Here is a 144179-nt window from a genome sequence, read left to right as displayed (position 1 = left end):
ATTTAAACTGAGCTCATTGTTCATGGAGGCCACTTGACCTGTTTCATGGGATTGGAGGGAGCTTTTTTTTTTTAAATTCCTACCTCTACTTGCCTAATAGCGTTGCTTTCTCAAGCTTGATTTTTCTTCTGTAATTCTTCCTTCTCCCCTTCATCCCTGCAAAGATGGTAGATTTCAATATTTTGCAGGAAAGATCACCACCTCCTGGACTGTGAAGGTCCCCTTCTTCCCACAGGGTCTTTGCTTAACCCCACTGTGTCACGCTTAATTGTTCATAGATCAGTCTTCTCTGCCACCTAACGCAAGACCCTGACCACTTGAAAGCGGGCACAGTTACTTACGCCTCCTTGCATCCCTAATTCCTATTACAGGGAGTTTGCAGCCACCACTGTCCACACAAATCCGGCAGACCCCATGAGCTCAAAATCTAGTGGTAGAAGGAATGAAAATTACAATTTATGAAGCATATGCATTTATTCAGCACTGAAATGTTCTATGTAGATAATTTTAATACAAGAAATGCATTCTGGAAACTTCACCTATTAATTTTAATCTGTGAGGAATACGTATACTTAAAAATACCCTTACCTGTGCTGTTTATCATTTCATTCATCTTAACCTCATCAATTTTTCAGGAACTTCCAGCAGATGGCACCAATAAATATTGTCATAGGAACAAATTGGAAATTGGTTGATATTTTTCAACATGTACTTAAGAAAACAAAAACAAGATGAATAAAATTACCTACCTCAGATGATAAAAACAACTGGCATTTGTTAGCATTTTTTCAGGTAACAAAATCTCAATTCGGTCTCAGATTCTGTCAATGGACTGAGAAAACAGTAGCAGGACAATTTATGACCCTTAATGACTGTATCATTACTTTATATTCATGACACATCCATCTTTCAAAGACCAAGACTTTCTATAGAAAATTTGGGCATGATCCTATGCATGAGAACCAAACAGTAGTAACTCGGACACTAATAATTTAGTGAACTATTCTCCTGGTTCATTAAACAGTAATGATTCCTTTAATTTAGAGGGTGTTCTGTGGATGCAAAGCACTTGCATAGACACAGCATCCTTTGATACTTGCAGTAGCCCTATAATGTGGGTAAAGACACTGGCTCCCCTCCCGTTTCCATTCCTCATGACTCCTCTTGGGCCCCACTGCTGCCCTTCCCAGCTTGACCGGCTCAGACTCAATACGTCCTAAATCTTAGCAAAATCCCAGTGATGCATGGATGGCAATTAACATTGGTTTCACTTAGAAAATGACAAGGAAGTACTTGGGTTAAAACTCCTTTCTGAGGGCACAGAATTATCTGAGACCAGGGTCCCAGACAGGAATATCTACCTTTCTTCTCCCCTCCTAGCTAGACAGAGTCAAGTTTCCTCCAGACACCTTCTAGAAACCACGAATATGCTTTGTATCTCTATGAACATGTCCATTCTGAACAGTTTCTATAAATGGGATCATTCACTGTGTGTATTTTGTGGCTAACATTGTGTTAGCACAGGATGTTTAAGATTCAGTCACGTCTGTTAGGTCTGGTTGGTTTATAGTGTTCTTCAATTCTATTTCCTTATTGTTTTTCTGCCTGGTTGTTCTATTTTTTTTTAACGTTTATTCATTTTAGAGAGACAGAGAGAGAGTGTGAGCTGGTGAGGGGCAGAGAGAGAGGGAGACACAGAATCCAAAGCAGGCTCTAGGCGCTGAGCTGTCAGCACAGAGCTCGATGAGAGGCTCAAACTCATGAACCGTGAGATCATGACCTGAGCTGAAGTCAGACGCTAAACCGACTGAGCCACCCAGGCCCCCCCTATTTATTTTTTTTAATATTTATTTTTGAGAGAGAAAGACTGTGGAGGTGAGGGGCAGAGAGAGAGACACAGAGCCTGACGTGGGGCAGCCTGGAACTTACGACCATGAGATCATGACCTCAGCTGAAGTCGGACACTTAACCATCTGAGCCACCCCGGGAACTCTATTTTATACCTTTTAAATAGCCCATTGGGTAAAAAGCTTCTATGGGATAAGAAGTCACATTTTTGAGAGGACAAAAGGATTGTGTTGATTCTTTTGTCTTGTTAAGAATGGAGCCTTACTGAATAGTAATCAAGTTTACACAAAAGTGTCTATCACAAAATGTCTTTTGCAAGTCAGAAAAGGAGTTTTACAATGAGCCAAAGATGGCAGTCAGTGTAAGGTGCCTGCAAAGCATGAGAGAATCAGGCTGATGCAACGTGCGGTACTCCCAGGATCTAACCCACAGCGTGGTGACTGTGATTGCCGATACCAACTATGCACTTGAAGTTTGCTAAAAGAGTAGATCTTAAGTGCTTAAATGTTCTTCTCTCTCTCTCTCTCTCTCTCTCTCTCTCACACACACACACACACACACATACGGTAATTTTGTGAGGTGTTGGAGGTGTTAACTAACCTTATTAAGGTAATCACTTCGCAATACACACATGTATCAAATCACCATATTGCACATCTTAAATTTACACATTATTTATTGACTGTATCTCAATAAAGCTGGAAAATAAAACAGAAAAAATGTACAGTACTTCCCCATGTTTGTCAACGCCACTGGGGCCGGATAGGCTACTGGTGCATGTGGACCAAATCTCCGAGACTTGGCAGAGTGCTACTTTATCAGGAGAAGTAGTAACTTTCTTGTTTTAACAGAGAGTGAGCAAGTGGGGGAGAGATCATCTTAAGCAGGCTCCACACTCAGCGCAGAACGTGACGTGGGGCTCTATCTAACGACTCTGGGATCATGACCTGAGCCGAAATCAAGAGCGGGATGCTCAAATGACTGAGCCACCCAGGCACCCCAAAATATTAACTTTAATATCTAATGCTGAGTTCTTACCCATACATAACCCAACTTCAAGAATTTAATGGCATGTTGGAGTTAATGTTAAGGACTGTCTACCCTGAGATTTCATAATTTATCCCTCACCATGCTTGATTCAGCAAATTAGTGACTTTGTAGTTGAGAGTATGTTTGCCATTTCTTTTTTCCTTTCTACCCTATATGATGAATGAGTTTTTTAAGGTTCAAATAAAAAATCAAAAGGAATGGCTGTGAGGTTGATTTCCTGGGAGAGGTTTGAGATTTGGGGGACTCCTTTCTTCTAGATCGTGCTTCCTCCTCTTAGCAAGGCAGGACCTGGGTTCAGGCGATTTTAATGTGTTCAGTTGTGTTCAGATTTGTAATCTTCTAGGGTAGGATTCTGTACCAGGAGAGGCTGGTTAGACACCAGAAGGATCACCATGACCTTCAAGCCCATTCATTGCCATCTGTTAGACAAACAGATTTTGCTTTTGTTGTGAACAGAGTTAGAGTAGGCTTGTTGTTCTGACTGAGAGAAGGGATGATGTCATTTCTTTGCTGACTGCAGTCATTGTCCAGGACCGTATTGATATGGTGTTCTAGAGCTGGGTTTATATGTGCTTTGCTCATAAACGGCTGAGGTGTGCGGGGGCAGCTTTGTCTCGACAAGCTTTGGCACTCCCGGGAAATCTTGGCATTTCCTTCTCCCCTGGTCCCTGAAATGGGCACCAACTCTGTTCCCCCTTCTTTTTCCATTTCTCAAACTGTGTTTCATGATTCATCAGTCAGGAGTCAGTTATAGATAACAGAACATTCTTCTGGTTTTAGCAGAAAAGGATTTAATATAAAAAAATTAGGTGCTTATAGAACTTCTAGAGGGGCTGGAGGGAAGGACATGTTCTAGGATAAGCCCCCAGCGATGAGCTCTAATTCAGCTCCACGGAGCTGGCCTGGCAAGGGAATTGCTGTAAAAGAAGAGAAGAGAAACTTAAAGATCTTGGTCAACATTTTTGCCACAAGTGTGTCATTGATTAAATATTTGGATCAATATCCTTGCTTTATTATGGGAAAAAAATGACCTCTTAGGCCCGTACAACACGGTCCACAGACCTGCAGCATCAAATCCCCCAGGACATTGTTAACAAATGCACAATCTTGGGCTTCCACCGCCACCCCTGCTGAATTAGAAGCTCTGAGGGTAGAGCCTGGGAATCTGTGCTGTAGCCCTGAGGCTCTGACACAGCACGGGTGACCTACCTCCTGGTTCTCAGGAATCTTGAAGAGATTCTTGAGTCACAGAACTTCCACTGCTACAACTTGAAAAGCCCTGATGAGAACAGGACCAAGCAGTCACCTCAGATGCGGCAAAAGTTTGGGAAGTACATCTTAGGCTGTCTGTGTACCGCTTGTTTTTTTTTTTTTTTAAGTTTATTTATTTTGAGAGAGAGAAGACGAGCAAGTAGGGGAGGGGCAGAGAGAGAGAGGGAGAGAGAGAATCCCAAGCAGGCTCCACCCAGGGCTTGAACTCAGGAACCGTGAGATCATGACTAGAGCCGAAACCATGAGCTGGACATTTAATCCACTGAGCCACGCAGGCACCCCTCTGTGTAGGCGCTTGTTGGCAGGGAGTGGAGAGTGTGTCTGTGAGTCACAGACATGAGCTACAACGGTATCGAAGCAACATGACAGTGAAATTCTGCTCACTCAAAATAACATTAGTCGAAACAGCAAAATGCTCACGTGTCACTACATTTCCTATCCTGCCGAAGAAGGAAGGTGCCACCATTCTGAGCTGAATGGCTTTTGAGAGTGAGATATAACAAACTGAGGAAGCCTGTGTCGCAGAGGAATTGTCACAAGCCGTACACTCAGTTGTACAATTTTTTTTGTTTTCAAGAACTGAACTTAATTTGAATCTCAAGCCCCTACTCTGTCTGGTAGCATAACGAAACCCCAGCCCTTTTAGAGGAAACCCAGTCAAATCAGAGTTTTTTCCATTCAGATCCGGAATTATCTCAGTCAATTCAGGATTTTCACCACCCCCTCCACCCCATCCCATGGATTTTGGCTAAATTCCAGGAGCTTTCACAGAGCCTCAGTGTTGGAGGACGGGGAGACGTGTGTCCCCGCCGGCATCTATGGAGATGTGCATCACCCCCGCTGGAAATTTCTAGGACATCTGGGTTCTCCATCTGGTCTGTGGTAGTAGGTCCAGGAAGGTCATCCTGCCTCCCTCTTAGCTCAGTCTCAAAGTATCTTTCAACCTGCTGGCCTCTCAGCTACTTTTGAGCCCTCATAATGGATCAAGAAGGGCTTGAGGACACACATTTTAGATGTTCTCCCACACTATCTAGGGTCACTGGCGATCTAGAATAGTCTTCTCAGGCTCTACATGCTTAGACGTGACAGGCTGCCATTTCTACTATGGATAACTCAACACATAGGTCTGGGGCAATTCCATGAGGCTTGTCACCTCCTGAGGACTCACCTGGGAGCAAGGTACAGGACCTCTGCTTTTGCATCCTCCAATCTGAGTTTTCTTTGGAGGATTCAGTCATGAACCTTTGGGCCTAGGAATCTGCTCCGGACCCACAGCATCCATTTTCTCCTCACCTCCTTTCTGTTCCTCCCCTCTTCGCCCAGTCCAAAGGATGGTTATCTCATCCCAAGTGAGCAAATGTGACTCTTCCATAACCAAGGACTACACTCAATCTGTATTTATGGCATCAACTGTACACCTTGGTACTCCAGGGTTGAGGCAGAAACTGCTATCTGCGACCGTGTCTCCACTTCTCTTTCTACTTTAGTCACTTCAGTAACTTTAGTAACAGAGTGCTGGTTTTCTTTGTAGAGTATATGCTGTACAAAAGATTACATTTTCTGGGCTCCCCTGCAGCTAAGCATAGCCATGTGACTAAATTCTGGTGAATGAAATACAAGCATGAGTGTTGTGTGGGGTCTCTGGGGTGGCCATGTAAGTGATCTGACTCAGCGGGAAGGAATACTCTTTGCCTTTCCCTAGTTCCTATGGTCTCTGATGGGGATATAATGGTTGGAGCTCTGGCGATGTTGTAGCAGGAGATAACCCTAGGGCTGTAAACCAGTATTAGGAGGAAACTGAAATACAGACGGACTCTGAGTATCTGAAGACAGTGTCAGCTCTACACTACCAGACTTCTTTTGCAAGAAAGAGAAATGAACTTCTCAATTCAAGCCTTTGCATTTTCTGCCTTATGTAGTCTAACTTTAACAAAGTTAACAAAGCTGTTCCTGAAAACTCTTTTTTCTCAAGCCGTGTTCTCTGCCATGTGTTTATAAGATCTATTGAAACCCTAAAGCTAAAAGTGAACTCTTTTAGTTTCTTTATGTTGTAACAATCCTTTTCTGAAAACCATGAGAAGGACCTATCTTCTTGCTGCCTAAAAGAACAGAGAGAAATAGGCAAACATTAATATGGAAAAATATTATACCTTCACACATGAAATTCATCCAAGCAGTCACCATGCCACAGATTAAAGCCTGGAATTTAGAACTTTAAAAATCCAAGAAAGGCGAGGCGCCTGGGTGGCTCTGTCCGCTCAGGTCATGATCTCACAGTTTGTGAGTTCAAGCCCCACACTGGGCTCTGTGCTGACAGCTCAGAGTCTAGAGCCTGCTTCAGATCCTGTGTCTCCCTCTCTCTCTGCCTCTTCCCTGCTCATGCTCTCTCTCTCAAAAATAAATAAACCTTTTTAAAAAATTTTTTTTAAATCCTAGAGAGGTCATGCAGAGAAATGAAAAGTTGTCAATAAATTTAATGGTGTCTGAAAGCGGCTCTAGAGGACTTGAAAACAGTGGCCGCATATAACATGCTCGAATCTCTCTCTCCCAGCTGCTGCTCAACACCTGAGCATTCCACCCTCAACAGCTGAGCTGACATCTGTATCATATTTCTTTGTATCACCTACTGCATTTCACAGTACTCACTTAGCCAACATTTGCTTGCTGATCTGTGGCTTGTCCGACCGCCTCTTTAATGAATGGTACAAGTAATCAACCTCATGAATAACTTACTGCTCCTCTGTGGTGACAATGATAGCAAATTCTATTCCTTCTCAAGGAAGTAATGGTCAGTCCACCATGGTTAACTAAATTAAGCTTCCTCAGCTATATAGCACAGGGCATGTCTGCCTTTCCGGGTCTTATTTTTCTGCAAGGTTGTGAAGGGATGCTCAGCACGCCACCCCAAAATATACCACTTTGGCACACTGACGGTTTTAAACTCAAGTTCCTTGAGGAACGGCTGGTACAAGGGCACTGGCCCTCCTTTGTCCCCCTGACAGCAGGAAATAAATCCCCGTGGGAAGGTATCCTCCCTGTAGCAGGAGGGAGGAGGCATCCTTAGGGCCAGAGATAGGGAATTCAAAACCATGAAGGTTCTACAAACAAACCTTGTTACTTCGTCACCGATTTGCTACCAAAGCCCAAACATCATTGTTTTGTCAATTCTGCACAGACTTGTTCCTTTGTCTAAAAGGTATAAAAGCTGCCTGCTTTGGTTACTTTTTTGAGCCTTATATCTTTGAGGCTCTCCAATGTACAAAATTGAATGTGCTTTTCTCCTGTGTTTCTCTTATGTCAGCTTAATTATTAGGCCCTAGAAGGGAAGAAGAAAACAGTTTTCTACCCCTACAGTCGGGACTCATTTCGTTACCTAATTTGGTGCTATGGATGTTGAGTTAGCTTAGCAATTTAGAGAATTAATTCCAAGAAAAGTTCAATTTATAGTAGAATATCACCAAATAGAAAAGGTATTTATGTTTCATTTCTGAGAATACATGTCCCCTTTGAAGATTTACTTCCTTCCTTTTATTAGATCTCCTAAGACATAATTTTAAGTTTTATAGCAGCAAATTAAATGACTTAACTTGCTTCTTAGATCAGGCATCGCAGGCATGACCACATTGACAAGGAGGCCACAGGACTTATATTTTTTCAAGACAGTCTTGATTTTTGTTTACTTTGTTTATACTCCTCCACCCTATTCCACCAAGAATGTAATGTCACTCAGGTGAACATATTCAATAATATCAATAAAACCCAAACACGGAATCAGGTCCAAGGAAAATCAAGAGGAAAGTCAAGAGCAGATCAAAGAAAACATAATTATGTAAAACCCAGGAGCCCAAGCCAGCAATTGTTTCCCGTTTGTCTCTGAGCCACCGGAAAGCCACAGCAAAAGAGAAGATACACTTAGTCACAGAATTCTCATTATTAGAAAAAAGGAAGCAGACAATTTCCTCAGGAGGGGCATATTTTGTCCTGGCACCAAATTCTCCAAAGAAATTTATTGTTTCGGTCTTTATTGGGAACCCTGAGTTGTACAGTGGACAAAATCCTCGAGAATATTCACAAAGTCCCAAGTTGTGTGTGACTCACTTTCTTTTACTTTAAGCCAAAGCTAAGGAAATAACTCTTCATTAAAATTCAGTGAATGGCCTCCCAATCTGGTGCGCCAGGCAACAGTGTTTTGAAGGAAGTTCATAGGATGGTCAGTTTAAAAAAAATATGTGCTGGGACGCCTGGGTGGCTCAGTCAGTTAAGCATCTGACTTTGGCTCATGTCATGATCTCATGGTTTGTGAGTTCAAGCCCCGCTTGGGCTCTGTACTGACAGCTCAGAGCCTGGAGACTGCTTCAGATTCTGTGTCTCTGTCTCTCTCTGCCCCTCCCCTGCTCATGCTCTCTCTCTCAAAAATAAATAAAAATAATAAAAAATTAAATAAATGTGTTTCATACTCAAGTAAGTTTGGGAACCTCTGAGTTAACCAGTCAGTCAGGATTTTTTGTGGCAGAATTTTTCAGAAACTGATGTGTATGTGTGTGTGTGTGTGTGTGTGTGTGTATAAACCATGTGGTGATTTCTTATTTTACCATAGAACTCTTCTTCTGAGATTCACCTATGAATAATCTCTGAATTCTGTGACACATTGGAAAGGATGAGCCACGATCAACCAATGGAAATACAATAATGGGAGGGCAGTGCAGCTGTCTTTGTGGTTCACAGCACGTGTGTTGGTGTTGGGCAGATTTGGGTACCAATCCTGTCTCTAACACCTACCAGTTGCATGATGGAAAAACTTACCCAGACTCACTGGGCTTCAGTTTCCTCATTCATAAAATGAAGTGCATTAATTAGAAAGGCACTGGGCCCAAGGAACAAAAAAATCCGTCAGACTTACTTAAGGGTTTATCTTTCTGATCTAATAAATCCACAGATGTGTCATTCAGGGCCTGTGAAGCTGTTCACGAATGTTGTCTGGGTCCAGAGTCACTCTGTCTTTCTGCTCTGCCATCCTGATCTCTCTTTGGGCTTGTTGTCCCCTGGTTGCAAAATGGCTGCTGGAGCCTCATCCTCACATCAGGTGTTAGTCATGAAAAAGGAAAGGGTTGGAAACTACTTCTGAGTAGCCAATCAGTGTCAGCCATAGGGATTAGTAAAAGAAACCTCCTCAAAAAATTATTTTGAGAATTAAGTGAGATAGTGAATGAGATAATGACCAGTAACCAGTTATTGATTGAAACATCAATTATTTTTATATATTATTATATGATATAAATATTAACATATATATTATATGCATATAGTAGATAACATATATAATAATATATTATATATTTTAATATAATATTAATAAATAGCCTTTGGTTCAGCATGATACTATTACTTAGAGTACTTACAGGAGAACTGTGTGCTCTTCAATGTCCCTTTTCTCAGTGGGGCTTAATAGAAGCAAAAGATCAGACTTAATGTAATCCACTCCTATAAGGCTCCAGAGTACAGGCAGAGAGCAGATGTTCTAGAAAGTAGATAAGCAGGAATAAAGCGGGCATCCTAGCAGGAACTAGCAGGGCTCTCCCTGAGGTCAGACCCATGCCATCTCGAAACAGAGGCCTGCACTGGGTTCCCAGGCCAGGCTTTGATTAGGAAGCAATTGCAATAACAGAGCTTAGTCAAGTACAAGAAATTTCTGTATCACAGGATGTAGACAGGATGAATTGGAGAAGTCTCAGTTCTCTAAAAAATTCTGTTCCACGCTCAGACCATGGATACAATGGCTAATTATAGATAGAAATAACATTTTGAAATATTAACCAACAGATATGTATAGTATTTACAATGAGTCCAATTGTCTCATGGTGGTGTGGAGCGGATGAACACTTTCATGAGTCACTTTGGGAAGTACTGGGATAAATGTCACACATATTAGGAGAAATTCATTGGCAATTAGAGGGCAAAGAAAAGCATCACAAAAATAACTTGGAACTAAGTATCATTACGTGATGAAATCTTGGTAGTATCATTACGTGATGAAATGAGGAGGGCGAGGACACAGATGAGAATGGTGGAGGCTTAATCAGCACCATACCAGACACTGTTCTATGTGTTTACAGCCCATGAGTTTCAAATGCATAATTTTCTCCATATTGTTAATATCGATAGCTCACTTAGAGTGACTGCTCTGTGTCCAGCACCAGCACCTCATCCTCACAGGAGGTCTCTAATATAGATGTGCATGACTATGATTCTAATTCCACAGATGAGGCCCCTGAGGCTTAGCATGATCACTACATAGCTAGTAACCGGGGAGCTGGGATTTGATGGACATCCGCCCTGCTGAGCTCAAGCACTTAGACTGCACCGTATGACATAAAATATATACTTGCGTGTACACAGCGATTTAAAGAACATTTCACCTCTTTTAAGAAAAATATGAATTGGGGATTTATTTCTTATGAGTTGAGCATTAGCCTGCTAAGAGACAAAGTCTGGACTGAATGAACCAGTTTCTCTTGCGGCTACGTGATTTTTTGTTTTCATCGCAGTACGGGATACCCATATCCTCTCAGAAGGGGGAGGGTCAGCAATGCAACAACGAGTCATTCCCGGGCCAGGTGAACTCCCCACTCTTTGGCGCTGAGAGGAAAAAGATCTGAGCCAGAATGGCTAAAACGTTTGACCCTCTGCTCAGTCAACATCCAACAGTTTCTACAAGGTTATTCAAAACCAACAGGCTGGGCTGTGTTGCACGTTACCCGATTTATAACTAAATAAAGTGATCTTGTTCTACTGGGTATTTTCAAGTAATGTTTTGTTCTTTAATGTTGTGAACTTCTTACTGATAGCCGCTGTTGGAGAACAAGCAAATAAAGTAAATGGAGCAGAAAATCCACATGATTCTTGATATCTAAAAGTAGCTCAGAAAAAGTTTGTTAGATGTTTAATTTAAAAAGATAAATTCTAAAAAATATATAAATTCTGCAGTATGGTGCTGCCAGATTTAATTGAAAAACAACAACAACAGAATATTCTGAGAGGTGTGATTTGTAGCCCTTATATGATTATCCATCACAGAGTAAAGTCAGATTTGACCTCATCTTCCCTTTGATCATTAGCAATGTGCTCTCTTCCATCCTTGACAGAAGGTCAATAGGGTTTGCCCCCTTTTCTGTAAAGTATTATCAGTTAAATCTATTACAAATGATTACGTATGAAAGGGAAGAAAAGTATACATACACTTATAACCTATTCACTCGCATGCCAGGGAATTTCATATATTATGTATGTTAGTTATCTCATTGAATCTTTAATGCAAGCCCATTAAGCTCTACTTCATCTTCCTTGACAAAGGAGAAAAAATGAGGCTTAACATCATTAACTAATTCACCTTAAGTCACACAACCAGTAAATGCAGACCCAGGGTTTGAGCCAAAGTCTGTCCAACCCCACGGTCTGTATCCTTTCCTCTTCACAAGCAGTTCTCAACCCTGGCTGCAGACCCAGTGTCACCTGGGGTGCTTTTTAAAATATACCCACAGCCTGGGGCCCCTGGGGGGTTCAGGTGGGTAAGAATCCTTGATTTCGGCTCAGATCATGATCTCACGGGTTCGTGAGTTCAAGCCCCACGTTGGGCTCTGCACTGATGGTGCGGAGCCTGCTTGGGATGCTATCTCTCATCTCTCTCTGACCCTCCCCCAGTTATTCTCTCTCTCTCTTAAAAATGAATATATATATATGGACATCTTGGTCCCACTCCCAAAGTATTACAGATCCAAATCTTATGTATGACTAGTGTGTGACACACTCCTTAATTATGACAAAAACTTACTTTGACATACCCAAAGAGCCTTACTTTTAAAAGTATTTGCTGCTGTTAGTCATGTAATTAGCATTGAGCCCGGGGGAGGAAACTAAACACAAAGTCTCACACTATTTTCTCCAGGTTGCCTCAATGGAGAACTTGGCAGGAAAAAAAGAGTTTTCGGCCTTTCACGCAATCCCTGGAGCCCCACTGCTCAGCACGGTCCAGCCGATCGATCCTGAAGCACCAGGGGCAAATGCATCCTTAAACTGTAGCAAGTCAGATATCGCTTCCCAGTGAAAAGTAGAAAATATCCTCAGCACTGTGTTTCAACAGCCATATTTCTGAAAGACTTCATAAAAGCTATGGAAACGATGCCCCAGCTTGCAACTAGAACTTACTAAGAAGGAGGCAAGAGCTAAGAAGTTCTACCAACTTTCCATTCATGGGGCTGAAGGCTGGTTGCCAAAAAACCCATCATGCCACACGTGAGTCCTCGGTGGTAGGAAGACTGGCGTTTTTCACCTGTCAGCTTTCTTTTTCAGGATCTTCCAAAAGTGTCAGAGCTCCATATGTAGCATGGAGACACCACTCAATGAGTGCTTAGAAGAGGCATTACTAGGCGGAAGAGGAAGAAGACTGCCGGAAAGAATGGAGAACACTCTGGAAGCATTCTGGTTCCTTTTTCTGCAGGGACAGACAAACTTACGCCTTCTAAACCAAAGGAGTAATCCCACATGAACTCAGATGGACTGGTCAGCCACAATTTTGCCCCCCTCGCAATGGCAAGCATGCCTTTTTTTTTTTTTAAGTTTTTTTAATGTTTATTTATTTTTGAGAGACAAAGAGACAGAGTGTGAGTGGGAGAGGAGCAGAGAGAGAGGGAGACACAAAATCCGAAGCAGGCTCCAGGCTCTGAGCTGTCAGCACAGAGCCCGACGCGGGGCTCAAACCCACGAACTGTGAGATCATGACCGAAGCCAAAGTCTGACGCTTGACTGACTGAGCCACCCATGCGCCCCAGCAAGGATACCTTTAATCGAATTTAAAGGCCTTCCAGTAAAGACAGGAAAATATCAAGTCTGCTCTTCACCACCTCACTTTTGGGACACAAATGTGAAAATGTTTTCACATTGTATAATTTATTCCTATCTTATGGTAAAAACATCTGTTTTAGGGAGTTATTACATTATATTTCCAGAAAGCTAACTTCATAACCAGTCCACTAAATCGCAAGAATGTTTAGCTTCTCTTTGTCTTCTTAAATTCTGTGCAATCACAGCATGGCGTTCCTCTCAAGGGGACTCCATACAGTGTGCTCTGTGCTTTTAGTTTCCCTGCATTCCCTTGTTCAAACAGCCCAGTGCAGGTTGAGGTCAGTGGATAGAAAAGTAGACCAAGAACAGGCCTTGACTTCTCTTGGAGGCCCCTTTTCAAAGGCAGGACTTCAGAGAGGCACTTTGTGTTCAGGCCTCAATAGGACCATTCTTTCCTGAATGGTCGTCTAAAATAGCTTACTTTTCTTGGCAGAATAATTCCTCAAGGTCTAATTGTCTCCAGGCCAAATAACCTTGATTCCTCTGATGTCTTCCAGCCAGGGTGCAAATTCCCACAGCTCGGTGTCAGTAGTTCTGGTACATAGGACAGACACATGCTCCAAGGTTGGCCATTCACAAGCCTTCAGGTAGCTGTCTGATCGCTGCCTGGAAAGTGATAGCATAAGCCACCTGGTATCAGAGAGACCTGGGTTTAAAAACTGGCTTAAGAACTTATAATTGTACAACCTTCTCCTAGTGGTACAAATCTTAAAATAAGTTTCCTCATCTATAAAATGGGGATGCCGATAATATCCCACAATATCTCTGACAATGAGGTAATGTCTATATATTGCATAGCACTTAGTAGGTATTTGGAAGTAATAAGTCTTTGCTCCTTTTTCTAAGTGACTAGGGCTGGTTTATATATCTAACTGTTGGGATTTTACAAAGACTAAAATAGAAGCTTTTAAGGAGTTTCCGTATAGTCAGCAATAACATTATAGTCAGCAATAACAAGGTCTTTATACTTGTGTTTATTTATCGTCTAATTTCTTATTAGGTGTCTATCATATTATATTTTAGCTGTCTGATTAGGCTTTGAGATCATGCAGACTTGGATCTCTGTTTAAAATTCTCTTTATACCCACAGGACTTAAAAGCACTCGGTAAATGCTTGCCAAATGACAAATGAATTCATGAATTCCTAAGTAAGCATTTAGGCCATGGACTTTGCTAATGCCTATGTCCCATGAGTGCTTTCAGACTAATAAACATTTGCTGAGCATATACAATACTCAACAGAGTGTCTCCTATAGAGCTGAGACCCTTACAAGAAAGTGAAGTATCCTGAACATTTTATAGCCAAGCAGAAGGACACCTATGACATGCAGAGAGCACGTGGGGGCATTCAGGGGAAAGAGAAATTACATTTGGTTAAGAGGATTAAGAAATTGTCCTTGAAGACTGAGTTATCCCTGGAAGTGAACCTCGGAAGATGAGTAAGATGCTTCAGGGAATTTGGAGCCAAAGGCAGAATGTGAGACAGGCATTCAGAGGGCTGCAAGTAGCCTGGTTTGAAGCATGGAATATGTGCAAGCTGGTTAGAGCTGCAAAGACAAGCAGGGCTTTCAGGGCTTTGAAAACTAGCCGGACTGAGAAATTGCTGCTGCTGCTGCTGCTTTTTTTTTTTTTTTAAATGTTTATCTATTTTTTGAGAGAGACAGAGGGAGTGTAAGCAGAGGAGGGGCAGAGAGAGAGGGAGACACAGAATCTGTAGCAGGCTCTAGGCTCTGAGCTATTATCACAGAGCCCGATGCAGGGCTCAAGCCTATGGACTGCATGATCATGACCTGTGCCAAAGTCGGACACCCTACTGACTGAGCCACCCAGACACCCTTGAGAAATTGGCTTTTAAGTCAGGCAGTAAGAGCTCCCGAAAATTTAGAGCAGGGAAATTTTAGATTTACAGTAGTTTTCCCCTTATCCCTGGGGGATATGTTCCCAATCCCCAAAGGATGCCTTACACTGTGGAAAGTACTGAACCCTATTCACACTAGGGTTTTTCCTATACATGTATACTTATGAAATGTTTAATTTATAATTAGGTACAGTAAGAAATTAACAATGAGAAAATAGAATTATAACAATATACTGTAATACAAGTTACACGAATGTGGTATCCCTCTCTCTCAGAATATCTTACTGTATGTACTCACCCTCCTTCTTGTGATGCTGTGAGATGATCAAATGCCCACTTGATGAGATGAAGTCACGTGAATGACAAATGACTCAGGCACTGTGACTTAGCATTAGGCTCCTACTGACCTTCTAGGGTTTGTCAAAAGGATTATCTACTTCCAGACCGCAGCTGACATGGCAACGGAACCGGTGGAAAGTGAAACCACAGATAAGGGCGGATTACTGTAATTAATGTTGATTGAATGTCCTCATTTCACAGATTAGGCAAGGGAGGTTCAGACAGAGAAAATGACTTGCCCAGATTGAGAATGGCAGGCATGGAAATCTTCGAGGTCCCTTGGTATTCCCACCACATGGGAGCCATTGCTTTGGAAGTTGTGCAGCACAGCAGGGTAGGCTGGAGGGAAGGAGACTAAAGCCAGGGAAGTCGGCCGAGAAGAAATGACTCCCGTTTCCCTTACATTTGTGCAGTGAATCACTGCCCCACACAAAGTGACCTCAAACATAGATGGTCTCCTATTTCCCCCAAAGAGAAGATGCAAAAAGATTTTCTAATCTGAATGTAGAAACTGACTAAAGATGGTAGAGCCAGATTTTGCAGTGACTATTCAGCAAGCCAGTCCTACGGAGTCTGGATTTTGAGGGGAGTGAGTGCTATGATCAGATATGCATTTTAGAAAGGTAATTTTGTCAGCAGTTGTGGAGTCTGGGTGGCAGAGGGGTAAGGAGAGGTCTGCAGAAATCTAAGAGGTGTGGGTGCCTGGGCGAGGGTGATGGTTGGGAGGCATGAGTGGAAAAGACGGATGGAAGAGATAGTTGCCAAGTGTTAGAGACAGGGTTCCATCACTGAGGGGGAGGGAAGAGTCAATGGTGACTCCAGAGTTTCTGTTTTGAGCAGTTTGGTAGCCAGGAGGGCCACTGACTGTGAGACGCAAGGCACATTCATGAGGACACATTGACAAAGCTAAGAAGTGACATTGGAAAGGGAAAGATAAAGGCAAAGGATAGGAGAGAAAGGATGTGACCAAATGATAAGAAGTGTCAGGAGGGGTGGCTGAGTGGGGGAAGAGGCTGAGCTCTGCGGAACTTCATTCGTTCCTGTGTCTCTCCCACCAGCTCAGATTTCCAAATTGTCTGGAGGCTTAATCACATGGTTCCATTCAGAAAGATTCTCTTTCCTGCTCTGATTATTCCAGAAGGACCAGGAAAACATGGCAATTACCACTCGTAATTTCCTCTTAGGAAAAGCTAAAATGCCTTCAAAAGGAGAATATTTCATTGACATAGAACAAAAAATGAACAGAATGGAAACAACCTTCCTCCGGAAGACAAGAACAAACAAAGTCACTGACTATAATCACTTCTGTCTCAACTGCTGGTGCCAAAGGAGAAAATGGCCAGAAGATCATTGGTCTAGGAATAGGGCGATCAAGTTGTCCTGGGGTGCCTGGGACTTCCATTGTTTTCTCAGAGAGAGTCTCACATCCCAGACTCCTTCTGTATCACCCTATCCAGAAATTAGACTTAGAACCTAAGCCTGATTCTATTACTGATTGGTTGTGAAAACCTGGGTCACAGCTTTTCTGAGCAGGGTCTTCTCATCCGTAAAATGAGAGGAAGGGCTTCTCTTTGTACATTTCCCCCCGAGGTGAGTTCATTCAGTCCCATGAATTTAAACATCATGTAGTGCCAGTGCGATTTTGTGATTTGTAGTATGAGCTCTACATCTGGTCTTCATCCCCTTTGGGGACACAGAGCCCCTAATACCCTTGGAATTTCCTAAGTGCGGCAAGCCATAAAGGTGTCTTCTGTTAAGTTAATGGGATGACTTTTGGAAAGTCCTTAGGTCACTTAAAAATGGGGATTGGGGTACGCCTGGGTGGCTCAGTCAGTTGAGCACCCAACTTCGTCTCAGGTCATGACCTCACGGTCCATAGGTTCAAGCCCCACATTGGGCTTTGTGTTGACAGCTTGCAGCCTGGAGCCTGCTTCTGATTCTGTGTCTCCCTCTCTCTCTGCCTCTCCCCTGCTTGTGCTCTGTCTCTCTCTGCCTCTCAAAAATAAAATTAAAAATTTTTAAAAAGGGGGGGAGTTGGTTGCCAGAGAAACCAACTGCATGAACAGAGGGTTAAAACTTTCAGTCTCACCTCCACACCCCTCACCTCTACCTCTAGGAAGGGTGAGGGCCTGGAGATTGAGTTTAATCACCAATAGCCAATGATTTAATCAGTCATGCCTATGTAATGAGCCCTCCACAAGAACCCAAAGGACAGATTCAGAGAGCTCCCGGGTTGGTAAAAACGTGGAGATTTGGGGAGAGTCGCACACTTGAAGAGGTATTGAGCTCTCTGCCCTTTTCCTTACCCTGACCTGTGTATTTCTTCCATCTGGCACTTCCTGATTGCTGTTCTTTTGTAATAAGCCAGTAATACAGTAAGATGTTTCTCTGAGTTCTGTGAGCTGTTCTAGCAAATGAATGTAACCCAACGACTGGGTTACTGGGTCTGGTCTACAGCACAGGTGACAACCTGGACTCTTGATTAGCATCTGGGGGGGAGGCAGTCTTGTGGGACTGAATTAACCTGAATTCTTCAGGTGGATAGTGTCAAGATTGAGTTGATTTGTGGGACACCCAACTGGCATCAAAGTCTTGCTTGGTAGTATGAAAAAAAAACCATATTGGATCAGATGACTCAAAAATTTCTATCTCCAGGTCTGACCATCCCCTCTCAGCCTCAAGTTACAGACTTGAACTTCCGACTGCCTACTCAGCATCCTCACTGTCCAGTAGCCGGCAGATGCTGCAAGGTTCAAACAGAACTCTTGATTTACTCTCCCAAACCTGGTCCTCCCCTAGTTCCTCTGTCTTAGCAAATGACACCACCAGCCAGCCAATTGCTTGAACTAAAAACTAGGTATCATCTTTGATTTCCTCACTTGTCCTCTGTCTCGATTCTAGGCCAAAAAGCAAGTTCTGTGAGCTCAGCCTCTAAAATGTATCCCCAGTTCACCTTCTTCTCCAAATAGTAGACAGAGGACCTGATAAAAATAAAACCCCAGCTCCCTGCTACGGCGCATGAGGCCCTCCCCATCCGGTCTCTGCTTTGCTGATCCATCTCACCCCACCCGTCCCCACTCTCTCCCTCGGCCGGCCACACTGGCCTTTCCCCATCCCCACTCAGAAACCTTGCTCTCATTTGTCACTATGCCCAGACTCCTCCCTGCCCAGATGGCAGCTTTGTGTGTCCTTCCGGTCACTCCTGTCGTGGCTCAAAGGTCCCTTCTACAGAGGCCTGCTCTGACCACCCAGCCTGTGCCCGGACAGATGCCAACCAGGAGACTCCTGCCGTGCAGACTCCTGCCAGGGAGGACAGCTTGGCGGGGAGAAGGGCTTCAATAGAGTGGGACTGTATGGAGCAGAGCCCCCGAATCAGGGCAGAGTGGGAACGACAGCATGGCCCCCAGCCCAAGAGGTACAGTTGGGGAGACCCAGCAAGGGAGTCTATGAGAACACAGAAAATCCCCAGAAAACGAAACAAAAACACCAAAGAACCAAAGAATAAAAGAGCGTTAAGTATTAGAAGAACTCTAATAAGAATGCTCTCGATCCCCTTCCCCTCATCCTTTGGCAAACTCCGGAATGGAGGGGAGAGGAGATCAGCAATGAAGGGACAGGCACTGACCTGGACTTCCGTCCTGAGGCAGGTCAGGCTCTTCCGCAGGCCCTCTCTGCTGGCACAAGGCAGGGATGATGACCCTCCTGGGACTTGCCACTCTCATTTCCGAATTGAGACCATGTTTGGGACTTTCTGTGACTGTTGGGCTGTTATCTAAGAATGCCCAGAAAAATCTCAGGGCTGCTGTAGGCAGCAGGGGAAAACCTTCTCTTTTAGGATACATTGTTAAGTGACAGTTAGAGACGAAAACATAGCCATACTGTGATCACACCCTGCAAACTGTGCCACTTTCCACTGACAAGCAGCCCAGCTTGGAGTTAAGCCAGGGGTCTGTCTGAATTCCAGGCCTCTGGAGGCTGTAAGGTGTGATCAAGCCTCAGCAGTAAGTGTAGGCTCACCTGAGACTCCTCCACGGTCTTCTGTATCCAGAGGCTTTTCTCTGTCTCAAAAATTAGCCTCAATTTACTCAAGAATTAGTCAGTGAATTGTCACTATGCTTTGTCTTTCAGGGATTTCAAATAAAGCTGTTTTAGAAGAATCTTTTCTTTAAAAAATTAAAAAAATTTATTTTTCTGTGTCCACGTAAGTGATATACTGGGGTTTTCCTGGTTTCGACAGCCAGGAAGAAAACTACCTGTGTTAAATAGACAGGGAGAATCAAACGAGCTTACTCTCGGTCACTTTGCCACACATGCTGGAGCTGAGCTTTCTCCCTTCCCAGAGAAGTGCATTGCATATTTGGTCCCCAGTTCTGGACAATCTATCGGTGCAAAAGAAATACGTGAAAATCCCAGTCTGCTGCCAGACAGCTTTTCATGAGGGACTCCTTTACATCTAAAGGATATAAATTGGAAACTCCCTTGCTCATTACCAATTTAACTCCAGAGAGCTTGCAAATGGTACCTAGGACAACTTTAAAGGGAAACACCAAGGCTCCATAGCCTACAAACCAAGGAAGCAAGTTTTCTTCTTTGGCATTATTCGGAGCCAGTGCTTCTGCCCAGAGCGGAGTAGGTGTTCCTTTGAAGATTTCCCGAGTGGTTGCTCTCCTCAACCCAGGGTGCCCAAGGCACATTTTTGTATTGACTAATCTTGACCAAGAAAGAATTCCCTGAAAATTTAAGTAAACAGGCATTTATCTGGGTAATTAGAATTGCAATTCGGGAGACATAGCTTCAGGGAGAAACGTGACTCCCGTTCCGAGGAAGACAAAGAGGGCGCAAAGGTAGAAAGAGGTTAGGAGAGAGGTTCTCTTTCAGATCCCCCGCGGAAACAGGGCGGAATTGGTTGGGTTAATATGCAAATGAGGACATGAAACTTGTCAAAGCACGTTGGTTCTTTTCAAAGTGGGGAATGTTAAGGATTCAGGTGTCATGATGAAGGGGGAGTTAGGTCCTGGCCGAGGGCTTGCAGCTGGCAAAAAGTTCATGGTTTCTCTGAAGAGGAGGTACATAATTTCCTCCACCCGCGCCCCGCCTGCGCAGCCACCTGACCCTACTTTAAAGGGACTTTCACAGCTGGGCTTGCTCCCTCCATTTTGAAATCTCCTTTACAATAGGAAGTGCTTATCTTGAAAAAAGGCGCATTTGTGGTGAATTAAAAGATACATTTTACTTAAAAATAAGGACCAGGCTCTCTGGTATATTTACCCTTAAGCTGAGTTTTATTTTTATTTTTTAAATGTTTACTTTTGAGACGGAGAGAGAGACAGAGCGTGAGCAGGGGAGGGACAGAGAGAGGGAGACACAGAATGTGAGGCAGGCTCCAGGCTCCAAGCTGTCAGCACAGACCCTGACACGGGGCTCAAACTCAAGAGCTGTGAGATCACAGCCTGAGCTGAAGTTTGCTGCTTAACCAACTGAGCCACCCAGGAGCTCCTTTGACTGGAGTTTTATATGCCAGGCCTTGCTCATGTCCTGGGAATTTCAGGGTTGTATCACAGTGCAACAGTAATTAACAACTTTGTGTTGTCTATGCCAGACAACGGTGCTAAGGGTTTTACAGATACATTCTTACTAAATCCCCCTGCTCCCTTGGGATACTATTAGCCCCCATGTTATAAACGGCCAAACCAGAGCACGAAGAGGTTGAACGACTTGCCTGAGGTCACAAAGCTAGCATTGAAGAACCAAAAATTAAGTCCTCCATTAAGTGCAACCTTGGGCTGCACATAGCCCCTGTCCCAGTTCCAGGAAAAGCCTCAGACTGTTCAAGGCTAAAGCCATCCTTGGACCACCCTCAGTTCAGCTAATCAAAAAACATTCCTATGGTCTGAGTCAAGGCTGGGAACTGCAGATACAAACTAGCCAATTTCTCACCACTTGCCTGCACCCCACGTGGGCCCTTTGAACTCACCTCACAATTGGTCATTTTCAAAGGATTCTCAAGAGTCATGATTGGGTCCCACCAAAAGTAATGAACACCTCACAGATACTGAGTGGTCAAAGCTGTAATTGTAATTGGTGCTTATGTGATGATGCTACATGTACTGTAACACCCCCATCCCTTACTCCTTAAAAACCCTGTTCGCTATTGTTCTTGGCTTCACCTTGCTGCCATGACACCGGTAGGCGGGTGAGCCCCTGCTTGAGCTTGTAATAAAGACCCTTTTGTATTTGCATCGGTGCCGGCTCCTTGGAGGTCTCTGGGACTCGCGATTCGGGCACAACAGTATGTGGTGAAACTGGGTTCAAACCCAGGTGTTTGGATTTAAGACCCCTTCACAGAGTTTTGGAGATACTAATTCTATGATCAGCTAAGCCAGTAGTTCTCAGCTCTGGCTGTGCATGAGAAACCCTCCAGGGATTTTTGAAAACGCTTCCTTTTTCTTTTTAAGTCTATTTATTTATTTTGGGGGAGGGCACAGAAGCAGGGGAGGGTCAGAGAAAGAGAGGGAGACAGAATCCCAAGCAAGCTCCACACCATCAGTGCAGAGCCTGATGCGGGGCTTCAACTCATGAACTGTGATATCATGACCTGAGCTGAGATCAAGAGTCAGATACTTAACTGACTGCGCCATCCAGGCACCCCTGGAAAGTCTTCCCACCCAGATTGCACCCTAGACCAATTAAATCAGAATCTCCAGGGGTGGGACCAGGGCATAAATAGTTTTTAAAGCTCCCCAGGTGATTCCAATGTACAGCTATATTGCAAACTGTCTGTGCTAAGCAATCCTAATTCTTTCCACCTACTAATTTTTTTTTAACTAGAAAAAAAAATTCTATTCCATTTTGTTCCTTTCCATAAGCGGCGGTTGAGAGGCCACTGTGGCTCGGTGCTACTGTCTGCATGGCTTGTCCTTTTTCCTGGAGGACGCAGCTATCTGAGGCCATCATCTTCCTATTCTGGAAGAAGGAGTGATCACTATGGTGGATCTATAATACTTAGGTCTGCAATACATTTTAGAAAGATCCTCCAAATGTAGTACTATTACCTTCAAAGGAATTCTAATACTATAGCAGAATTCAAAAGACGCCCACTGCCTTTGTTGCTGTTAAGACAAAAAAAAAAAGAAAAAGTTAACAGAAACAAAGGTGAAAGTTCACAGATTTGTATCTAAGGTGCTATCATTGAACCTGGCATTGCCACCTACTGCTTGGAAGTGTTGAGACACTGATGCTATGAAAAGGGGTGTGAAGTCACTTCCTCCATTGTGACAGGGAGGAAATTCACATTCACATTCATGGTGCAGTGGACGGAGCCCCGGGTTTCCACAGACAGGCAGACACGGGTTCACACCCCAGCTCCGCTGTTCACTAGCTGTGGGACCCGCTTTACGTCTCGGCTTCTTCATGTGGGGCTGACAAGGCTCACTGGCCAGCTTGCTTCGTTGATCAGAGAGAGCGTGTGTGAGGCACCCAGTTCTGTACCTGGCAGGGGGCCGTAATTCTTACTATGCGACAGACCCCACATTATCCCCATTTGCTGTCTCACTTAATCCTCACAACACACCCTCAGAAAGATGCTGTTATTTCCATTGAAGGGAAGTGAGCCCTGGACAAGCTCCACAGTTTGCTCCTGGGTACGCAGCTGTAAACCGCCAGGGAAGATCTGTCTCCTGCACCCAAGGCCTGGGTTCTCTGTTTTTCCTGGCTGTCTGGCTGCCACCCCTGGTTTCAGAGGCCATCCCATGGCTAGTTTATCTCTTAGAACAGAAGGACATAGTCTGTGGAAATGGAGTAAAATAAAAAGGCAAACAAAAATTGGGGGCTATCTCCCCAGCACATGGCAGTTATGAAAAAGGCTATTTGGAGCAGAAGGGGCAATGTTATTTACCCCTTTCTCTTTTAAAGGGGAGTTGTGGGGGGGGCCTGGATGGCTTAGTCAGTCAGTCAAGCATCCGACTTCGGCTCAGGTCAGGATTTCAAGGTTCATGGGTTCAAGCCCCACATCGGGCTCTGTGCTGACAGCTCAGAGTTTGGAGCCTGCTTCAGATTCTGTGTCTTCCTCTCTGTCTGCCCCTCCCCTGCTTGTGCTCTGCCTCTCTCTGTCTCTCAAAATTGAATAAATGTTAAAAATATTTTGGGGGGCACCTGGGTGGCTCAGTCGGTTCCCCTGCTCACACTCTGTCTCTCAAAAATAAGTAAATGTAAAAAAAATTTTTTTTTTAAATTTTTTAAAAATAAAGTGGAGTTCTACCTGGAGAAGGCCTGGCTAAGAAACTAAAACTGCCAAGCTCAGTCTGGCAGGAAGCGCCCAGACATAGCTCTCTGCCGGGTTAAACAATCTGGGTGATTTGTTGCCTGATCATGCCTGAATCTTCTAACGGGTCCCTTATTCCTGAAGAATTAAGTATGCATTCCTTCTGATGATATGGGTTTTATGGTCTTCCATGGGGGATGGTTCAGGAGAAAACAATCTAAAGTAATTTTTTAAAAGTTTATTTATTTATTTTGAGAGACAGAGACAGTGTGAGTAGAGGAGGGGCAGAGAGAGGGAAGGAGAGAGAGAATCTCAAGCAGGCTCTGCCCTGTCAGCATGGAGCCCGATGCAGGGCTCAAACTCACAAAACTATGAGATCATGACCTGAGCGGAAACCAAGAGTTGGATGCTTAACTGACTGAGCCACCCGGGCGCCCCGCAATCTGAAGTGACTTAAGGAGACATAAATATTGCTGAAATCACTTAGGAGCTCACTGCAGGAGAAGCTGGGACAGAGAGCCCAGCTGGGGAAACAGTAAGAACAACGACATTTTTCTCACCCTGTCCTGTCCTGTCTTACCAAGAACCATGGTGAACAAAACTGAAGCTTAAGAATCGTCCTGATTTCTCCCTTCTCTCCATTTCCTACACCCATTCCATCAGCAAGTCTTCATGTTTCCATTTCCAAAACAGAAAATTCTACCCATCTTTACAACCACTCCCCTATTCCTTGCCACTAACATCTGCCCACAGGGCCACTGCAGAAGCCTCTGAAATGGCCTTGGACTCTGGCCTCCTTGCAGTCCATTCTCCTGTTAATGTTCTTTTGGCAGTTATCACCCTCTTAAATTACTGTGACAACTTGTTTCTCTGTGTTTGTTTTTACTGTCTGTTTCCTTTGGTGGAACGCCAGCCCTGTTGGTCGTTGGTCTCGGTCGGGGACCAGCTCCACCTTATTTCTCCCTGTATGGCAACTTCTGACACAGTGAAGCTTCTTGGTAAATATGTCTGGAGGAAATTAACGTGTGACTGGATACGTAACTTTAAACATTAAGTCACATTTGTAATTTGCCTGCTCAGAAAATTCTCATGAGCCTGGCTTCCCAGACTGGTGGGGTGGCAAAGAGGACCTTCTGTATTTTGACAACTCCTGAAAAGAACACAAAAACACAATTTGGAGCAGGGGTTGCAAATACCAACGTGTGAGGGCTCAGGCAGGCAACACCAACCGGGAGGCTGTAAGTGTGTGTAAGCCGCAGTGAGTGGTGGGGCCTTGACAATCTAGAGACCCCCATAACCTCAACTAATGCAGCCTTACCAGCTCCAGCCAACTGTGGCCACGGGAGCCCCGGAGTGTAACCTCTCCCACGCTTTCAAAAGAAGATGGAACGTCTGTATATCAACTAGAATTGGGTTTGGCTGTGACTAATGACCTGAAATAGTAGCTTAAGTGAGGTAGAGGTGTATTTCTCACAAAAAGAGGTCTGGGGCATTCAGTCCTGGACTCATGGAGGCTCAGTGGAATGAGGGACCTGGACTTGTAATTTATTGCTCGGCTCAGCATGGCTTCCATTTCCAAGGTTACCTCATGACGACCCAGTGGACTGCTGTGGCTCCAGCCATTACTCCTCATTCCAGGAAGCAGGAAGGAAAAGGAGAAAAGAAAGAGCCTGCCCAATCTTTTATAATCTTTTTCCTAAATGGACATGTGCCCAGCTAAGAAAGAAGGGGAGAGTGGATATCGGAGTTCTAAACTAGAAGTCTCCACCAGAGCTGGCTTTTTCTGTGAAATTCTCAGGTTTTAACACCATGGCAGCCAAATGAAACATGTCTGCCATTTGGTTCAGCAGAGGAGCTGATGGTTTTGTGAACCCTGCTTAGGGGAGCAAATACGGAGGGGATACATTTCCGTGGCAGGTGGGATAGCCAGTGAGTGGGGCTGGCGAGGGTCATAATCAGGGCTTGAACAGGGAATCCAGACAGGGGTGTGTTCAGGTAGCCTGGGGGGAGGGGGGAGCACCGTGGAGGCAGCAGCGGGAAAGGGTGAGGAGGGAGGCACAGTCCTCCGCCTGGGCCTGGGCAGATCAGGGAGGCCTTTGGCTGCTGTCTTCTCTCATCTTGAGGTCTTAGCTCTTCTGACAGGTGCAATTCCACTCTCTCAGCTGTGATGTCTCTTTTCTTTCTGACCTTCACTGAAAGTGCTCTCTCACGCTAGGTTAGGGTCACCCTCTCTGAGGGATAAGGAAGCCTGAGTTAGGCCCAAACTCCCCAAGGCCTCTCCAGCCCTCTCCAGGCACTGCTGTTACCGTCTGACTGGGGCTTCGCTTCCTCTCAGGCTTGGTGATGCTTCCCCTCAAAATAGCTCAGTCTTCCAGGCACTTTACACCTTGTTGCGGGCAAGGCCCACACTACATTTGGGAAAATCCCTGGGTTTGGGGGCAGACTTCCCTCCCTTAAATCCCTTCTCCACAGTTTACTAGTTAAGTGACTATAAATACTTTCATCTGTAAACTGGAGAATAGTGTTCTCTTTATCTACTACATAAGGCTTTTTGAAGGGTTCACAGAGATCACTTATATATATATAAAACCTTTTTATCAAAGGAGAACAAGTCTAAATAGCTCTAAAGATAAATTTAAGGTTCCAGTAAAGACTCTCTGTATTGCCTGTATGTTTGAAATTGATGACTTTATTGACACAAACTTTGCAATAGAAAGTGTTAACGTTGATAGGAGAGTGGGAATCAGTTCTTGTTTCATACACACGTGAAAAAGTTGCAGATGAATTTCCAGTAACGTGGTTTAACTTCTGATCACTACCTTTGTGGAATCCAGACCGTGCCAGGGAGGGGAAGATCGTATACCCCTTCATTCTGTCTCCCCCAGAGTGAGACATTGTTTCTACATAAAACAGAGACCCCCCCTCTCCAGTTAACACATCCCACACAAGGTGCAGCATTTCCATGAGGCACAAGCGAGGCTGTAGAGAGAAACTGGTGTCGTCCGCGGCAGACAGGGGCATGGCTGGGGAAGGAGCACCCCACACAGAAACACGTGCCCTGGGAGAACGAGCCCTTGAACCTGCAGGATCATGGCCAACTTCTGGCAGTTGGGGTCTCCTGCAGAGTAATGCCAGTGGGGCCATCAGAGCCACAGGTGTTGCTTGTATTGTATTATTATTTAATATACAGAACAATGAAGTTCCTTAAAAAGTCCTTTCTCAAAGAATCAAAATGATAGAAGTTTGGGAAAACTGTAGTTTTTCATATGGTAAAAGGGCTTGTGCAGTGATTACAGAGCACCCAGAGCTGGTCTAGGAGAGAGGGCTACCCTGAATGTAAAAGTGAGAGTTCACCACACACCCTACCCCTTAGGGTCTAAGTTAGTCCCCTAGTTATGAAGTCCACTGTCAGATTCAGGATATGCAAGGGTGACTGGCTAGACTCAAATCTCTTAGCATCTGCAAGGTGCCTGGTGCAGGACTGGGAAGGAGGAAGGAAGGAGGGAAGGAAGGAAGGGAGAGAAGGAGGAATACTATTTGCTTGTGTTTGAGGAATAACAAAATTGGCAGGTAATGAGGCCAAGTTTCTAAATGTTAACCTACACATGTCAATTCTCTGGACCATATTATATAAACACACACCATCAGGCTGCCCATCTCTGCTAAACATGGAGTTTATTGGTATCATTTGGTACAACTTTAGTCCTACCTTTGCCAGTCCAGGCATGTTAACAATCCTTTAAAATTATGCTACGTTACTTTGGAGGAAGATACTTCCACCTGAACGTGTTTAAAGAAGTGTTAGATCATTTTAATCTATCAAAATATTTGTTTTTACTGCCTCTGATTTCTCACACGGTGCGCATCAGTCAATGTGACCGCACATCAACTAGGCACTGCCCTTCTAAAGCGATTCCTTCACGACAGCAAATGTCATAGTCCTCGCTCCGCATTGGAGGAACCAAAGCGAAGCCCTATGTGCCGCCAGTGTGTTCTGGATTATCTCCCTCATGTGAGCAGTGTTGACGCTTTGATTAACAATCGCAAATGACCCAACTGGAGAGAAGAAACACTCAAGAGCACAAGCAGGGAGAACTGGAACGCTCTGAAAACGCAGTGTGTGGCTGAGCCCTGCGGGCCGTACTGGTTGGATGAGTGGACCACGGTGACCACGACGTTGTGGTACGGAGGCTGACATGGACACCAGTACGGGGGGGGGGGGACACTGAAGGCAGAGGAGAAACGGGTGTGACCGCATCACAGAGACCTCTCAAAACACGATGCGAGTTTGGGGGGGGCGGTTGAGTTTGTGTGAAACCGGATCTGAATCTGTCTCGTACTGAGCTCAGGAAACCGGTGTAACAGCGGGTTTCCCTGTTCCTTGATTTCTCCTAGATCTGGGTTTACAGGTGGGCGAAAGACGGCTTTGAAGTGAACGCGGTAAGCTTTCTGACGGTGGCATTCAGAAAGAAAGAACGGATGGACAGGCTGACCGTGACAGCGCACACGGCCGCGGCCGGGGGGCTCGGAGCCCACCTGTGCATCGCTCACCCAGGAACTGCGCTCGGACTACTGGCCTCTGTGTCACAAACCTGCCTGCGGCTTCGCTCACCACTTTTACATCAGACCGTGCTGCAGGAGTTGCAAAGAGGCAAAGTGACTGCACGTTTGCAGCTATCTACCACATGTGAGCCCTGTGCCAGCACAGTTCTGGGGTGAGCAGGAGGCCGAGAAGGTCCCCGCAGCCCCGGTGGCCGCTGGCTGCCAGGTAGGACAGTCTCTCAAGGCACTCAGCAGCGTTCACCTCCAGCAAGGGCCAGCCGCTTCCTCAAGACCCCTCGATGGGCTCCAGTGTGTGGAGGGCACCGAAGATGTCCGTCTGCACTTGCAGGTGAACGCTCTGCTAGTTAACACAGTTCTTCGTGATTCTTCGACTTCTGTCCACCTGCCGGATACTGTCTGTAACATTAATGGTGACTTCTTTTGCAGACATTCGCTTGGCATCTCTTTTAGCCTGTTAAAAAGGTTAACACCGTGTATCGAGTTAGTGGAAAATATCTGAATTTGCATTAATCTCTTGAGATTGCTACACACACACACACACACACACACACACACACACACACAGGCAAGAAGAATGACCCACAAGAACACATGCACATATACTCCTTTTCAAAGGTTTCTCTGTTGAAACTCTAATGCTGACCTAGCTCAGAGCCTGGATATTGGCAAGTTCAGTAAAACCCTGTTGAATGAATGCATTAATTATCGAAGGTCCATCAAAGGGTAATGTGAGAGGTTTCACAGCCAGCTTTACTATGGCAGTGAAGGGGTTGCGCTTTGGAGCCAGACAGGCGTGTAGTTAAATAATAACTAGATAATTTCACTATAAGCAAGCTTTTTTCTTTTTTAAATATTTCCTTTTCATCATAGAGTCTTTGTTTTTTTTTTTTTTTAAGTTTATTTACTTATTTTTGAGAGAGCGTGAGTGGAAAATGGGCAGAGAGAGGGAGAGAGAGAGAGAGAATCCCAAACAGGCTTTGCACTGTCACCATAGAGCCCATTCAGGGTTCGAACCCACTAAGCCCTGAGATCATGGCCTGAGCCAAAACCAAGAGTCAGATGCTTAACCAACTGAGCCACTCACGTGCCCCTGAGCAAGTTTCTTCTAACTCAACCCTCAGTTTTCTCACCTGTAAAATGGCGGATAATAACGGTATCTACCTCACAAGATTATTGTAAGCATTAAATAAGGTCATGCTTTGGGGTTCTCAGAATAATGCCGGTTGCTAAATAAACTTGACAATAAAAAAAAGATTCGGTAAGTATAATAAGTAAAAAGGAAGATAGATTATCTGCTTCTAAGTGAAGATAAGCCAATGATCAAATTCCAGAATTCATATTTAACACTATAATGCCGACTGAACTGTAGGCTCTTGTACGCTACGTGCCACACCTCAAGAGTTAATGTTAACTAGTGGGGAGTGATTTTTGTGCCCATTTTGCTCAACTGTACCCTTGGAGGGAGCGGAGGAATAGAGGTGAGAGGGATCTTGTGAGTCGTCTCCACCTCCGCAGTGGATCTGTGCTGCCCCATCCCCAGTCCTGGGAGACCTGCTGCCTAGCTACTAGGAGTGCAATCAGTAAATCATGTCCACTTGGCCCCTTCGGGTGCCTCAGCTACAGAAAGTCCCCTTACCCCGGGTCATGGTGGCCCGATGCAGGGGTATGAAGGCCTGGCCATTTTGGCGCAAAGCAGGCCATCCCTGACCAGCCACTTAGCTCCAGGGCTCCCGGTGGGGCGGGCTCAGCTGTGGCTACTGCTAGGCCTGTGTCTGGTTCATCTGTCCCTCTGCCCACTCCTGCTGCCATCCCTCCCGTCCGCAGGGGTTGACAAGGCATTTCCCCATGAGCATCCTGTATAATGTCTGCTTCCTGGAAAACACAGCCTCAGATCTGCAGAAGCATCTCCTGGGGCGAGAGCGCCTCCCTGCTGGGTGTGGATGTTGATGGATGCCTGTTTTTAACACAATATGGCGCCACGAATACAAGCAACAGCTTCGTCTGTAACACGTCCAAAGAAATGATGGACTAGTGCACCGTTGGAGAAAAATTAATTGCCTGGTTCATTTACTAACAAACGATATGTAGTTTGTAACATGTCGCATAAATCCCTTGTAATAGCTGCTGGAGACGACCCCTGCAGACTCTTTCCGCCTGGTGCGTCCATCCCCCAGATGCTGTGAGTGTTGCCTGCTAACTGCTCCCAGGAGCACCCATTTTTTAAGACTTGCTCTCATCTGATCAGAGCCACCTTTTTAAAAATTGTTATATTTATTTATTTTCCTTAGTTTACTGTCAAATTGGTTTACATATAACACCCAGTGCTCATCCCAACAAGTGCCCTCCTCCATGCCCATCACCCCCCATTCCCTCTCCCCCACCCCCATCAGCCCTCGATTTGTTCTCAGCGTTCAAGAGTCTCTCATGGTTTGCCTCCCTCCCTCTCCCAAACTATTTTTCCCCCTCTTCTCCCGCATCATCCTAAGTTAACTTCTTCCTAATCCACCTATACGTGCAAACATGGTATCTGTCCTTCTCTACCTGACTTATTTCACTCAGCATAACACCCTCCCTCTAGTTCCATCCATGTTGCTACACAAGGCCAGGTTTCATTCTTTCTCATTGCCATGTAGTATTCCATTGTATAGATAAACCGCATCTTCTTGATCCATTTGTCAGGTGATGGACATTTAGGCTGTTTCCATGATTTGGCTATTGTTGACAGTGCTGCTATAACATGGGGTACATGTGCCCCTATGCAGCTGCACTCCTGTATCCCATGGGTAAATTCCTAGCAGTGCTATTGCTGGGTCCTAGGGGAGGTCTAGTGTTAATTTTTTGAGGAACCTCCACACTGTTTCCCAGAGGGGCTGCACCAGCTTACATTCCCACCAGCAGTGTAGGAGGGTGCCCATTTCTCCACATGCTTGCCAGCATCTAGAGTCTCCTGATTTGTTCATTTTAGCCACTCTTGAGTGGCTTGAGGTGGTATCTCAGTGTGGTTTTGATTTGTATTTCCCTGATGAGGAGGGACGCTGAGCATTGTTTCATGTATCTGTTGGCCATCTGGATGTCCTCTCTGGAGAAGTGTCTGTTCATGTCTTCTTCCCATTTCTTCACTGGATTATTTGGTTTTTGGGTGTGGAGTTTGATGAGTTCCTTATAGATATTGGATACTAGCCCTTTATCTGATATGTCATTTGCAACTATCTTTTTCCATTCCGTCAGTTGCATATTAGTTTTATTGATTGTTTCCTTTCCTGTGCAGAAGTTTTTTACCTTGATGAGGTCCCAGTAGTTCACTTTTGCTCTTGATTCCCTTGCCTTTGGGGATGTGTCAAGTAAGAAAGTGCTGCAGTTGAAGTCAAGGAGGTTTTTTCCTGCTTTCTCTTCTAGGGTTTTGATGGTTTTCTCTCACCTTCACGTCCTTCATCCATTTGGAGTTATTTTTGTGTATGGTGTGAGAAAGTGATCTGGTTTCATTCTTCTGCATGTTGCTGTCCAGTTCTCCCAGCTCCATCTGTTAAAGAGGCTGTCTTCTTTCCATTGGATGCTCTCCCCCGCTTTGTCAAAGATTAGTTGGCCATGCATTTGTGGGTCCAATTCTGAGTTCTCTATTCTATTCCATTGGTCTATGTGTCTGTTTTTGTGCCAATACCCTACTGTCTTGATGATTACAGCTTTGTAGTCAAGGCTAAAGTCTGGGATGGTGATGCCTCCTGTTTTGATTTCCTTCTTTAATATTTACTTTGGCTATTCAGGGTCTTCTGTGGTTCCTTACGAATTTTAGGATAGTTTGTTCTAGTTTTGAGAAGAAAGCTGGTGCAGTTTTGATTGGGATTGCATTGAATGTGTAGATTGCTTTGGGTAGTAATGACATTTTAACAATCTTTATTCTTCCAACCCATGAGCATGGAACATTTTTCCATTTCTTTGTGTCTTCTTCGATTTCCTTCTTAAGTTTTCTATAGTTCTCATCATACAGATCTTTTACATCTTTGGTTAGGCTTATTCCTAGGTATTTTATGTTTTTTTTGTGTGGTTGTGAATGGGATCAGTTTCTTGATTTCTCTTTCTGTTGCTTCATTATTGGTGTATAAAAATGCAACCGATTTCTGTATGTTGATTTTGTATCCTGCAACATTGCTGAATTCTTGGATCAGTTCTAGTAGGCTTCTGGTGGAGTCTGTCAGGTTTTCTATGTAGAGTATCATGTCGTCTGCGAAGAGTGAAAGTTTGACTTCTTTGCCATCTCTGATGCTTTTATTTCCTTTTGTTGTCTGACTGCTGATGCTAGGACTTCCAGCACTATGTTAAATAACAGTGGTGGGAGTGGACAGCCCTGTCGTGTTCCTGGTCTCAGGGGGAAAGCTCTCAGTTTTTCCCCATTGAGGATGATGTTAGCTGAAGGCTTCTCATAGATGGCTTTTTTGACGTTTAGGTAAGTTCCTTCTATCCCGACTTTCTTCCAGGGTCTTTATTAAGAAAGGATGCTGTATCTTGTCAAATGCTTTTTCTGCATCTATTGACAGGATCATATGGTTTTAATCTTTTCTTTTGTTAATGTTATGCATCACTTGGACTGATTTTCAAATATTGAACGAGCCCTGTAACCCAGGAATGAATCCCACTTGATCATGGTGGATAATTCTTTTTATGTGCTGTTGGATTCGATTTGCAAGTTTCTTGTGGAGGATTTTTGCATCTGTATTCATCAAGGATCTTGGCCTGTAGTTCTCTTTTTTTTCTGGGTCTCTGTCTGGCTTGGGAATCAAAGTGATGCTGGCTTCATAAAATGAGTCCGGAAGTTTTCCTTCTATTTCTATTTTTTGGAATAGCTTGAGAAGAATGGGTATTAATTCTGTTTTAAATGTCTGGTAGAATTCCCCAGGGAAGCCATCTGGCCAAGGGTTCTTATTTGTTGGGAGATTTTTGATAACTGATTCGATTTCCTCACTAGTTATGGGTCTGTTCTGATTTTCTGTCTCTTCCCGTGTTTAGTGAGTGTGTGTTTAGGAATTTGTCCGTTTCTTCTAAGTTGTCTAGTTTGTTCTTCTAGTTGTCCAGTTTCATAGTATTCTCTGATAATTGCTTGTATTTCTGAGGATTTGGTTGTAATAAGTCCTTTTTCACTCATGATTTTGTCTACTTGACTGCTCTCTCTTTTCTTTTTGAGAAGCCTGGCTAGAGGTTTGTCAATTTTGTTTATTTTTTCAAAAAACCAACTCTTGGTTTCGTTGATCTGTTCAACTGTGTTTTTGGATTCTACATTGTGTATTTCTGCCCTGATTTTTATTATTTCTCTTCTCCTACTGGGTTTTGGGTGCTCTTGCTGCTCTCCTTCTAGTTCCTTTAGGTGAGCTGTTAGATTTTGTACTTGTGCTTTTTCTAATTTCTTTAAATAGGCCTGGAGTGCAATGTACTTTCCTCTTAGGACTACCTTTGCCACATCCCATAGAGTTTGGATTGTTGTATTTTCATTTTCATTTGTTTCCATATATTTTAAAATTTCTTCTCTAATTGCCTGATTGGCCCATTTGTTCTTTAGTAGGGTGTTCTTTTTTATTTTTTTAGCTGCCCAAGATATCACTTTATTTTTTTTTATTTTTTTAATTTTTAAATTTTATTTATTTTTTATTTTTATTTTTTTACAAATAGTTTATTGTCAAGTTGGTTTCCATATAACACCCAGTGCTCATCCCCACAAGTGCCCTCCTCCATGCCCATCTCCCCCCTCCCCCCCACATCCATTAGTCCTCAGTTTGTTTCTCAGCATTCAAGAGTCTCTCATGGTTTGCCTCTCTCCCTTTCCCCCACCATTTCCCCTCTTCTTCTCCCCCATGGTCTTCCGTTAAGTTCCTCCTAATCCTCCTATACGTGCAATTTGTCCTTCTCTGCTTGACTTATTTCGCTCAGGATAACACCCTCAAGGTCCATCCATGTTGCTACACATGGCCAGATTTCATTGTTTCTCATTGCCATGGAGTATTCCATGGTATAGATAAACCACATCTTCTTGATCCATTCGTCCGTTGATGGACACTTAGGCTCTTTCCATGTTTTAGCTATTGTTGAGAGTGCTGCTATGAACATTGGGTACATGTGCTCCTATGCATCAGCATTTCTGTATCCCTTGGGTAAATTCCTAGCAGTGCTATTGCTGGGTCATAGGGGAGTTCTATTGTTAGTTTCCTGAGGAACCTCCACACTGTTTTCCAGAGGGGCTGCATCAGTTTGCATTCCCACCAACAGTGTAGGAGGGTGCCCGTTTCTCCACATCCTCGCCAGCATCTAGAGTTCTCTGATTTGCTCATTTTAGCCACTCTGACTGGCGTGAGGCGGTATCTCAGTGTGGTTTTGATTTGTATTTCCTAGTAGGGTGTTCTTTAACCTCCATGTTTTTGGAAGGTTTTCCCGACTTCTTCCTGTGACTGATTTCAAGTTTCATAGCATTGTGATCTGAAAGTGTGCACGGTATGATATTAATTCTTTTATATTTATTTAGGGCTGCTTTATGTCCCAATATGTGATCTATCTTGGAGAATGTGCCATGCGCACTTGAGAAGAAAGTGAATTCCATGGCATCAGGATGTAGAGTTCTAAACATATCTGTCAGATCCATCTTGTCCAATGTGTCATTCAGGTCTATTCTTTCTTTAGTGATTTTCTGTCTAGTTGATCTATCCATTGCTGTAAGTGGAGTATTAAAGTCCCCTGCTATTAGCACATTCTTATCCATAATATTGTTTCTGTTTGTGATTGTTTAATATATTTAGGTGCTCCCATATTCGGTGAATAGACATTTATAATTGTTAGTTCTTCCTGATGGATAGACCCTGTAATTATTATATAATGCCCTTCTTCATCCCTTGTTACTGTCTTTACTTTAAAGTCCAGTTTGTCTGATATAAGTATAGCTACTCCAGCTTTCTTTTGACTTCCAGTAGCATGAGATATATTTCTCCATTCCCTTACTTTCAATCTGAAGGTGTCCTCCAGTCTAAAATGAGTTTCTTGAAGACAGCAAATAGATAGATTTTGGTTTTTTTTTTTTTTAACCATTCTGCTACCCTATGTCTTTTGATTGGAGTATTCAGTCCATTTACATTCAGTGTTATTATTGAAATATATGGATTTAGAGTCATTGTGTCCTTTATGGGATTCATGCTTGTGGTGTTGCTCTAGCATCTTGTGTTCCTTGCAACATTTCCCTCTGAGAGTCTCCCTCAGGATTTCTTGTAGGGCTGGTTTAGTGGTGACAAATTCTTTCAGTTGATGTTTATTTGGAACAACTTTTATCTCTCCTTCTATTCTGAATGACAGGCTTGCTGGATAGAGGATTCTTGGCTGCATATTTTTTCTGTTCATCACATTGAAGATCTCCTGCCATTCATTTCTGGCCTGCCACGTTTCAGTAGATAGTAGATAGAAACCACTCTGATAGGTTTCCCTTTGTATGTTAGGGCCCTTTTATTCCTAGCTGCTTTCAGAATTCTCTCTTTGTCCTTATATTTTGCCAGTTTCACTATGATATGTCATGCAGAAGATCGATTCAAGTTACGTCTGAGGGGAGTTCTCTGTGCCTCTTGACATTCAACGTCTTCTTCCCTCCTCAGGTTGGGGAAGTTCTCTGCTATAATTTGTTCCCGGACTCCGTCAGCACCTTTCCCTCTCTCTTCCTCTTCTGGGATTCCTATGATATGGATATTGTTCCATTTGATTGTATCGCTGAGCTCTTGAACTCTCCTGGATCAGTTTATCTCTCTTTTTCTCAGCTTCCTCTTTTTTATAATTGTGTCTTCTAAATCACTCATTCTCTTTTCTGCCTCTTCAATCCACGATTGGACACCTCCATTTTATTATGTATCTCATTTATGGCATTTTTTAAATTCACAACTACTTTTAAGCTCCATAGTCTTTGTAGCAATAGTTTCTCTGATGTCTTCCATGCTTTTTTTTCAAGCCCAGCGATTAATTTTATGACTATTGTTCTAAATTCTTGTTCAGTTATGTTGCTTATATCTTTTTTTAGCAGTTCTTTAGCTGACATTTCTTCCTGGAATTTCTTTGGAGGAAAGTTCTTCTGTTTCGTCATTTTGGTTAACTTTCTATCTTTTGTTAATTTTAAAAGCTTGTTATGCACTCTGCCCCTGTAGGTGCTGCTGTATTAGGGCAGGCTCTTTGAGTGTCCAGGGCCTGTCCATTCAGGAAGTGTTCTTTTAATGGTGTCTCTTGTTGAGACTTTGGTTATTTTGTTTCCCTACTCGTAGTGGTATTTGGGAATCTCCACCATGTGTACTTTGGCTTGTTTCTTTAGGTAGCTTTTCCTTCCCAGTGTATTCTGTCTCTTTATCTTCCCAAACTCCTGTGGCTCAGTGTCCTATGACTTTAGGCCTTCTCTGTTCGAGAGATGGGTGCAAACGAAATGCACGGAGCTCCCTACTTCTCCGCCATCTTGCCCCCGTCCTGATCAGAGGCACCTTGCTCAGAAATGCCACAGAGGTCACCACTAATTCCTGGAGATAGCCCAAAGCCAATGTCTGATTGTTGGGGATACAAAAGGCTGGCCCTGTTGCCTCAAGGGGATATCAATCCATGATGTCTTCATGCTCCAGCGCCCCTGTGGGATCAGACTCTCTGTGGGATTCAGCAGAGCTCACAGATTTGCTGAACTGGGCCCATTCCATTTCCTTTAGTACCATATACATTACTCTTTTTTTTCTTTCTTGGTGTTTATTTATTTTGAGAGAGGTGGGGAGGGGTAGACAGAGAGGGAGAGAGAATCCCAAGCAGGCTACGTGCTGTCAGTGCAGAGCCTAACATGGGCTCCATCTCATGAAACGTGAGGTCATGACCTAAGCTGAAATCAAGAATTGGACGCTTAACCACAGAGCCACCCAGATGCCCTGAGAGTCCTCTTTCAATCAATTGCTTGCACAAGAATCCTCATCGTAGGCTCTGCTTCTAGGGAATTTGACCGAAGTATACTTACTGAGTGATTTGAGGGGTATTTAAGGGATGATATTGACGATATGCAATTTGAGTCTTACCCATTGATTTCATGAGCTAGGATTTCATTGTTTTCCTCTTCATGTTCCCAGTGCCTATTACTATCTGCGACAGATCTCATTTTAGGTTTAGTTGAATTAGTTGAATTAGTGGATGAATGAATGAATGAGCACACTGCACTTGTCAATGTCCCCTTCCTTTTCCAACCAGAAGTCAATGCTGTTTAAGGATTCAGTCTTACACTCAGCTCTTCCAAGCCAGAACTGGTGCCAGAGCTAGCACTGACTTGGATGGGTTTATTTTTCCCTAAAAGCAGAGAACTCATCAAGTCCCACCACCAGTTTGGTTTTTCCTAAAGAAAAGTGTGGCAATTATGAGGCTGATGCCCTCAGATTTCCATTTCGGGTGTAACTTCATATAAGCTTTGAGGACTAGGGTGCAGAATAGAGACACAGAGGCTGTATTTGAAATGAGCCAAGGTGACAGCAGCATTCCTCTCAAACTGGTGGGCAGTAAGAGAGCTTTCCAGAATGGAAACGTAAACTTTCCAAATGGCATAACTGCTTTTCTTTAGAGTTGCTGGCAGGATTCACAAAAGGTTAGTAAAGATTATACACAGCAAATGCTCTGCTCTATATTTCAGTCTGCTTTTCTAAGCTTAAAACTAGAAGCAAAAATTTAATAGTTGCATGATTCTTAAGTTCCTAGCCTGTTCAAGTAGAGAGTAAAAGGCTATACAATAGTCATTCCCAGAACAGCCAGAGAGCATGTATGGTTTTAATCTCAAGCACAATGGGGCAATTCCTTATTTTTCTTTTTGCAATTTCTTTTCTTTTTTGTTTAATGTTTATTTATCTTTGAGAGAAGAGCAAGGAAAGGGCAGAGGGGGGGGGGGGACAGAGGATCCAAAGCAGGATCTGCAAAGTGGGCTCTGTGCTGACAGCGGCGAGCCCGATGTGGGACTCGAACCCACAAACCGAGAGATCATATCCCGAGCCAAAGTCGGCTCTTCAACCGACTGAGACACCCAGGTGCCCCTTCCTTTTGTAATTTCTTAAATCTGTATGTCCGAGGAAGCCTGCCCTATGGGTGGTGTTCAGAGAGCAAGCTTTGGGGCCAGACAGACCTGGACTGAGGGCAAGGCTTTGTCACCACTTAGCTGTCACAAAACATGTTGCCTTAACCTCTGAGTCTCAGTGCCCTTACCTGAAAAATCAGGAGATAATGCCTGATTCTCTGTGAGGCTTTTGGGGAGAATTAAGCATGTCACTTAGCATTAATAGAGTAACCAACTTCTCCTGGGTTGACCCAAATTGACCCATTTTATTTTATTTTATTTTATTTTTTAAATGTTTTATTTATTTCTAGGAGAGAGAGAGAGAGAGAAAGAGACAGCATGAGCAGGGGAGGGTCAGAGAGAGAGGGAGTCACAGACTGAAACAGGCTCCAGGCTCTGAGCTGGCAGTCAGCACAGAGCCCGACGTGGGGCTCGAACCCACGAACCGCGAGATCATGACCTAAGCGAAAGTCGGACGCTTAACCGACTAAGCCACCCAGGTGCCCCTAAATTGACCCATTTTAAAACGGGAAGTCCTACATTCTGGGAGCCTGCTCAGGGCCCTGCAAACCAGAACCATCAGCTGCCCCAGTTAGATGTAACATTAATTCTGTTTGCAAAATGATGATGTCGAACATTCTAAATTTAAATGGAAAGCCTTCTTCTTCTACCTAAACTTTGGCTGTTGCTACTACTATGTCCAAACAACAAGGATGATAACTCTGCAAGGTGTGCATGTGGATAAAAGACACCGGAGTTCTGGACTCCAGTGATGGGTACAGGTTCTACGCCATGAACAAGTCCCCTTTCAATCAGTTACACTGTATCAATTCTTCCAAATTAAACATTAGAACACAGGGCATTCTCTTGGAAGTGTTTTATAAAACAGAAGCTTTCAATCCAGAGGCATCAGCAGAAAGGCGCCCACCCCTTTCACGGCAGCACAGACCTTCAGGAGGTCGGTGGTTGCTGTAATCTAGTTACAAGTCGGAAATCTCAGATTTCAAGCCCAGAGGAGAGGGAGAAAAGATGAGACAGAGGACTGTAATGCCAGATTATTTTCTCTAGAAGCCCTGAGGAGCTGCTTTGCCCTCCTACAAAAGAAGGGCTATATGGATACGTGGAACAATTGTCCCCTTTATTCCTCAGAACCTCTGACACTTTAGGGGCACCTGGTTGGCTCAGTCGGTGAAGTGCCAGACTTCGGCTCAGGTCATGATCTCATGGTTTGCGGGTTTGAGCCCCCTTGTCGGGCTCTGTGCTGACAGCTCAGAGCCTGCAGCCTGCTTCAGATTCTGTGTCTCCTTCTCTCTGACCCTCCCCTGCTCATTCTCTGTCTCTGTCTCTCTCAAAAATAAACAAACATTAAAAAAAGAACCTCTGACATTTTGTACTATACATATTTTCCTCTCTGATGTGGTTCTCAGCCAGCCATACCCTTCTTATTTAACATCCCACTCTCTTTATTTAACTAAGAAAACATGTCCCAATTGCAATTACTGGCTTAAAAAAATCTTCTGGCTCCCAGAGCAGTGAAGAGAGAAACCTATTTGGCACCTTTCTTCTTCTGTGGCTGTCTGCTAATTCAGTCCTTGCTCCACTTCTAAAATCCTTGTTTTGTGAGTTTTGTCACCACCGACTCTTGTTAATGGGCCACCTCTTATTTCTCACTCAGTTTTACCGCTTTTCTGTTCTTCCTTCTGCCTCATTTTAATTTCTGCAGGTGTAGAACTCCGTGAATCATGGATTTTAGTCCTCCTGATACTGCCTCTTTAATTAAAAGTAATTTATTGGCTGCCATCTCTCAAGGGTAACCAAAGCGTTCCCAGCAGCCTCACATCCAGATGGGCTGTTTCTCTGGGGGCTTAGAGGTCAATGACCCAGCTCATTCCCCGTGGCAGCGGGAGCTGTGTGGCTGTCCCGTGGAGGCCTGGACTTGGGGGTGTGGCTGAGTCCACTCAGCCTTCTCTCATCTTCCCCTCAAATGGGAATACACATGCTCTCAACTTTCCTTTGACTCCACAGGTATATTTATCCCCAACACGGCATCATATGGACCGCTCCACATTTCCTCACGCACAATAAAGAGAAGCAAGGCTTACGGAGATTATGATTTATCAGACAGCAATTTTTCGGTATAAGTGTATTTTTTTTTATTTATGAAAGATGTACATAATTCTGGTAAAAGAAATTCAAAGAGTAGAGAAGGGCACAATGAAAAGTAACACTGCTCCCACACTCTGGCCATGTTTGCACCTTCCCCAGGGGTAACCACAGCTAATGATTTCTCATGGAACGTTTCGGAGCTTTTCTAAGCATATATGAGCTGCGGGCCTTCCTATTCTCTCTCCCAGTGTTCTTTACTCCCCTTCTGGCCTTCAACCATGGCTTGCATTACATTTTTGCTGGTCTACTTGTGTATTTTCTATATCTTCATCAGATTATAAACTTCAAGAAAATAGGGACCCAATCTGTTGTGTTCGCCATGGGATCCCCAGAATACAATTTAGTGCGTAACATAGAATAGACACCCAATAAATAACCTGACGAACACAGTATGAAAAGAAACCTTCAGAAAGAAAGAGAAAACAATTCCTGGGAACAGCACTTGTTTGCACTGCCCTGCCCTAGAACTTTCCTACAGTGTTTGCATTATGCTTACAATTGATCATTTCTTGCGCCATCCCTGAGAGACGGCCAGAAATGGCATTGTGGTCCCTTTCCTGATGAGGCAGCAGAAGTCACTTAAGGCAACATAAGTTGCCCAAGGCCAATGTCAATATAGGGGGTGGGTTGAACTAAAGATGGCAGTCTTGGGTCCCACATCCAGCCTCTCACCGCTCTGCCAAAGATTATTCTGGATTCTCCGCCGTTTTGTTTTTGGTGATGAGAATGGAGAGCATGGGGTTTGGAGGCAGATAGACCCGAGTTTGAAATCCGACACAGACAAATCACTCCTTCCTGTGCCATGTTGGCCGAGTACCTAACAGTTCTGAGCCTGTTTTCCCTAGAGGGAAATGCAGCTGCTTCCCCCTAGGTGAGGGGTAGGTTGGTGCCCTACATGGTGTGTAAGCGTCATTGTAGACACTCTGAAAATATCAGCTCCCTCTTCTCCTTCCCAAAAGCTTGAAGATCAAGCCTTGTCAGCTGCTACTCAAGACATTTTTCTTCTTTTCAGTCAAGCTCCATTAAAGGGAGACAGACAATAACATCTAGCTGTTACAAAATTCTGGGATTTTATTTGCTGCTGCTTCAAGGCATTAATTTGAGGTCATCAGGCAACTGTTTTTTAAGTTTATTTATACTTGAGAGAGAGAGAGAGAGAGTGAGAGAGAGAGAGCAGGAGAGGGACAGAGAGAGAGGGGGGGGGAGAGAAAGAGAGAGAGAGAGAGGATCCTAAGTAGCCTCCACACTGTCAGCACAGAGCTCAACATGGGGCTCAAATTTACAAACTGTGAGATCATGACCTGAGCTGAAACCAAGCCAGATGCTCACCAACTGAGCCACACAGGCGCTCCCATCAGGAAATAACTGATCTCAGCAACTCCACCGGGGGCCAGGATGCTAGCCTCCAAATGCGGGGGTCAGATCACCCCATAGGCAAAAAACTCTCCAGAAGTCCCCAAGCCTGGAGCAAATCCTGTGCAGACCACAGCCCCACACAAGGTTCTCACTTAGGGGATTTTATCCATCAGGTAGTGAGTGCCAAATGGAGTGTTGCTTTCCGACTTGAACCTCAGGTAGATCACACACTAGGAAAGCAGCAAAAGGTGCTTGAGAGAAAGCACAGGACCCCACAGAACAGTCATCAGTCACATGATGGAGGTGCTGGAGGGGGGCTGGGTAGGAGTGGTACCGTGGGAAACCTTTCTAATCCTTGTGAATATTAAGCCAATCCCATCTAGTCAACATGTACTTAGGAAGCACATACTAGGTGCAGAACCCTGAAGCAGGCCCAGGGGCAAGGGACTAAAGAATATATTAGAGGGTCTTCTAATCGAATTGGTTTCTCTGCAGACCCTTAGATGAATAGTCAGTCTTGTAATTCCTCACCTATATAAGGTAGCAGCCAGTATATGGATGCATATATAGAGGTAGTGGAAGTCACTACACACACACACACACACCCACACACACACCCCCCCACACACACACACCCTCCACATCCCTTTACTGCTAAATTGTCTCCTTTACCCATGCTCGAACTAGAATGTGCATCGAAGTGGCCTTCTGACAGGTCTCCCTCTCTGGTTTTCCTCAGTGGTTTCTTTTGTCCCCACCTTCCTTTTGATGACATGTTTTTGTTTTCCTAAGAGAAACTCCTATTTACTTTCCAAACTCTTCTCCTATATCTCATATTACCACCACCCAGGAGAGATTCTGGGCTTGTCCCACCCTCCTTTCTGGATCAGGCCTCCCTCTCTGGCCACGGCCATTTCTGTGAGGCCTCACCCATCGTCCCTGGACTGGACGGAACCTTGACGCCAGTCAGACACTGGGTGTGGGGGGAGGGGGAGCAGAAAGAGAGAGCTCCTTAGCTGAGAACCAGACATCGGCCAAGTTCTTCAGCACAGTCTGGTGGCCGCTTCACCAAGAACAATAAAGCAACTCAAAATGACTCAGTTTCTGAAGACTCGAAGGCTCAATGGGAGGCCAGCCACACAGTCACGCTTTATCTGCTCAGAGCAGATCCTCATACATGTTTCGACCTTAGCCAAATACTTGAAGAGATGGTTCTGGGGCAGCAAAAGAGGGATCCTAAGCCTGAGAAATTGGCACATTCAAGAGCAAAGCTTTGGAGGCAGTGCAGACTTCCTGAACAATCAATTAGCAGCTAAGAACTTCCTCGGGTGTTCTTACTGAGCTCAGGGAAGGAGCTGGGGGAAGGAGGCCCAGTCAATGATTACTAAGGTGCTGAAATGTCTCAAAGGCCCCAAGGGACTGGGGGAAGTCAAGGAGCAGTAGAGAAAGAGAAAGTGCTCTCTATGGAGACTGTTCTCATTCGCGAAAGATCGTTTTTGTCACATCTTTTTTGCTAGTTGTCACCTGTTAACACCAGGCACAAGACAGAGGCCAGAAGGAACTGAAATAAGGAAGCTAAGGCTTGTTTGATGGGACAGAAGTGGAGTGCGGCCCAGAACACGAGATGCTGTTGCTCACAGCAATTAGCACCACTCGCTGTCCCCGTCACTCTTAGGGAAGCAATCTGAACCTCTGGGTGGCATCTGTGTGAAACATAGGGGTTGCCCTCCCCTCCTAGTGGTCTTTTGTTTCCTTGAAATAAATAGCACTATTTCAAATTGATAAAGCTGTTGTTCGTTTATTTTATATTGTCTGACACCCCAGCCTTACCCCATTAAAACTGGCAGCTACTTTGGAGTAAAGGTCACGTGTGCCTTTTCCACTCCCGGACCCTTGGCATAAGAACAACACCTGGCACATAGATGCAACTCAGTGGAAGAACATTACAAGAACGAATCCAAAGAATGCTTTTAGGAACTGACATTTTCCAGGGCTACCAAAGATTGCTTTTAACACTCAAACCTGTTTTGTAAATCTGAATGGGACACTGCAGTACGCAAGTGCATAAAGATGCACACTTCACGCACAGGTTCCTCTGGAGAAAGAAAGTTTTAAAAAGTGCCCGAAGTCCATTATCCAGGTGGCCTGATGGTAAACAGGGGGACACCGTGAAACGGTAATAGGTCATCCTGGGCGGGTAGAGAAAGATGGAAGAGGCGAGTGGATACTGCCTGAGTAGGACGCTGAAAACGCAGGAAGCTTTAGCCCAGAGTATAGACCAGCTAGGAAGAGACAGAATGCCGAAGGGCACAGAGGGTTTAGTAAGAAACGATTATCACTGAGCAGTTTCACAGCTGAGAGCTGTGTTGGTATGAGACATCTCTGCGGACAGAAACTTCAACCAGAGGTAAACATGTCTTGTAAATTCACGCTGTAGATAGAAAAGCTTTGCCACGGCTTTCGAGGAACTTGAGACGTCAGGTGGCTGGTGAGGTCTCGGGACACAGAGGCCACTGATACACTTCAGCAATTGTCCTAACACGCAGAACCGAAGCCGTCTGCTCCCTGATCTTACTTGGGAAGTAGTTACAACATAGCCATTGCTCACTGCATTGTGAAAACAAGCCCCGCAGATGGCTTATCCGTGAGTGCCACTTGTGCTGGTCAGGTGTGTGTATAGGTCCTCACTCCCTCCCCCAGGGCGGAATCCACCATGTGTATGTGTGTGTGTGTGTGTGTGTGTGTTTGTGTGTGTGTATGTGTGTGGTGGGGACTGCTTCCCTTGGCTATTTCTGAGTCTCTTTTCTCGTCTGTAAACTGGAGATAATATCAACATTTTAGAGTCATTGTGAGGATTGAGTGAGATAATATAACAAAGTGCTTAGTATCCTATACCTGCCTGCAAGGTTGTTATCACAGGCCTAAGGAAGACTGAGCACAACTTAATGGCTTTAAGTTCTTATGTTCCATAACTGGAATTCACCCACTGCTGGTTAGCATGCAAAATGGTATAACCACTTTGGAAAACTAGTTGTCAGTATCTATAAAAGTATAATATATCCCCATCTTATGAGCCAGCAACTCTATTCCTAAGTATATACCAAAAAGAAAGGAATGTCCATCAAAAGGGCGGCACAAGAATGTTAATAGCTGTGTTGTTCACAATAGCTCCAAACCGGAAACAACTTTAATGTCCTTCAAGTAGAATGGTCACATTTACAGACCAAAATAGACATAACAATGAAAATGAAGAAATCTTTGCAACTCACAATACCATAGATGACACTCACTAGCATTGTACTGAGCAAAAGAAGGCAGACCCAAAAGAGCACGTACCATACGATTCCATTTATAAAAGTCTAAAACATAAATAAAACTGGTCTATAATGCCAGATGTCAGAAGAGCGGTTAGGTTGCAGGGGTGGACAGTGACTGGCACATCCCAGTCACCATGGTGAGGGGCGCGAGGGAGATTTCTGGGGTAGTGATAATGTTCTATGCTTTCATACGGATGATGGTACCTGGGTGTGTCATCTGATAAAAACTCATTGCCCTTAGGACCGACATGGGTGTTTTCTTGATGTACTGTTACGTGTGGTAGATAGCATTACTGCCCTCAATCCTTTGCTGTCTCTCCCCTGGGGACAACGTATACTCCCTTGCCCTATGGATGTTGGGCTTAACCATGTGACCTGTCTGGGCCAATAGGAGATTAGGTGGCATGATATGAGCAGAGACAGGAAAAGTGTTCCAGAAGTTTGGTTTTGCCCTCTCGGTTTTCTACCATAGTCATGAGAAGATACACCTCAGAGAGCTGCTGTGTTTTGGGCCTGATTCCCAAAATAATATACATGGAAGAGATTAAGCTACACTTGGAGCCTGGAGTGAGGCCTAGCCATTCAAGTGGCAGCTGACTGCAAGAGGGGAAAAAAAGATTGTTGTTTGAAGCTACTGGACACTGGTGTGCTTGGAGTGCAGCGTTACTGTGGCCATAGCTGACTGATACCTTCTTCTGCAATAGCATCTCTATGCTCCATCTCTGTAATAGTCACCTGTTTCGATTTAAAGTCCCTGGCACCCACCTCCAGCACTTCTAGCAACTATGTCATAAGTCAAATGAACCGTTTCCTTTTCTGTGGGTTAGTGGTGATGCTTATTCTAAGATGCTCTTGGAAGAATTTAAGGCACCAGCAGACCCAAAAGCACTTGGCAAATTGCAGAGCACAATTTTAAGATGATGAAGTATGGAGCCAGGAACCAAGTGTGTGTGGATGACCCCACACACCAGGCAAAGCTGCTCCCTGCCGACCATGACCCATCTGGACTCAAAGGGTGACAGCACATGTGTCGGGAGGAAGGTAGGGAGTGAAAGTCAAGGCCTGCACTAGAGTAGTCACTGAGCTTCTGAGCACAGTTCTGTGGGGCCTACCCTTGGGAGAGACAATGGTTATTAGGTCTCGAGAAGGCCAGCTCAGAGAGGGCGCCTGGGTGGCTCAGTTGGTTAAGCGTCTGACTTGATTTCAGCTCAGGTCATGAGTTCGCGGTTCTTAAGATCTGAGCCTCACGTGGGGCTCTGTGCTGACAGTGTGGAGGCTGCTTGGGATTCTCCTCTCTCTCTCTCTTTCTGCCCCCTCACACTTGCACGTGCCATCTCTCTCTCTCTCTCAAAATAAACTTTAAAAAAATTGCTATTAAAAGGCCAGCTCATGCACAGGCCAAGCAGGCGATACAGGACCACAGGAAGGTCAACCTCAAGTCCACCTCCCCCACCCATGTCTTTCTACAGTGTCTGAAGAGCCAGCACCGGTGTTCCATTTCACCAGGTTGCAGTGCTGTGTCCCTACGCACCCCTTGCTGATCCTTGCTGCCTTCCTTATGGCACTTCCCAGTTTACGAAGAGCAGTCCCTGCTGTTCTCTCATTTTGGAATGATTTCTGGTGTGTGGCTAAGGAACCTGAGACTCTGAGAGATTAAGTGGGTCCTGCCAGGCCACTTAGTTAATGAGCATCAGAGCTGAATTTGCAACGGGTTTTCTAACCAAGGGTTAAAGAGGCAACTCACTCATGGGAGCAAGACTTCTATTGATAGAGAACGGGCTGCAGCCTCAGAAAACAGGCGGCACTGGCCCCACTGGCCCCACTGGCCCCAGGCTCAGGACCAGTACATTTTGACAGGGGAGGTGGGGGAGGAGGTGGGGTTTGGACAATCAGCATCAGGTGAGCAGCGACTCTGCAGAGGATGGGGCATGGGGATGAGGAAGGGGTGGAGGAGGAAGGGAGGAAGAGGAGGAGGCCCCCCACTTCCTCCAACCCACTCCCCCACCCTGGAGGCTGTGGGGGGCCTTTTAAGGGCATTCTTTCCCCGGGGAGTAAGCAGGGCCAACCGGAGGAGCGCGCCCCAGCAAGAGCTCTGGGTGAAAGGGAAGAATGCAAAGGATGCCCGCTGGCTCGGGGGGGCCAGCCAGAAACAACTAGTCGTCTGCCGGTGATGCTGCCGCCGCATTCTGCAATGACAGCCCCCCTAGGGGACGCTCCCACCGCCTGCCTGGAGAAAGGGTGTGCCGTAAAACGTCCGGCTCACCTCCTACCACACCGGTCTTCTCTCTCCTTCCCGGTCAACCCTGAGCCCTGCAACCACCCAGCCGAAGCCTGGTTCTGGTATCCAGCGCAGCCCCCGGTGCCAGGACGGTGAGAGCCGCGGTGAAAAGGAGATCCCTGAACAAAGATGTATTTAAACAAACACACGTTTTCCCCTTCAGAGTGCAGATAGCAAGGGCCCATTTCCCCTGATTCATAAAAACATAGCAAACCTCAAGGCAGGGGTTGGGGTGGGGTGGGGTCCTGCCATTTTCTTTGCAACAACCTTCACACGGGGGGCATGGAGAATTTCCACCGCTGTCCCTGCCTCTTCCCCGGGTGCCATCTCGGTACGCGTAGCCCAGTACCGAAGCAAGCTTCTCCCCTGGCTCCAGTCCCATGTGGGTTCTGTGGCTGTCACCTACCTCCGTGGTACGAAGGCCATTCTGTTTCTGGGTCAGAGGGCCTGAGGTGAGGCTCTGGGGATTCGAGCACTGGGTCCCACAGCTCATCTTCTTCTCCGGATTGGATATTCCACCTGGGGCTGTAGATCGGGGCACGCCATTGGAGGACGGTCCATCTTCCAGCACACCTTGGGGAGGGAAGTGAAGGATGACATGTGACAGTTGCCATAAACAATCCCCAAGAGTGTGTGGAAAAAACCCACAAAGAAAATAAGTCACCAGAATCCCAGCATGCAGCACTACCCTTTTCTAAAAGAATATGTGTGTGTTTTAACAAAAATGAGACTTTAAAATAATTTTGTAAACTGAAATGTTTATGTAACAATACATCAATGACATTTTTCCATTCAATTAAATATTCTGCCATAGTAGTTTTCACACTTAGACTGCCATCGTGTAGATGTGTTATCTATCTATCTATTTATTTATTTATTTATTTATTTATTTATTTATTTTAAGGAAGTTCTATGCCCAACATGGGACTTGAACTCATGATCCCAAGATCAAGAGTTGGACGATCAACCAACTGAGCCAGCCGGGCGCCCTTGTGTCACCACTTATTCAGTCCCCCCCAGCTTGGTTGTTTTCACAATAAATGTTACTGTGTTTGAAATTCCTTGGGGTTAAAGCTTTATTCTTAATTCCTTCCTTAATATTTATTCCTACAAGGGGAATTACTGGTTGTACAGAGTTTTTATACTCAAGTCCATCTCAAGATCTTGGACTGAGCATGTGTTTCTTCCATGACAAATGGCAAGCAATGATAGAATGAGGTTAACTACACTGAAAAGCAAGAGGGCGACACCAAGGAATTCATGGATGATGAGTATCTGATGGAAAAGAGAAAAGGGGGCCCAGGAAGCACGAGGGAGGGAGAGCTACCAGGTGGGAGACTAGAAGCCAGCAGAGGCTCTGCAACAGCCACACGAAGGCCAAGGGCCTGAGGCCAGGCAGCAATGACGCAGTGGGCTGTGAGGCGGGATACTGTGATAAGATAAGAAATACATATTTGGTCTTTTGCCTCAGTTCCTGGCATCGAGCTCCTAAAGCCCTGGTCATCTCCTGAGTGACGGGGTGGGGGGCGGGGAGCATCTTCTGTTACCACACTGGGTCTTTGCTCCAGTTCACGACACAGAGCTCCTCCATCCCTTGGAATTGTGCAAGTGATAGAAGATAGGGGCGCCATCTGTTCTAATGAAGCAACTGAATGATAGCCTCAGGTTAGGGGCTGCTTGCCAGAAAGAGCTAATCTTGACCAGGAGCTCCGAACTCCAAGTGGAAACAGCCTACCAAACACTTGGCAAGACAAATACAAAGAAAACTCAACCTAGACAGAGCTTAGTGAAATTTCAAACACCATTATTAACAAGAAAAAGCTTCAGAAGTGGGGGGGAAAATGAAACAACAGTGAGATCAACATTACGTTTTTTTCCCCCTGAAGCTTATTTATTTATTTTGGGAGGGGAGGGGCAGAGAAAGAGGGAGAGGAAGAATCCCAAGCAGGCTCCACTATCAGTGCAGAGCCTGATGTGGGGCTTGAACCCCCAAACCGCGAGATTATGACCCAAGTTGAAAATCAAGTTGGATGCTTAACCAACTGAGCCATCCAGGTGTCCCAACATTAGACTTATTATCAACAACTAGTGGATGTAAGAAAATATGGAACAGTGTCCTCAAGATTTCAAAGGATTTGCACATTTTAAAGTCTTTTGTGATACACTGCCAGATTTACCTCTATGAATTTTTCTTCAATTACCCTATTGCCCTCTGCCAATAGTATATGAAATAGCAATATTCCCCAAACCCTCACAAAACACTGAATAGTTTCCTTTTTGTTTTTCATCTTTGTTAACTTAAGAGGCAAAATAAAGTATCTCATTGCATTTACATTTTTCTTTTTTAATTTATTTTTTTAATTAATATCCAAGTTAGTTAGCATGTAGTGCAACAATGAACTCAGGAGTAGATTCCTTAGGGCCCTTTACCCATTTACCCCATCTCCCCTCCCACAACCCCTCCAGTAACCCTCTGTTTGTTCTCCAAATTTAAGAGTCTCATATCTTTTGTCTACCCCCCCCAGTTTTATATAATTTTTGCTTCCCTTCCCTTATGTTCATCTGTTTTGTATCTTAAAGTCCTCATATGAGTGAAGTCATATGATATCTGTCTTTCTCTAACTAATTTCGCTTAGCATAATACCCTCTAGTTCCATCCACGTAGTTCCAAATGGTAATATTTCATTCATTTTGATTGCCGAGTAACACATCTTCTTTATCCATTCATCCGTTGATGGACATTTGGGCTCTTTCGCTTGGATTTAGACTTTTTGATTTACTAGAGATACCATATTATTTATGTGCCTATTGGCTAACTGTGTGGATTTCTTTAAATTGTCAAGTCATTTGCCTTTATTTTGGGGAGTTAGCCTGGCTTTGCTTTTAATCAAACTTAAGGAAAACAAACAAAATCCTTTCCTAGAATGTGGAGAAAATGTTTGCCAAGAGGAATGCATCAGAAGCACAGTATATTTGATATACAAAGGGGGTAGGGGGATTGGTTGACTAGGCAGAGCTGACAAGGCCACAGTCCCCACACATCTGAGGAAGCAGTGATCCAAACAACACATAGTACATCCACACATCACCCAGTTGCTCTACAAATGTTAAGAGGCTCTCAACTGTGGCCACGGGATAGAAACCAGAATTCAAAACATTGAAAGTCACCATAGAAAATGGCTGGTCTAGAGTTTCCTAATTGGTAGAACGAGGGGCTGTAGAATGAGGGGCACTATGGATGTGTTCCGGATGTGCGGAGAAACAGATTCTTGCCCCAAATCTTTGTGGTCCCTTCCTCCATCAGCTGGAGCCTACCTCCCTTTCTTTTCACACCCCCTTCCATCCTACACCAAAAGGGCCTCAGATGCATGTGTACGGACACCCCAGCACACATATTCAATCTCCATCTCTACTGATCCCAGTGAACGGCTGCCCCTTGGCCCAGGGGAGGGCCAACCTGGAGAATGAAATCAGGAGAAGAGGCCCAGAAAAACCCGGAAGCAGGCTTGGTGTGATTTGGGCTGGTAATTCCAGAGTCTCTGCACCCATAGAATAGTCTAGAACAGAGCTTCTCAGTGTGATCCAGGAACCAAACTGTTGTTACTTGCCTGCTGTGGCTTAAATATATACACTGAATGCAAGCATTTAGAAAAATTCTATTGCTGGAACATCCAACGGTGAACTGGTGTAACTGAACTTCTCTGACTTAATAGTGGATAGACCAGTTCCAGGGCTGTCGGATTCACACTGTGAGTCCCAAGTGGTGTGAGCTGTGCATTAGTCATGCACAGCAAGGCCACATATTTGTTTGTGTTGGACTGGGGGATAAAACAACCAGTGCTGAAGAAGGGCTGCGGACTTGGCAGGTGGGTCCCCTTGGCCCCCAGATAACTTGCCCTGTTATCTAGGGAAGAGTGGGGCCCCGTGGGGTGGGGGCAGAAAAGGGAACACAGGACCGAGGCAGAGACCCCATCTACCTAAGTCTACCATCTGTGTGCCATCAGCTTTTGGGGCTCCTGAGTGGGACTCAAAGGTAAGCAGTACTACCTTGACTGCTTACCACAACAGGCTATACAAATGTTACCATTTTGGGGGCACCTGGGTGGCTCAGTTGGTAAGGCATCCGACTTCAGCTCAGGTCATGATCTCACAATTCGTGGGCTCGAGCCCCACATAGGGCTCTGTGCTGACAGCTCAGAGCCTGGAGCCTGCTTCGGATTCTGTGTCTCCCTCTCTCTCTGCTCTGCCCCTGCTTGTGCTCTGTCTCTCTCAAAAATAAACAAACACTTAACAAATTTAAAAAACAAACAAACAAAATGTTACCATTTTCTATGTCATTCATGACTTGGTGTCTGGGTTGAGGGTGGGTAAGAGCATCCACGGAATGCACTACGGTGCTTCTGGCCTGGGTGGGGGTGGCCACCCTCTTATCTAAGACCTTCAGGATAGGTATCTGAGCCCATCCTCCCCATGCTCATGGCCAGGCCCCTGTGGGATTTAGAGGCCATGGAACACGGCTCCCTTTCTTCTCTCCCTGACAATGCAACCCAGCTTATAACCCAGGAGGAGGAGAGCAAAGCAGAAAAAGGAGGCTGAGGACCTCACCAGGGACCAAGAGCAGGCAGTGGAGACAGGCAACAGGACATAGACCCAACCGTGAGTCAGAGCTCCAAGCCCCTGGCACCTGCTCCATTGTTCCATAGGCCTTCACTTACAAACTACAGAATAAAAGATACAGTTATTTTTTTTTAATTTTTTAAATTTATTTCTAGGAGAGAGAGAGAGAGAGACAGCGTGAGCAGGGGAGGGTCAGAGAGAGAGGGAGATACAGGCTCTGAAATAAGCTCCAGGCTCTGAGCTGCAGTCAGCACAGAGCCCGATGCGGGGCCCGAACCGCAAGATCATGACCTAAGCGAAAGTCGGACGCTTAACTGACTAAGCCACCCAGGCGCCCCTAAAAGATACAATTACTAAGCATTTCCAGAATGCTGCAGAGCATTAACTCCTAAGCACAGAGTGCTTCTGAGCTCAGCAGACCCTGTGCAGCTGCACTGGTTGCATACCTGTGGAGCCAGTCCTGCCGATACTTAAAGATCAAGGCAGAGCTGCTGTGGGTGAGGTACAAATAGCCACTCCTGTCCTCTCAGCAGCTCCTCCGTTCCCTGGGCATTTCTGCTGAGCCTCAGGGCTCCTAGAAACATAATTGGAAAGCCATTCATTTGGTCCAGGGTTTTCAGTTTTCACTGATGGCTAATTAAAACTTAGAACTCTGGTTTCTTAATCCCCAATCCAAAGACTTCCTCACTGATTAAACAGGAATAACAATCCCTACTTCATAGGCTGTTGTAAGGACGAAATAAGATAACATATCTAAAGGTCCCAACATGTTTGGCACATATATTGTACTTATTATTACTCACGGTCCAACACCAGCTGTCTCGTCTCCTCCCAGTGCCGCTCTCCATTAGCCACATTAGGTAACTACTTGATTGTGAGCCATACAATTGGTGCCTGTTAAGTGCTAAAGGATGGGCCCCTTAAGCCTGATAACTAAGCTGAGAAGCTCTGATGACAAGCAGAAAAACAGGGCCAGGCTGTAGGACTGGCACTGCTAACAGTGAGCACGGATCACCTGCCAGGTGTGGTCAAGATGTCACTGTTGGAGGTCAGGAATACGGGGCCATTTACTGTTGCTTTTGCCTGCAATAAACCAGGTGATTTTGTCGCATGGATTTCATTTAACATGTATTTTCTTGTTCCAAAAATAACCAAATCAATGTTGGAAAATTTGTAAACTACAGAAAAGCACAAAGGAAGCTCATCACCCAGAGCTACCCCCTGTTAACAAGGTGGTACATGTCCTTCTGGAAGATGCTATTGGTGCCCACCCAGGCCCACTTACCCAGTCTCTGCATCTGTCCTCTAGCTGTGGTGGATGTTGATGGCTAATGGCTCATGGCTGCCCTCTTCTCCTAAGGCTTGTCTTTGGCTGAAGGAAGCCCCCTTACGAGGAGAGGCCTGGCCAGTTATATCAGGTACACTCCACGGCAAATAATCAACTAAAAGTGTTTGTCAGTGTGTGTGTGGGTACAACAGTCCAGGCCCCTTGCCTCTGAGCTGGACAATTTCTGTCCCTTTGCTCCAAAGCAACTCATTGGATCAGGCTGAGACTAGACTAATCCTAACACCACATCTCTGCCCAGCTCCTTCCCCTGGCCCATCCTACCTCTCTTGTTCTCTCCCTCACACAGTTCTCCTTCCAGGAATGTCTCCAGGAGTCGCTTGCATAGAATTCCCATCTCAGGCTCTGCTTCTAGAGAACCTAGGACAGTGGATATACCCTACATGCTGGATATATTCCTTCTGCCCTTCCACCTTCACTCTCGCCCCTACCCTTCCTGTTCCATGTCCCAGGACACTGTCCTGAAAGGCTCCCTTGTCCACTGGCTTCTAGGTGGGTTTGCCAATGGGCACCACTAGCTACTGAGCAGAGGGGTTGTGCGGCAGCATACTGAGGTCGGGTATTTGTTCCCCTAGCTTCCTCCCTGTAGGGTGGTCATGGATGCACTGTGTCTTCTATACACTCCTCCACCAGAAAAAGGTACAGAACCAAGAAACCCCAGAGAGACTGTGCGATCGGGAGGTTCCTGATGACTGCAGGGAAGGCTCGGGGCGGTGGGAACAGAAGACAGATGGACGTTACAGACGCTGCACCAGTCAGGGTTCTCAGCTACAAGCAACAGAAATGGGCTCCAGTGAATTCACGTAGGAGAGTGACTCATGTAAATGATCTGAGAGGCTCTCGGGCTTTCTGGGACAGTTGGAGGTTGAGGCACAGAGGTTATCTATCNTGCATGCAGAGCTCTGACTGCAGATACGGGGATCGTGCCCCCAGCATGGAGGTGAAGAGTGGAGAGGAGCTTTTTCTTTTTCAGTGAGTCTCCAACCCCACCCTTCCCCCTTCCATCAGAGCACAGAGGCTCTTGGGAATCTCCTTTGAGACTCCTGCTAACTTTTTAGAATGAAGGTTAGCATTGCACTTCTGTATTACAGGTCAGTCAGCACTGCTATTCAACTGGGTTTTTAGTCAATTTTATTTTATTTTTATTTTATTTTATTTTTTTAATATTTTTATTTATTTCTAGGAGAGAGAGAGAGACAGCGTGAGCAGGGGAGGGTCAGAGAGAGAGGGAGATACAGGCTCTGAAATAAGCTCCAGGCTCTGAGCTGCAGTCAGCACAGAGCCCGATGCGGGGCCCGAACCGCAAGATCATGACCTAAGCGAAAGTCGGACGCTTAACTGACTAAGCCACCCAGGCGCCCCTAAAAGATACAATTACTAAGCATTTCCAGAATGCTGCAGAGCATTAACTCCTAAGCACAGAGTGCTTCTGAGCTCAGCAGACCCTGTGCAGCTGCACTGGTTGCATACCTGTGGAGCCAGTCCTGCCGATACTTAAAGATCAAGGCAGAGCTGCTGTGGGTGAGGTACAAATAGCCACTCCTGTCCTCTCAGCAGCTCCTCCGTTCCCTGGGCATTTCTGCTGAGCCTCAGGGCTCCTAGAAACATAATTGGAAAGCCATTCATTTGGTCCAGGGTTTTCAGTTTTCACTGATGGCTAATTAAAACTTAGAACTCTGGTTTCTTAATCCCCAATCCAAAGACTTCCTCACTGATTAAACAGGAATAACAATCCCTACTTCATAGGCTGTTGTAAGGACGAAATAAGATAACATATCTAAAGGTCCCAACATGTTTGGCACATATATTGTACTTATTATTACTCACGGTCCAACACCAGCTGTCTCGTCTCCTCCCAGTGCCGCTCTCCATTAGCCACATTAGGTAACTACTTGATTGTGAGCCATACAATTGGTGCCTGTTAAGTGCTAAAGGATGGGCCCCTTAAGCCTGATAACTAAGCTGAGAAGCTCTGATGACAAGCAGAAAAACAGGGCCAGGCTGTAGGACTGGCACTGCTAACAGTGAGCACGGATCACCTGCCAGGTGTGGTCAAGATGTCACTGTTGGAGGTCAGGAATACGGGGCCATTTACTGTTGCTTTTGCCTGCAATAAACCAGGTGATTTTGTCGCATGGATTTCATTTAACATGTATTTTCTTGTTCCAAAAATAACCAAATCAATGTTGGAAAATTTGTAAACTACAGAAAAGCACAAAGGAAGCTCATCACCCAGAGCTACCCCCTGTTAACAAGGTGGTACATGTCCTTCTGGAAGATGCTATTGGTGCCCACCCAGGCCCACTTACCCAGTCTCTGCATCTGTCCTCTAGCTGTGGTGGATGTTGATGGCTAATGGCTCATGGCTGCCCTCTTCTCCTAAGGCTTGTCTTTGGCTGAAGGAAGCCCCCTTACGAGGAGAGGCCTGGCCAGTTATATCAGGTACACTCCACGGCAAATAATCAACTAAAAGTGTTTGTCAGTGTGTGTGTGGGTACAACAGTCCAGGCCCCTTGCCTCTGAGCTGGACAATTTCTGTCCCTTTGCTCCAAAGCAACTCATTGGATCAGGCTGAGACTAGACTAATCCTAACACCACATCTCTGCCCAGCTCCTTCCCCTGGCCCATCCTACCTCTCTTGTTCTCTCCCTCACACAGTTCTCCTTCCAGGAATGTCTCCAGGAGTCGCTTGCATAGAATTCCCATCTCAGGCTCTGCTTCTAGAGAACCTAGGACAGTGGATATACCCTACATGCTGGATATATTCCTTCTGCCCTTCCACCTTCACTCTCGCCCCTACCCTTCCTGTTCCATGTCCCAGGACACTGTCCTGAAAGGCTCCCTTGTCCACTGGCTTCTAGGTGGGTTTGCCAATGGGCACCACTAGCTACTGAGCAGAGGGGTTGTGCGGCAGCATACTGAGGTCGGGTATTTGTTCCCCTAGCTTCCTCCCTGTAGGGTGGTCATGGATGCACTGTGTCTTCTATACACTCCTCCACCAGAAAAAGGTACAGAACCAAGAAACCCCAGAGAGACTGTGCGATCGGGAGGTTCCTGATGACTGCAGGGAAGGCTCGGGGCGGTGGGAACAGAAGACAGATGGACGTTACAGACGCTGCACCAGTCAGGGTTCTCAGCTACAAGCAACAGAAATGGGCTCCAGTGAATTCACGTAGGAGAGTGACTCATGTAAATGATCTGAGAGGCTCTCGGGCTTTCTGGGACAGTTGGAGGTTGAGGCACAGAGGTTATCTATCAGGTACAATGTCCCAAATCCCTCCATGGAGCTTGTCCTATCCAGCCCTATACCCTGGAAACTGGCCTCAGCATTGCTGCCACACTTACACTAAAAAATCTTATTGTTGGGGCACCTGGGTGGCTCAGTTGGTTAGGCGTCCAACTTCAGCTTAAGTCACGATCTCGCGGTTTGTGGGTTCTGCGTCGGGCTCTGTGGTGACAGCTCAGAGCCTGGAGCCTGCTTTGGATTCTGTCTCCCTCTCTCTCTCTCCGCTCCTCCCTGCTCGCACTCTGCCTCTCTCAAAAATATATAAACGTTAAAACAAAAACTTAAAAAAAAAACGTACTGTTTTTCTGAAGTTCAAGTTTGATTGGGTGTCCTGAATTTTATCTGGCAACCCTACTGGGTGCCAAGTGTCACAGTCAGGGAGACATTGTTGTGAAAGCTGCTACTGCAGTAGACCCTGAGCTGCCCTACTCCCTGCCAGCCCTCTCAAGCCTGAAAGATGGAAGAGTGACTCTAATTTCATAGCAGAAGAAACTGAAGCTTAACACAGGTTCTGTATATTTCCAAAGCTTGTGGTCTGAGCAAGTATTCACATACACAGTGATGCTGAGACACGGAATTTTAAGACTGCACTTTTTAGACTGATGCTCCTGCCAGTCTTGAGGGTTACATGCAAAATGCCCATCTATATTTCTTTCCCCCGTGAACTCTATAGTACTAAGTTGTGGGACATCTGTGTGCCCCTAGGGTACATCTTTTTTTGACATCCGTCTCAAAATTTTTATTCCATCCAGAAGACAAGCCAAATCACTGATTTTGCCAAAAGATGGGAAACAGCTGCGTCTAAAGCTTGCTGACAAATTCCACCCAATGACTTCTTGCCAGTCTCATGTGTTTTAGAAGTGAATCTGGGAGAGAGGCAGCACATAGAAATTAAAAATGAGAGCTGGAAGCCATGTGGAGATCAGGACAGGGGGCAACTCCTCTTTAACCCAAGCACCTGGCTTTCTTTGGGGAAGGGGATCACACTGCCCAAAGTCACTGAAACCACCTGTGAATCATTCCCTCCATGACTAAAAACCAAAGCAAGACACTCGTAGTCTATTTGGGCAGAAGAATCTCCTAACGTCACATCAGATAAAATTCTGGCTCATCAAACACTGTCTGGGCTCAGGCCCTGAACACACAGCTGACGGTAATTTTGTCTGAACTGAGGTATGTATTAAATAAACTGCAACTATCCAACCACTCGAATTTGCCTCCTTTTTTTTTTAAATTTTCAATGTTTGTTTACTTTTGAGAGACAGAGACAGAGTGTAAGCCGGGAAGGGGCAGAGACAGAGGGAGACACAGAATCCAAAGCAGGCTCCAGGCTCTGAGCTGTCAGCACAGAGCCTGACATGGGGCTTGAACCCATGAACCATGAGATCATGACCTGAGCAGAAGTCGGACGCTTAACCGACTGAGCCACCCAGGCACCCCGAATTTGTCTCCTTATTTTTCAAAGTGAACTAAAATGGAGAGGTATTTGTCATTTCTTCAATCTGATAAGTAATTTTTGAGTACACACTATGTGTAAGACGCTGACATGTGGCCTTTTGTAAGGCTAATATAAGGAAATCCTTTAAAATGGCAAGCAACTATTGCATTATCAATTGATTTTGAACAAGGGTGCCAAGACAATTCAATGGAGAAAGAGTTTTACCAACTAGTGTATGGTGACTACTGGATATCTACATTTAAAAGAATGAAATTGGACCCCTACCTCACACCATGTACAAAAGTTAACCCAAAATGGATAAAAAAATCTAAATGTAATTGCAAAAACTATAAAACTCTTCAAAGAAAACATAGGCATAAATCTTCATGACCTTGGATTAAGCAATGGTTTCTTAAAAATGATCCCAGAAACACAAGCAACAATAACAAAAAGTGTATATATAAATTGGACATCATAAAATTTAAAACAATTGTGCTTCAAAGGGCATCATAAATAAGATGAAAAGACAATTCACAAAACAGAAGAAAACTTTTGCAAATTTAGATCTGATAAGGGACAAATAACCAAATGAAAACACTTGCAAAGGATGTGAATAGAGATTTGCCAAAAAAAGATATGCAAGTGGCCAGTCAGCACATGAAAAGTTGTTCAACATCACTAGCTACCAGGGAGATATAAATCAAAACCATGAGCTACCACCTCACACCCACTGGAATGGCTATCATAGGAAAAGGCAGATAAAAGAAAAAGAAAAAGAAAAAGGTGGATAATAACAAGTGCTGGCAAAGATGTGGAGAATTTGGAACCTTCAAACACTGCTGGTAAGAGTGCAGCCACTTCAGAAATCAGTCTGGCAGCTCCTCTGAAGGTTAGACATAGAGTTACCATATGATCCAGAAATTCCATTCCTAAGCATATACCCAAGAGAAATGAGACCCCATATCTACACACAGATTTGTAGAAGAGTGTTCAAAGCAGCATGATTCATAATAGCCCCAAAGTAGAAACACCCCAAATATCCAACAATGACAGATGGATAAATAAAATATGGTATACACATACAATAGAATATTATTTGGCAGTAAAGAAAATGAAATACTAGTACCTGGTACAACACTGATAAACCCTGAAAACATGATGCTAAGTGAAAGGAGCCAGTCATAGGTCACATATTATACTATTCCATTTACGTGAATGTCCACAAATAGGTAAATCTCTAGAGAGATAAATAGATTAGTGCTTGCCTGGAGCTGGGGTTGTTGGGGGAAAATGAGGAGTGACTGTTAACAGACAAAGGATTTCTTTTTCAGGTGATGAAAATGTTCTAAAATTGTGCGCAACTCTGAGAACAGACTAAAAACCATTTAACTGTATGCTTTACATAGGTCAGTGGTATAGTATGTGAATTTTAGCTCAATAAAGCTCTGTAACTTAAGAAATCGTGAACAACACATTTTAGGATGTTATATGGACTAATGAAAATAAAGAGGCACATTTGGGTTTGAACAGCAATGGCCAGGGTGGGACTGACCGGTGAACTTGCACAGTCTATAGGCATAATGGCAGTGTTGGCCCAACAAATGCCAAAGGCCACGGGTCCTGACTACGAGGGCATCGGAGGGCCCCTGTTCCCTGAATGGGTTGCCAGCCTGTCACATCTGCCCTTGGCCGTGGGGATTGGTGGTGGAAATGGCTTCCCCCAGTACCCAGCAGCGTGCAAGAAAGACACCTGCTGAGAGCATCAGCTGGAACTGAAAGGATCCTGAGAAGAAGCAGGGGGAGTCCGTCTGTCCTTGGTGAATTCAAGCCTGAATTCTTCTCTCCCCAAAGAGATGCCCAAGGACAACAAACAAGCTAATGAACTGGGAGGCAGCCAGAAGGAAAGATCAAAAGCTCACTTTCCTTCTCTCTACTGACACTGTTAGAATCCGTCAGTCTAACCTTTCCCTCCTTCCCTTTGATCCCCTCCTTCATCGGCTTCTTCCTCATCACAGATCACTTGTTTGTTCTTTTCTCCTGTGTCTTTGAATTAGCCAGTCATTTGAAGAACCTTTGTTCCGTGCCTACTACGTGCCAGGCACCTGACTGGATGCGGGGTTACACCACAGGCTAACGGTGCAGCAAGACTGCGGTCTCTCAGCTCGGTCTGCCCTCCACCCGCCTTCCCTGTCTTCTGGCCACTGTCGGTGTGTACCAAGTCCTCCAGGTCCACACCGGGTGATGGATAGTAAAGGTGGAAATCCCACTGGAAGGAGGAGAAGGGAAGACAAGAATTTGAACTGCTGTTGACAAAATTATCTGTGGCAGATGGAGGGCGGGACAAGGTAGTGAACCTTTAGAAGACGATGCATCACATCCGTCCATGTATCTAACTTCCCCTTCCTCCTCTGCGCGGCCCAGTCCGGATCCCACCTTCTTACTCAGGCTGAAACAGCCTGTCCAGGGAATTGTTTAGCTGAGCATCCCAGGCACCCTCAAAGGTGGTGCCCTTGCCATGGAACACCCTCCTAGGGTGACCACCTGATGGCAGGGAGGGAAGGCCCAGGAATAGGGTGGAGTCCCAGGAGGCCCCTCCGGTGTCTGGTGCAATCCTTGGCCACAGCCCTGACCATCACGGCCCCATTTCTGCTTGAATGAGGAGGCTTATTTTGATCTTTTAGTCCTATCCCACTTCCTTATGTGTGCACATAAGGAACCTTGCTGTGGCCTGGCTGCTTTCCACAAAGTCGGCAGATCTAATCAGTCGGGGACTTAAAAACACCCCAGGGCTGCACCCTCGTACTGCTCCCAAGGTGCCTGGCGCCATGCTAGAATTCATGGCCTGCCCTTCAGACTCTTACTTGGTGAAGTGTTTCCTTAGAGAAACAGTCTTCCAATGAAATGTTCCCCCCTGTTTCTTTTATTCCTTGGTTCATTCACTTTTGGGATGGTTAGCACTTTAAGGAAGTGCCAGCTTATATCCTGGTTGTTGTTTTTTTTTTTTTTTTTTTTTTACTCCTTAACACTTTCTGAGTTTAGTACAATCAGCTTCTGTAGCAAGCTCTTTCCAGGCTGGCACTAAATTGTCCTGTTAGGTAGACATTAGAAATGAGTTGATGATATCCTTAATAGATATAATATCTTAATAGATATAAGTATGTCTGGGGCAATCAGAATTAGAGGATTTAAGTCAACTGTATTATTTTAATCCTTGAAATTTTCAAGTCATTCAAAGCAATCAATCACTCCTCTAGCATCTATGAGTACCTACACCATGTAGCACAGGGCTGTTATTAGCGGACATAAAACACTTGCCCATCTGAATTCTTTATGCTTCTGTAAGTTCGTTGGAAACTTAGCAATTTATTTAAGAATTACTGAGAGGGGCACCTGCATGGCTCAGTCAGTTAAGCATCCAATTTCAGCTCAGGTCATGATCTCACGGTCTGTGAGTTTGAGCCCCACGTTGGGCTCTGTGCTGACAGCTCAGAGCCTGGAGCCTGCTTCTGATTCTGTGTCTCCCTCTCTCTCTGCTCCTCCCCACCCATGCTCTGTCTCTGAAAAATGAATAAACCTTTAAAAAATTTTTAAAAATTACTGAAAATAGAGTCATGCAAAATTTAAAAAGCAAAGTATCATTTCTTACCTATCAGAATGGCAAACGTTAAGTCTGATAATATTCAATGTTGAAAGCATGTGGTTTAATGGGTTCTCTCATATGTTGCTGGCAGGAGTGCAAATAAAACTATTTTGGAGGACAATGAGCAGAGTCTATTCAAGTTTAAAATGTGCACACCATTATGACTCCACAATTTACTCCTCAGTATCAACTATAAGAAACCTCTTACCATTGCACGAAGGGGCCTGTTGAAGATACTCTTTATACCCCTGGAACAGTGAAAATTGTAAGCAACATAGCAATTTGTCAGGCACGCAATTACTAAATAGACTGTGTTTTACCTATACTGCAGAATTCCATACAATTTAAAAGTATGCAAATGTACAGAAATAGAAGTCTGATATATAACAAGTGAAATAAAGCAAATGGATGGTAAATATGTAAAAATGACAGCTTTTACATAGGAAAAAACTATCTTATATAAGTTATATTTTTTGTATAGGAATACATATGTGTATATATTATCTTTGTGTCTGTATACATACATGTATATGTATGTGTATATGTATATATGTCTGTATGTGTACACCCAACAAACTGATAACAATGCTTGTCTCTGAGGAAAAGGCAGGGAACCAAGATCAGAGGGTGGTTAATAGGGCCTTATCTATTACATTTCTACTTTCAAATATGTCATTTCTGAAATAAAAAGTATTTTTTAAGAATAGAGCGACATCTCATTCTGCCATTTCTCATTCGTAATGGCTTTGGACCCACCTAGAATATTTATTCAGCTATTTATTTTTTAGTTATTAGATTACATTTAATCATCAAATATGCTATCAAAAATAGTCATCAAATATACTGGCACTCAAGAATGAGAACGGCACACAAGCATGAACACATCGCGATGGGCCCATTCTACAAAGAAAGGTCCACCATTTTATTTATTTATTTTATTTTACTTTATTTTTTAAAAATTTATTTCTAGGAGAGAGAAAGAGACAGCGTGAGCAGGGGAGGGTCAGAGAGAGAGGGAGTCACAGACTGAAACAGGCTCCAGGCTCTGTGCTGGTAGTCAGCACAGAGCCCTACGCGGGGCTTTAACCCATGAACCGCGATATCATGACCTAAGCGAAAGTCGGACGCTTAACCGACTAAGCCACCCAGGCGCCCCAGGTCCACCATTTTAAGATCAAAGGCTGAGATGTCTAACTGTCTGTAGGGCATTCTGAAAACTCATGGGGGCATCCTAACAGTGAGTGTGCATGGAACTCATTATAGCTGCTGGCTACAACCTGGGGATTACTTCCAGGACTGAAATCAGGCACGGTTAGTCCTCACGGAGGAGAGGATTCTTGAGCAGCATTTAAAAGAAAGACTGGGTGCTGCTGACATGAAGATAATAGAAGAAATGAACTGAAGCTCATATTTCTAGGCTCCCGTTGAGCACCAGCCCATGCTCAGAGCTGAGGATATAAAGACAGGAAGACTCCTGAAATGACTGGTTGCTAAGAGCGTGGCATTGGAATATGGCTCCCAGCTCTACTTCATCATCACACCCACTGTGTTAAGTCAGTGTCATGATCCTTTATTTTTTCAGAAGAGGGGACTGAGGCTCATGGAGGCGACATAATCTGCCTGAGGTCCGAGCCACACTGCCACCCCAGGTCTGTCAGACTCTAAAATCTTTGTTTTTGACGTATTTGTGTTTACTCATATAATTAAAAAAAAAAAAAAACCACAATGAATCCTGTTCTCCCTCTTCAGGGCTAAGTATTAAGGAGGAGATGTATGATATCATCAAAGTAAATTAAAGACCTTCTGTCTGTTGTTTTAAAGATAATCCACAGCTCAAAGGTCTTACTCCTCAGGGAGGAGCCGGTCTTGACAATACTTAGAATCCAGGGAACTTGCCGGGCAGAATCAAAGGGGTCACACGGAAGCACAGAGAGAAGATGAGCATATGTCATGCAACTACTTGGGTGCATATTTGATCCCCCAGAACCCTGAGATTGTTGCTCTGCCAGGTGCCCAGCCCTCTGGGTCACCCCCTGACAATTCGTCACCTGTCCTCCAATACTCAGAAGCCACTACCAGGCTCATTTTCTGCACTCAACACCTCCAGTTTCAAGGGCGCAGCCTGGGCAATCTCTACTCCAGGCAGGGCCATGACTACCAGCTCCCAAAACCAGAGTGCCGCAGCCATCCGGTGATGCAATCAAGGGGATGAGAGAGTCTGTGAAACAGAGAAGGGATAGTGGCCTGTGGAACCCACTCCCCCCTGCACAGCCAGAACAGTCTTTGAGGACTACGAATCTGATCCTAACCCATCCTTTCATCGACCTCCCAGTGCCTTTGCGATAAGCTCCCAGACCTCTACATTCCCTGCAGGGCTCCTCGTGAGCGATCCTGCTTCTCCGGGCGGCCTGAGTTTGCGCTCTCCCTCTGGTCTCTATGTTCCAGCCTCTTCGGACATCAAAGGCACCTCACTGCCTTCACAATGCTCTCCTCTGCTCAGAATGCTCCTCCCTTGGCCTAGTTAGTTTTCTGCCTCAACTTAAACATGACTTCCTTTGGTGGGGAGGGGCTTCCCAGACTCCTTCCTCACACTAGATTGGGCTCCCCTACTTCTGTTCCATGGCCCCATGTACCGCTTTAGAGCATCCAGCACTGTTGGAATCTTTTCTCCCCATGCCTGCCCGGGCCACTAGCCTAGTTGCTGCCTGAAGACAAGGGTCACACCTATCTTGTTCACTGCCATGCCTGGCATATATCAGGCATTCAGATAAATGTTTGTTGAAAGAGTCCTGAATCACTGAGAAGGATGCCAGAGCTATATCATCGCTGCAAGAGGAAGCTGCCATATAGACCTCTGTATGTGGAGTGCCTTCTCCCCTATGTAGCACACCGCCGAAATTCCAAAGGCAACAAGTGCAAACGCGAATCGTGCTTGCTGTTCTGATGACTGCACAATTATCAGGGAGAGAAGGAAAGAGTTCATGTAAACAGTGAGATCAGCCTCGGACAAAGACTTGTCATATGACGCAGATCGCTCTCCCACACCCTCTCCAGGTTGCTGTGGCTCCCAAGGGCTCCCAACCAAGGCTGGCATCTTGCCAGGATTCAGGGCTAAGTGCAAAGACAAAGACAGTCCTGTAGGTCTCCCTAGATTCCATTTTTCCCCTTGGCGGTTTGTGCTGCAAGAAAACGGGATGGTATCTCACTGTGAACCTCACAGCCTTCTGGTGAAAGCAGTTCTCCAGCAATCTCAGCTCAGTAAGGTCACCCTGAACCCAGCAAGAAGGGTTGGTGACAGGGCTGGGCAATGCTGCCTGGGGGCCGGTGACTACACTGGGTGAGGGGAGAGTCACACTGGGCTCTCCCTTCCTCTCTGGACAGATGGCTGCACTGCAGAAAGGGAGCCTTGATGACGGGGCTCTGGAAAGGTGCTGAGGGCCTGACCCCTGGGCTTTGATTCCAGGGTGAAAATTGCACAGGGGCAACCGTGCAGAAGGGGAAGGACCCTCCAGCCTCCGAAATGCTCCCTCCGTTCTGCTGGTGCTTGAAATTCCTTAGCTGGGGGACAGTATGTTTTACAGTATGATCAGCACTAAGGTTTAAAATGTAGTTAGTTACAGGAGAGGCAACATGGCAACTTAAATTCACCTCTCTTCACCTCTCCCAATCGTTTCAAAGCAGGAAGGGTGCTTGTTTGCTAGAATGACCTCATGACTTGCCTCTGGGGTTAAGAATCCATGTTTTAAAAAAAAGTGGGGGCAGGGGGAAGACTTGAGTTGAGAAAAAACAGTGGAAATAAAGTCAAAGTAAAGGGAGACATTAAGTTGATTTATTGAACAGGGTTTAGATGGAGAAGGAATAGGAAGCAGAAGAGTGGTATCAAACAGAAGGGGAAAGGAGAGAGATTTGGGGGGAGAGGAGCCTGTGCCTCGTTTGTAAAAAACAAAAATGTCTAAGAGCTAGAGGATTTCAAAGAGGTTTTGTTGTACATTAAAAGTGAACTCTTTTCTAGGGTGCCCGGGCGGCTCAGTAGGTTAAGCATTTGATACCGGCTCAGGGTCATGGTCTCATGGTTTGTGACTTCAAGCCCCACATCAAGCTGACAGCACAGAGCTCTCTTCAGATCCTCTGTCCCCTCCCCACCCTGCCCCTCTCCCATGCGTGCTCTCTCTCTCTCAAAAATAAATAAACATTAAAAAAATAAATAAACTCTTTCCAAAATCCTGCCACATATGACACCATGGATGAAACTTGAGGGCAGTATGCTAAATGAAATAAATACACGAGACGGAGAAAGACAAATACTGCATCATATCATTCTATGAGAAATCTAGGGGGGAAAAAAAAGCAAAGAGAGAAAGAAAGGAAAGGAAGTAAAAGAAAAAGATTCATAGAGATTAGAAAAGTAGCGCCAAAAAAAATAGAAGGAAAGAAAAGCAAAATGTCTGTGGAGCGGGAGAAAGAGTATGCAGTTGGTAAAGGACACAGATCTTCGGCTGTAAGGTAAGGAGCGAGATCTACTGTATAACGTGGCGGCTGTGGTTAATTACACAGTGTTGTATAATTAATTGGAATTAGCTAAGAGAGCAGGACCTAAGTGTCCTGTCTCACCCACAGACAAAGGGTGAATCCGTGAGGTGATGAATGTGCTCATTAATTCAACGGAATTCATCAATTCTTTTCATCGCGTATGTCAAATCACATTGAACACCTTAAATATCTTATAATTCTGTCAACTGAATACCTTGCAATTCACTAAAGCTGAAAAAATAAACCCTTTCCCTTGTGATGCTTTTCTTGTGAGACACAAGATTTGAACATTTTTTTTCTTCACTCCACCTCTCTGAACCGGCCTCCCTTTTGACACGGAACCTCTTGAGGCCCCGAGAATCTGTGAGTCGAACGACGTGTTCGTGTTCCTTTAACACGTAGCACTGGCGGCCTGCTGGCTGGAGGCCCCGGAGGAGTGTGCTACCGTGGGGACAGGCGCTGCCTGTGGAGCCGGGCAGGCTTGGGTTCAAATCTCAGCTCTGCCCCTCGCAAGACGTAGGACCCTTCTCTAAGTGACAAAAATAATAGCATCTACTGTTTGTCTGTCTGGGGCTTCCAAGCATCAGACTCTCTGCTCGGATGACTCCCATTTCGCAGACCAGGGTATTGCCTTAGAGAGGCCAACCAGCCTGCTTGAGGAGGAACGAACAGCCATCGGTGGAACCAGGACCCAAGTACTCAGATCCATGTGACTCTACAGACACCGTGTTCCCATCTCCTGTCTCTGTCATCGCCCTACTACTAGCGTCACTAAGCTTCACTTTCCTTGGGCATAAAATGAGAATTCTGATACCTGCTAACAGAGCGGTGAGCACAGAGCAGAGCAGGCAAGCCTGGCACACGGTTGGGGTTGATTTTACAACGCCCCCCCCCCCACACACCAGGTGCAATGAAGTGCAAAGGCTGATTTCAGACCCTTCCCAGAGGGTGAGGCAGGGCACAAGGTGGGTGAGAGACAGTGGAGTAAAGCCATAGGGGAAAGACAGCTGTCATCAAAGATCAACTTGTCACATTAACAGTGCTGCCCCGGCTCTCGTCGAAGTGCAGCAATCCCTGATGGTCCGAGACCTGGAGCTCAGGGGCCCCACACGGCCAATCGAGAGGACAGAAGGCGGAGCTAAAGTGGAAGCCTGGTGTCGCAGAGCAGATTGCTGTCACCTCGGAGTTTGTTTACTGCATGTTGTCGGAGGGCTAACAGGTGACACATGTGACAGATAAAATGTAGAGCATACGATTTGCAAGCCATCGCTGTGCCTCACCCTCTTAGAAGAACAGATATTTGTGCTGAATAGAAACGGACAGAGCCAGCAGGAAACAGACATAGGGGAGCGGTCTGTGCAGCCATACGTGTCTCCTGTACCTTTTCCATGTGCCAGGCTCTGTTGCAGGGCTGGGGACGCAGCAGTGAAGGAAAGGACCTTTGTCCTTGCCCCCCCCCCCTTTTTTTTATGTTTTCTTTATTTCTGAGAGAGAGAGACAGCATAAGCAGGGGAAGGTCAGAGAGAGAGGGAGACACAGAATCCGAAGCAGGCTCCAGGCTCTGAGCTGGCTGTCAGCACAGAGCCTGACATGGGGCTCGAACCCACAAACTGTGAGATCATGACCTGAGCCGAAGTTGGACGCTTAACCGACTGAGCCACCCAGGTGCCCCTGTCTTTGCCCTTTGAGTGGCATGTGTGATGTGAGGAAGAGAGATGTCCAAGGGGTATTGCTAGTGGCAAAGTATAAAACAGGTCAAAGAGAGGCAGAGGCCAGATCATGAGTGGCTATAGGTACCTTGTCAAGGAGTCTGGATGGTGTCCAATGGCAATGACTTTGGACAATGTTCGGGCCACAGCAGCCTAGGAATGGTGTGGGTGGCCCGTGTGAAGGGCTCAAGTCTAGAGGCAGGGAGTCCAGTGAGAACAGCCTTGGCTTTGGGGGGGTCTGCCTCTTTCTAGAGTTTCCTTGGCCGCTGAATGTGTTCTTGAGATGATTATCTTCCCAGCTGGACTCACCAAATTGGAAACCACTCTCAGAAGGCCGCGACTCATAATATGCCACTTCAGAAAGATGGCTTTTGTCAAAATACACATCTTGACAAGTGCAATGCAGTATTTAGAAAGAAAGAGAGAAAACAGAGAAAAGCAATAGTAAATTAAGTAGGATAATCAGCTGTAACCACAATCTCGATAAAAAGGTTTTCTGTAACAACTTCTAAAGGACACAGCCAGAAAGAACAGGATTAAGCTTGACAAAGCATTTACTGTGTAGCTCACTGTATTAATGTTTACGTCGTTGGCAATATCCAAAATCTTTTCTGTAATGGCCACATAAGACAGAGATGTTGCGGGTTTTCTATAGGAAGCATACATTTAAAAGCTCCAAATGGACCAATCTGATTTTGAATTTCTGAAATGCAGTAATTGGCTCTTAAATCCCTGGATCCTGTTTCTGCAGTTCTCCCTGGATAAAAGCAGGTTCAAGCTTATGCTTTTCTCCTAAGAAGTCAAGTTCAAGCTCCCCACCTTTGACAAGTTGCTGCAAGGTTCTAGGAGTAGGTACAGTTGGCTTTGCTTTAAATCCTATTGCCTTTCTTGATATTTACAGAAGGAGGTAGTGTTTCCAGCAGAGATGTTTGGACAACATCATCTACAGAGTCAGTAACCTGTTTGTGTGACCTGATCCCACCCTAAATGCACAGATTCCATTTTGAAACAGTGTTTGCATAGTTTAGTGTACAAGGACCAAGGGATACAAAGCCTGAGAAAAATCGAAATTCCTCCCGGGGATTTTCTTCTAAGGCAGTTTTCCTTCAGTGTAAAACAATAGCAAAATGGCTTTTTCTTCAGCTTTCCCATTCAAAATATCTGACTCAGACTTCAGGGATGTGCAAGAAGGTGGCTGGCCGTGTGCAAAAGTCATGGACCCAGGGCGCCTGGGTGGCTCAGTCGGTTAAGTGTCCACCCTTGGTTTCAGCTCAGGTCATGATCTCACAGTTCATGAGTTCGAGCCCCGCATTGGGCTCCATGCTGTCAGTGTGGAGCCTGCTTGGGGATTCTCTCTCTCTCTCTCTCTGGTCCTCCCCTGCTTGTGCTCTCACTTTTTCTCCCTCTCCCAAAACAAATAAGTAAACTTAAAAAAAAAGTTTGTGTATCCAAGGTTCACACAGAGACACCACAAATACAGTACAGGGACTGGCATACTCAGGCTCCACACTACTGGCTCACGGCTTTGTTGCTTCTGTTCAGAAAAACCAGTACATGGTTGTTCACGCACCACTGAGAAGATGGTTACATCTTCTCACAAATCCTGTTATTACCCACAAATCCTGTTCCCTACTCTCTGTTCTAGTACATTCCTGTCTCGGAAGCCATATCCATCTTCACTAGTATAGCCCACAACGGATATCCAGCTCTCTCTCCTTTCGTTCATCTCAACCAGTATTCATTGAACCCCAACACACGCCAGACACTTCACTAGGCTCTGGTGACTCACAGAGGCGGAAGCTCCGGTCTTCACCCTGCAGGTACTCAGATCTGGTAAGAGAGTCAGAAACAGAGACGGACACAGTCCTTACAAATCGGGTCGTCCTTGTGGCCCAGTCTCAGAATGACAAAATACCGAAGTAAAACAATGTTCAACACTCATGAGTTATCAGAAAGTAATCTAACTGCTTTACTTACTACTTTCTTTTCTTAGAGAAAAGCGAAGGGAGTTCCCTTCATAATTCACGACAACATTTCTAATATCCCTAGATAAACACTGAATGAGTAATCTGGAAAGTGAAATTAAGGGCATAATGGAAATAAGATAAAAACTTCAAAGACGTGGAAGATGATGGATTAGAGAGGGTGACACGGGAAGAAGGAAAACCGGTGAGGACTACTGTACTATCTGGAGTCAAGAGGGGATGAGGTGAAGAGGCAGTGGGCTGGGGGCAGGGACCACGGGGGAAGAGAGGAACTGATTCAGGCAGAGATGTTGACCGTCCTGCAGAACCAGCTGCGGTCTCATTTTTCTACCTGGAAGTCCCTTGAGCCACTTTAGACTCAGTATGTCCAAACGGAACATACTACCTTCAATCTGGTTCCCCTTCTTGACTCTCTCATCTAGGCGAGTTATGCCACCAATTTTCCAGCCTCTGGCTTTAGAAAGATGTAAGTTATTTCCTTTCTCTTCTCCATCCCTACAGTCAAGTCTGACAGCCAACGCTGTCATTTCTTCCTTCGACACAGCCTCCCATAGCTCTTTGCTCTCCATTTATGCTCCCCCTGGAGAGTTCCGGTGTACCTCACCTCTAGGTTATTACAGTAGCATACAGATGGCCTCCCTGATTCCAGAGTCTCTCCGCTGTGTGGCACATCCACGTCACGGCAGGAAGGCGAATCTTCCCAAAGCATGGCTTTCTTCCTCGTTGCATCAGATCCGAACACCTCTGCCCAGCTCTTAAGTGCTCCACCTAATGGGCTCACCCTAATTATCTGGGCTTCGTTCTAATCACATACCTAATCCTCTAGGCAAGTGGCATCCTTTGTGCCCCATAAGTGCCAGGCTCAAACCCACTTTGTACTACTGCTCAGGATGACCCTTTACCCACAGTGTTCTTCCTCCCTCCTTCACCTTTCCAACCTGGTGAGGGCAACATGACCAGTGTTTGCTCATCGACCTAGTCCTCTGTAAGTCAACATCACACAACATTGCACTAAATGATTTCTTGCTTATTCCAAGTGCCCAGGTTTTCTCTCCCCAGCAAGGCTATTCATTTATTCAGAAATGAAATCTATTACTTTGCCTAGCTACTTCTACTAACGTGGGAAGAAGAAAGCTCTCCAGGGAGTTTGGCATTTTGGTTTTGGCTCTCATTTACATTATGTTATCCTCAAATGGAGTGTGGTGATTTTTGACCAATTCTTATAATTTGTTCTTTACTTCATTTTTAATTATTAAATGATATATTTATTTTTTAAAACATTTATTCATTTTTGAGAGACAGAGACAGAGCATGAGTAGGGGAGGGGCAGAGAGAGAGGGACACACAGAATCCAAAGCAGGTTCCGGGCTCTGAGCTGTCAGCTCAGATGCGGGCTCGAACTCATGGACCTCGAGATCAGAACCTGAGCTGAAATCAGATGCTTAATCAACTGAACCACCTAGGTGCCCCTATTAAATGATATATTTAAATTGAAACTATAACTATGTTCAAATCTTATAACCTCTTGGTAAACATGAACATCACTATCTCTACAAACTGTATTGAATATATTCCTTTTCTTTTTCATCAGAAATTTTAAGGTTCCTAAAAATGAACAAATGGGGTTTCTATTTATGGAGAGCCCACTACACGTGAGGCACTGAATTCGATGCTTTTTAAAAGCCTCACTACTATCCTGAAATGGGTACAAAGACATTTTTTTCCTTAAAAGTTGGATTTTATTTAAAAAGGATGCTTAAAAATAGTACTTGGATATGAAGTTGAAGAAATGCACTTTGAAGCCTAATGGAAATTAAAAGCACTTTAATTGCCACATTTGTGACTTTACAAAGAAAATAATGAAACATTGTTTTAGAAAGTTGCCTGTTGAAATAAAGCCTTGAGATTTCACCAGCAGTTTAGGAAAAATCTAAAACATGAATAAATCAAGAAATAGAAAAATATAAATGCTTGTCACAGTTGAATGTATCTTGGCATATTATCAAGCAAAACTCAAAGTGTTTATAAATTGCATGCACTGAAGGTTGAAGAAGGGAAAAATACACGAAATTATGGGGCTATAAAAAGCATAACCGGAGGAACATACAGGTAACGTAAGGTTCCTTTAGGACTCCCTAGCCCTGAGCTCCCCACACCAAGCATTCCAATTTGTTTAAACATAGAATTATCAGTCCTTTCTCATTTTAAGAGGATATATTCTTCCTTAAAGAGTCTTTTCCTGGGGCACCTGGGTGGCTCAGTTGGTTAAGCGTCCAACTTCAGCTCAGGCCATGATCTCACAGTTCGTGAGTTCAAGACCCAAGTCAGGCTCTGTGCTGACAGCTCAGCTCTCTGTCTCAAAAATAAACAAACATTAAAAAAAAAAAAAAAAGAAAAGAATCTTTTCCTGATGTCCCTAATAATCCCACAGCTCGTTTGATAGACCCTAAGATTCTAAACCCCACATGGTGGGCTTTCTCCACACCATTGCGCATCTTTTTTCCAGTAATCCCATCTTTTCACTTTCAGACCTGGTGGCCCAGGTTGAAGCGCATGGCCAATGGCAAAACCAATCATTACGCTGTATTCTCAGGGACCTTGTGATTGTTCAGGGACATCACATGACCCAGTCACTAAATTCTCAAGACCCATGCAGGCGTTATTGTAAAGTCTGTCTCTTTCCTGGTGGATTTGAGTCTGGATGCTGTGCGGTGGGTCTGAGGTCTGACCCCTGCAAGGAGAGGCCCTTTCCAAGAATGGAGCCCACACAGAAGAAGGGGTTTGAGGGAAGGAGAGGGAGACATGGGGTTCCTGGTACTGGGTGAGCCTTGAACCCAGCCTCATCCCAGGCCAATATGGTCCCTTGTTTTTGTTTAGGGTTTTGTTTCTGTGGATGGTGATTTGTTTACTAGTTGCCAGCAAGAGTAACCACAAGAGAGAGTAAACCACAAGCCACCCCTCAGCCACGCTCACACAAGTTCTATAGCACCTGCACATCAACTCACCAAAAATCCTCTCGTTTGAGCTTAAGCTGGAATCCACACCTGAGTTCTGACATGATGCGGCAGGATGAACTGGTGGGAACTTGCAGCACCTTCGCATCAGGGCCAGAGGAGCCTCCCGAAAATAACTTGCCCGAAGGGAAGAGGAGCCAGGCCCAGCAGGCCTTCCCCAATAAGCAGGGACAAGCCTCGGAAGGGAGGAACAATTTTAAAAAGAATCGGTGCTTGTCTCTGAGCCTGTCTGCTGTCCACCAGCGGACCCCAGGGGGAGAATGTGGGCCACTAGCAAAAATTCAGAAAGCTGCTTTTCAAAAACAATGATCTAAGATACAGGGCACAGGCAACACTACTTGGGCGCCTTCTGGAACTACAGCATAATGCAAAATGGGAAGCAAAGTGTTCTTTTCTACTTTATCACTCTACTCGTTCTGAATATCCTGGCCCTAGCGTAGGGTTTCTCAACCTCAGCACGACTGATTTGGGGGGACAGATCGTTCTTTGCTGTGAGCATTGTGGGTGCTGGCAGAGCCCCTCATCTCTCCCCACTAGACGCCAATAGCACCTGCTCCACACGTTGCCAAATGTCCCCCAGGGGGCAGAGTTGCCTGGTTGAGAGGGACCGCTTTAGAGTATTAGTGGTTGTGGCACTAAGAGGGGACTTTAGCGCCCACCGGGAGTGGTGGTGATGTCCAGCCACAAAAATAAATGCGCCTGAAAGATATGCCAGTGCCCGGGGTGTGGGGGGAGGGGAAAGGGGAGGGAGGGTGAGAAAGGAGGCCAGCTCTCTAAAGCAAAAAGTCAAAAAACAAAAAGCAAAGAGAGAAGCCCCTGGGGGCAGAACAGCGGCTGGCCGGTCCTATTTGCGACATTTAGTAGGTGCCTTACCACACACTAACTGACCTTCCATAAAGGGAAGCAGAGGGTGACTCCGGGACATTTGCTCAGTGGACAGAGATCACGGGTGCTGTTACTTGGTGGACCCGGGGTGGGAGTGGAGAGTCGCAGATGGATGAGTCTTGGCCCCTGGGCTGACGGAGCCTGACATTTCCATCTTCAATCTCACCCAACAAACATTTAAATTGTGTGCAAATACAGAACTGGGCTCATGGAGTTCTACAGTGAAGGCTAATGCGGTAGAGACAAGATGTCAGAAGAAGAAGAAGGAGGAGGAGGAGGAGGGGGAGGAGGAGGAGGAGGAGGAAGAAGAAGAAGAAGAAGAAGAAGAAGAAGAAGAAGAAGAAGAAGAAGAAGAAGGAGAAGGAGAAGAAGAAAAAAGAAGAAGAAGAAGAAGAAGAAGAAGAAGAAGAAGAAGAAGAAACTCTGAAATAGCGTGTAGCTTGAATTCTGAATAACACAATTTTGTTTCTGAAATTATGGTATATTTTTAAATTGATGTGCATATTTAATCCTCTCAGTCTTTTCCCCTCTTAAAAGCTGTTACTGAAATGATCTCACAACCAACAGAGTTCTTAGAATTGCAGAAGGGTGTTTTTCTAGCTAACTAAACAACGCAGGTGTGGAGTGATGTTTAAACTGCCCCTGTCTCTTCTCCTCCCCTTGGAGATGAGGGATGGGTTTTCATCCTAGTTCTAGTGAACAAGAAAACTCATGGATTGAAATGCTCCATCGTTAAACCATTTCTAAGAAAGACACTGCCATAGATGTACTTAGGAAGGCAAAAGAAACAAACACAAACTTAAGGCAGGTGCACCTGAAACCTCTCAGTGAGCATGTATGATACCTATGGAATTGCATAGTATGGAACTGCAATACCTAACTATTCCCTGGAGGTAAGACATCTTCCACAGAAACGCAGCTAGCCTTTCCAGAACAGAACCCGGGCAGGGGTAGGGTGCACACCTGGTTCTTGATGGAGGGTGTGCGGGTCTCTGTTCTCCCAGGCCAGGAGACAGTAATACAGGCCAGCTGGGTGGGAAGAGGTTGGCATAAAGTAGAATGCTTTATTAGGGGAAAAGACAGTCTTTGATAAATGGTGTTGGTAATGCTGGATATTCACATGCTAAAGAATGACACTGGACCCCTGTCTCCCACTGCTCACACACATGAACTTGAAGGGATCAAAGTCTTCAGTGTAAGTCCTGAAACCATGAAGCTCCTGAAAGAAATCATAGGGGAGGAGCTCCCTGATGTGAGTCTTGGCAATGGATTTTTAGATTTGTCACCCAAAGCACAAGCAATAAAAGCAAAAACAGATAACTGAGACTACATCATATTAAAAGGCTTCTGCACAGCAAAGGAAGACATCAGCACAATGAAAAGGCATACTACAGGAAGTGGGAAAAAATACTTGCTAATCACATATCTTGATAGAGGGATAATATCCAAAATATATAAAGAATCCTGACAACTCAATAGTAGTAAAAAAAAAAATTCTTTTTAATAGGCAAAGGGCCTAAATAGATATTTTCCCAAAGAAGGCATACAGGTACAGGAAAGTGTGCTCAACATCACTCATCAGGGAAATGCAAATCAAAACCAAAATGAGCTGCTATTCACACCTTTTAGAATGGCTATTATCAGGGGCGCTTGGGTGGCTTAGTCGGTTAAGCATCCGACTTTTGCTTAGGTCATGATCTCTCGGTTCGTGGGTTCGAGTCCCGCGTCGGGCTCTGTGCTGACTGCCAGCTCAGAGCCTGGAGCCTATTTCAGAGTCTGTATCTCCCTCTCTCTCTGACCCTCCCCTGCTCACGCTGTCTCTCTCTCTCTCTCCTAGAAAAAAAAAAAAAGAATGGCTATTATCAGAAAGATAAAGAGATAACAAATATTGGCAACGATGTGGAAAAAAGAGAACCCTTGGGCTCTCTGGGTGGGAATGTAAATTGGTGCAGCCACTATAGAGAATGGTGTGGAGGTTCCTCAAACAATCAGGGGCGCCTGGGCAGCTCAGTCAGTTAAGCATCCAATTTTGGCTCAGGTCATGATCTCACTGCTCTTGAGTTTGAGTCAGAGTCAGGCTCTGTGCAGCACAGAGCCTGGAGCCTGCTTCAAATTCCATTTCTGTCTCTCTCCGCTTCTCCCCTGCTCACTCATTCTCTCTCCCAAAAATAAACATTAAAAAAATTTTTTTTAAATTAAAACTAGAGCTACCATATTAGGATCTGGCAATCCCACTTCTGGGTAGGTATCTGAAGGAATGGAAATTCCTATCCCGAAGACATATCTGCACCCCGTGGTCACTGCAGCATTATTTCCAACAACTAAGGAAGGCACAACCTAAGCATCCATTGATGGATGAGCGGATAAAGAAAATACGGTCCATACACACCCAATGGAATATTAGCCACAGAAAGAAAGAAATCCTACCATTTTCAATGACATGGATGAATCCTGAGAGCACTGTGCTTAAATAAGTTACAGAAAGACAATACTGTATGATGGCACTTATATGTGGAATCTAAACAAAAGAAACAAAACAAGAAACAAACAAAAAAAGGAACTCCCAGAGCCAGGGGGTGGGGGTGAGTGTGGTCAGACTTACAGTATAGGATGAGTAGATTCTAAGGACCTAAAGTACAGCTTGGTTACTACAGGTCACGATAGATACTATCCTGCATACTTGAAAGTTGCTAAAACAGCGGATCATAAGAGTTTTCAACACACAGAGGATGGACAGCTGTATGAGGTGGTGCAGGTGTTAAGTAATCTTACTGTGGCAATCATTTTGCAATACATATGCATAGCAAACATAATGTTTTATACCTTAAATGTACACAATGGTGTTTGTCAATTTTATCTCAATAAAGCTGGGAAAACGCAAATTATAATGCTTTATTAGTACCACTGAGGTCAAACCCACTGAGGTTCAAAAGTATCTTTCAGACACACTGTTAATTTTTTTCATAAATGCATTAGAAAGTATCAATAGATGTATTATACTTAATAGATTAGTATAATAGATTATGTCTTCTCAAAATTCAAATGTTGTGGTCCTCAGAATGTGACCTTATAAGGAGATCGTTGCAGATGAAAGCAGTTAACTCAGTTAAGATGAGATCATTAGGGTGAGCCCTATTTCAGGACAACTGGTGTCTGTTATAAAATAAATAAATAAATGAACAAACTAATTAATTAATTAATTTTAAAAAAAGGGTCTGGGCCCAGACGCACACACATTAGGAGAAACAATACGAAAGCAGAGATTGGGGTGATGCTGCTACAAACCAAAAAACTGTAAAGATTGCCGGCAAACCACCAGAGCGAGGGGGGAGGCACGGAGCAGGTTCCCCCCTTGCAGCCCATGGAAGGATCAACCCTCCCGACACCATGATCTCAGACATCCAGCCTCCAGAACGGGGAGGGAACTAATTCCTGTGGCTTTAAGCCCCACAGGGTGGTACTTCCTTACAGCAGCACCAGGAAAGGATGCACTTAGTAGCCAAAGACAACAGACCAGCAGGAATCAGCGGTGGTGGCAGTGACTGAATCTTTTCTTACTTCGTCCCTCCAATCCCCCCAGATCACACACTGAGGTGTCTCTGGCCACAGTTTATTGGCGTCACATCACTTTGAGGCCTGGAGCACAGCCCCATGTGTTGCTCTCCAGCACCAGTGTTTGGGTTTGTTTGTTTTTTTTAATGTTTATTTTTGACAGAAAGAGAGACAGACAGACAAAGCATGAGCAGGGAAAGGGCAGAGAGAAAGGCAGACACAGAATCCCAAGCAGGCTCCAGGCTCTGAGCTGTCAGCACAGAGCTCGACGTGGGGCTCGAACCCACAAACAGTGAAATCATGACCTGAGCCGAAGTCAGATGCTTAACTGACTGAGCCACCCAGGCACCCAAGCATCAGTGTCTTTTATTCTAGGGGAGGAAGGAAGCTAACATCGGAGCAGGAAAGGTATGGATAAACGTTAGACTGTGAAGAATGAAGTATGTGTGCCAAAATGTGAGGGCAGCCACAAGAACAGAAAGAGAATGTGAAAATTCCAAACTAGAAATGGGAGAAAAAGTCAGAAATGAGAAAAACCAGAAAACAGAGGAGAAGCAGTAGAAAGGCTGGGAGGGAAAAGCTTGGAGATTTCCATCCTGTCCTTGCGGTCTCTCTGCAGAAGCGCAGAGATGCAGGGCCCCCCGCGTGCAGGGGGCGCAGGAGGTCCGTGGGGCTCAGGAGAAGGAACGAAAGAGGGCTGCGGAGACAGAGTTAAGTGATGGAGCCGCCGTAGTCAGGGCTGGCGAGGTGTAGAGTCCTGGTTTTGTGGGAGAGCTGATGAGCTAGAACAGTAAAGCAGGCCCCAGGTGACGTGGGGAGCCCAGAATCAGAGCGCAGACACAGAGGATTTGAGACTGTTGCGCCCAGGCTCGCGCATGGCGAAGCCAAGGACAGGAAGACTGCTCCACTCCCCGACACCCGTGCCCCCCCTTACAGAGGACTGGATAAAAAAACAGAGACACTCTTGTAACTCAGATCTTGCCTGGATCACACTCCACAGGTACCCCTGCACCAGGCAAGTTATAAGCCAGCTGAGTAAACAACCACTTTCTGTGCTTCAGTCCAGACAGGTCTCACGAGCCTGCACCCCGATGGCCGTCTGTTGTCAGCAGCTGAAGAGCCAGCAATTTCTCTCGGATGAGTCACTGCGTCTGGTTGCTGTCCTCACCTATTTTCAGTTGATTCCCCTTGGCTTCAAGTGCAGAAGGTGACTCCTTACTGTGTTTTTGTCCGTCGGCCTCACATACACACACATGTGCTCACGTACGCTTGGAAGCTTCTGGGCCTATTCGGGAGGGAGCAGAGGGGAGCAGAAGGCAGCATGGACTGGAGTACGTACAGACAGAATTCCACAGTCGCCAGCCATGGACTCTGGATAAGCCGCTAAACCTCCCTGAGCCAGCATTCTCTCACTCGTAAATGAAGGATTGAATGTTGGGAGATTAAATGAGAATCTGTAAAGCACCCAGGTTACTGTTCAACACTTAGTAGGCACTTGATAAACGGCGACCTCTTCCTCCAGAGCTCTGTTTGACCACAGCTCTGACTAAGGACATGCTGTGATATGCAGCAAATGCCCCTACTGCACCCCACCCCACCCCCGCACCAAAGTCTACTCTTAATCCCCAGAGCCTGTGAATATATTAGGTTACTCGGCAAAGGGGAATTAAGATTGCATGTGGAATTAAGGTTAGCTAATCCAATTCAGGTAGCTATTTTAAGCTGACCCCTGGTTGGCTCAGCCAGTGAAGTGTCCAACTTTGGCTCAGATCATAACCTCAGAACTCATGAGTTTGAGACCCGCATGGGGTCTGTGCTGACAGCTCAGAGCCTGGAGCCTGCTTCAGATTCTGTGTCTCCATTTCTCTGCCCCTCTTCCACTTGCTCGGTCTCTCTCTCAAAAACAAGCAAAAATGTTTAAAAAAAAAATTTTAATAAAAATTTTAAAATTAAATGAAATTGAACAGACTATCGTGGATTATCCATGTGGGTCCAGTGTAATCCCACGAGTCCTTGGGAGTGGAAGAGGAAGGCAGAAGAGCAAGAAGTAAAGGGCAATGTGGCTGTGGAAGACACAGAGAGGTGCAATGTCATAGGCTTTGAAGATGGAGGAAAAGGCCATAAACCAAGAAATGTGGGCAGCCTCTAGAAGCTGGGCGGGGCAAGGAATTAATTCTTCCCAGAGCATCCAAGGAAGAGCAGGGCCCTGCCCACACCTTAGCCCAGGGAGGAGTCAGGCATCTCAGCTACGGAACTGGAAGAGAATAAAGTGTGTCGGTTAGACCACTACATTTGTGGCAAGTTGTTACAATAGTAACAGGGGGCTAATACACCTGGCATCATGCCAGTTCTCCCATCCTGCTTTGCAAACCTAGGTATTCCAATGACAACCGAGACTTCTATGCCTGGGACCAATCTGGGTGATTAGATGCCTTCCAGCAATATGGAGTAGAGTTAGTGAGGCTACTTGGTTACTCATCCCAACCTCTGTGCTGGAAAAGATCAGCTAGCAACTCCGTGGCAGCCATACTGAAGCCTACCTGCCCACCACATGCCTGCCACCCCAGGGCCAGGGCAGCTCTCCCAAGGTATGGATCACCTGGTGCTTGTATTGCTGTCCGGTGCCTCCTTCCCAGACTCACATTTCAGTCCTACTAGAGATCATTGGTTTTCCGATGGCAACTGTGTGCTCCTAAAAGCCCAGGCGGCCCATATTATGATCCCCAGCTGAGCGTCCCTAGCTGAGCCTCCCTAGCCCTCTTCACACGACAGAATGAGGCAGAGAACAAGAAAAGCCACAGGGGCGAAACAGTGGCTGAAGCAGGCACAGGCACTTTGCCTGGTTCGCCTCAAAGGGGAGTAGAAACGGTCAGACATTCTAGCATTTCACGGACCTAAACAACAGCACGCTACGAAGAGAGCTGACCTGAGCCTCCCAAAATAGCCTCAGAAGATGCGTTTGGAGTGTCGACGTTGCACGACTGCAGATGAAGAGACGAGGAATTCTTGAATAGTTAACTAATTCTGTGGGAAGCCAGGGGTGGGATGGGAGATCGCAAAGGATGCAGAAGAGAGAGGGTGAAGGGAGAAAAGGCTCTGTGCAGAGCAAAAAGGAAACTCGGAGTCTCATTTCCAGCTAAGTGCTTCACCCCAAATCTCTGTGTGGAGGAATCAGGAGTCGGCCGGGGAGGACACCGCAAACTCCGGTCGGTACATAAAGTACAGTTACATGTACTCACGTCTAGCAAACAACGTTTACTTTATAAGCAGGTTTGGAGGTTCTCAGCTGCCCTTTGTGGCGATGTCCCAGGTGAAAGGGATGTAGCTTCCAACCCGACACCACGGTGGGGCCCTGTCACATGGGCAGCAGCCCAGAGCCACATCTGAACAAGTTCGTGCTGGTCTGACGGGCCACGCCACACAGCAGTGGGACAAAGTGAGAGAGAGATAAATGTGACCTCTTCCATTTCTATACCACCATTCCTAAAGGGTCTGCATTTCAGTCCCTCCAGTTACTCTGTGGGACCATATGGCAACTCGCTTATTCTTGCTAACCCTGAGTTTTCTCATCTGTAAAATGAGCATATGAGGCGCGCCTGGGTGGCTCAGTCGGTTAAGCGACTGACTTCAGCTCAAGTCATGATCTCACAGTTTGTGGGTTCGAGCCCTGCATCGGGCTCTGTGCTGACAGCCAGCTCAGAGCCTGGAGCCTGTTTCAGATTCTGTGTCTCCCTCTCTCTCTGCCCCTCCCCTGTTCACGCTGTCTCTCTCTCTCTCTCTCAGAAATAAGTAAAACATTAAAAATTCAAAAAAATGAAAATAAAATGAGCATATGAGAGCACCTCCTTCATACTATGGCTGTGAGAATCCAATGAAGGAATGCATGCTGCACGCTTGGCCCATGGAAAATGCCAAGAAATGTCAGTATTTACATTAGCTCCTACTAACCAAATCCTCATTGATTCTGTTACAGCTACGAGATCCAAATCCATGGTGACTCCGAGGTCCTGAGGAATCAATACACACTAGGACAGATACCGTTTAGCTACGGCACATGGGGAATTTTATCAGTTAGCAGCATAGAGGTACCACAAACAGCTCACACGACTCCCTGGTCAGGGCCTGACCTGCGCAAGGAAGTTTTGCAAAGGTTAATGCTCTAAGATTACAACTTCTCACCAGCCACTTCCTGCCTCTTCCAGCCCCGCAGCATAACCATCCCACCTCCGTAAGACAAGGGGAGCAGCAGGGAGGGACCCCGACAGAAGAGCCTCAACTCCACGCCTCCTATCCCAAGGAGAGGAAAATCAACTCTTCCCCTTTTCCCCGATCATGCTTTGTTTTGGGGGACGCTGTGACCGAGGTTTATCTGGGTTTTCTAATCTAATTATCCAGAAAGGAAAGTAGAAAAGTCATTACGTAGATGTTTGGTCGGCCAGAGCCTTAAAGAAGCTGGACTGGTAAGATCTGGGGATTGGAAAAATCTTGGTCTCAGATCATTTTCAGTGCTATCTTTTTCTTCATGTAATCACTGCAGCACATTCTCCTCATTTCTAGAAAGGGTTTTCCCCAGAAAGGCTCACTGTACTCCAGAGAATTTCCAGGCATGTCCCACCTGGCACCTCTCCCGCTCCCGGATTTTGTCTGACCCCCTCCTGAAATCCTACGGGTACCTCTTTTCCAGCTCACCTCTCCCTGACCCTGCAGCGAATCACGAGGAAGGAGGCAAGGGTTCGAAGGTGGGTGCCTCCGCCTTTAACCACTACAGTGTGAGAGGTCGATGCTCTGCATGGAAAGTGTCCCCACAGCAGCCCCTGTGCCGGCCAGGCCTGGACTCCCCCCTTGACAGGGTTCTGTTCCAAGGCTAGCATCCAAGCCCCAGCCCCAGAGGCGGCCTCCCCATGGGGTCATCGTGTGAGCCCCAGCTCCCTGTGAACCCGTCGTGGCTCCTAACAGCCTGCCACTGGCCCCACCGTACTCTGAAGGCTGCGTGATTTGACGCCCTTCTCTTCTTCCTTGGCTCCATCTATCTTCCGTCTCCATCTGGAGATGGCATCCCTCCCGCTAGCCCGCTTGCCCACCCTGTCTCGTCTTTGACCTTACCTCTTAGCTGTATATCTGCTCCTTTCTCCTCCCTGTTCTTCACAGCTCCTATTTCTGCACCCCTCTCTTAGCATTCTTTCCCAGTCACCCCAGAACCCAGCCCACGACTGTCACTCCCAGGCCTCACATTCCCCCTGGGGCAGGAGCAACAGCTTTGGGCTCCTGTGGTGGATGCAACCATCCCTCCTTGATCTGGATCTGGGAATTCTAGGCCTCATTAGATGCCCCTAAACCCTGACACCCTAAGGCCATCATGACGCTCTACCAGACCCTGTCCACCATTTCCAAGTCACAGGAATAATCTGTCCACAGCCCCCTGCCCCAGTGAGGCCACCAGTACCTCGAGTTAGTCATCCCCCAACCCAGGGGCCGAGTGCAGTAGCCGGCACATGACTGTGCTCACGAAGCTTTAATGAGTCCACAGCGATGGCCTCAAATCTGTTTCGAAACATGAGGGGGTTTATCTGCACACACTCTGCCGTGAGGGAAGTGAGCTGCCTTCACATTCCTGCAAGCGGAGGAGGCTGGACCCAGCCTAGCGAGTCCCTAAGGCGCCCGTTGTGCCAAATGTTGTGCTCCTCATAGGGCGCCTTGTGTTTCTGTCCGGCACAGTGACCCCATAATTGGTGCTTTTATTTGTGAACATTTATCCAAAACCCGGGAATAATGCCCAAAGATGATTTAGGTCATGCCAGGAGCACTTCCGAATGAGCTCACCTAAGGTCTTCTGGCTCCGTGGGCCCCGAGAGCCTAGCAGAGTGGTTCATAACCAGGATGACGTCACTCCCGGTGTCCACTCCCTGGACACATTTTGGTCACTGACCAGGAAGCAGCTACTGGCACCTAGTGGATACAGGTCAGGGATGCCACTAAACATCCTACAATGCAAGGGACAGCCTCCCACAACACAGAATTTTCCAGAAAAAGTAACAGTGCTGAGGTAGAGAAACCATGCTCAAGAGGGTGTGACTTTGTTTGCACGTTTGATCGTGACCCAAGTGTGTTACCATTCTGGGAACTGATAATGTGTGATGAGTTTCTTTTCCATCTGCTAGAAACGATAAATGCAAAGGCCATGGCCTTTCTTTCTTGCCCCATAAGCTATTACAAGTTTTATATTTAATTCAGCCATCTTATCTCAGCTTTCCTTCTTTCCATAGCCTATTAAAAAGAAAAGTTTCTCAAATTCTCTTTTTTCCAAGCTATTTATCTTGTTTTGTTTTTAAATTAACCTTTTGTTTGAGATTAGCTGTAAGAAATAACACACAGAGATCTGCATGCCCTCTACCCGGTTCCCCGAGAACTGCCGTATAAGACCACGTCCAGGATGTTGACATTATACAATCCACCCATCTTATCCGGATTTCCCAAACTTTACTTGGACTCCTTTGTGTATTTATATTTAGTCCTATATGATTTCATCACCTCAAGATATAGAACAGCTCCCTCAGGACGCCTGGGTGACTCGGTCAGTTAAACAGTCAACTCTCAATTTTAGCTCAGGGCCTGGTCTCACGGTTCCTGAGTTCGAGCCCTGCATCCAGCTCAGTGATGACAGTATGGAGCTTGCTTGAGATTCTACTCTCTCTCTGCCCCTCCCTTGCTTGATCGCAGTCTCTCTGTCTCTCTCAAAATAAATAAATAAACTTTAAAAAATAATAAATAATAAATTTAAAAAGAATAATAAAAAAGAACAGTTCCATGACTACAGCACTATAAGAAGCTCTTATGTTGCCTTTTTAATAAGCACACCCTCACCTTCCTTCCCTTTGGACCCGGCTTTATCATCCTGCTCTGACCCTCATTAATGAGTTAAATAGATAGTGATACCGCTCACTAGCTGTATGAGAATTAAGTTTTTAACATTTTGAGAAACATGCCTTGATATATTTCTTGGCCATTAATGAAATTACCCTGTTAAGTAGCAGCTCCAGGCTGAGCTCTGAGGACAAGCACAGACCAGATGGTTCCTAAGTTCTTCAGCAGAGATGATGTTAATGAAAGCCATCAGTCTTCGTGTGAGGAACACAGAGCGACCTTGAGAGAGCTATTTAACTTCTCTGTGATTCAGGTCCATCTTCTGTAAAATGGGGATGATAATGGCTCCCATCTGAAGGGGTTCATGGAGAATTCAACTAGTTAACACATCCGAAGCACTTAGAATAGTGTGCAGCACCAAACGTATTCTCAATAAACTTTAGTTACTGTACGTGCTCTCATTTAATACCCACAACAACCCTATGAGGTAGACACTCCTATTTCCCAATACAACAGATAAGAAAACCAGGGTTCAGAAAGCCCAAGTCACTTCCCCAAGGTCTTGACCTAGTCAGAGACAGAGCTAGGATTAGAACTCTGGGCTCTAGGATTCTAAGTGTCACGTTGCCCTATGCACTTCATGAGGATTTGGTGCAACTCTACTCAGAGAAAAAAAAAATAGAAACTCAGGTTCTAGAGGAACACAGGCCACTGAGAAGGTGGGAAACATTGCATGGGATGGGTGGCTATGGAGACACACTGAACTCCTGAGATCCAAATACCTCTATTTCTAGAGTTTGGGAAATACCCCCTGGAACAAAAGCTTCAATGACAAAGCCCAAAGGAAAACCTTCCTCACATGAGTGAAAAGATATGTTCCCAAATTTTGTTCCTGCAGGAAGCTGGACACACACGGAGAGAAGACACCAGTACTCAACAGCTCAAACTCATTCAGCAAGTCTAGCAGAGGGAAGGAAGTTCAGTAGAAGGGCAGGAGAGGGCCCCAGAGTCTCTGTCCTCAAAACGCAACTGTGTCTGATTCATCATTCTTTCTTGGTAATATTGATTTACTCTGAGGCATAATGAACAACTTCCTGAACAACTTCATGTCTTAGGCAAGACAAAACCCAGGCCAATCCATAGCCTAGGAGTTGAAAGCCCATAGTTAGAGAAGTCTGAAGACACGTGAACCAGAAGCCGAGCCTCAACTACCCTCACCAGTGCCCCCATCTCCATCCAGCTCTACAGCACGGGGTAGGGGGCTCCAAATGGCAGGTCCTGGAGGTAAGTTCTCCAGTGTGTGGTAGTGAGATGGCATCATGTAGTAGGTATGCATGCCCTCCAGGACTGTGCATGTCCTCCCTCAGCAAGAGTGGGGTGCTCCCTCACCTTCAGCAGGGCCTTCCTCCCCGACACACTCCTTCTACTTCCCTGCCTTACTTTCTCCCCTGTAGCACTAATTTCTAATACTACATGCTTTCTGCCTTTTCAAAAAAATTGCATCGTGCCTTTCTTAGAACTTAAGCATGAGGGGGAAATATTTGTTTATTTTGTCATTACCACATTCTTCAGTGCCTAGAACAGTGCCTGGCACAAAGCAGATGCCCAATAAGTACTTGTTAATTTAGAAATGTTTTCTTGTGTGTGTGTGTGTATGAGAAAGAGAGAGAAGAGATTCTTTCCAACGAAATGGTGATAATAATAAATGACAGGCCTTTCCATGCCCTGATGGCAAAATAAAAAATTAGCTACTCTATATTAGCATGCATATGTACACATCTTTTTTTTAAGTTAAACAAATTTTTTTTTAACTTCAACCGGCCCATGAATTCTAAAAGTCTAAGGCTCTTTATTTTTATTTTTATTTATTTATTTTTTTTACTTATTTTGAGAAAGAATGTTAGCCAGGGAGAGGCAGGGAGAGAGGGAGAAAGAGAATCCCAAGCAGGCTCTGTGCTGCCAGGGCAGAGCCTAGTGTGGGGCTTGAGCTCAAGAACCGTGAGATCACAACCTGAGCAGAAATCAAGAATTGGGTGCTTAACCAACAGAGCCACCCAGGTGCCCCTAAAAGTCTGAGACTCTTATGGCCTCGGGGAAGGGTTTTGGAGGAAGACAGGCTTGGTTTGAATTGGTTCTGCCAGCTGCAAGATCTTGGGCAAATTCCTTTCTATCTTTAAGCCTCCATTTCATCACCTACAAAATGGGAGTAGTAATTCAGAGGATGATATACACAAAGCAGAGACTGATAAGAGGAAGTTTAGTTCCATGAATAAATGACGCTCAGCATTGTGGTCAGCTGAGGTATGCCTTCTCCACCAAAGCCTCATCTCAAAAGCCCTCCTGGGGGTTGCACTCTATGCTCCAGGTATGCAGACTGACCACTGAGACCGAGCTGGACAAAGGCCACCCAAAAGGCAGTTTCCTGGCATTTAGAGGAGCTAATTTTAATTGAGTTTTCAATTCCTTTGCTATAAATATGAGTGATAAAACCAAAAGGTTTCAAGGTACCATTTCCAAATTGCTGGAGTCTATTTGCATGAGGGCTGTGACTTCTGAGATCTTTCTAAATTAATAGATTAATACATGAATTCTTTTCCTCAGTTTAATCAGGAAAGAGAGGAATCAGGTCAGGAATCATTGCCAAAAGGATATTTTTCAGAAATGATGACAAGACACTCCTGAAGTTAGACCATAAGTAAGCAAGAAAACAGGAATTATTTCACAGCAATTTGATTTGCACACATTTTTCATTCTTTGTTTTGCTTCCATTCAAGCATAACCTTGCCTTTTTTTGGAGTCCATGTTTTTGGAGAGTTATGTTAATAAGAGAAATAAGTAAACCAAGGGTTGTGGGAACAGAGGGAAGGTGAGGGCAGAGGTGAGAAAGGGCCACTTAGGCTCGAAAAAGAGCTCAGTCAAAGCAGGGAGAGAGAAAAGTCTCTAGGTTTTCCAGTGTTGGGGGAGGGGGGCATGATGAGTAACCGAAGTGGGTAAAGCAGTTCTGCCACACTGATGGCATCCGTCCTGGAGTCATGCTGAGTAAATATCAACCAGCCAATTCCAGGCAACAGAGACAGAGGGGGAAGTCTCCTTCAGCTGCAATTCCCATATTTCCTAAATGATTAAAAAAAGTAAGGGGGACTATGCTCACACTGCTAGCGGCCGCCTGATGGTAAACCTTTGCCTTAGCCATAGAATCTTGGTTTTTAGCTTGACGTGTTGCCAGTTTGCTAAAAGTCGTCTCCATCTTCCCTTGTAGCTAGGTGTGGTCATGTGACTAAATGTGATCATGTGACTACCCCCCACCCCACCCACCCACCTCCGGCATGGCAGAGCAGTGGGGTAGAAAAAGGCTGAGTCCCTGAGAACTTCTGGAGCCATCCTCCCAGCTCTGGAGGGAAAATGACGTCTATCTTGTTTTAAACCACAGCTTTTCAGGTTTCTTCTTCACAACAAAACCTCACCCTAACTGATACAGAAAACAACACGGGGTTGTGGGCTTTTTGTCACATAAAGCTTTAAAAAAAAATCAAACTACTCGGGGCGCCTGGGTGGCTTAGTCGGTTAAGCGTCCGACTTTCGCTTAGGTCATGATCTCGCGGTTCGTGGGTTCGAGCCCCGCGTCGGGGTCTGTGCTGACTGCCAGCTCAGAGACTGGAGCCTGTTTCGGAGTCTGTGACTCCCTCTCTCTCTGACCCTCCCCTGCTCACGCTGTCTCTCTCTCTCTCTCCTAGAAATAAATAAAAAACGTTAAAAAAAATAAAAAAATTAAAAAAAAAAAATCAAACTACTATACACTATCACACTAAGCAAACAATATCAAACTAAAGAACTGTCTTTTAAGTTGAACCAATGGTTTTCATTTACTCAGGAGCCATTCAGCATTTACAACAAGGAGGGCACTATACCAGGGCTGAGCATATAGCAGTAAACACATACAGAAGGTGTGGGCCCTGCCCTTGCGGGGCTAACGCTAGAGTGACTCTGTGAAGAGGTCTGTACGTTGGCTCTGTTTCTCATTTTCCAGCCAGCCAGTGATCACTGGGTTGGGGTGCTGGCCCATGTGCCGTTTGGGGACCCCTGCTGAAGTAGAGTTATGGTCAAGGTCTGCAAACTCAAATCCATTAAGCACGGTCTCTAGGTTGAATAAATGCTATGTCTCACATGTTAACCGCTACTTTCCAAATACAGAGAGACTCGAAGAAAATTCACTTAAAAATACTACTGGATCTAGAGTCGCTTTTTGCCAAATTCTTGGGTCTGTTTTCCTCAATCATCACATACTGAAAGTTTGGGACATTATACTGAATACTGAAATTTTTGGTATTACAAAATAATCTTTGTACTCCAAATGGTGAAAACTGTACTGGAGCAAACACAGTTTATTAATAAAAGGGACCTAATGTTCTTCTGATTAGAAGCATCTAAGTCTCTTTCAACCGGTTGGCCATGATTTCATGGAGATGAGATTCCAGTAACCTAATCCGACAATGTTCTTTTCCTGGGCAGAGCTTTTCTGAAGCTTCAAGGGTAGAAAGACCAAGCCACCAAGAATGGGCCACCTTTCCTCAAGAAACTTAAAACAGAACTACCCTATGACCCACCAACTGCACTATTAGGTATTTATACAAACGATACAAAAAATACAGATTTGAGGCATACATGCACCCCAATGTTTAGAGTAGCACTATCAACAATTACCAAACTATGGATGGAGCCCAAATGTTCATTGACTGATGAATGGATAAAGATGTGGAATATATATACAACGGAATATTACTCAGCCATCAAAAAGAATGAAATCTTGCCATTTGCATTTGGAGCTAGATGGAGCTAGAATGTATTGTGCTAAGCAAAATAAGTCAATCAGAGAAAGTAAAATACCACATGATTTCACTCATATGTGGAATTTACAAAGCAAAACAGATGGAAGGGTGAGTAGGGCAGAGAAGGAAACAAACCACAAGAGATTTAAAAACCTTTTTTTAATTAAAAAAATTAATGTTTACTTATTTTAGAAAGAGATAGAGCGCCAGCAGAGAAGGGGCAGAGAAAGAGGGAGACACAGAATTTGAAGCAGACTCCAGGCTCTGAGCTGACAGCGCAGGGCACAATGTGGGACTCAAACTCATGAACTGCGAGATCATGACCTGAGCCGAAGTCAGATGCTTAGCCGGCTGAGCCACCCAGGTGCCCCTATTCGAGACTCTTAATGATAGAGAAGAAACTATGGGTTAACAGAGGGAGGTGGGGGGATGGGCTAGATGGGTGATGGGTATTAAGGAGGGCACTTGTTGTGATGAGCACTAGGTGTTGTACGTAATTGATGAATCACTGAATTCTACTCCTGAAACAAATATTGCCCTGTATGGTCAACCAACTAAACTTTAAATTTACAAAAAGAGAGAGGAATAAAAAGTATGAGCTGTCTTTTTAACTTACAGAAGAGACAGGTCTTCATTTCCAACACTGTTACCAATGCCCACACATTTGGTAACCAGAAGTGTCAGGATTGAAGTGTTCTGTGTGAGTGGTAAAAAGAGACACAAGAGGGAGACTGAGCCGCATCTTTCTAATAGAAAAGTCCATCTTGGGGGCAAAGGCTGGAGCAGCAGATTAGGATCCAGCCACTTTTTTAGAGTCTAATTAGCCATCAGCTTCTAACTTTCAATGCTGTGAAAGCTGTGCTGTGTCCTTGCAGTATTTTTCATTCTCTGGATTGCTTATGGATCAAGTGTTCTCTACAAGGGAGACCAGTGTTCTCCAGAAGGACAATTCATGCCCCCCTTCACAGCCCCTTCCTTCTTTCTGTGTTAGCTTTTTACAAGAAGTTTCTCAAGGTTTCTCCTGGTGCCTCTGAGAGCTGAAGGACTACAGGGCAAGAACCCGAAGTTTGCGTTCCTCAGGTCGCTTTACTCCCGTCTGGCACAGCTGTTACCAGTTACTTTAGGTTCAAGTTCAACTGTGTCAAGGTTTAAATTGAGTAATTTTCTTCCTGACACCTCATTAATATTTTGGAACACGAAATCACTGAAATTCCAATTGATTTATACAGGTTGGAAATGTACAGGTTGGAAATCTCTGGTAGGTGGTTCTGATGTAAATTTCATAAAAATTTTCCTTTACCAAGTGCCTCCTACATGCCAGATGCTTTCCCTCATTTTGGCCAATGTGCCTAAAAGTGTGGGGATCAGCGTGTTCCTGAGAGGAACTGAGGATACAAAGATTCCCGTGCTTCCATCTGGATGATAATCGTGGAAAAAATTATAATATTGATATTTAACATCATCCGGATGGATGTAGTAGAATTCCATGATTTTGGTGCCCCCACTGGTATTGTTTTTAAGGCTTCCTGCACCAATGCCTTTAATAGTTTTGAAGAGTGAAGACAATGTATAAATGAGACCTCTGCACTACATCCGTGAAAGGGAAGTGACGTCAGACATGAAGACTTCTGAGTCATTTAAGAGAAGAGAGTGGGAGAGCTGAATAATCACACAGCACGAGGAAACACAGGATGCTGGGCTGGACGTGATGGCACCTCACTGTAAGCAGATGTGGGGCATAGTTCCCATCCTTAGAGGTACTGACTTGCAGTGAGTGTAGTAGCTGATGAAAACTGGCATCACTTTTAAAATGGAAAATAATTGTGATAATGATAATGACTCAACTGATGATCTGCTGTGCTCCCAAATGAAAAGCATCAAGTGGACAGAAGTGAAATAGAAAATAAGCAAGCATATCTTGCTAAAATCAACAGTGTAATTCATTTTCTACAAAACAAAAGTATCTGCTAAATTAAAGCTATTATTTAGAATGTTACAGTCTTTCTAGTTTGTAGGTCTTCTTTTGTAAATTGCTTTTTGTTTTATGGCTGTGGGCTGTCAGGAGTAGCTTTACCTAATTCAGTATGTACATTTTTAAGTAGATTATAATTGTTAAAAATCTGTTTACATGATCTCCGGGGTCAATTAATCTTTACACCTGGGAAGTTGGCGGTATTATCCCCATTTTATAAGGTAACTGGAGCTTAAGTGATGTAGAAATTTGCCTCAGTAACAAGAAGTAAGCCAGGGGAGCGCCTGGATGGTGCAGTCAGTTGAGTGTCCTACTCTTGATTTCAGCTCAGGTCGTGATCCCAGGATTGTGAAATAGAGCCCTGAGTTGGGCTCCACACTAAGCGTGGAGCCTGCTTAACATTTTCTCTCTCCCTTTGCCCCTCTCCCCAGCTCAGGCACAAGCTCTCTCTAAAATAAATAATTTTTTTAAAGTATTAAAAAAAAAGAAGAAGAAGAAGAAGAGGAACCAAGCCAGAACAGAATTTAGGATACCTCATCTTCACCACCTTCTACTGATTTCCTAAAGCAAAGATGGACTGTGGGTCATTTTGTCAAAAAAATAATTCACCCAAAGTCAATTCACTGAAAGACCAATTTACCAAAAGCTAATTGATCAGATACTCTTTTCACTCCCAGTGCTCCAATCCAATGCTTGGATCAAGATGAATGGAGATATATTTAGACTCCTTTTCTTTTTTCTGATTGGCTTTCCTAAACTTTAGCTGGCTCTGTTTGGCTTGATGGTTTTCCAAAGAAATCAGATTTCCAAAGAAATCACATTTATGAAACTAGCCAGAAAAATAAGATATATACAGATGTGTCCTACACTATGACAATTTTCAGTGTTTAAGAAAAATTAAGACATACTTTTAAAAATGTTTATTTTTGAGAGAGCACGAATACGGAAGGGGCGGAGGGGGCAGACAGAGGATCAGAAGTGGGCTCTGTGAAGACAGCAGCAGATGGCAACCAGCCCCCCATGGGGCTCGAACCCATGAACACTGAGGTCATGACCTGCCCCAAAGTCGGATGCCCGACCAACGGAGTCACTCAGACACCCCTAAGACATCTACTTAATGAAACTACCAGATAAACGATATAGAGAACAAATTCCCATTTCACGGAAAAATCACCTTCCATTTCCAAAGGCACATTCACTTTCTAGGAAAACTGAACATTTCTCCAAGCACCTTCCATTTCTAAAAGCACTAAACTGCATGATTTAATTCCCAACCATGTTAGTTTCACAGAGCCACTGTGGCAAAACACCACAAACTGCGTGGCTTAACACAACAGAAATGTATTCTCTCGCAGTTCTGGGGACTGGAGGTCTGCGATCAAAATGCGGGCAGAACTCCTTCCTTCTGGGGCCCTGAGAGAAAATCGGGTCCATGCCTCTCTCCTAGCCTGGGTTGCTCGCAATCTTTGGTGTTTCTTGGCTCATAGATGCATCACTCCAATCTCTGCCTCTGCCTTCACGTGGTGTTCTCCTCTCTGTGTCTGTGTCCAAAGCTCCTTTTCTTATCAGTCACTGGATTAATCCAGTAAAACCTTATCTTTTTTTAAAAAAAACCTTTTTAATGTTTACTTATTTTGGGGAGACAGAGAGACAGAGTACAAACAGGGAAGGGGCAGAGAGAGAAGGAGACATAGAATCTGAAGCAGGCTCCAGGCTCTGAGCTGTCAGCACAGAGCCCGACGCAGGGCTCGAACCCATGAATCATGACCAGGGCCAAAGTCAGACTTTTAACCAACTAAGCCACCCAGGCATCCCCAGTAAAACCTATTCTTAACTTGACAACACTTGCAAAGATCCTATATCCAAATAACGCGACATTCACAGGCACTGAAAATTAGGACTTGAACATATCTTTCTGGGGGACAAATTCTCCCCGGTCCTACAAGTGATGCAAAACCACCAGGAACCACCACATCCATTTTCTGCATTATTACTGAGGTGTTTTTTTTTTTTAAACAAAACAACACCCAGGGGTGCCTGGGTGGCTTAGTCGGTTAAGTGTCCGACTTTCGCTTAGGTCATGATCTCGCGGTTCGTGGGTTCTGACTGCCAGCTCAGAGCCTGGAGCCTATTTCGGAGTCTGTGTCTCCCTCTCTCTCTGACCCTCCCCTGCTCATGCTGTCTCTCTCTCACTCACATTTAATAATATTAAATATTATTTATTTAATAAATAAAACATTAAAAAAATTAAAAAAAAAAAACACCCAAATAGGCTCACTGAATTCCGATTTTTAAATGAGGAATTTTATCATTGCCACTGGATTTAGCTCTGTTCCACTCCCAAATCCCAGGAAAACAAATGTAAGGGATCTTTTGAAGGTAAAAACCCACAAGGACAAAGAGAAGGGGAAGAAGATATACAACATTTTCTCAACAGCAATACTGGAACATAGATGACACGGAGTAATGCCTTCAGACCTGGATTTTCCATACTAGACTTTTCCATCTAACCAAACTGTCAACTAAGGAGAGGAAGCAGGGGCGCCTGGGTGGCTCAGTGGGTTAAGTATCTGACTTTGGCTCAGGTCACGATCTCACGGTTCCCAAGTTTGAGCCCTGCATCGGGCTCTGTGCTGACAGCTCAGAGACTGGAGACTGCTTTGGATTCTGTGTCTCCCTCTTTCTCTGCCTCTTGCTCTCTCTCAAAAATAAATAAACATTAAAATTTTTTTTTAATTTTAAAAAAAGGAGAGAAAGCATAAAGAAATTTTTTAAATGCACAGTCTCAAAAATGTTACCTCCCACACAGGAAGCTACTTTTGCATGTTCTTGGCCAAATAAAAGAACCAATCAAGAAGAGGAAGACACAGGATCCAGGAAATATGGCATCAACCCAACATAAGAGAGAGACTAAGAGGATCCTCAGGTTAATGGTGAAGACAGATTCCGAGCCAAGGGCTGTGCAGCAGGCCTGGAAAGCAGGCCCCCCAGGCTAGCGCAGGTCAGAAAATTTCAAGGGCAATCTCTTCAAAAGGAAAAAAGTTGAAAGAATTCCTAATGTGCTTAACATATTGAAAGGAAATTAACAAAACAAGTGTTAGTAAGGAGTTAGTGAGGACTTCAAATTAAAAAAAAAAATTCTTAGTAAAAAATACTGTATGAAACGAAAAGTAATCACAGTATATCATATGGCTCCTCTGTGAACAGTATTTACAAAGTCATAAAAATATAGGGGCACCTGGGTGGCTCAGTCGGTTGGCTTCCGACTTCGGCTCAGGTCATGATCTCATGGTTCATGAGTTTGAGCCTCGTGTCGGGCTCTGCGTGAACAGTACAGAGCCTGGAGCGTGTTTCAGATTCTGTGTCTCTCTGCTCTCCTTCCCTTGCTCACACTTTGTCTCTCTCTCTCTCTCTCTCTCTCTCAAAAGTAAATAAAAAAACATTAAAAAAAAAAAACATTGACCATCCATCTGACCAAATGATGTTACAACACTAGTGAGAGTGGTGGGGGGTGGGAGTGAAAGCGTGACATCTTCATGTTCCCTTGTGGGTAATCAGTAGACTGGGTATTACACTGAAACATCAACCAAGAATAACACTTGCATATTATTTAGAGACAGAAGTAAAAACCAAGAGAATCAGCCCAAAGAATCAGAAGTAGCTACCTCGAGGGAACTGAAAACCAGGAGGCACAGCAGAGGACTTGTTGATTTTCACAGCAAGCCTTGTAGAAACGATTTGACTCTAAAGTCTGTGCATGTATAACTGGAAAATATTTAACATTCAAAACCATATGATTGGATCAAGTTACTTCCCTGCTGAAAACCCTTTTAAGGCTTCTCGCTGCTGTTAGGATAACATCCAAGATTCTTCATTAGGATCTATGGGATCCTAATGTGATCCAGCCCACCTGTTCTCCACTCCCCATCCCCCCCCCCCCCCCCCCCCCCCCCCCCCCCCCGCCAACCCCCTCAGCCCCACAACCCCCTTCCTGCCTCCTCTCATAACCACTTTCATGATGGCTCAATCACACTGGCTGGAGAGTGCCAAGCTTTTCCCGTCCAGGGCCTTAACACATGCTCTTCCTTTTGCTAAAAATGTTGCCCTCACCACCTCCAACCTAGTGAATCCAAGCCTTTCAGTGTTTAACACAAACACCAACATCTCAGAGTAGTCTCGGAAGAACCTTAGATTAGGTTACATTTCCCAGTTTCATCTTCCCATAATACCTGTCTTCTCTCTGGTTGCGCTTACAATGGTTGTAATTAATTGTGTGAGTCAGGTTATCTATTTCTTCTACATGCCTTGTCCAACATGGTAGCCACTAGCTACATTTGAGCTATGTACATGTATTTATTTTTATTTTTCATTTTTTAAAGGGAAGATCATTTTCTTTACCTTTTTTTAAAGTTTATTTATTTATTTTTGGGAGAGAGAGAAAGCACAAGTGGAGGAGAGGCAGAGAGAGAGGAGAGAGCGAGAATCCCAAGCAGGCTCCGCACTGGTAGTGCGGAACCTGATGCAGGGCTTGAACTCACAAACTGTGAGATCACGACCTGAGCCGAAGTCACTTAACCGACCAAGCCACCCAGGTGCCCCTGAGCTATGTAGATTTATTTTATTTTATTTTATTTTATTTATCTATTTATTTATTTATTTTTTACAAATAGTTTATTGTCAAATTAGTTTCCACATAACACCCAGTGCTCATCCCCACAAGTGCCCTCCTCCATGCCCATCTCCCCCCTCCCCCCACATCCATCAGTCCTCAGTTTTTGTCAGCATTCAAAAGTCTCTCATGGTTTGCCTCTCTCCCTTTCCCCCACAATTTCCCCCCTTCTCCCCCATGGTCCTTCGTTAAGTTCCTCCTAACGTGCAAACATATATTTGTCCTTCTCTGCCTGACTTATTTCTCTCAGCATAACACCCTCAAGGTCCATCCATGTTGCTACACATGGCCAGATTTCATTCTTTCTCATTGCTGTGTAGTATTCCATCGTATAGATAAACCACATCTTCTTGATCCATTCATCAATGGATGGACACTCCCTCCTACACTGTTGGTGGGAATGTAAACTGGTGCAGCCCCTCTGGAAAACAGTGTGGAGGTTCCTCAAAAAATTAACAATAGAACTCCCCTAGGACCCAGCAATAGCACTGCTAGGAATTTACCCAAGGGATATAGAAATGCTGATGCAGGGGCGCCTGGGTGGCTTAGTCGGTTGAGCGTCTGACTTTCGCTTGGGTCATGATCTCGCAGTTCGTGGGTTCGAGCCCCGCGTCGGGCTCTGTGCTGACAGCCAGCTCAGAGCCTGGAGCCTGTTTCAATCTGTGACTCCCTCTCTCTCTGACCCTCCCCTGCTCACACTGTCTCTCTCTCTCTCTCTCCTAGAAAAAAAAAAAACAAACAAACATTAAAAAATTAACAAAAAATTGTTAAGATGGCAAATTTAAAAAAAAAGAAAAAAGAAAAGAAATGCTGATGCATAGGAGCATATGTACCCCAATGTTCACAGCAGCACTCTCAGCCATGTAGATTTAAATGAGCATGAAAGAATACGAGAGCTTCAGCTGCACTAGCCTGGTTTCCTGTGATCGTAGCCGCAGCTCGGGTATCAGACAGTGCAGATACAGAACCGTGCATCATCACAGAAAGTTCTATTGGACAGTACTGCTCTAGACTGTAAACTCCACCCAGGGCTCTTCATGGATCTATCCTGAGTGCCCAGGGCTTTGAGAGTGCTCCCCAAGTACCTGTTGAATAAATAAAGTCATTTGTCAATATAGAGTAAAAAGTAAAGTCTCTTCTCTAACTAGAAAGAGAAGGATATTTGATCTGTTTTAGTCTCCAACCCTATTTCTGTACCATCCCAACAGCAAAACCCGTAGCAAAGAAAATTAAAACCCAGGTAACTAAAGAAGTACCCAGCGCACCATCTGAGACAGAATCGTGGAGGTAAGTGACTCATGAAGGCAAAAAGATTACACTTCAAAAGGATTATCACTCCTCGAATTATATTCTCAATAAGTCTTATGAACCAATCATGAGAATTAACTGTTAAGACCTGTATTTTCAGAATCCGTTAGATTTAAAGCATCCTAACATGCCTTGTGAGTGTGGCACGCTAAGTCACTTGGGGCATCACGGAGTATAAATCCAGTTTAGATGCTGTATTTAGCATTACACTCAAAGAAAGAGATTAAGTGGGTATGATTTTCCTTTAAGAGGATTATTACCAGGCTTTCAAAAAGGCACAAGCATCTCATTAATGGTTAATGTATTCATTGGTTAGAACGAATTCAACAGTCCGGAGATACTCAAATATATTTATGTAAGCACTCTGGAGATTTTTTAAAAATAAAACCAGGTATTTGTGGGTAACAGTAAATCACTCTCTGCTTCTCCCCAACACGCCGGCTATCGGAGAGTCTCCTTGCCAGTATTCATGCCCATTCCAAACAACGGTATTCACCCACCCCCTCCCCCACATCTTCTCCATTTCAAGCCCTGGTTCAAGCAGGTCCCTGGCAACACAGAAAGTACTCCTGAGGCCGGCACAAAGCAGTCTGGGAAACAGGGCTCTCTTCTGCTCTCTTTTCAATGACAAATATTTTGCTTCTGCAAATCCTTTTTTAAATGCCTCCCTTCCCTCTTGTTCTCACACTCCCTGGAACAAAAACATCCAAAGGGCAGCCCTGCGGCCCTTCAGGAGCAGAGACTGGCAGGAACAACCGCTTCTGTGCCTACAGAAGCAAGTGGGTTCTAAGAACCAAGCATGACACGAAAGGTGGAAGTTTAAATTCAAGGTCCCTAAAAAACCCTGGGTGAAGATGACCTCCTTTCGCCAGGACAGAGCTATGTCCTGTACCCATAACATGCGGTCGTTTCAGGGAAAAGCAAACAACACGGGCCCCACTTGGATGACAGCTCAACCTAAAATATCTAGAAGGGGTTGGGCTTGTATAGCCTAGAGGGGGGAAGCGCGCTGGAAAGAGCACAGGGAGGCAGCGGCACAGCCGTAGCAAAGGACGGCGGGCAAGCACGGAGCGCGCGCCGGGAGCCGAGTCCTGGATGCACATTACACCATTCCATCTGCCCCCCACAACATTCAAGGGGTGTGTTCTATTATAAGACAGCCATGTCATAAAGAAGGCGCTGCGTGGGGGCGCCCGGGTGGCTCAGTCGGTTAAGCATCCGACTTCAGCTCAAGTCACGATCTCACAGTTCGTGGGTTTGAGCCCCGCGTCGGGCTGTGTGCTCACAGCTCAGAGCCTAGAGCCTGCTGGGATTCTGTGTCTCCTTCTGTCTCTGCCCCTTCCCTGTTCTCACTGTCTCTCTCAAAAATAAATAAACATTTACAAAAATTAAGAAATGTAATAAAGTGCTGTGTGGCCTTATCTGCAAGGGGAGGGGAGTATGACCTCGCAGGGTTGCTGTAAGTATTCAGTGAGTTTTGTTATGCTTTATAACAGCATCTGGCCCAAAGTAAGTAAAATATGTAAGTACTTATTATATAAAAACAAATAAATCCCCAATCCGCAGATCACAGGTATGAGAGCACATTCTAGTCTGCATCCCGCTGACAAGCTAGGGGTGTTGGGAAGGCCCTAGGCTCCCAGGTCTTGACTATCTCATAAAAACTTCAGCATGTTTAGACTAAACTTTTGCTGCTAAACACAATGTCTTTATAACTTTTCCTTCACTTTATTCCCCTTGTGCTCATGATTTCGGGTCTTAGGTGGAGAGAGGGTAGTTTAGAAAGGTATAAGGACGAACGCCTGGGTGGCTCAGTCAGTTGAACGTCCAACTTAGGGTCAAGTCATGATCTCACCGTTGTGGGTTCGAGCCCCATGTCAGGCTCTGTGCCGACAGCTCAGAGCCTGGAGCCTGCTTCGGATTCTGTGTCTCCCTCTCTCTCTGACCCTCCCCCACTTGCACTCTGTCTGTCTGTATCTCTCTCTCAAAAATAAATAAGGATTAAACTATATATTAAAAAAAAAAAAGAAAAAGAAAGGTACAAGGGCATTTGGGTTGTCTTGGTGACAAGGGAGCCACGCTGCCATTTGGTGGCAGGGTCAATGGATCCTAAACGTCCAGCAATGCATGCAGCAGTCCCACCGCAACTGCCAATGGGGAAAACACGACCAGCCTCAGAATGCTGGTGGAAATCTTGACGTAACTCACAGGAAAGCAAAAGGAAGGTTTTCTGTCAAAGCGAAGGAGCCATATGGCCATGCAGCCACACGACCACATGATAAAGCGGCTGCCCCACCACGTAGCCATGCAAGCGGTGGCCCGACAGCTGTTTCTATCTGTTCATGCGGCTAAACAGCCACACAATGACGCAGCGTGCAGCCGTGCAGACATGCAGTCGTGCAGCAAAGCATCGGGCTATGCGACCACCTAGCTTTCCGTCCACGGAGCTGCGCCTGAAATCTCACGGCTTTACAGCCAAGCAACAGCCTGTCGTCATCTTCCAACGCGAGGCAGAATAACAACGTCGGTGTGTGCCTATCCTGCCAGTCTCAGAAAACACTGATGGGGCTCTTATCTCATGCAAGGCTTCATAGGGGACAGATGATGAGGAAGACACGATTGCTGCTCGCAGGAAGCCCCCATGCCTCCAGAGGGGTGGGGCTGGGCACATGCACGCAGGCTGGCCATCTAGCAATGGACATAATGGTAAAAAGGACAGAAAAGATAGAATGGGGAGATGGGGAAACAGATTCATTCCACGCAGGGAGACCCTGTGCAGGTTTCACAGCAAGGGGGGCTTTGGGGTTAGACTGGTACACGGAGCAGGTGTGAGGCAACACATTCCTTCTGGAGAAACTGAAAGACTAACAACAGAACAGAAAGAATAGGGCAGGCCTAGGAAGTAGTAGGACTCAAGAGTATGACACTGGGAGGGATGGAGTGGCCAGGGGCCTAGAACGCCATGCTGAAAATTTCATCCTGTGTCCAGTAGGAAACAAGGGGTCATAAAACATTTGGGGCAGGACAGTGGCAGGATCACATCTATGGCCAGGCAGGAGCGTGAGGAATAACCAGAGACAGGAAAGGTCAGAACTGAGTGTGAGGTTTTGAGCTCCAGCCAGGGCACTGAATCCTAGCCTTGGTTCTCACCACCACTGGAATGGAGCCCACACTCCTGCCCGTCATCCACAGCCCCACATACTTCATCCCTTTCATAGATCCTCTCCTACCACATACTCCCTCTCAGTTCCCTCCGATCACTTTGGCTTCATTCTCTGCCTCAGTCACATCAAGGTCATTGCAGCCTCAGGGCCTTTGCACTTGCCAGTGGCTCTTCCTGAAGCACTGTGGCTGCTAACATTCACAAGGCCGCCCCTGCTTTTCACTCACAATTTAGCTCAAATATCACTTCCCATAGAGGCCTTCCTCAACCACTCAATCTGTTAACTCTTCCACCCTCATCCCATTATTCTCTGTTTCATTATCTTGGTTTTTTCCATAGGGCTTACCAATATCTAAAATTACCTAGCTTTTTTATTTCTCTGCCCATCACCATTACCCCCAACCTGAATATAAGCTCCAAGAGCAGAATCTTGCCTATCTTCTTTACTGCTACAATATTTAATTTTTTTTTAATGTTTATTTATTTTTGAGAGAGACAGCAGCAGAGAGGCAGAGAGACACAGAATCTGAAGCAGGCTCCAGGCTCCAAGCTGTCAGCACAGAGCCTGACACAGGGATTGAACTCATGAACCATGAGATCATGACATGAGCCAAAGTCAGATGCTTAACCGATGGAGCCATCCAGGTGCCCCCTTACTGCAACAATTTTTAAAACAGTGCCCACCCCACACTGGGGTGCTGAAGAATATTTGCAGAAAGGAAGGAAGGGAAGGAGGTTCTCTATCTGAGAAATGCATAAAATTAAACTGAGCTTGTGGTGCGGCGAGAGGCAGCAGGCGCGTTGGGAGAGGAGGTGACGTCTGCCTGGCCATCAAGATGCTCCACACCCAGAAAGGTCAATGGGAGACAGTTTGAAGGTGAACATTACTGAGGGCCTGAACTAGGGCAGTAGTCCTGGGGCCAGAAAGACGGAAACGATTCATCACATGAGACATTGCAGAGACGGTCTATGGGATTGATGCCACATTACATGTGAGAGAAAGAGAGAGGGAGAGAATTGGGAGTGAACACACAATAACTCCAAAGTCTTGCACCTGGCCGCTGGGGGAGGCCCGTGGAGAACTGAGAGAATACACAGTCGCAGGTGCTGACACGTGGCAGAGAGGTTAGTCAGGCCAGGGGCAAGTTGAAGTTGACGTCTGTGGCTGACTGTAGTCAGATGTCTTGTGAGCAGTTGGAAATGAGGTTCTGGAGTCAGGAGACAGAATCACGGAGCCACCACCAGGGGAAAAGTGAAGTCAGAGGAGTGGATGAGCCCATGCTGGGGTGAAGGTGTCAAGAGTCATGACCCCATGTGAGGAGGTGAGGGGGAACCGGAAAGGAGGGGGCCAAGGAAGGAGGAGGCAGAGAAGACATAATCAGAGGCAGAAGAGAAAGTCACCAGCGGCGGGGGCGGTGAAACCGAGGGGAGAAGCCAATTTCCAACTGGAGGGGGAGGGTGTGGGCAGAGCAGATGAACCAGATCAACAGCGCTGAAAGCTACCGAGAGCTCGCAGGGAGAACCAGCTGCATTTTAAGACAGCTCTTTGGGGCGCCTGGGTGGCTCAGTCGGTTAAGCGTCCGACTTTGGCTCAGGTCACGATCTCACAACTCGTGAGTTCGAGCCCCGCATCGGGCTCTGTGCTGACAGCCGGAGCCTGTTTGTGATTCTGTGTCTCCCTCTCTCTCTCTCTCTCTGCCCCTCCCCTGTTCATGCTCTCTTTCAAAAATAAATAAATATTAAAAAAAAAAAAAAGACGGCTCCTTGTGGTAAGAGCGTCAGCAGATTTTCAGGCACAGAAATCTGTAATGCAGCCTCCTGCACATGCTGGCGTCCACCTGGACCATCTGCGTGGTCCCTGGGAGAACTGGGGGAAAGGGATCCAGTGAGAACCTGCTGACACGTGTGAGGCTTGCTCTCTCTGCCGTTGTTTCTGACCCAGGAGTCTCGTGTCTCACTTGCTTCCAAGAAACTGTCACAGGCTAACCTGTCATGTAAAATCTCAGACACTTCACAGTTCTTAAAACGGCCATGCTTTTCTAGAACCTTGCCCTCCCTTCATCTAATTCCCTCCTATTTAATCTAGGCAAGCTTGTGAATCACTCGCGATCAAAAGAATGAAGGAGAAGTGACGCTGTGTAACTCCAAGGCCAGGTCATAAGAGGCAATGCAGCTTCTGTCGCTTACTGGAACCGCGCTGGAGCTTGGAGCAGTTATGTAAACAGTCCAGCTGCCCTGAGGCCACCATGCTGTGAGGAAGCCCAAACGAGCCCGTGCAGAAAGACCATATGGAGAAGCCCTGGGATTGTCCTGAGGGAGAGATGCCCAGCCAGGCCCCAGCTCCTCTGTTGAGAGCAAAAACCCAACAATTTTATTTACCAAACAACCTTAGGGACTTTTTTGCTTTTCAGAATGTATCTGTCATCCTCCAAGGACCAAGCTTTGCAACTCCTAAATATGATCAAAACAACAGGCCTAGAGATACAAACAGATTGTATACAGGAGGGAAAAGGCAACGTGCCCATAATCACGTAAAAAGACAGCAACCTCATTGATAGAGACACACAGCGCAACTTGCCTATGAAAGCGGCAAAGACCCCTAAGTCTGACAATATCCTATGCTGGCAAGGGGGCGGGGCCACGGCACTCTCATACACTGCTGTTTGCAACACGTATCAGGTCCGGGGAGGGAAATTTGGCAATATTGAGCAAAATTCCACTTGCATTCAGTCTTTGCCCCAGCCACCCCACTTTTTAGAATCTATCCAAAAAGGACACTGGCAAAAATGAAACAACACATGGATAGGACTATGTGTATAGCAAAAGCCTAGAAACAATCCTGATGGCCATCAATGGGAGACTGGCTTAATGAACTAAGATATATCCACACAATTGAACACCACCCAATTATAGTTATAAAAAAGAATGAGGAGTTTATATACTGCTTTAAAGTTACCTCTGGAATACGTTAAGTAAGAAAAGGCCAAGGTACAGAACAAATGGTATAGTATGCTACCTTCTACCTTTAAAGGGGAGAATGTGTGAATATATGTGTGTATATACTTTTTTTTTTAAATGAGAAGATAAACCAAAAAGCTAATAAAATGAGTATCTATAGGAAGACAAAGGGAACAGAGTAAAGGGGGCAGAGATGAAAGTCATCTTAGGCTTCTTAAATGTAACTTGTTTGGTAGATTTGTTAGTAGAACGATGTAAATTCTCTACTGAAATTTAAGACAAAATTGAACTGAAATGAAAAAAAGCAACTTTACTGCACAAGCAAAACTAAACTAATGAACATACCCTATAGGTTGATGGCTTAACCACAAAGAAGGAAATTATTTCAAGTGACTTTAAAATATAGCAATCTAACTGTACATCTCGTTGGGATATATCTTAAGGACAAAAAAAATCCCCACAAAAATCTTAAAATATTTTCGGTAACCACATTGTTAGATGTATTACAAAATGAAGTAAATAGGGACTTATAATGTTGTTAGAAACCAAAATTTTCAGCATGTAAAATAAAGAACAAGTATAAAATTTAAAAATTAAGGGAAAATGCTACAATTAAAAATTTTGAATTGACAATATCAATATAAATATACTGTCTCTCTCTCTCTCTTTTTTTTGTAGAGAGAGAGACCATGTGGGCACAGAGGTAGGTGGTGGAGGGGCAGAGAGAGAGAGAGACAGAGACAGAGACAGAGAGACAGAGAGACACAGAGAGAGAGAGAGAGAGAGAGAGAAAGAGAGAGAGAGAGAGAGGAGAGAATCCCAAGCAGGCTCCATGCCCAGCACAGAGCCAGTGCCTGGCATGGGGCTTAATCTCATGATCCCGAGATGATGATCAGAGCTAAATCAACAATTGTACACTTAACCATCTGAGCCACCCACATGCCCCTGTACTGTCTCTTTAAAAAAAGAGCCTGAGTACCTCAAGTTAAGCATCTAACTCCTTGATCTCAAGGTCGTGAGTTCAAGTCCCATGTTGGGCTCTGTGCTGGGCTCTGTGCTGGGCATAAAACTACTGAAACAAACAAACAAAAACCACCTCCGAGTTTTGTCCACAAAAAAGTTTTTAAACAACAACCAACCCGGTAGAATGGGCACCCCAGGTATACCCAGGCTGGAGTTTCTAAATATCCTATTTTAATGAAAGAAACTGAGGCTTCTCAGAAAAATGGCTAATTCTAAGTCTAGCATAGGAAAACTACAATTCCTAGGGAAACGAGCTATGCCACAGAGCAAGGACAATTAAAGGTTAGTGCAGGAGTCAGGAATCAAATGAAGGGGTCCCCATATGTCAAAGATAGGACAATTTGAGCACACCCACAAAATAACAAATATCATGAATTAAAACTCATCAAGTGCTAAAAACCCATAAGTCCATAATGATATTTTTAAAAATACCCGTTGATCGCCTTTGAAGAAACTAGAGAACATACTGACCATCAATCACTGAAGGAAAAGAAACAGATGTTTATTCTGCCTTCCCAGGGAAATCGAATGGACAATAAGGAAAAGATATCCTTTATCACAAAGATTCCAGCTAATAGAGAAATGTTAGAATATTATCATTTTGCAATTCTTAATAAGGTAACAGATGTAGGGAATGATTATCAGCAACAGGAAGCTGATGAGATGTATAATAGATACATCAGGTTGGCACAGTTAATCTTGACCTTGCAGCAATGAGAGCTAACCAGATGTTGTGCCATTCCTGAGGTGTCACAGCGGGAAGAGTACACCATCACTTAGGAAGCATTCTTGTCCCCCCAAAATTGGCCCTGAACCCCCTTAAGACTGCAGTTCTAATTACTAATTTGCAGGGAATATGGGGACACATTGTAAACAATACTATAGGTGTGCAATCAGCAAAATAAAAAAAAAAGAGGGGGAACTTTACAGAAAAAAATAGGTTTCTTCAAGAAATAAAACTTGAAAGGGGGAAGGAGGAAATAGGAAACCTATAAATTGGAGGAAATTTGTGAAAAAGATCAATGAAATACAACGTGTGGACATTTTTTTGTACCCCGATTCAAACAAACCAGTTGTTGAAAAGACATTTACGAGGCCATTGGTGAAATCTGAATATGAATGAATTTTGGTTAAATTAGAGAATTAAGGAATTTTCATTAATTTTTAGGGAGGGATAATAGTATTGTGGTTACAATGTTGAAGCCCATATATTTACTGATATTACACCATTTCGACTTAAAGAAATGACCATTTCATATGGTTCAAACTTATATATCGTTTTTAAAAGAGTCCTTATCTTTTGGAGATCCATATGAAAGTATTCATGAATGAAGTGATATGCCTTCTGGAATCTGCTTCACGCTAATCCAGCTGGGGAAGGGGCCTGGAGGCCCAGAGGGAACACGACCTGTCACGCACATATAATTGTCAAAGCTGGGAAATGGGTACATGGGAGCTCATTATTTCATTCTCTCAATTAGACACATGTTCGAAATATGTGTGTGTCATTTTAAGGTCTTACACTTTTGTATATATTTGGATATTATGTTTAAAAAGTGCCTGAGGCTACAATGAAGGGATTCCAGAATTGTTCTGAGCAATTTCAAGCAGCTGGTGTTTGCTGGGAAGAGCAATGCTCAGTTGAAGATATAATTTCGTGTGTGTGTGTGAAAGAGAGAGAGAGAGAGAGAGAGAGAGAGAGAGACTGCACATATCTTTAAATCACCTTCTCATTTAAATTTTTATTACATTTCCCACTGGTTTTTTGCTTATGGCTGTGGGATTTGGGGGTTCCAACAATAGTCAGTGTTTGAATTTTGGATTCCTGTGCAAAAGAAAAAAATAAAACTAACCGGCTTGGGCACACTCTCCCTGGGTCTCTTTGTTAACATTTTTGGCAGCTTCTATTTAAATGGTCCCTTTTCTCCGAGTTCACTGGATGTTTTCTGCAGCCTTATGTAATGTCTAAGAGCCCCTGACTCTACCAGGAAACACTTGATTCAGAAAAGCAACCCATTTATCAGCTGCCCAGACTCACAGCCAACCAGACGTGTGGCAACTTTTTAAATACTCCTAGCTCTGTCACAGCCTGTGGGGATAAAAGAGAGTTACAGAAAGGTGAGCAAAGCTCAGAAAGACCCCAGGGAGATGATTATTCCTCACACCTCCTAGAACAAGGGCCACACTCTTAGAAGAATTGCCTGCTGGGAAATGTCATCCCTGGAGGTGACCTTCACGCCACTGAATCAATGGTGACCTGTGCTGAAGGGAAGGAAGAGTCCCAGTTCCTGGAAGCCCAAGGCAGGGGCAACTCCCCAGAAAACGGGGTGCTTTACTCCACCAGGGTACTGCCTGCTTCCCAGATCCTGCTCAACTCAAGAGCATGATTTGCATAATAAAATATCTAATATCCTAATGATCTAATGTTATCAGAGATAATACAACCTTCAAAAATTGCCTTCAAGGTAAGGGGCGCCTGAGTGGCTCAGTGAGTTAAGTGTCCAACTCTCAGTTTTGGCTCAGGTCATGATCTCACGGTTTGTGAGTTCGAGCCCCACTTCGGGGCTGTCAGCACAGAGCCAGCTTGGGATTCTCTCTCTCTCTCTGCCCCTCCCTGCGCTCACACTCTCTCTCTTTCAAAAATAAAATATTTTAAAAATTGCCTTCAAGGTAAGAAATGCACTTAGTCCCATTTATCTGTTCATTCCTTAAGGGCTTAGTAGGTGCTAAGCTATGTAGTGGTGCCTTTGAGGGCTGGAACTAGTTACTGCAAGCCCAGTTCTTTTCTCTCTTCCACACTGCCTCGAGGGTTAAAGGCACTGGCTCTGAACACTGGCTGAGCCTCAGAATCCCCGCAGACAGGAATGGGCACTGGCACAGAGCCACGGTCATTCACGCATGTATTGCCCACGGCTGCTTTGGGGCTACAACCAGCAAAGCTGAAGGGCTGCAACACGGCTCACGTGGCCCACAAAGCCCAAAGTGCTTACCCCCTGGCCCTTTACAGCCAAGCTTTGCAGACCTGTGATCGAGCACCCGCTTCTCTGAGGGCCCGCAGGCCAGCAGCAGCAGCATCTCTGGGGCCCCTGTTAGAAATGCAGAGTCTTAGCTCCCACGTTAGACCTAGGGAATTCCACTCTGCCCTGAGATCTTGTCAAACCGGCTGGCTTCCGGCAGAAGTCTCAGGATGGGGCCTTTTGTTTATATTCCCCAAGTTAATGTGATGTGTAGCCACTTAGGGAAGCCAGCTGAGAAATGAGTATGGTCCCTCCCAGGGTCTCCCTGCAGGACTGACACTGGATCCTCAAGCGGCCGGGAGAAGTGACCACTGAAGGCCCACAGCTGAGTGCCTCTCTAGGAAATGCCCTCTGTGGAAGGAAGTGGCCCCACCCAAGGTCACTTCCCCTTGCTGGGGTGCAGACTGCCCTTGATACTTGGCTGGTATAGGGTGATCACGCTTCTCATTACCATATCTTCAGAGCCCCCAGCAATTCAACTTCTCCCTCAGCCCAGTCTCACCTCCCTCACCCCTCACAGGTGTCTCTCCCCAAAGCTCTCCCCAGGAAAAGTCCATCTCAGTCTATTTCCTGACAGTCTGTAAGAGTATGCATGCGGTATGAGAGCGGACAGGAGTCATGGCCATAAGTGAGTATGAAACAGAAGAAGTGCGCCACGTGCGTGCTAGAAGGGGACCCAGGACTAAGGCGGGTGCACAGGGGCCATGGGACTTAACAGAGGTGGGGGAGTGTAACAGGATAAGGTGCTTCAGGCAAAGGGCAGCCCCTGAGTCATGACACGTGGAAAGGACCCTGATACGTGGTTGACGAGCAGGCTGGGGACAAAGCCTGAAAAGCCAGGCTAAGACATCTGCATTTTCAATCGGCAAAGAAACATCATGGAAGGCTCCGAGCAAGAGAATAACACAATAATGATCCCAGTCACGCTTCAAGGATATCGCCTGGCAGTGGTGTGAATGATACTGGAGTGGCAGTGACCGGAGCTCGGGGGACAGGTCAGAGGGCTGTTGCAAATGTCCAGCTGAAAGGCAATGAGGACCAGAGCCAGGAATCTGGTGGGGGGTGGGGGGTGGATGCAAAGGAAGAGCATGGGGCTCCAAATAAGACAGAGCTGGGTTCCAAACCTCGCTCAGCCCCCTCCACTCTTCGAGCCCTCGGGCAAGTCACCTCTTTTCTGTGACTTCGCCCATCTGTAAAACAGGGGGAAGAGAATTGGGTAATGAACATGCAGTGCCTGGCACAGTCTGGGCACAGAGTTAACGGGAGCTGCACTCAGGATGCAGTGGCTGTGCTCATTCGTGTTTGCACACACATCACTTAGCACCCCAGCCAAGCCAATCCCCAGCCAAGCCTGGCTGCGCTGAGGGCTGTCCCTGAAAAGTGATTCTTGCATGTAGCCATTTAATGAGGCCTTGGTTTTGTTCTTCAACTTGAATCGCCGCCCCCCGCCGCCCCCTGCCCCTTACTGAGGGGCTGCAGTCAATTGCCATGTTCATGGTAGCGGCCACTGTGCCCTGTTGTTATGACGACCGATTTCTCAAACAGCCCTGCTATTTCCTTCAAATCCTTTCAGTTTCCTCGTGCCCTAAAGTCCACAAGTCCTAGAGACAATAGCTGGGTGGGTTTTCTGGATTTCCGCAGGAAATGCTATCAAGTCTTTAAATTCACCAGCCGGCCTTCTGTTGCTTCTCTAACAGAAGCCCCCAGCCAGAGCATCGTGCGACCCTGCACAGCTAACCTCCACAAATGTGCCCGCTGATTGGAAACTGGTGCCTCAGAAACGCAGCTGGCACCTCAAGTTTCCGGATGGCACTAACTTTGCTAGAAAATGAAGCAGAAAACAAAGGAAAGCCCTTTGCACATCTCAGGCACACCACACAGGGTTTGATGTTAAAAGACTCTTCCAGAAGATTCAGGTTTCAGCTCTTGTATTAGTTCTAGAATTAGTTCCACGTTAGCACACGCTAACTTTCTCAGCAAATATCAACCTTTGTGAACTCACCTGATACATAGTAATGCTAAAAACATCGTTTATTATTATTGTTGTTATTATTATTGCAAAATCTTAATATCAATATTATGTTGCTTTGGTTTCTAGCAGACCTCTCCCTCCTCACTTCTCTTTCCCCCTTTCTCCTTCCTTTCTTTCCTCCTCCCCTTTCTCCTGCTAATCATCCCTGACATGGCCTTAGGATGAAAAGCTTAGCGACCCTACAGGCAGCCAACCCAACATCCATTCTTCCATTTTTTTCATTACCAAAAGGACCATGATACCTTTAGGGTGGGACGTGCCCAACTGAAAGTCCCGATCTCCTTGAACGTCTTACAGCCAGGTAATAACACAGTTCTGGCCAATAAGACTAAAGCAAAGCTTATTGGCTTCTGGGCAAACTACCATTTTTCAGATAAAAAGAAATAAACTCAAGTAGAATGTGCCTCTCTCTTTTTCCCCCTTCTTCCTATCTGAAGTAAGATGCTACAGCACCTTGCAACTATGAGAACGAAATCCACACATGCCACAGATGGCAGAACAGTGAACCCAGAGAATCTGGGTCCTTGATAGCATTCCCAAGCAGAGCAGCTGCCTACGACTTCTGTGATGGACAAAAAATAAAGCCTCTCCTTGCTAACCCACATTCATCTGGATTCTGTCTGTGCCGCCACATGCAATTCCTTACTGACACAAAAGATGAGGAGGGCTCCCTTCATTCCACGGATATTCTTTGAGTGCCCACTCTGTGCTGAGCAAGGCGCCAAATACTTGGGCTACAGCATGAATGTGACCACTATCCGCAGCCCCTTTACCTCCTAGAGGGACGGAGTAAAGAAATAAACAGCAAGTGAACAAGACAATGACAGGCTTGGTGATCGGAAGAAAAAAATAATCAGATGGTAACTGAGGAAGGCTAGTCTCCCTGAGGAGGTGACATCTGAACTGAGAGCTAAAGGGTGAGATGAAGTCAACGGGTAAAGGTGGGGTGGGGGGCACATTCCAGCAAGTGCCCTGGCAAAGTGGTGAGGGTGTTCAAAGAACTAAGAGAAAGCCAGCATGGCTAGAATACTGTGAGAGAGAGAGAGAGAGAGCAGGGTAAGCAAAGCTGGAGACAGGAGTTGAGGTTTCATTCTACATGTAACAGATTGGGAAGCTACCAAAGCAGTTAAACAAGTGAGTGACAAGACCTGATATATGTTTTTAGGAGATCTTTCCTCCTCTAACATGAAAATGACTGGTCAAGGCCGAGAACAGAAGCAGGCTATTGCTGAGGTTCAAGTAAAAACACGATAGGGGCCTGGACTCGGGGAGGGCCGATGGACACGCCCAGCAGACCTTCACCCTGAAGAACAGGATGGCCTGTGATGGCCTCACCTACAGTGGCAACAAGGAACAACCTCATCTGTGCACTTTAGAATCCAAACAGGCAGAGATGAGGACGGGGGTTAAAGATGTTTTTAAAATGCTCAGGTGCCCAGGAGGACATACAGCAGGTGACTGGAGGGAAAGATGGGAGAATTCGCAGCAAATCATTGATTTTTTTCTATTTATTTATATAGCATTCAGAGGGAAAGAATAGGACTGTGTCAGGAGCTATTAGATGGGGACTGTCACAGCATGTTAATAAGGAATTAACAGAATTGCCAAGAAGTGGCAAGAACAGTGGGGCTCTAGGGAATGAAAGCTCTTGGGTGTGATCACCAACGCCCATGACTTGCTCGAGCAACGCCAGGCAGCTCAGAAACGGGCATATAAGGAGCACAGGGGAAGAGTGAACCCAAGTTAGAGACTGGCATGGCGGGCCCAGGGCGAGCCTGAAGAGGTGGGAGGACCTGGGGATGAGAATGGCAGCACCGAGAGACTCCATGCCTCATGTCTGTGGACACGTTCTTTCCACGATTCCCATCCTACAGTGTGGAAACCGGAATCCAGAGAGATAAGAAACTTGCTCAAGGTCACAAAGCTAGTAAATATCTGCAGTCAAAGTCTAATTCCTTACCCAATGAATTATAATCTTTAAGCAAAAGAACAAGGAAGATGATGTGATGATAAAAAAGAGAGCCCAGAAAGGTCCAGGGACTGGAGGTCATGGTGGGTGTCAGAAGCTGGGCTATTCAAGAGGAGGAAGCATGTGCGGTGGTCACTGGATTGCGCTGGGTGGTCCCGTGGGTGAGAACGTAACACAGGCTGGAACAGTGGCATGGAGGAGAAGGCCAACAGGCTCCGGGTGAACTTTGGGGCTGACGGGCATCTGGCTACGGGCTACCCACTCCGTCTTGCCCAACTGCCCACTAAAATGCCTCTGAAGACAGAAAAATACCAAGACTTATAATCACCCAAAATTAAGACTAACAGACAACCTAATCCCAGAATGTTGGAGAAACTGGCACTCTTCATAAATGAGATGGAACTGGATTAAGAAAAATCTAAGGCTTCTAGTTTTGCTTCCTTATGCAGACACCACATGGCAAGGCGTAGGCAGACACTCCACACCTACTGCACATGACACCAAGATCCGGGGCACGGAAGTGAACAGGTACCTGCCAGGTGACACCGAGATCCGAAGCAGGAAGTGACGGGTACCTACTGCAGGTGGCACCAAGATCCAGAGCAGGAAATGACGGGTACCTACTGTAGGTGACACCAAGATCCAGCAAGGAACAGAAGGGCACCTGCTGCAGGTGACACTGAGATCCAGAACAGGAAGTGAACAGGTAGGTACCTGCCAGGTGACACCAAGATCCAGAGCAGGAAGTGACGGACACCTACTGCAAGTGACACCGAGATCTGGAGCAAGGAGCGGACAGGTTGCACCCAAACCAGAACACTGGGCAGCCAATCTGCATGGCCTCATAGGCATTTGAGGTTCAGACAGAGAGCTGGTCCCTACACACACAGACACACACACACACACACACACACACACACACACACACACCACAGACCATGTTTCTACATCCATAAAGCAACCATAAATCCCAGAAAACACCTGGGCGGGATATAAAATTCAGCCTGAGGGGCACCTGGGTGGCTCAGTCAGTTGAGCATCTCACTTTGGCTCAGGTCATAATCTCACAGTTCGGGAGTCTTAGCCCCGCATCGGGCTCTGTGCTGACAGCTCGGAGCCTGAAGCCTGCTTCAGATTCTGTGTCTTCCTTTCTCTCTGTCCCTCCCATGCTCATGCCCTGTCTCTCTCTCTCTCAAAAGTAAATCATAAGACATTAAAAAAAATAAAAATAAAACATAAAACTCTGCCTGAGCCAATTGTGGGGGGTGGCAGGGGGACGCAGGAAAATGGCAAACAGTGGGGTCATAGTATGTATTTGCTTCGTACGTAATCAACCTGATTTCAACTATATTTGCTTGATACTAAAAGAAAAAAAGGGAGAAAAATCCCCTCACTTACCCCTGGCCTTTCCTACCCCTCACCTCTCCCTCCATTCAAACTAGACTCTGGCTGCCACTACCTCCAACTATTTTCCTAAACACAAAGAAAAACAAAACAACTTCTTTTTCCTCTTGCCCTCTGAGCTTTCAAGAAATTGGAGGAATTTTTCTTATACCCCCCACACGTTTTTAAAAATGTTTTTAATGTTTTATTTATGAGAGAGAGAGAGAGAGAGAGAGAGCGTGAGCAGGGGAGGGTCAGAGAGAGAGCGAGATACAGAATCTGAAACAGGCTCAAGGCTTTGAGCTAGCTGTCAACACAGAGCCTGACTCGGGGCTCGAGCCCACGAACCGTGAGATCATGACCTGAGCCAAAGTCAGATTAACCGACTGAGCCACCCAGGCACCCCTACCACCCACACTTTAAACACAGTCCACACAGAAGAAAGATGTCCTGCGTAACCCAGATGCAGGACCCGAGGGTGAAACCCAAATGCTGACAGAGGCCTTATCTCCTTGTGTGCTTCTCTGTACTTTCTGAAGTTCCTTAAGGAGTAGCCATTGTATCTGAAAGCTGAAAAAAATATATATATTATGTTGCCCAAAGACCGTTCATCTTGGATGAGCCCATCAGGTGACTGATGCTTTTCTGAGCACTCTCTGCAGCCCTGCTCAGGGCGCCCAGCCCAGGGAGGGGGCCACGCGACCCTCCTCAAGGACTTGTGTCCTCAACCTTGTAAATGCTGGCAGGAGGCTCCCACCCCAAGTAGGTTTTCCCAACAGCTAAAGGCAGATGGGGTCGGGGCGGGCACTGGGTCTGTGCTGAGCGGTGCTGAGGCATAACAGACTCTCTTAGAAGTAAGAGCCCTGAACCTGGGCTCTTCCACTTCCCGGGTGGGTGACCTTGCTCAATCTCTCAATTGCACTGAAGCCCAGGTTCCTCATCTGGCAAATGGTGACAACAATGGTTTAGGAGGTTATTTTAGAGAGTTATGTAAACTAATGTCCCAAGGAAAATTTCTCGGGTACATTTGATGCTCAAGAAATGCTCTTTGAATTTAAATGACAAGGAAATTGACCCAATCGCTGAAGGAAGAGTGAGGTAGTGACAAAGGAAACCCTCTCTCTTATTATTTCCAAACGTTCACAATGTTGGGGCTCATTAAACAGTCATATTAGTTTTCCAGGGCTGCTGTAAAAAGTACCACAAACTGGTGACTTAAGCAGCAGGAATTTCTTGTCCCACGAGTCTGAGACTAGAAATCTGAGATCAGGGTGGTCTCTTCTGGGGGCTGAGAGGGAGAATCAGTCCCGTGCCTCTCTCTTGGCTTCTGGTGGCTTCCTGGCAATCTTGGGTATTCCTTGGCTTATAGAAGCATCACCCTAATCTCTGCCTTTATCTTCACATGGTATTTTTCCCATGTGTCAGTGTGTCCAAATTTCCCTTTTTATAAGGACATTAGTCACATTGGGTTAGGGCCCACATTAATGACCTCATTTTTAAATTTGTTTTGAATGTTTTTTTTAAATTTTTTTTATTTATTTCTGAGAGAGAGAGACAGCATAAGCAAGGGAGGGTCAGAGACAGAGGGAGACACAGAATCAGAAGCAGGCTCCAGGCTCTGAGCTGGCTTTCAGCACAGAGCCTGACGCGGGGCTTGAACCCACTAACCATGAGATCATGACCTGAGCTGAAGTCGGACGCTTGACCGACTGAGCCACCCAGGTGCCTGTTGAATGTTTCTTTATTTTTGAAGGAGAGAGAGACAGACTATGAGCAAGGGAGGAGCAGAGAGAAAAGGAGACACAGAATCCAAAGCGGGCTCTAGGCTCTGAGCTGTCAGCACAGAACCCAACGTGGGGCTTGAATTCACTAACCATGAGATCATGACCTAAGCTGAAGTTAAACACTCAACCAACTGAGCCACCCAGGTGCCCCTAATGACCTCATTTTAACCTCTGTAAAGACCCTATCTCCAAGTAAGGTCACATTTGATGTACTGCGGGTTTGGACTTGAACATAGAAATTTGGGGGACAGATAGTTGAGCCCATAACAACAGAGAGACGGAGGTAGTTGGGGGCAGAGTGGGAGGAGAGCATGTAAGGAGGTTAATGCTGGTGGCAGCAAAGCTGGAAGGGACTAGATCATAATGTAGGCTCAGGACACACCCATCCAGTCTCCTCTCCAGACGGAAGCCGAGGAGCTTGGGCTAGCCAGACAGTGTCTGTAGGAGTCCCTGCCGGGATACGATTTTGCAACGAAGTCGGTGGTCTTCTGAGAGTCGCAGAAGCTGGGGCCTGACACAGAAAGGCTCCTGGGATGCAGGCCCAGGTACCGTCAGCCAGGAACAACGGTCCCAGACATCCAACAGCGCTAAAGGACGGACCGGCCTTACCAGCAGGAAGGCCTTGTGGGTGCACAGATCCCACGGCAAAGGCAGGACCACCAGGGATCTAGGCCTGAGGGACTCCTGAGTTATAGGAGAAGCCAGGAAAAGACTCCTTGCCCACTGAGAGGGGACTATCTTCCTCCGAGCGGGCCCCACGTCTGGAACCTCCAGTTCATCTGTGGTTAGAGTCAGAATCGTTTGTCTAGTGTCTAACAAAGACACAATTCACTGACCGATCTCTAAGACAAAATCATCTAAGATCAGACTCAGGAAAGAGGATGTAAGACAAAACTGCGTTTGCTTCACTGGATCATTTGGCCAACGATTCATTCTACTCATGTTTAGAGCCGGGCGTGCATCCATCCGTCAGCAGCGCCCAGCCCGGCAGAGCTCGCGGGGCTGGCTGGAGAGACAGAGGCATGAGCTCGCTCCATCAACGCGTGTGGCCGGTGCTGTCACAGGGCCGGACAAGGTCCCTGGAGAGCCCGCGGCAGGATGCACATAACTTTGCCCAAGAGTCGGGGCACGTGGGACTTCCTAAACTTCATGAACTGCCTGGGTTTGCTCCCGCCTGTTTTTGTAGTGACTGTCGCAAAACAGCCCTTGTAACCGAGAGGCTAGTGTTTGGCAAAGGGGGTGGAGAAAGGAGGTGTTTTCCTACTATACAACTCATCAGGTAGACGAGAAGGATGAGCAGATGGAACATCTGAGGAATGAAAACAACATCTCTGGGGACTACCGGAAGAAAGAAATGGACACAGAGATATTTTAGGAGATGTAGTCATTCAAGAGAGATCACTGGCTATAGCCAGGCCCGGTGTTGGGCACAGGGATCCAGTGGTGACAAAAAGACCCCTTACCTAATAGAGTCATTATGCTTGAGAGGGCAGACATTCACCAATAAATTATTCAAAAATATAGCCACAAGTCGGGCGCCTGGGCAGCTCAGTTGGTTAAGCATCTGACTTCAGCTCAGGTCACAATCTCGTGGTTCGTGGGTTTGCGCCCCGCATTGGACTCTGTGCTGACAGCTAGCTCAGAGCCTGGAGTCTGCTTCAGATTCTGTGTCTCCCTCTGTCTCTGCCCCTCCCCTGCTCTTGCTCTGTCTCTCTCTCTCAAAAATAAATAAACATTAAAAATAAGTTTAATGAATAATATACCCACGAGTGTAACAGGTAGACAGAGGAAGCTGGAGGGAGGAGGAGCCTTGGCCATCGGAAAGCCCCAGGTGGGCTTCCCACTGGTGCTGGTCTGGATGAAGGAAGCAGGGTAAGCTCCCTTCACCTCCCCGGCGGTGAGGGCCTGCACGGACAGTCCTGCATCCTCAGCCACGCACGCTCCTGCAGGGCTCTGTCCACACTGTACACCCCCCACCACACCCCCTGAAAGAACTACTCAGTCCCCTGTACTCCCTCTGCACCTTTCCCCCATGCTGTTCCAGTATGGACCATGCCACCCTGAAGTGTGTCCACCCCTGTGCCTGTCTCCACTGTATTATTTCTTATGGTTCAAGGAACAAATCTTAATCAACTCTGTGCCTAATGTGTATTGAATGAATGAGAGAGCAAATAAATGTCTTATGTCTGTCAAAAATCTTATGTCTGTCAACACAGGGAAACAAAGACCTAGAACATGGTCTCTTTTTTAAATTTATTTTAGAGAGAGAGAAGGGGGGGTAGCGTGCACAAGCTGGGGGAGGGGCAGGAGGAAAGAGAGAGAGAATCTTAAGCAGACTCCACTGTCAGCATACAGCCCCATGTGGGCCTCGATCCCACAACCCTGGGATCACAACCTGAGCTGAAATCAAGAGTCAGAGGCTTAACTGACTGAGCCACCTGGCGCCCCTAGAATATTGTCTTAATGGCACTATCAAGATGAACCAAGGTCATCACATTTAAGCATTAAACTGAAACTAACGAGATATATTTTAATAGGGATAAATTAAAAAAATCCCAACTTGGGCTCCTGAAATCAGTAGTATGAACGCAGGATTTACAAGGGAAAGAAGCCATTCATTCAGCAAGCATTTACTGAGCGCCACCTATGTTCCAGTCACTGTTCCAGGTGCAGGTGCTGGAAACATAGCACAGACAACATCTCTGATGTCATAGGGCTGAAATTTAACTAGAAAGAAAGCCCTAAGGGTTTTAACTCATCACACGTTTCATGTGAGCCGTCAAGGTAATACAGCAATAACAGCAGCAGGAAAACAAACAAATCCTGATTTTACCTGCATCAGGAGAGGTCTGGTGCCCACAAGTTGCCCCATACATCTCAGCTAACTCCACAAGCTCGGAGCTAACAACAGATCTCTTGTATCGGGAGGGACTTTGACAAGCCAAACATCTTTGGAGGAATATGGTCAGGACCCCACACGTCTGAGAACTGACTGACAGATCTGCGTGTGTTTGGGCAGAAATCAATGGTGAGAGGAGATGCAACAGCTTTCTTCAAATATTGCAAGTTGTCTTTACAGGACTTGGTGACAAGGGCCTGGAGCTCACCAAGTAGAACTTACAAGGCAGTGGGTAGGGTTTCTCGCAAACTGAACTATTCCACAAAAGTACAGGGCAGCCTCTTTCCCTAAGGAAGACATTCCCCATCCTTGCTGCAGAAGAAAACCATGCTGAGGCCAGCCTAGAATGTCCAGAGATCACACTACACTTGGAGTCCCATCAATGGTAAAAGCAACGAGTCTGCAGTTAATCTGCAGTCAGTCAAGAAGGGGGTCTTTAGGAGTGCCGGCTGTGGATTCAGCGCAGCTAGATCCTGGTACTGGCCTGGGAAAGGTCATTCACACACTCTACGCCTCATCCCCTTGCTAGGAAAAGAAACCTGGTCACAGTTCCTAACTGTGGATTAAGTGAGATGATTTATATTAAGTGCTGCTGAGCACAGCACCCGGCCCCTGGTAAGTCATCAATATACATCAGCTGATGGTAATATTAAGTGCTCTTCATTATATTTTACATAGATCAGTGTATTTAGGTAAACTGTTTTTGCTGTGAGTCTCTAATTTTGTAATCGTCCATCCTGCATTTACTAAAGTAATTACTATAGGAATTTAAAACTGAAAAGCAGAAGGGCTTTTGAGAAATTTGAAATGTTTTACTTCCTAGAGAAATTAGGAAAATACCTAACAGTACAAAAAGGGGTATTTAGGGGACTTATGATCAGATGGAGGTAAATCTGGGATGTTACTCATGTATGGAATGTCTGAGCTGGCTGGGGCAAGGCAACCTCAGAGAGTCCCTTTCTAAGAGACCCCATCAGACAACAGAAGTAAAAATCAATCCAGCAAACTGATTTTATGAGGACTAACTCATGTCAGATAAATTTAACTTCCTCCTGTGACAGAGAGACAGGCTTCTGCGACACAGGGAAGCAATGGGTATCAGATACTATGGTTTCGGCTAAATCTTCAATTCCAGCCTACGTAATAGCAGAATCTAAAAACCTAATTGAATTCTGCCAGCTGTTGGAGATGATCTCCAAATATAGGAACCAGAAGCTCCAGATCCACGTTTTGAGTTACGGGGAGGCAAGAAACTCTTTCCTTTGTAGGACTGGCAGAAAAACACGCCCCCCCCCCAACTTCCTGCAGTAAAATGCAGAATTCATCCAACAAATATTTATCGAACACTCTCACGCGATATGCCCTCAGTCTGGATTGGACTAAGAGAAACTGAAGTGAAATTTACAAGCAGACATGCTTCAATGGGACTTTTCAGTAGACATGGGTATCGAGTTGGTAGGGGGAGGGGTGCTACAGAAGAAATGGAATCTTTGAACTGGGCTGGGTGTTTCAACGGAATAGGGCGCTGTTATAAAGAGCAGCTGTGGGATGAGAAAGGCACTTTGAAGAATCTTGGTTAAATGGATCCAAGTGGGCAAACTTCAGTAGCAAGGGCTGAAAGAAGAGAGGAGGAGGGCATCTAGAAATAGCTGATGGGAATGCAGGGTACCTTTAGATAGAGTGCCTATTCATTCAGAAAACCTGCATAAAATCCCAACCAGAGGTCACACATGTGCTCCATGGAGTGCTAGCATGAAGATATGAAGATGACTTAGTCCACTCCCCACCCTCACGGCTCTTGATTGGGGTGGCCAGAAGAAAGGTGGCTTCAATTAGACACTAAAGGAGAGTGACCAGGGGCCCAGAAAGAAAGGACTCTGGAAGATGGGGGGGGTGGGGGGTGGGGGGAGAAATAATTGCTGTGAAGTGGTTGAGAGAATGTCCAGACCGGGGCAATTTAATTGAATCCTATCTGCCAGGAACAGGTAGCATCCGGAGACCCTCTGCAGCTCCGGAATCCTAGTAATGAAGACATCTTCATAATTTTATAATCTGGACTCTCTTAAATCCAACCTTTCCTTTTTTCCCCCACCAGAAAAGGATTGATGGAAACAGGAAACGGTACCCTCTGGCTTCCTATAATGACCCTACATGGGGCATTAGGGTAACCTCCAGAAGCCTGGGACTGAATTCATGGCGGAGCACTGGTAGGGGCTGGGTGAGACAGGGGGAGCAGAGAGGAAGAAAATAAAGGGTCCTGGCTAATCTCCCAGGGTGGCTGAAATTTAGATTTGTAGCTTCCTTGGATGCCCCACTCTGACTACAGATGCCCAGTTTCCAGTCTGAAAAATTCACAGGAAACGAGCCACTTTTCTAAAGGCCCCAGGGAATGTCAATGCGCTCCAAAGGAAGCCTTGATTCATGGTGGTCTTCAGAACCACCATCTGGCAAGGCTGTCCCATATTCGGCAAGGGACCATAAATAAGCATGCCTGTCCCAGGCCCCACCTGTTGCAGGGACCCGATCTCATGAGGCACAATGGGATATGAGTCAGGATGGCAGACTAATAAAGGAATAAGTGCTGGAAATGGATATTTAGCCATCCCATAATAACCATCTCATACCCACACACATGCACACACACCACATACTCCCAGTCACCAAGGCAATCATTCCCTGAAACCGTACTTGGTTCTTTTTCACACTAGATCTTTTTTAACCATTTTTCCTTGGAGTGCAGCTCTGGCCTTTGACTCTGCTGAGAAGTACCACACCTCCTTGGGAAATGCTGTTAAATCCAACATTTACCAGGTCCCTTTTGAAAGTTTATGTCTCAGCCTCATCCTGACCCTGAATTTAGCCAACGCATCATTTGGAAACTTGCAACACAAACTAACCATTACTATTGCTACCGTGAGTCAGAAAAATTAGAGACAAATACAGTGTTATGTATCGTACTGACCAGTCTCTCCTTTTAAAGAAGGGAAACACAGGGGTGCCTGGATGGCTCAGTTGGTTAAGTGCTTGACTTCAGTTCAGGTCATGATCTCATAGTTCACAAGTTCAAGCCCTGCATCCACAGAGCCTGCTTCAGATCCTCTGCCCTCCCCCCACCTCTCTCTCTCAAAAATAAACATTTAAAAAATTAAAAATAAAAAAGGGAATAAAATGGACTTATTCTTAAGACTAAAGTGGCAGCTCTTACGTAGGAAGCATGGATTTAGTATCGTCGAATTTTTAAGAGTATTTCACATTTTTTCCCTCCTTACAATACACATTATACTTGAAATTAACTTCATTTTCTATCTTAAAGTTCATTATCCAAAAATGCCAACAACACAAAGGAGTCAGTAAACAGTTAAAATATTTTTATACAACTAATGATCTGGCTTTTGACAACACTCATTTAATAAGTAGTGAGGGTTTTTCCTTTTACACCAACACATTTATGACTAAAGGTCAGTCTCTGGCAAGAGTCAATTTTCATCTCCACTCTACAATTATTAGTATCTGCTTTAAAATTTTTTTCTGATTTGTGACTGGACCAGAAAGTTTTTTGCGGATCCTTCTATTAGATTTCTGCTGGAGGGGAGATGGTAAGCGTATTTAATGTATAGTCCTGATCCGCATCTGTGCCCTGCCTCACACGAATCACCGAGGCACCGCGGGGAGGGGAGGGAAGTCCTCGCTCTGGAACAAGTGCTCGAGAAGTAAGCGTCGGTGCAGAACTAGCGATGGGGCGAGCGGGGCTTCTGGGGTGCGGGTCTCCGAAGCCCTGCGGGGGCGAAGGGGAAGCGACGAGGAGGACTCCACCCAGGCAATCTGGGTCCGGCGCCTCGTCTATAAATTACGGCCGAGAGGGGCCTGGCGGCCAGTGGCTGGAGACGCGGCCCTGGGGAGCAGGGCTGGCGCGCAGGTGTGCGTGACGGGTGCGCGTCCTCCCAGCCCAGGCTCCGGGCCCCGCACCCAGCGTGCACGGGCAGAGGCCGGGTGCCCCGTGGCCCCGGGAATCTTGCTCAGCCTCTCCGAGGGGCTCGCGCTGCCCACCCCCACCCCCACCCCCCACCCCCCACCCCGCTCGCGGGGCCTGGGTCCGTTGGTCTGTCTTCCTCACCACCACCTCCCAGCCCCCCTCCCCGCACCGCCCGCGCCGAAATCTGCCCCCGGCGCATCGCATCCCTCCCGCTTCTCGGTGGGCCCCGGCCTCCCGGCGCCTGGGGTCGGCGCGCGCCGGCTCGCTCACCCGCGTGCAGGCCGCCCGCCTCGGGGCCGCTGTCGGTGGCGGCGGCGCTGGGCGGCGCGTCCGAGTCGGTGTAGGTGAGCCAGGTGGACTCGGTCTCCCGGGTCCAGCTCTCGTAGTAGCGGGGCTCGATGGCATCGGCCCGGCTCCCGCCACAGCCCATCCTCCTGCGCTGCGGGAGCGCCCGGCGGCCGATCGGCTCGCGGCTCCGGCGGCTGCTCAGCCCCGGCGGCGCAGCCCGGGCCCGCGCGGAGGAGGCGGCGGCGGCGGCATCGCGTCCCCGCTCCCGCCCGCGCGCAGCCAGGCGCCCGTCGCCCGCCGCCCCCCGCGCCGCGTCCTCTTCCCGGTGCGCCCCTCCTCTCGGTCTCCAAGGCCCTCCCCTCCCCCGACCCCTCCCCTAGCCCTCGCCCTCCACCTCCTCCCTCCGAGCGCCGGAGCCGGCCGGGGTCTCAGCGGCGGCGGCCGGAGTAATGGAGGAGGGCGGGGGTCCCAGGAGGGCCTCGGCCCCGCCGGCTGGCGTTACAGCTCTCAGGGTCCTGCGTATCGATCTATCCACACACTCCCCTGTTCATCCATTTATCTGTTGATGCATTTGTCCAGCCACCCTTCTTTCCCTCCCACCCTGCCTCCCTTCCATCCATCCATTCTTCCATCCATCCTGGGGAGAACTGAAGCACTTGGAAAGGATTCCAGGCGGTCTGGCCGCTTGTTTCAAAAGCAGTAGAGCTGAGGACAACCCCCACCCCACCCCCAAATGGGGAGAAAGTACTGCCACTAAGAACTAGTGACTAAGGAACAGAGCCCTTGCCTGGTTTTTATCTTGTTTGGGGAGTAGGGAGTGGGGCCTCTGATTTCTGAGAGGGTTGGGCTAGACGCTGTCACTAACACCTTCTCAGTTCTGCGACTTTGAACTTTGTTTTCAAGAAAGCAAAAGAGGACCAGGAACCTCAGAGCATGAGGGAAACCCTCTCTGGATGGAGCTGGGAGGGTGCCTGGCCTCCCTCCAAGCCCACCTGCAGCTTTGACATTTCACCCCGCTGTGAGGCCTTCCTTCATTTCCTATTGTACTCTTCGGCTTCCTTGTTTCACAGGAGGGCTCAGACCTGGGTGGGCCAGTGAATTTACCTGCCTCCGAAGAAGCCAGAACACCTGGTAAAAGAAGGCAACTGCCCTTAAAGGGGAGGGCCAGGATAGGGGAGGAATTGGAATAAATCCTCAGTGACCCAGCTCTGCTGGAATAGAATATGACGTTGAATGTGTATTTTTTTCATTCATTCAACATATATTTATTAAATACGTATTAGGGCAAAACACTGCTAGTTAGTACATATAACAAATCGTGTATATTGCCCATTGTGTATAGGCTGTAGCGTATACTGCTTAATGCATCTTATAAAGTATATAGAATAAATAAGCATATTATATCATACATAATGTATAGAAAGTAGACTTCATTGTCTATAATATGTAGCATCCAGTAGATAGACCAAGTCTAGGGCATTACCCTTCGAATAGTCAGTGTTCATCAAATACTTCCTTAATGAATGAATGACAAGAGACAATATGGGGATACAGTTACGAGCACGGATTTAGAGCCCAAATCTCTGACTTTGGAGCTTAGCTTTGCCGCTTACCAACCATGACCTTGGGCAAGTTACCCAACCTCTCTGTGACTTGATTCCTTCATCTGTGAATGGGAATAATAAATTGTGTAAGGTATGTGAAGCTCATGGAAAAGTGCCTGGCACATAGAAAGCTCTCACTCAGTGTTATATCATGCACATTTGGGGCCAGAAGCAGAAATGGCATCTCTGTCCCTTAAGGAGGAAATCTCTGAAATGATGTGTTTCCACGTGAGATAATGTCTGTAAATTTCTTAGCACACAGCAGAAGTTTGGTATTTTTTCTTTTCCCTCCTTCCCTTTTCCTTCCTTTATGATGTAACTAGCAACCTTCCTACAAATGTCTTATCACACTCTGACATAATCGCCGACAGAGCAACATTCTATTTTTTTCATGGAATCTCTTCTGTTATTATATAACACCACAAATTCAGAGAATTTTTGAACCTAGAAAAAGTTAGACATCAGCTGATCCAGTCCTTTGAAAACTTTACCATCTGGAAATCAAGGCCAGAGAGGTTTGTGGTATCACCCCATAATCACAAAGTGTTACCTCTGGCAGAGCTAAAGTTTCAATCAGTGCGTGGGGTCTCTGTTGTCTCTGTGCTCTTGGGCTTGAACTCACGACCCTGAGATCAATACCTGAGCTGAGATCAAGAGTCGGACGCTTAACCAATGGAACCACCCAGGCACCCTGTCTCTGTGCTCTTTTAATTATAACTCTTTAATTGGTACTACAATTTCCCCCCAAAACTTTAGGAATAAATCTAATAAATGAAATGTAAATATGTAACATATGATAAATTATCTTAAACCATCTGTTCAGGATCTATAACTCAACTGGCATGAATTGGTCATTTTTTCCATCAGGTTTAAGAGCAACAACAACAACAAAAAATTACTTTAAAGGAGGGAGGGTTGCAAGAGGGAATTGAAAGCCTTAGTCAAAACCATCCAGAGCAATTAAGTAGGTTATGCCTTTCTTTTTTTTAATTTTTTAATGTCTGTTTATTTTTGAGAGACAGAGAGAGACAGAGTATGAGAAGGAGAGGGGCAGAGAGAGAGGGAGACACAGAATCTAAAGCAGGCTCCAGACTCTCAGCTGTCAGCACAGAGCCTGATGCGGGGCTCGAACTCATGAACCGGGAGATCATGACCTGAGCCAAAGTCAGACGATTACCCAATTGAGCCACCTAGGTGTCCCTATGCCTTTAAAAACTATTGCTGAGTGGTATTTGTAACATGATGGGATTCTCAGAATAAAGTACGTGTGGCTTTAAGAGCCCTTGTGGTGGGTATTACCCTTGGCTTGTTTCTATGGAAACTGGAGCAGAGGGCTTTAGGGACCAAAGCCCTTGTACCTACAGATCTCATTTATCTGGCCACGCATCACAGGGCTCTGCCCAACTGTAGTGAGCAGAGGAAAGGAGACCTTGAGTGAGACAGTCACAGTCCAGGACAGAACAGAAGCTCTGCGGGACCCTCAGCCTGCCGTCAGGATCAGTCATCTGAAAAAAAAGTACAGACGGATTCACTGCTTTATACGTTTCCAATCTGCCAAGTGAAAAAGTAATACAAATGAGGAACCAAAGCAGCAATGATTCTGGCCAACAGGGTGCAGTTTCCAGATAAATCTCTTTGGTCTTGAATGCCAAACATCAGCAAGTATCCCTGAGTCCAGATTCAGTGAGCAAACACGAGCTGTAGCCCCATGCCCTCCATCTGGAAGATTCTAAAGTAGTTTCCACTGAGCCACTGAGCATCCCTCCTGTCCGCCAGTTGTGACTAGCTGACACATCCTCATTGACCTACAAATCATCATTTTGTTGTAAAGGAAAAGAGCTCAAAGTGAGGACCCCAAAGCACTAAATCTAATTCCACTCTTCACAGATGGGTAAAAAAAAAAAAAGTCAACAGGTGTCATTTAACTTGGGCCCATTCACTCACCTCTCACCTTTGAAGAAAGACTGCATCCCTGGGGAGATGTGTGGTCCTGGCATTGAGGTGACACAGAGATGCAGGGTAAACATGACAACCAGAGTGAAAACAAGAAAGAGAAACTGAAATATTAAAACGGCAAGAAGACAAGGGAGTTTTTTTACTTGGCTTAAGAGGTTAGAAAGGGTGAAAGAAAATTTTGCACACACGAAAAAAGAAAATAATTAATTACATATGTCACCACAAGACACTTATATAGGAAGTTAAATTTAAGTGTGAAACTAAACACTGTAAATTCTCCCCCATTAATGTTTAAACCAAATAATTCTCAGGAGAACAGAGGTTGGCTCCTCCAAGTTAATTCTAAAGAGATTCAGCAAATGCTTGAGTGTCTTCAGCACTCATCTCCATGCCTGGTGGAATGTCCTGTGGGGCTTTGTTACACCCCAGATGAAAACCGGGGACAAAGCCGTCACTGGTATTTCCAAGTTTCTGATTTCATTAGACTTCCTTTCTGTGTAGTACTAGCTCATTGATAAGATGTAATGTATAACCGATTTGTACTCTCACCGGGGAATATGAGCCACATTCTCCTGAAAACGGCCTGGAGAGGAAAGTCTGGCAATGATGAGGTGGCTGTTGTGGGATTTTTTTTTAATGGCAGAACTTCAGATTGTAGACTATAATAGTTGCAAGAAAAGGGGGCTGAATTAGAGGCCAGAAAAGACCCAGAGAGGCATGTTCCCACAGGACTAATTCCAAAGAGAATTCCAAAAACCCAGAGAAGCTTTTGATAAAACAGCCACATAGCACTACATTTTTTTGAGAGAGAGGAAGAGAGAGACAGAGACAGAGCATGAGCAGGGGGAGGGGCAGAGACAGAGGGAGACACAGAATCTGAAGCAGGCTCCAGGCTCTGAGCTGTCAGCACAGAGCCCCAGGCGTGGCTTGAACCCACGAACCGTGAGATCCTGACCTGAGCTGAAGTCAGAAGCCTAACCGACTGAACCACCCAGGTGCCCCAACACTACATATTCTTAAGGCCCTTTAGAGCCCTCATTATCTATGTCCTTTAGCATCACACTGGATGAATTAATAATATTGTTTCTGTACTTCCTCTTCACCTGAAACAAAGAAAGGTTGAGAAATTTGCCAAAGGTTACTCTAAATGTCAGGAAGAGGAAGATCTGAGCCTAGATCTCTTAGTCCCTACACACGGAGTCCTACTTCTTTTTAGAGCAAAGGAAAGGCAGAGTTTGGAGAAAGAGCATTTTCTACGGCTCTGCATGGCGCCGTCTACAGTGTTTACCAAGACCGATGGTCCCAAATCCAAGCATCAGCTCTCTCTGTGCAAACCTTCACCTAGAACCCAGGTAGATTTTGACAGCACGTGAATCTGAAAAGTAGCTTGAGACTCAGCAGGCACCTGTCAAAATATAATCTGACAAGCAGAGAACTAACTGAAATCGATGGAACAGATTCTGTCCGATGCTGCTGGCAGAGGATTGCTAGTTCAGGGTCTGGATTTTTAAGGCAAAGCTCACAAGAACAGAATGTTCTCCTCACCCTTGACCGTGGGCTGGAACACGGGGGCAAACTGTTTCTTGGGGCTCTTGACTGTTCTCAGCAATGTTCATGCAGCAGAGAGTAGGCCAGATAATTGAGATTCTTTCTCTGAAAGAAAAGAAAGCACGTACAGACAATTTTTTGTTTGCTGTTTGCTTAACTATACAACAGTTAACCTGGACCTCCAATCATTAAAGAAACGTGGAGTATCTTAATTCCCTTCGCAAAAGGTGCACTGCCTACTCAGAGTCAATAAAAATGAGTCCCAGGCAAGTGAGAAAATACAAATGGATTTTCATATTTATTATATTGCTCCTGAGGGTGGGGCAGGCTGTTAACTGTACTTATATATTTAACGTTAGACCATAGCACAGCAAAGCTCAGGGAAACAGAGATGACTTTTATTCATCCTTTCCCAGAGGAGGGCGCAAAGGACCACAGTCAGTTACGTTCTCAATGCCACTTTGGTGGTGGCTGTTGTGACTTGACTGATGCCTTCATCAGATAAGGTGTAGATATGAGAGAGGGGTGAGACGCAGGGAAGTTGGGCCACCTCTCAATCCTGTCCCCATAAAATTAACATGGAAAGGAGGGTCGGCTTACCTTCTGCTAGTCTTCAGTCAGCAGAAAAGTCACTGCCTTACCCTAAATGAAAAACATGACTTCCTGATTACAGTAAAGAGAGGAAAGGGGGAAAAAGAGCAGGCCAGATACAAGCCTTTCATTTGTAAGTACCGGGCCAAAATGCTGCCTCCTGAGAGAGCTGGCAGCTCAGAAGCTGATGGAAGAGAAGCTGAGGCAAGCCCGTGGGCATGGTGAAGACAGAAGTCATCCATGTGCACACAGCTCCCCCCACACCACCCATTCGAGGGGGTTGATCTCACTCTGCCTGAATTTGAGGGTCATGAAATCAAGGATTTAGAATGTCCATTGCATTTGGACTCCAGGGCACCAGAGATATTGTTCTGTGTCTTGTCTCCTCTGTGAAATGGAGATAAACACAGTACCTGCTTCACAGTGTCATCGAGAAGAGGGAACAGTGCATGGAAGGTTCTGAACACAAGTCCTAACAACAGAGGCCAGTGTTCAATAGAGGCCAGCTATTGTTTTAATCTTCAAAAATGTTTTATTCTTGGGGCACCTGAGTGGCTCAGTGGACTTCGGCTCGGGTCATGATCTCATGGTTCCTGAGTTCAAGTCCCAACTGCTATCAACACAGAGCCTGCTTCAGATCCTCTGCCCCATGCCCCCCGCCCCCCAACCCTCTCTCCCACTCATGCTCTCTCTCAAAAATAAAAATAAACACTTAAAAAATAAAAAGAAAGAAATGATTTCTTATTATTATTCCTTGAAGGACTGGGACAGTGGATCTTCTTTCTATCCTGCTTTTTTTTAAAACGTGTATTTATTTTTTAATTACAGAGGGAGAGAGTACAAGCAAGGGAGAAGCAGAGAGAGTAAGAAACACAGAATCAGAAGCAGGCTCCAGGCTCTGAGCTGTTAGCACAGAGCCCGATGCAGGATTCGAACTCACAAACTGTGAGATCATGACCTGAGCCGAAGTCGGACGCTCAACCGACTGAGCCACCCAGGCGCCCCATCTTTCTATCCTGCTTTTGACGTGGCTGGGCTGACTTTACATGTGCTCCTACAATATCCTTCAAGCCCTGGAATCCTCAGCGCAAAACAGAGTGAGAACAAGCTAAGTCGACCCTAATGGGGCTCCGACAGTGTGGAGATCCCGTTTCCTTTGTGTCTCTACCTCTGGCCAGAGAGGCTGAGCTCACAGGCAGGACCAGCTTTCTGCAAAGATGCAGCTGTATTCTGCATTTTGTACCCACAGGCGGCCATGGAAACCACAGGGGACTCTGCAGGGTGACCATCCCTGCAAGGACACCCTTTCTGATAAGCAGCGTATCAGATGGACCTTAGGTGCACACAGACGGGCCTCCCAGACTGGAATAGGTACACTTGGGGGCTGGGGGAGTGGGGGGGGCAGCGGTCCTCTCCCAGCTCCTATGACTAATTATAGCTAACATTTATGGAGCTCTTCTATGTCCCAGCCCCTGCGTAATAAGTACTTTGCATATGGATTAGCTCATTTAATCCTAGCAGCGCTAGGAGGTAGGTGCCATTAAAAGCCCCATTTTCATAATGAGACACTGAGACTTACAGAGGTTAAGTGACTTGTCCAATGTCAACCATAACACCAAAGCCAAGATTTAAATGCAGGTCCATGTGACACCAACGTGTCCCCACTGATCACATTGCCCGTCTTCCATTTGCAAGTTGTTCAGATGGCCCTGGGCAAACATCTAAAGAGGGGTCTTCTCTGAGGGCAGCGGCATTGTGTTCCTACTACTCACAAGAGGAAAAGGGAAGATTAAGGGACTCAGGAGAGAATTTTCAGGTCCAAGCAGTGTGTATGCTGTTAGTAATCCTATTTGGAATTGAGAAAAATAGAACAGTTCCTGGAAATAGGGTGAAAAAGTACTCCATCCAGACTTTAGAACTCCCTCACAAATAGTCATGTGACCAAATGCAGGAACAAGCCATGAATATCAGAACAATGATTTGATTTTTATGTTTATTATCTGCGTTGCATAGGGTATTATCCTGGCAACGCTGGGAAGAAATGAGCTAGTAAAAATTATGTGTGGGCTGGTGGAATGTTTTGATTATCAGCATTGTTGATTTTACCACCTGATAGATTCTTTCATAAGGTTGAATTAACCGATGCGCCGTTCGAGTTCTCAGCTAACAGCAAGCAACTCGCTTAATAATCTCAGGGAATTGTCGCCATGATAGATCAGAGAGCAGGCGGGTTCCTTCTGATCAAAGCATCTCAAATAAGAATAGCATTAGGAGTGTGGGAGAAGAGAGCAAAAAAGCACCTTACTGAATAAGCCCTATACAGAAAGAAGAGTGAATCTCTTTTGGTTCCTCAAAAATGTATGGAGATATTTTCGGGGGGAAAGGTGTGGGGTGGGGGGGGAATGATTAGAGAATTAAAGAAGAGTCAGTGGTCGTGGTGAGGAACAAGTTACCTCTCTGGCCAGAGCTCGGGGGAGCTCTACTTGCCTCGGAGACTGAGAAACCCCCTGGGAAGAAGATTTGGGGGAAATCAAGCTTGCTCAAAGGGCAAGGCCTTAGCTATCAGAAAGAAAGAAGGTTCTTAGTGCAGAGCCTCATGGTAGTCATTCTGATTCACCTCCTGCCCTGCTGATGCCCCTAGTCCTCTAAACCTTCTTCCTCTAGGAACCTGTTGGACCCAAGCCTGTAGAAAGGAAGAGGCTGTAAACAAAACTAGAAAATACTTCCACCCAAAGCTGTTTGTGGTGCTTGCCAGAGGCAGGGGGTGGAGAGTAGGTGAAATAAGTGAAGATAGTCAAAAGGTATAACTTCCAGTTATAATACAAGTAAGTCCTGGGGGTGTCATGTGCAGCTTGGTGATTACAGGGGATGGCACCGTATTGCATATTTGAACATTGCTAAGAGAGCAGATGGATGTTAAGTAGACTTACCATGGTGAGCATTTCACGGTATGTACAATGACAGAATCACTGTGCTGGCCATCTGAAGCTAATAAGCTAATTACATGTCAACTACACCTCAATAAATAAGATTTTTTAAATTTTAGGGGCGCCTGGGTGGCTCAGTCGGTTAAGCGTCCAACTTCAGCTCAGGTCATGATCTCACGGTTCGTGGGTTCGAGCCCCGTGTCGGGCTCTGTGCTGATAGCTAGCTCAGAGCTTGGAGCCCGTTTTGGATTCTGTGTCTCCCTCTCTCTCTGACCCTCCCCTGCTCACACTGTCTCTCTCTCAGAAATAAATAAAAAACATTAAAAAAATTTTTTTTAATAAATAAAATGTTAAAGCTGTCTGATATTAAGGCATAAATGTCACTCCTTTGGCACTCCACTGACCAATGAGACATATAGAAAAATAGGAGAGATATGGGCTCCGGCAGGTCATAGCAGGAGACTGCAGCTCCCAGAAGACGTGGTGGCACCCAGGGAGGTAACCAGGGTGCCTAGTAGAAAAGCCATGGTACCTGGTGTGGAGAGATGGTGCAAGTGGGACTTTGTTATAAGGCAACACAAAGTATTTTTCTCAGGAGAGAAAATAGTCTGCTTTTTGGTTTTTTTAAAAGATCACTGTGTAAAGAACTGATTTTAGGGAGCCAAGAGAAAAAGTAGGGGGACCAGTTTGGAGCCTGTTGCAATAATCAAGGCAAGAGAGAGATGACAGCAGCTTACAGACTGAGGCAGGTGGCAGGGAAGATGAAAAATGGACAGACTGGAGGCACATTAGGGAGGTAGAGTCAGGAAGGCTGGCGGATGTTGTGGATGTCAGGGGTAAGGAAGAGGGAGAAAACAATATGACTCTGATTTCTGCTTGCTTAGTGGGGTGCATAAGGAAGGCTCGCTGAGAAATGAATTTAGAGGAAAAAAAGCAGGGAGTTCTGGTTTAGATACTTTGACGTTAAGCATGTCTAAGTTCAGAGAAGACAGGAGATCAAAGGAAGGTCAGTGTTGGAGCCACCAACAAAAGTGTGGGATTCCCTAAGGAGAGAGAAGTGAGTGCAGAGGGAGAGGGGAGGGGTGGCTTGGGACCCACCCGGAAGAAACCACTCTTCGGGGGAGGAGGACAGGTAAAGGAAGATGAACTTGAGAAGAAGACCGAGAAGGGGGAAATCAGAGAAGCAGGAGGGAGGTGGTATCCCAGAGGCCAAGAGAAAAGGACCAGCCAGGAAGAGGGCACTCAGTTTTGAGAAAAGCTGCTGAGAAGTTGTGCAGGTCTAGGATGAAGAACAGTGCATAGGTTTGGGAACATGGAGTCACTGGTGACCTTGGTGAGAGAGAGAGACCTCAGTGGAGGTGGAGCCAGAGCGGGTGGGTTTAATGAGTGAGTGAACATGCGCATTCAGCTTTACTGCCTTTTGAAATGCCATAAAAACAATAATGCGATTGTCTTTACCATAAACTCAAAAGGATGGTGAGAAGGGGTGAACACAAAACAACCACAATATTTTGCAAGCGAAGACTTACAGAGATAAGCAGACTGAAGAAAGCCAGGGCCTGAGTCAGTAGTGAGGAAGCCTCCAACTAACACAATTTACATTTTCAAAGTGTCAGGGAATGGTGGCACCACGAAACTTTAGAAGTAGAGGTAAGGTCAGAGGACTGGGAATTGGCATTTGAACAAGGGAAATCGGTTGAAAGCAGTCTCGAAATAATTGTATTTGCAAGCTCCCCAAACCTCCCACCATGTCCTGAATAGCCTTTTACTGTTCTCCCCAATCCTGGCAGGAGACCGGTTCATTCTCTGGAAAGAAAAGACCATGAGTCTCTAGACTGGGGTCAAAGCAGGAAGATGAGGAGACTGTGTGCTTACGGGTACTGCGACTCCTCAAGACCCCTCCCCTCCTCACCTTCCTGAACACAGACAGGGAAGATTCTCTCGGGAAGTTGTCCAGTCCAGGGGCAAGATATCTGCCTCAGGGTTACCCATGGAAATAGGTGGGCCCGATTGCCCTCCTTGGAAGCTCACAGTTGACAAGCTCTACTCATGTTAACAAAGCTCCAAATCAGCTTTTTGGTCCCCACTATCAAGCCTAAGCAGACAACTATTAAAAGATATCTGAAGAAAGTCTGTCATATGAAAGAGCCACTTGGAGAAAATAAAGACTATACAAGAGGAAGAAAACTTCCAGAAAATGATATATATTTAGTATCCTCAGAGCTCTTAGAGGAGAAACTGCAACCATGAAAGAACAGATTGCAAGTAAAAATAGGACCCTTAGAGAACAAACAACAATCTAAAGACCCTGGAAATTAAATTTATGATGGCAGAAATGAGAGCCTCAGAAGGGTTACAAAAATAAAACTTAGGCAAAAAAAAAGATGTATTATAGAAAAGAAAATATATGGAAATTAGAGGATCTGTCTAGGAGTTCCAGTACCCAAATAATAGGAGTGCCAGAGATATGAAAACACAGAGAGGAGGAAATCGTCAGTGAAATAATTCAAGAAAGTTTTCTAGAGTTAAACTGTCAAAATGGATGAAGGTAAACCTATCCTGAAACCCGTCATTGTAAAATTTCAGAACACTAGGGACAAACAGGAGAAACTACAGGCTTCCCTAGAGAAAATAAATGACATTCAGAGGATTAAAAATCAGAATGTGTTGGGGTGCCTGGGTGCCTCAGTCGACTGAGCACCTGGCTCTTGATTTTGAATCAGGTCATGGTCTCACAGTTCATGGGATCAAACCCTGCATCAAGCTCCATGCTAATAGCATGGAGCCTGCTTGGGACTCTCCCTCTCTCTCTGCCTCTCCCTCACTTGTGTTTGTTCTCTCTCTCAAAATAAATACATACACATAAAAAAAAAAAAAAAAAGAAGGTCTTTGGACTTTTCAATCATAACACTGGAGGCTAGACCACAGGGGAATGTTGCCTTCAAAATTCTGAAGGAGTTATTTTCAACCTAGATTCTTTTTATACCCAGCCCAACCATCCATTAAGTAAAAGCTTTTTATACAGAAAGTTTCACTTACAAGATCCTCCCAAATTTACCACCCATCCACTTTTCTCAAGAAGTGACTGGAAGATGTGTCCCACAGAAACAGGAAAGAAGAAGAGTTTAGACTCGGGATCAAAGAAAAAGGTGAAGAGAATCCCCAAGCTGATAGTGAAGGGGCTTCCTAAGAGACAGTGCCACCTACACCAGCTCAGGAAGACAGATGGGAGAAGATCTAAATGTGAAAAGGCCGGAAGGCTCTGGAAGAGGTTTCCTCAAGGGGATAAACAAAATTGATAGCTGAGTCTAAACATTTTGAGAGGAGAGTTAAACAGTGACAGCTTGAAGTGGAACTGGTGGTAAGTACATGGAAAACTAAGTAAATGAAAAAAGGCATTCCCAGGAAAATTAAAGGCTGTGTGAGAAAGAAAAAGGCATCTTGATTTGTGACATGGCTCAGCTCTCAATATCATAATAAAATAAACACTGATTTCTTTTTTTTTTAATGTTTTTTTTTTTTTTTTTTTATTTATTTCTAGGAGAGAGAGAGACAGCATGAGCAGGGGAGGGTCAGAGAGAGAGGGAGTCACAGATTGAAGCAGGCTCCAGGCTCTGAGCTGGCAGTCAGCACAGAGCCCGGCGCGGGGCCCGAACCCACGAACCGCGAGATCATGACCCAAGCAAAAGTCGGACGCTTAACCAACTAAGCCACCCAGGTGCCCCTAAACACTGATTTCTTAATGAAGCAAAACTACAATGTAACCAAGTCCTTACCCTGATGTAAGAGTATATGTAAGTGCTGTAAGGAAGAGGAAGGAATGATGGAAAAAATGAGAGTCAAATCTTCACTCTCTCTAAGGAAAAGTCTGTAGATAAAAGTGCCTAAAATTGAGGGATCAAGAAGTAGCACGATACTAGCATTTTTATTTAAAAAAAACCAGAGTTAAATGCCAAAAAGAGAATCAGCAGGGCCCCTAGGTGGCTGACTCTGTTTTCAGCTCAGGTCATGATCTGACCTGAGGGGGTTTGAGCCCTGCATCAGGTTCTGTGCTGACAGCTCAGACTAGAGCCTGCTTCAGATTCTGTGTCTCCCTCTCTCCCTCTGCCCCTCCCCTGCTCATGCTCTGTCTCTCCCTGTCCCTCAAAAATAAATGAAAACATTAAAAAAAAAAAAAACCAGAAACCAAAGGGAAACAAAGGTAAACGGAAAGCAAAGAAGGGATGGCCACGTGTATAGACAAGTGTTTTGAGATATTTGGTTCTAAAGGGGAACAGAAAAGTGAGGTAGAGTAGCTTGGGTCAAGGGTGAGTTTTTTAAAGATTGGACAGGGAGCACATTTGTTATGAGACTGGTGGTGCAGCAGAAGGAAGATTCCAGAAGGAGCAAAGCCCCTGGGAAGGTCATAGGGATGGAATCCAAAGCCCATAGGGTGCGGACAGATGTTGATATGGGAGGAACACCTCCTTCCCTGCAACGAGAGGGAAGGAAAAGTTTGATGCAGACACAAGTCACATTGTAGAATTCATTGTGACCCTGCCTCTTGCCTTGTCAGGCCTCAACAAGGTGCCCAGAGCGGAACCCAGTGCAATACACTGGCACATATCTCAGGAATAACACACACCCCATCTCCAGGCATGTTCCCGGTTCTGCCAGCCCTCCTACGGTGTGGGAGGCCAAACTGCCTCTGCTTGATGACTAACTCTCCCACAGTGGATGTATTACCCTTTTATCTCACAGGAATAAGCACATCTACCTTTGAAAATAAAGATTTCCACTGGTAATGTGTTGGATTCAATATTCCGGCGGGGGGAGGGGCAGTTCTCCTGCTGCAAAACAACTATATCTCAGGTGAAAGCCTACTTACTGATGCAACATGGGGCTTGTAGGAAATCGAGGAAATTGCCGAGGGACCCCCCCCCTCCCCCTGCAACAAGAGAGCAAACCGTAGGTGGAGATTAGAGCTGCAAGCAGGGACCAGACAGGGAAGAACAGAACTGTCCTCCGAGCAAACGGTGGCAGCCGTGGTATGATGCAAATCCTCCTCACCCTTGGGCCAGCAGCCCAGAGGGGGAGCCGAACCTTGAACTCTTCCATGAGGCCACAACTCTGGAAGAGGTCTGAGTGGTTCCACGTTAGTGGCGCTTGGCAGAAACAGATGCAAATCCTTCTTAAGAGAGCGCCCCCATTTAAACCTGGAAGATTCCCACTGATGAAGATCTAACAAATGTGAGCACACACACAGAGATCGGCAGGCCCAGGATGGGCGACACGCGCATGAGTGACAGTCAGTAGACACATTTTCGTGAAAAAACAGGAAAAGGAAGTTAAAACCAACAACATCAACAACAAGGACAAAACCCTATGTTTTGCTTTCCCAAGTTTGGCCTTTGGAACATGGTACCACTATCGCCTGAGTTCTTACTAAAATGCACATGCCTGGGCCCCATTCCAGGCTCACTGAGCTGGGCCTCTGGGATTGGAGCCTGGGAATCTGCATTCACACTCACTCTCCAGAGAAAGAAAACCAGACACGCAGACCGGGCTTTCCTGTCCACAATCATATTCCTATAGCTTTTACTGTTCACTCATTCATCAAGAAATGATCACAGCAGGGTCATCCATTCAAACGCTGAAGCGAAACTTGAGAAAATAGCTCAACAAGAGGCACCCCCAAGTGCCAGCAGGTGCATGTCGTTTGTTTCCTGTTAGAAGCAGCAAGCATGGACCTAGTCTGCCCATCCCCTGAGCCCTGGAGCTATCACTGCACTGGAATCCTGGTCACATTTCAGTGACGACAGTGCATACAATACTGTTACTGAAGAGGATGGAGATTGGAGACCGTAATAATATCTAACATCAAAGCCTAACGTAGACTGTGTTTGCCAGACATTTAGAAGTCCTTGGAAGGTCCATGGCGGGCTGTCAGGGGCTGCAGGAGGGCCTGGGAGAACTCCCTCCCAAGGACGATAGGCACAGGTGGGGTCCAAAGATTATGAACTCGTTTCCAAGGGAAGACTCATTTTGAGTACAACAGAGGCTAATTTACTTGGCCTCTAATTAATCATTAGAATTAATGATTCTAATTTACTTGGCCCAACCCCCCTGGCCCTTATCCTAGGGAGAATATTGGACACAAACGAATCAACAAAAAGGACAAAAAATGCAAACAAAACATAGCCCCGCTTTGAAATTGTGTATCTTGGGGAGCGAGGGACAAGCTAAGGGGAAATGGTTAAGTGCCCTGTGGGGAAATTGGCAATGACAACAAAAGCCAATCAAAGTTGAATGGCTACTATGGGCCATGAAGGGTAGAGTATGACTGCCGTCCTATCAGGCAGGCGCTAGTTATTGTTTTACAGCTGAGAAAGCCGAGTTCAGAGAGGCTGAGGAACTTGTTCACTAATGCACAGTAACGTATTGTGGAGCCAAAGTTGAACTCAGGACTGCTCAACTTCCCAAGCCACATTTTAAAACCTTTTTTTTTTTTTTCCTGATTTGATTGTTTAAGTGGGTGATTAAATTCAGTGTTCTCGATTTAGATAAGGCATTACAGGATGTTCAGTGAAAATTCCTTCTCTGCCCACTGCCGCCCGCCACCCAGACCCGCTCCTCACGATCAGCTAGTGTCGTTAGATTATGTGTGATATTCCAGAGATATTTCGTGACTTTCATCTGCTGCACAAGTGAGAGCAGATCACACACGCTGTGCTGAACCTCACACTTCTTGCAGAGGGAAGTGTCCTGTGGAGTAAGCACTCCAGATCAGTACCCAGAGGGTCTCCTTGCAACGTCTCACAGCAGGACCTCCCTGTGGTGTGGATGCCAGGATCCTGTTTACCAGTCCCCGGCCAGTAGACTCAACGGTGTTTGAAATAGAGCAGCTGCTGCACTTCACTCCGAACGAACTCCACTCCCTCTGGAGGGACCTTGGCAATCAGGCTCCTCCAAGCTGAGAGACGCAGCCTCACCTCCAGGTCACCTTAACCACTGGAAGTTTACCTGGAAGGCAAGAAAGAAGGGAACCGGAAAACAGACGGAGAACAGCAGGAGGCAGAACAGCTTCTCCCTGGCTCTGGGCACCTCGCTCCCTCCTCCCACTACCCCGCAGGGGTGAGGTGTGCCGTGAGCTTCCCTCACTCTGCTCCCACGCCTCCCTCTCCCGTCTGGTGCACCAGAGTCCAAACTTTGGCACAGGAGAGGGGCGGGGTCTCCGATACGTGGACCCCTGGGGAGACTTGGGGAGCTGTTGGCTCTGGGAACTGAGTCCCTATTCCCACCAGGTGTAGACAAGGTAGTGGGGTCACGTGGGAGAAAATGAGGGAGGCTTTGCATAGAGGGCCATTTCCCCAGAAAAGACTTGGAGCCTCTTTGCTCAGAGCTAAACAGGCTCTCTGGTGGTACCTCGAGCCCAGCGATTTCAGAACCGCCAGGGAGGAACTGGAATGGGCTGGGACTGCCAAGCAAGTGAGGCCCGAGTCAGAGTCTCCCTTAATGTTACCTTGTTTTTAGAACCAGGCTGTTTCAGTCTGGGGGGAAAAGTGATCCCACTTATAAAGCTTTCTAGCTTCAAAAACAAGCTCACATACCTAGAGTTCACCACAGTCTCCTGAAGTGGCTATTATCGGTAGCATTCCCATCTTGTGGATGAGAAAACTGAGGCTTGGGGCGCCTGGGTGGCTTAGTCAGTTAAGCGTCCGACTTTCGCTTAGGTCATGATCTCGCGGTTCGTGGGTTCGAGCCCCGCGTCGGGCTCTGTGCTGACTGCCAGCTTAGAGCCTGGAGCCTGTTTCAGTCTGTGACTCCCTCTCTCTCTGACCCTCCCCTGTTCATGCTGTCTCTCTCTCTCCTAGAAATAAACAAAACATTTAAAAAAAAAAAAAGAGAGAGAAAACTGAGGCTTGAGAGGTTGTGTGAGTTACCTGGGATCACACAGCCAGTCATCAATGGGGCTGAGGCTCAAAGCCAGGCCCTGTGACTCCAGTTTGTGCTTGGAGTCACTACAGTAGCCCCTCGCTTATAAGCGGGGCCCACGCCACAAGACCCCAGTTGCTACCTGAAACCGCGGATAGTGCCGACCCCTTCATACACCATGTTGTTTCCTACGTGGACGTACCCATGATACAGTGTAATCTGTACACGAGGCACAGTGAGAGATTAACAACAGTGATATGATAGAGTGATTATAACGAGACGCTATAATAAAAGCTAGGGTCTCCCTCTCAGAACATCTTACTGTACACATGCCTCTTGTGACAACGTGAGATGACAAAATGCCTGTGTGACGAGAGGAGGGCACGTGTATGACACAGCCATTGTGATGCCACCTTGGGCTACCACTGACCTTGAGTTGATGCCAGGAGGGTGGTCTGAAACTGGGCACGGTGGGCTGCGGGAATTGAAGCCACGGATAGGGGGGCTCCTGTCATTGGTTTCTGCCCTTGCCAAATGGCGATGCGCCCAGTCCTCTCTGGGGGGCCCTCGGCTTCTCTCCCTCTCTGTCCTCTCTGTCTGTCCTGTTCTCATTGGCTGCCTTGCCTTGGTCTCATTCCGAAAGGCTGATGGCCCCCGGTTTCTGCGGCCAGCCCAGGCCCTCCTCCTGAGTTCCATACTCGTATATCTAATATCCTACCAGACACCCCCACGTAGCTGCCCAAGTCACCTCAAGGTCCACTTTTCTAAAATGAAATGGTCTTTCTCCCTACACCGCATCCCCTGTGTGCTTTCTCAGTAGCAGTAGCCTCCCCTGCTCATGGGCCATTTCATACTGGCAAGATAGGGGCACTATCATCCCATTTTACAGATGCAGAAGTCAAGGCACAGAGATGCTGACTTGCACACGGCCCTAGCTCTATGCCCTTGACAGCCAGGATTCCAACGGAGCTCTGTGGTGCTTCGCCCCCACCACACTGGGCTGTCTGAGCGCTGTAGCCATAGCTGTCCACCTTGTTGAACGAATGAGCCAGAGTGGTGGGTTGCCCTCCTACTCCCCCCTTTCCCCTTCACCCTCCGTAGCCACTCCAAGTGCCTCCTAAGTGTTTCTCAGGCCGCGCCTTCTCTCATTCCTATCACCACTCACTCAGTTCAGCCCCTAAATGAATGCTTTCCCCCAATACTGAAAAAGCCTCCTTAACTACTTTCTTTGTCTCTGGCATCAGCTCCCACTTCAGATTCTCTCTCTCTCTCTCTCTTTTTCTCTCTCTCTCTCTCCTAAAATGCACCTGACTGGCGCAGGGGCTGGGTGGCTTAGTCTGTTAAGCGTCTGACCCTTGGTTTTTGGCTCAGGTCATGATCTCACGGTTTGTGAGTTTGAGCCCCGCACTGGGCTCTGCGCTGACAGTGTGGAGCCTGCTTGGGAAAATCAATCTCTCTCTCTCTCTCTCTCTCTTCCCCCGTCTCTCTGCCCTTCCCTCATGCTCTCTCTCTCTCTTTCTTCCTCTCCCTCTCTTTCTCAAAACAAATAAATAAATAAATGAAATAAAAGTAAAAGTAAAATATACCTGACCATCACACACCACTGGTTAAGAGCCTCCTCCAAAGGCTTTCTATTACCTTGAGGATGAAATCTCAGCTCCCCGCCCCTGGCCCCCGCCTGTCCCTCCAGGCCACCTCTGGCTGGGTCTCTGCAAAAGCCCGTAGCAGAATGACTAAAAACGGACTCGGCTCTTGGATGTTTCCACCAACTGAGCCAATATGTGCTCTCTGTCATGGCACATTCCACTGAGCCAGCTCGTCTATACTGAATTCCGGTGACTTACAGAATAAAGCCTGGCCAAGAGGCGTGTGGACGCAACACAGAAAGGCTGAATTGTTCAGGAACCATGGACAAGCCTCCAGCAATCTAACAGCTGCTGTTTACGGACTCAGACACATTTATACTGTCTCTGGTACAATGTAATTTGGTTCTACAACAGTGTTGCCAATTACATGCACCCAGGATGGCAGGATGTGTTACTGAATGATTTATGACTCCACACCTCATAGAAAAGTACACTTTATAAATTTTCTAAAAACTGTTCAACGCCGAGAGCATTAATTTGTGCTCAGCAGACAGAAGGATCCGGCTGTTGGATGCACATTAGCATATCAGAGCCCCAGAGAAAACCAGCAATGCGGAAAGTAGAGCAATGGTGTTCACAGCTTTCTCTCTGCACATCTATCTAGTAACATATTCTAGAAGTGTTTTCCGTCCACAGATGTTTGGGGGAGGCGCTGTAATCGAGGGCAGAGGCTCTAAAGCCTTCTGGAATTTCACCTAATCTGAAGGTGGGATGCGACTCCAGCTGCCACTCTGCCTGGAACAGCTTCCCAGCAGTCTTTCAAGATTCAGTTCAGGTACCACTTTTTCCCAGAAGCCATCACTCATTTTCTTTCTTTCTTTCTTTCTTTCTTTCTTTCTTTCTTTCTTTCTTTCTTTCTTTCTTTCTTTCTTTCTTTCTTTCTTTCTCTCTCTCTCTCTCTCTCTCTCTCTCTTTCTCGTTTTCACACACATACACATACANTTCTCTCTCTCTCTCTCTCTCTCTCTCTCTTTCTCGTTTTCACACACATACACATACACATTTGTGACCTGTAATTGTATGTAATCCCATGACACCCCTCTCTCTTATTACTTCTCAATTTTTTATTGTTTTTTAAAAATTATTTTAGTTTGAAGGGCGCCTGGGTAGTTCAGTCGGTTAAGGATCCAACTTTGGCTCAAGTCATGATCTCACGGTTCGTGAGTTCAAGCTCCTCGTCAGGCTCTGTGCTGACAGCGCAGAGCCTGGAGCCCACTTTGGATTCTGTGTCTCCCTCTCTCTGTGCCCCTCCCCCTACTCACACTCTGTCTCTCTTTCTCAAAAATAAATAAGCATTAAAATTTTTTTTAAGTTACATAAAATAAAATTATTTTACTTTCAGAGAGAAAGAGACAGCACAAGTGGGGGGTAGGCAGAGAGAGAGAGAGACAGAGAGAGAGAGAATCCCAAACAGGCTCCACACTGTCAGCACAGAGCCCAATGCTGGGCTCAAACTCACGAACTGTGAGATCATGACGTGAGCCTAAGAAATCAAGAGTTGGATGCTTTCCCGACTGAGCCAGCCAGGTGCCCCCCTTGAAATATTCTAAAGCGCTGGATTGGTTGAATAAATTGTAGGTTTAGAAGCGGAGCATGAAAATAGACATGATATGGGGGATCTGCAAGAATCACAGACCATAAAATCCTTTTCCGCAGAAAGGGGAAGGGGGGATAGTTGCTCATTATCAAATATTCAACAGTTCCACACAACTCATAGCTCAAATTGCATTCAATTACTCAAAACAAAGCTTAGCAAATTTTGTTTAAACTGACTGCTTGAGAAAATTAAACCAATTTATCTGTACCAGCCAAAAATGATTTGTTCTATTTCTAACAAATAACGTCTTTGAGGCTCTGGCAGCCTTGCTTCGTCATCCTAACCCATGCTAGAATGCATTAGCCTGACTGCGCTCTGATCTTCCCACTGGCCTAAGTGGGAAGGCGTCAGAGGAGAAAGGGACACAAAAGCACCCTCATGTTGCCTCCGCACATGGACAGAGGAGACGTCTGTGTCTGTGTGCACGGAAATGACTGGTTAGCCCCTGGGACTGTGATTTCCTCCACTGCTGACATTCCCTGAAGGGCTTCTTATTTTTTATTATAGTTTATTGTCAGGTTGGTTTCCATATAACACCCAGTGCTCATCACAAGTGCCACCCTCCATGCCCATCACTCCTTTCCTCCTCTCCCCCACCCCCATCAACCCTCAGTTTGCTTTCAGTTTTTAAAAGTCTCTTATGGTTAGCCTCCTTCCCTCTCCTTAACTATTTTTCCCCTTCCCCTCCCCTATGGTTCTTTGTTAAGTTTCTCCTGTTCTACATATGAGTGAACACATATGGTATCTGTCCTTCTCTGCCTGACTTATTTCACTCAGCATAACACCCTCCAGTTCCATCCATGTTGCTACACATGGCCAGGTTTCACTGTTTCTCACTGCCATGTAGTGTTCCATTGTATAGATAAACCACATCTTCTTGATCCATTCATCAATGGATGGACACATAGGCTCTCTCCATGATCTGGCTATTGCTGACAGTGCTGCTATGAACACTGGGGTCCATGTGCTCCTATGCATCAGCACTCCTGTATCTCTTGGGTAAATTCCTAGCAGTGCTATTGCTGGGTCATAGGGGAGGTCTAGTGTTAATGTTTTGAGGCACCTCCACACTGTTTTCCAGAGGGGCTGCACCAGCTGACTTCCCACCAACAGTATAAGAGGGTGCCCATTTCTCCACATCCTCGCCAGCATCTTCTTTTTTTTTTTTTTTAAGTTTATTTGATTATTTTGAGAGAGAGAGAGAACGTGAGTGAGGGAGGGGAGGAGGGAGGAGAAAGGGAGAGACAGAATCCCAAGCAGGCTCTGCACTGAGTGTGGAGGGGCTGATGAGGGGCTTGGGGCTCAATCCCACGAATCATAAGAATCTGACACTTAACCACCTGAGCCACCCAGACACTCCCACCCAGGACCTTAAGCATATTTATCTAAACCAAGGAAGTAGGTTATCTGGGAGGGAAACATTTACAGTAGGGGATTGGGTTATCCTACCAACACCCATGACCAGGTACTGCGACCTATCAGGATGCACCCCCAAGGGTGTGGGTGATCAAGAAGAAAGAATGGAAGGCTGGCGGGGTGGTGTGGAGCGTGGGGCATTGCAGAATTACAGGGAGCATCTGGGAGTCAGAGCCCTGAGAGGAGGCGTCCTGGATCCAAGAACAAACTTCATCATTCGTGGCCAGCCCTACCCACGGAGATCAGTCTCAAACGGATGTGTATCAATCAGTGGGGGGCCAGCGGGGAAAACAGAAACTACATGAGCTGTTCTAACAGAAAACTTAAAACATGTATAAATAATGTATAAATAAATGATAGATGGATTTAAAAAATAAAGTCGGATGCCTTAAGGAGAAAGCTACACATACTCAAGACCGGTTCTGTCTCCAGGCCAGCATGTCCATGACTTGGGCTCAGATGGATAGGCTGAGTACGAGTGGAATCAGAGAATATTGGCCCTGGGTGAAGGGATGTCCCTTCACCTGCAGACCTAGAAAATGCCAACTGAATAGTCTTTATTCTGTGAATAAAGAAGACAATGGAGCTTGCCAGGTGCCAGACAGCACTCTGTTCCATCCCCTTCCACTGGTAATTTCTGGACCATTCTGGGAAGTCCAAATGGACTGTACAATGGATCATTGTACAGCAGCCTCTTTCTACAGAGATGGCCACATGACCCAAGCTGGCCAATCAGATCTTCCCACCTCTTAGCCAAAGAGGTGGGTTCATGGTGGAATGTGACGTGGGTTGTGTCTGGGGCTTAAGGCTGTGTGGACACTGCTGACAAGTTCACTTTCTACTGCGGTTGCTGAGCATGAGAGATAGAGGGATCCGGGAGACATGGTGCCTCTCATACCGGGGAGAGTTTGCTAAATGAAGTGAGCGTACCTAGCAGAGCTGAGACACAGAAGCAGCCCTACACCGGCTACGTGTGATCCACCCCGGCACCACTGAGCTCTATGAACCGAGGCACTGTCCTTCAGCTAAACTAGTCCAAGTTGGGTCCCTGTTACTCCCCAGCAAGGAAGCCTTGACTAACACCAGCAGTAAAACATCATAGATTCCAGCACAGCATCTGTGGTACTCAGGGTACATCAGATTCTTTGGAAACTGTAAGGCTGTTCTAAAACGATTTTAGGATTTCATGCATTCCTGTCCATTTCAAGATGCCTAAAAACCTATCTCACTTAATTGTGATCTTAACAGGTCATCTCACAAATATCATGCAAAGTGCCATTTAAGGAGCAGTCAGCCATCTTTCCCTCTTTGAATGCAAAAAGAAATCCTTAACAGAAACCTATGTTTTATTGCCAACTTGTGGTTCAATCTAAATAAATAAATAAATTTAGCTATAATAAGGAGAGTGGGCTCTGTTGATCCTTTTATTTCCAGGAAAGGATGTTCCAAGAAACATGTACCTAAGTACAACCCCTGTTAAAAGAGTGAGAGGGAACATGGTACAAACAGAAAAAAAATCTCGATTCCTCTTTAAGCAACTGCTCACCAGTTGCTCCTTCCTGTCCCTAGATGAATTCTAAGCA

General features: G+C 45.8%; 1 protein-coding gene across 3 annotated transcripts; it reads right to left on the bottom strand.

Moving 5' to 3' along the window:
• Positions 1–26196: 26196 nt before the first annotated feature.
• BAALC (BAALC binder of MAP3K1 and KLF4) lies at positions 26197–121681 on the bottom strand. 3 transcript variants are annotated; one of them, XM_039233855.1, is made up of 3 exons: positions 121380–121681; positions 47678–47844; positions 26197–28539 (listed from the first exon to the last, which is right to left on the bottom strand). In XM_039233855.1, the coding sequence occupies exons 1-3, from the start codon at positions 121537–121539 to the stop codon at positions 28429–28431; spliced, it is 438 nt and encodes a 145-aa protein (XP_039089786.1). In that variant the 5' UTR covers positions 121540–121681; the 3' UTR covers positions 26197–28428. The 3 variants fall into 3 exon arrangements, with proteins under 3 accessions (XP_039089786.1, XP_039089789.1, XP_039089788.1); XM_039233858.1 differs by lacking the exons at positions 26197–28539; positions 47678–47844 and adding an exon at positions 78511–78557; XM_039233857.1 differs by lacking the exons at positions 26197–28539; positions 47678–47844 and adding an exon at positions 120484–120911.
• Between the last annotated feature and the right edge of the window lie 22498 nt (positions 121682–144179).

This window comes from Hyaena hyaena, unplaced genomic scaffold (genome assembly GCF_003009895.1).
Source record: "Hyaena hyaena isolate Hyena2069 unplaced genomic scaffold, ASM300989v1 scaffold_79, whole genome shotgun sequence".
Lineage (NCBI taxonomy): Eukaryota > Metazoa > Chordata > Mammalia > Carnivora > Hyaenidae > Hyaena > Hyaena hyaena.
The sequence above is the reverse complement of the archived record's forward strand: the minus strand, read 5'-3'. Positions and strand labels throughout refer to the sequence as shown.

What these genes read in the sequence shown, in the direction of transcription:
- BAALC (XM_039233855.1), bottom strand. Translation starts at nt 121,539, where the DNA reads ATGGGCTGTGGCGGGAGCCGGGCCGATGCCATCGAGCCCCGCTACTAC. An exon ending in GGCGGGCGGCCTGCACGCGG is followed by an intron (nt 47,845 to 121,379) that starts GTGAGCGAGCCG and finishes TCCCTCCCCAAG; the next exon opens with GTGTGCTGGAAGATGGACCG. An exon ending in ATGGCCTTCGTACCACGGAG is followed by an intron (nt 28,540 to 47,677) that starts GTAGGTGACAGC and finishes CCTTTTTAACAG; the next exon opens with GCTAAAAGAGATGCCAAGCG.